This window comes from Pagrus pagrus (genome assembly GCF_965226575.1).
Source record: "Pagrus pagrus genome assembly, chromosome: 16".
Taxonomy (NCBI): domain Eukaryota; kingdom Metazoa; phylum Chordata; class Actinopteri; order Spariformes; family Sparidae; genus Pagrus; species Pagrus pagrus.
Window position 1 is genome coordinate 8,402,640 of NC_140200.1, and position 104,405 is coordinate 8,507,044.

General features: G+C 41.7%; 4 protein-coding genes across 5 annotated transcripts in view; 3 read left to right on the forward strand and 1 right to left on the reverse strand.

Moving 5' to 3' along the window:
• Positions 1-4,329: 4,329 nt before the first annotated feature.
• myb (v-myb avian myeloblastosis viral oncogene homolog) lies at positions 4,330-12,979 on the reverse strand. Of its 2 annotated transcripts, none has more exons than XM_084378425.1 (15): positions 12,813-12,979; positions 10,667-10,784; positions 10,466-10,537; positions 10,231-10,323; positions 9,169-9,389; positions 8,496-8,712; positions 8,306-8,374; positions 8,118-8,222; positions 7,442-7,705; positions 7,135-7,299; positions 6,727-6,845; positions 6,452-6,629; positions 6,112-6,210; positions 5,841-5,924; positions 4,330-5,724 (listed from the first exon to the last, which is right to left on the reverse strand). In XM_084378425.1, the coding sequence occupies exons 1-15, from the start codon at positions 12,833-12,835 to the stop codon at positions 5,614-5,616; spliced, it is 1,938 nt and encodes a 645-aa protein (XP_084234551.1). In that variant the 5' UTR covers positions 12,836-12,979; the 3' UTR covers positions 4,330-5,613. The 2 variants fall into 2 exon arrangements, with proteins under 2 accessions (XP_084234551.1, XP_084234550.1); XM_084378424.1 differs by having other exon boundaries at positions 4,330-5,727.
• Positions 12,980-18,450: 5,471 nt separating this feature from the next.
• Positions 18,451-41,877, forward strand: hbs1l (HBS1-like translational GTPase). Its single transcript, XM_084376913.1, has 18 exons — positions 18,451-18,704; positions 19,333-19,398; positions 19,707-19,838; positions 19,976-20,227; positions 31,322-31,430; positions 31,594-31,844; positions 33,504-33,669; positions 34,417-34,534; positions 35,775-35,921; positions 36,427-36,501; positions 36,629-36,746; positions 38,296-38,364; positions 38,500-38,604; positions 39,893-39,983; positions 40,093-40,201; positions 40,319-40,419; positions 40,726-40,870; positions 41,099-41,877. The coding sequence occupies exons 1-18, from the start codon at positions 18,662-18,664 to the stop codon at positions 41,108-41,110; spliced, it is 2,109 nt and encodes a 702-aa protein (XP_084233039.1). The 5' UTR covers positions 18,451-18,661; the 3' UTR covers positions 41,111-41,877.
• Positions 41,878-45,053: 3,176 nt separating this feature from the next.
• aldh8a1 (aldehyde dehydrogenase 8 family, member A1) lies at positions 45,054-50,448 on the forward strand. Its single transcript, XM_084378320.1, has 7 exons — positions 45,054-45,260; positions 46,097-46,244; positions 47,165-47,320; positions 47,405-47,554; positions 47,629-47,885; positions 48,154-48,315; positions 48,403-50,448. Exons 1-7 carry the CDS (start codon positions 45,120-45,122, stop codon positions 48,853-48,855), a joined length of 1,467 nt encoding a protein of 488 aa, XP_084234446.1. The 5' UTR covers positions 45,054-45,119; the 3' UTR covers positions 48,856-50,448.
• Positions 50,449-93,152: 42,704 nt separating this feature from the next.
• sgk1 (serum/glucocorticoid regulated kinase 1) overlaps positions 93,153-104,405 on the forward strand; it is a 35,789-nt gene continuing 24,536 nt past the window's right edge. The window contains exons 1-3 of the mRNA XM_084377254.1: positions 93,153-93,615; positions 94,095-94,287; positions 99,575-99,814. Coding sequence (XP_084233380.1) covers positions 94,147-94,287; positions 99,575-99,814 — 381 coding nt within the window. The 5' untranslated portion in view covers positions 93,153-93,615; positions 94,095-94,146. The remainder of the gene's footprint in view (positions 93,616-94,094; positions 94,288-99,574; positions 99,815-104,405) is intronic.

Below are 104,405 nucleotides of genomic sequence, written 5' to 3' on the forward strand. Positions count from 1 at the left end.
TATTTTGTTTTTATTTACAGTTTTTTGACTGTTATGTGATGAGACAATATTCACTTGAGATAACAAAGAGCAAAAACAACCAAACACATAGTAATACATAAAAAACAACATAAAATGACCTCAGGCAGGATTGAATACATATTTAATAGACTGTAGTGTTGCGTTAACTATAAATCCAGCTTTAATTAAGTAGACATAATTCACTGTCATGTCTGTACATTTTGCAATTATCTTTAATTAGCTGAGCATAAAGACTACATGCAGGGGTTGCTTTATTATTTGTTGTGTGAGTTAATAGCCTTTTCTTGCACATCAGCCGAGGCTAATGTTCCCACTCTCCTTTTAAAGGTCCAGTGTGTAGGATTTAGTTGCATTGAGCAGTGTGGTCGCAGACTGCAAGGAAAATGTGAAAAAATCCCTCATTCTTTGTTTCAGGGAATTATACACTAATGAAAACATAACTATGAATAATATATTCCTTTTCTGCCAATAGATTGCACTAAATTCTCCACACTGAGTGCTTAAACACCGAACTTTGCTTCTGTTTCACTGTGTGACCTTGTTGATATAAATCCTAAAATTAACCAGACAAACTATAGATTCACACCAGTTGAACTCTCTTTTCTCTCCCTGCGTCTTCATCCCTTGTTTTCTTCTCTGCCCTCCACTCTGCTCTCCTCTCCTCCGTACCATGGATGGGTAGAGTAGTTATCAGGCCCGGCCAGCCCAAGCCCAGCCCTCCTACCTGACCGCTGCCAGCAGGGAGCGGCTGCTCTCGCCTGAGTATCTCCGACCACAACAGCACCCAAGGGAATGGGGAAATCGGGCTTGAGTAATCTACGCAGGCCCAGAGCGAGCTGGCCAGCGCGTGAGTGTGCGGAGTGTGTGCATTCTTGTGAGTATGCACGCGCGTGTTCAGGAGCCCGCCACTTCTGCAACATCCGGCTATAAATCTATTGTGACACGTCAAACTGAATTTATGGGCCAATCTGCTTGCGACAGACATGTTTGATTTGAAAAGGGAAAGGAGGATGGAATAAAAAAAAACGTAGTAGTAAGAGTGAACTTCTGCTTTGACGCTTGGGGCAGGAGATTTCGTAAACAATGTACCATTCTCATCTGAAACTTTATAAAATGTTTCCCCTTTAACCTTTCTGTGTCGTCTCGAAGCTTTTACATCGTCCAATAAAGACTAGAAAATCTGAACCTCCTGTTTGCATTCAGCATGAAGTTGTTTACCAGTTGCACGCTGCACACTCCACCCATCCATGGTCCAGAGGCCATGTCTTGACTTGACATATTTTGCAGCGCTGCACTGCTATTCACCTGATGTTTGAAGCTTCGAATGCAGCGGCTGCACATTCTCACACAACAATATGTAAAACGCAACAGTCTATGTCATATTTTTGATCATAAATCCAAAAAACGATTCACGAAACGCTGCTTCGTGCCCCCATATTTTTTTATTCTATACATGATTTATGTTTTCTCGCTGTGTGACTGCTTAAAACATATTTGCAATGATGCATAATTGAAATAAATAGATGGATTTACTCATTATCTTCGCTCATGCTCAGCCATCCCGACCAAAACTCAAGAAGTAGTCTAACTTAGAGCGTAAACAAGATGCACGTGTTTACGTCCTTCAGCTGTGAGGAACGTACAGCCAGGTCTTACAAGATTGTTACTGTCGATCATGATGTCGATAATTGGGTTTTTTAATTTTCCTAATAAAAAGGTATGAAGTATTTATCTTAACTTAAATGTGTCTTTAAATACTAAGATTTGCCTTTAACTTGCTTTTAAGGCAACACTTCATTTTACAGTTTCGAGCAGCCTATTTGAAATTTCCTTGAAATCACCCCTGAAATGACCACAATAACTACCTCAAAACTTACTGAAGATTACCCCAACGTTACGTAATAATGCCGTGATTTTGCCATTTTTGACTTATAGCTAATTAACGTCTAACTTCCCCCGTGCCTCAATTTACTGACCTGCAGCAGTTTGGCAGAAACTACACTGTAATATCTGACAGAGGGATCTTACTTTTGAAAAAAGATAAATGACCAAATGAAGCAGATTAACAATGCAAAAGCTTTTCAGCTCGTACAACTTATATGTAATAGTCTACTTTACTCGGTAATTCTGAAGTAATTGGTTTCGTGACCTTTTTTTGAAGGAGAGTCTACTTTTACAATTTACAGTGTAGTTTTTCACAGATTAAATTCTTACCTTTGCTATTTTAAATGCACTGTAATGAACTCAACATGTACTTTTCTGTTATTTTAGTGTCTGTTTGCCTCTTTGGGAAAAAAAAACAAAAAAAAACTTAATTTTTTCAGTCTGAACTCAAATGAACTTGACAAAATTCAATATCAGTGTGAGCGGATTGTTTTGTTGATATTGTGCATTATCACACTCTCCTGCTGCCTTTCTCAAACTATTGCTGCATTGCACTGTTGATGATAACACAATCACTTTCCTCATATACTGTTACACTGTTCACTTGATTAAGGGCTTAAGTTTTATGCTCGAGTCGACTGTGTGAGTGTAATAATGAGGAAAGATCTGTGATGACCAACTATTCACTCTGTATGATGTTGTGTCTATCCATCTGGGTCTCTACTGTTTTTTTTTTGTTTTGTTTTTTTTCAAAAAGCCACCATCCATCCATCCATCCATCCATCCATCCATCCACACACACACACTCACACACACACACACACACACACAGGCAGCTGCCTTCTCACTCAGTGGAAGCAGGTGTCTGTAAATCTCGTGGGGTTTGGGGCTTTGGGTTTTGTTTTTTTTTCTTTCTTTCTTTCTTTCTTTCTTTTGGGTGTAGTAGAAGATGGTGAAATTCCCAATGTGAAAGTCTGCTTCTTGCTCTGGCCTCTTTCCACAAGACAACCCCCACCCATACACACACACACACACACACACACACACACACACACATAATGACACACCGACTCACACACATACACACAAAACCACACACACTACGATTGCTGACAGAGAATTTCAAACCCATCCTCTGAATTCGAACAACCCTCATCAGAACTGCTCTATCGTCGCTTTGCCGCCTGTTTGCACCATTTTTGTTACAATAGTTAAAACCACATGTGAATATATGAATATATGTGTCACATAAAGCTGCAATAAGCATGCACCCACCCCCGTGGAAACTATTTCTGTTTGGCCCTGCCTCAAATATCACAGTTCCTGTTAGCCGTGTCCGTCGTGATGAATGTCATTTCTGTTTATGTGTCCCTCCGAGACTCATACTTGAGATGGGAATCTATATTTGAGGGCACTGTGGTGGATCAGGGTGAGGTGGGGGTGCAGGTGGCTGGAGGAGGGGAGGGAGGGCGGGAGGGAGGGAGCGGGTGTAAATATAGCACCTGGTCTGAGTCTGGGCCCCTTTGGCTTTGGTGGCCTCACAGGAAAACAAGTCTCCTCATGAGACTGAATGTGGAGATCATACACGTGCGGGAGGATTCTGCTGTTTTATACACTGATTGTACACAGTATATTCACATGTGCTCACAGTTTTGAGAGCCGCCAGAGTAAACTTTCTCTTTGTAGCTGTGCAGGATTCACACAAATGGTCCCTTGTCCACAGAAAAACAGGCAACGGTTGGATACATTTGCTTATGACCGTCACCGGCTGGCTTAGTTATTGGCAGATGGAGGGAAGGTTTTATGATATGCTCAGCTCAACTTTATGACAACAAACCTTTGTATCTGCAGGTTTGAGTGTGTGGGAGGTCAGGGTGGAGTATTTGAATACTACAGTCCTCACAAAAAATTTGAATACGAGAGATAAGTATACACTTTGTAGACTTCAGAGAGTAAATTCACTTTCAACACAGGAATTACTGCAGACAGTAGAGTGGCTTCAGTGTTTACGCTTGTAACTTAAACCATTACAGGCTGCATGTACAAATATTATGACTAATAAAAGCATAGTTACGGCTCAAATATACGCAAGTATTTGGTTATTGTCTTCTGAGGAACAGCTTTTAAATTGTTATTACTATTATGTTATGTTCTTTAAAGGTGCAGTATGTCAGAATTTTAGTTTAAAACATTCAAAATTAGCTAAAATTATCACCAGAATTTAAAGTTTTGAAGTTAGTTGTTCTGCAAAGGTATCTATCGTAGTTAGCATGCTAACAAACGAGCTCCTAGCCACTCAAAAAGGTAAAGTTAGCGGTTTCTCTGTTAATATTCTGCTTTCTATTCGCTTGGTGTATGAATCTGAAAGGTGACCATTTCTTGCAAATTGCATCTTTTTCCAAAATCACACTGAACACAAGGATGTAAAAAAAAACAACACACTTTATTTACTAGGCAGTATATAAAAGTATAAAAACATGAAAACTTGGCATGTATAAATGCTTTTATAAAATCACTTTTTGCTGAAAAGCTAGTATAAAAACAAGGCATCTGAAGTATAAAAAGATTGTCTGCTAAGTGTTTGACACGGTCTACTGCAGTCTTAGTAAGAAAACAAAATGCTGATTGAATAAAAACAATACAAAACTATTCAAAGAAATGTTTTAAAAAAACAACATACAAAAGTTTCATTTGGGCTTTTGTTTGTAGCATAGTATAAAATATCAGTGTTTCGTACTCTCACTTTTTTATGGAGAATATAAAATTCAAGTGCAGCTTGGTCTGACTCTTACTGGGAAATGCTCATGGTTTCAAACATATAAGCTCAGTTCAGATTTTTAAATGTATAAATATAATATATATATATTTAAATTTCAATATATATGATATAATGTTTGTTCATCGATTGTTTCTCCATACAAGACCAGAATTAAATTAAAGTTGAAATGAAAACTTTTTTATGAAATAAAGGTGCCAATGTGGTAACTGGGTAATACTAATAAGGCTGGCCCCTTCTGTGGTGTAAAGCATGACAACTCATAGTCTCAATAATAATGTAAGAACAGACGCAGCTGTTCTTGTTCAGTAGTTAAGTGTTTACATGAGGTGGCACAGACCAAACACTTGAAATTCTCAGTAGACCCATTGTACCCAGAAAGAAAAAAAAAGGAAAAGAAAACCAAAAAGAAACTGAAAACTTTCATGACTGAAATACAGAGGTCAGTATTGAAGTAATTAGTATGCCTTTGGATTTATGATAATGCTAACAGGGCTTAAATACTTGCAACAACACTGCTCCATTGGCCAATTGTAAAAACAACAATAACAAAGTCATCATAAAAAAGGAAATAAATTAATCAACTTGTTCTTTATATTAATATCAAAATTCGGAATTATTAATACAGCCCAAATGTAAATTATATAGCCACCATTTCCCAATTATAATACAACATTGATAATAATACAATGACAAGACCAAAAGTGGTAAAACGTACGTTTCTGAAAAAAAACAAAAAACAAAAGCAAATTCTATATAAAAGATTTTCAGAACAAAAAATGTATATAGTCTTTGGTTGGTCGAAATCCAACAAGTGTGAGTGTATAAACACCAATGGCATAGAGCCTCTCCCAACTGTTGTACCACAACAAATATGTAACCCGCGTCAGTGCAGGGATTGTTGATGTTTCCAGATCAACATGTGTCTCTGTCTACATGACCAGTGTCCTCGTAGGGAAAGAGTTGATGTACTTGTGGCTCTGCTCCGAGGCCAAAACAACGTGCTCCTCCGTCTTCCCGCAGGTCACCTCATCCCATGGAAGCTGCTGTCGACAACAGGAAGAGAGGATGATGAGTTTTTAATCGTGCAATGAAATCAATTTTAGCATCGTTTTTTAAACATAAAACAATACATGAACGCAAACAAACGTATACATACCTGTAGTGGGCTGCCCATGCCTCTGCGAGGGAGGTGGTAGGCTTTGTGTCCATCTTCACTCAATAATGAGCTCGTAAGTAGGTCCTGAAGGAAAATATAGAAAACACATCTTTAGAGAAATCGAGCTGATTTACATAACATTCTGCAACAGCACTCAGAGGACAATACCACATGGATCTAGGAGAGAGGGGGTCTTTCATATACTCTGAGGTAAATTGTTAATTCAGGTTATGATTAAGCTTTGAATTCACATTACAAGACATGAACTTACAGGTACTTCCTGCGCGGGGCCGTTGGGGGAGAAGAGCTGTGTGTGAAGGTCTTGTCCTTCCCACTGCATACACGGGCTCCTCTCACATGGGGACTCCACCTAGGACCAAAAAACACATCATGGTCACGTATCTTCCTTGACTTCAATGACTTTCATTAATCCCAACACGAGTGTGTTGCAAAACTGAAACACACTCTAATCATTTACCACAACTGCAAACTGAAAGTATGCTCCACTTCTCATCTTTGCTTTCTCACCATATAAAGTAAAACTTCAGCCTTCAATGTGTCTACTTGTTTCTTTTGCATATGTGTACATGCTTATTTTGAGTGGAAAGTACCTCTTGTTTTATCTTTTTCAGAGGAGGCTGATCGATGGCACACTCCATCGGCTCCTGCTTGATGGACTCCAGCATCGGACCATACTTGGCCTCCTGGAGGGCCAGGGTTGACCTGAAAGGTGTGGGTGTGCAAGGAGATGACTCCATGATTGAACGACGAATGTTTGGAGTCCTGAACCTGAGAGAGAGAAAGAGAGACGACTGTTCGTAAAGCCTAATTTGTAGCAAATCATGCATAACTACACATTAAACACATTAGCGACAGCTCCACTCACATTTCATTTTCCTTATGGGGCCTGAGAGTGTGGTCGATCAGAGGCTTGGAGTCCACAGGCGAGCTCAGTGGTAAACTGTCGCTGTCGGAGTGTTCTGAACTCATTGACTGGTTGAGAAACTGTGAAACAGAAGGAAGGAAACCAATCAATCAAAGTAGCTTGACAGGTTAATTTTAAAGCGGTAATAATCTGGCAGATCATGGGAGCACACTTGGTCGAAACTACAGGAATGGAGAGTTATGGTGAAATCGATGCTTCGAAAAACGAGTTAAAGATGAGATGATTGAAATGAAACGAAAAAAGATGGAATCAACAGCAGAAAGACTAACTCTAAATGATTGTTGATATGATCAGGCGGCAGGTTGGTGATTGGATGGATTCTGATTCACACGCAGCTACTTTAACTACCTGTGAGGGTGAAAAGGGAAGGTTTCTGCCTGGTGAAGGCTTGTTCGGAGTTGAGCAGATGAAACCAGCCCATGCTCCTTGAGCTGTTCTTGAGCCCTGATTGGGCAAGACCCTGTCTGTTCTGAGAACGCCACTGGTAGTGGCCTCATCCACTGAGGAGAGGCTCTGGGGAAAGGGCGGGAAAATATGGGTAAAGGCCCACTACCAGGTAAAGTCTATGTTGCTCATTGCTACACTATCTTTTTTTTTTTTTTTACATCTAGTAACCGTAACACATACCAAAAAATGACTAAATGCAGACACTTACTGAATCAATGACAGAATCCATAAACTCTGGAATAGTATTTGAGAACGTCGAACTGCTGTGATGGCTGTTGTTGTTGTTGTTGTTGTTGTGGCGGCTGTGATTGTTGTGGGCACGTGTTGCGGAGGCGCTCTCCTCAGGTAGGCAGCTCTGGTCGAGAGGCAGGGCGGGGGCGGCCGCCTGGTGATGAGGTAATAACATTGGCACACCCTCTGAGCTGCTGGTCAAAGGGCTGTGGCTGGCCCAGCTTGAATAGGGCATATTAATCTGGGTGGAGAAAAGGACAAAAAGGGTGAGGGCTTGAAATAACAGTCAAATAATAATCATCTTAAAATATGGAGTGTAAAAAAAAAGTGTCAAACAAGCACAAGAGAGAAAATGCAAGCCTGACAATAAGGGAAGAGGTGTAAAAAAACAACAAATGAGAAAAAGAGAAGAAGAAAGGGAACTCTAATGTAAAGAGTGACAGCAGTGTTGAGGAGAGGGTTGCACAAGGGGTCATGCACACACACGAGTATGTTAAGAAGAAGGTCCTATTTCATCACTTTTGCAGAAACAGACCCCCCAGATGTTTCCTCCTGCTTATTCACACAAACACACAAATCCAACCACTGTTCTCAAAGCCTGGCTCAAACACACATGCACATAAATCGTGCTGTCACACTTGCACAAGACTCACTGGTCGTGACGGCTGGCCTCTCAGCTCATCTTCTGTTGACATGAGCTGCATTTCGATCTCTTTCACCCTCCTCTCCTTTTCAGGGTCCTCCTCACTATAGTGTCTCTAAGAAAAAGAGCAGGAGATTTTAGCCCCATTTCAAACATGTTTCCTCACTATTGTAATCAGTGTTTTCTTGCTGTTCTTACCTGTATAGCAGCGGTTCCATGCTGGGGAATGTTCAGGATGTTCAAACTGAACGCCATGGGGAATGGTACCTGCACAGCCAATCAGACACATGTCCACATCAAACAATGAATCACCTGCAGCTACACAATCAGTATCATTCATCATCGTTCTCCTGCCAGCATCCCAAGTTTGTGTTTAAAGCCCACTCACTCGGTGTGTGTCGGTGATGTAGGCGTAGTTGAGTGGCAGCTGTGCATGACTGGGCGAGTGGTGTTGGAAACCCATGATGTTACTGTTGGTCTTGACGTAGCCATGGCCGATGGAGAGGGAGGGGCTGTTGTTCTTTGACGCGGTCTGGAGATAGCCTTCCTGTTCCACCTTTCGCCTCATGGTGGAGTTCCAGTGGTTCTTTATAGCGTTGTCAGTCCTGGATCATGGATAACACATATTAGCTTACAAGGTATTCATTACAAAACAAATGATAAAACATCCTGGAGTCTAGTGGCACTTGATGGCACTATCAATACAGGCACACAGAGTCTGTTACACATAGATACAGACAAAGTTGATCAGGTTATCAGTACAGAGCGATTACAATCATGTCCAGACAACACTATTGTTTCTTCTCACAAGACTTTCTGTCTTAAGACCACCATATCCTGAAATTATCTTTAAACCAATTTTGCGCCCAATTTAGTGTCTTTTTTTGTGTTCTGTGTGCTCACTTAATCCTTTTTCTCATTTGTTTCCTCTCTTTTCATCCCCCCTTTAGCGCACTACCCTCTGTTTCACCCTCTCAACCGCAGCATTGCGCAGCCAGCCAACAAGAATTCAGTGATTCATCTTAGCTTCTCTTTTTTCACCACTCCATTCTCCACCTTACCTGCCAGGGAGCAGCTTAGCGATTTCGGCCCAGCGGTTGCCAAGTTTCTCGTGCGCCTGGTAGATGATCCGGTCCTCCTCCTCTGTCCACGACGTCTTCTTCACCTCTGGGTTCAGGTGGTTGTGCCAGCGCTCACGGCACTGCTTGCCTATGCGCCCCTTCAGGTGCTTTGCGATCACTGACCAGCGCTTGGCTCCATACTTCTGGACCAGCTCTATCACCTGGGGTTGGATGTGTGTTTGTGTGTGTAGGGAGGGCGAGAGAGAAAGAGGAAAGAGGAGAGGGGAGGAGGAAGAACGTTGAAAAGGAAGAAGTAAGTGATTGTGGAGGGACATGAGGAAAGAGGAAGGAAGGAGCAATAACAGGGAGGAGAGGGAGAAGTAAAGGGGTACAGAATAAGAAAAAAGAGCAGGTATATGAGAGGTAGAAAAGAGAAAATGACAATAAAAATGCTTGTTAGTCACCCAGAAAAATCTCAGAAACTTTTACATTATGTCATTGAACATCTCCTTCCTCCTTCTCTCTTTCTTTATCTTTCTACTTAAGGAGGTGATTGAGAACACCTGGTGGTGAGCAGCGAGGGAGTTTCCAGTGGAACGTTAGCCACTCTGCTAATCATTACAGTGGCATCTGGGTGGAAATATAACTCCTTTGGACTAGTTCAATAAATGCCTAACAAGTTTTAAGGCACCAAACACGGTGCTTGTTGAGTAACAGCAAACTTTTTGGGAAACTAAAAATGTGCAACAGCAGCCAAGGAGTTGCTACAGAATGGTTGCTTTAATCACACAGGAACATAAAGTAATTGGGTTTTTTTTTTTTTATTGCCTGTTTCCTGTGAGTGGTATCCAACTATGTTACAATTTCGAAATGCAACACAGCACTAATAGGTCAAAGGTCATGACTGATGCCTTTGTAGGACTGAAGCATCTTTATGCAGATTATTATTAAACTGCTATTGATCACGTTGATTTTGCATTGCCATGTGGAGGTTTTACTGTGTTGGGCAAATATGGTTTTAAGTCCAGTGTTCATTAAGGTCCTTAAAGGCTGTTTTCTTACCCTCTGGTCTTCCTCTTTGGTCCATGGGCCTTTGATAAGTTCTGGGTTTAGAACTTTCTGCCACCTGTGTTGGCACTGCACATCTGTACGATTCTAGGAGGACAGAAAGAAATCATTTCAATACCAGAAATGAAAGAAAACTGTCTTGGTTTGTTCCCACTTTGCAAGACTATATTGACAAATGTTGCTAATGTTTGCTCCTGTCTCTGTGTGTATGCACAGACCTATTACTTACAGATAGTAAGCTTGCAATGAGTTTCCAGTCTTCTGATCCATTAAGCTCAACGAGTTTCTTCAACTTCTCATCCTGAAAAAAAAGAGAATGCATATTTCAGTTTGTCTGACACATAATATACTGTATGCCTATGCAACGAGCAGCATCTCCAGCATGTTCCCAGGTTACTCAGAAGTGATTCTGCCAAGTGTCTGTGTGTACCTCTTCTCGTGTCCAGCGTGTTTTGCCAAGGTGGCGTTTCCCTGTCTTGGCAAGTGATCCATCATAATCATGTTCATACATCTCGGTCTCCTCCTCATCCTCCTCACTACTGTAAACACTGCAAACAGAGCGAAACAGAGAGAGAGAGAGAAATTTAATAACAAGTGGAGGCTGTCTGAAAAACAGTGTAAGATAATAGCAAGGTAAATAATAGCACAATAAGCACCAGTCCATTTCCAAACTACTCCCTAATCGTTCTTTACAGAGCGCATAAAGAACTCAGCCCACTCTTTAACTCATCAGGTGTCAACACAGACAGAACCAGTCATTCTTGAAGGTTTGGGTGCAGGCGTTTAGCCAAGACACCCACAAGGGCAGAAAGAAAGAGAGAGAGAGAGCGAAAGAGAGAGAGAGAAGATGATGAAGAACAAGCAAGAGGGAGGGAGGGGGGACGGATGGATGAACAGGTTCCAATGTTGTTGGTTTCCACAGATACTGGGATTGGCGCATGCGATCATAATTTCGTGACCCTGGCGTGTTCAGACCTGCAGTGGCATTGTACAGTACAGCCGTGCATGCACAAGCACACACACATAGACACAGAGGGGTGGTTAACCAATCACAATGTAGAACATGGACAACGTGGAAGCTAGGTAGGGTACTTGTCATACAGTGCAACAGGTGAACAGGAACCCCACTGAGAGGTGTGTGCTTCTACAAGAGGATATTTAAAGCAAATTACCTTCCCTATTTTAGTCCATTTACATAACTGATTAACAACACTGACTACACATAAAAATAAAGAAAACGGATATATAGCAGTCAGGCTCTTTTTTTTTCCATTTTAACAATCAACCAGCTCTCTTTCATAAATAAAGGAAATAACCAGTTAGATATACAGATCCGCATGTGCACAAACAAGTCAACATATTACAATGAATACCGCAGGCTCAACTCATCTCGAGAATGATGAATCAACTGAAAAGTACATGATAAAACATTAATCATTACCATTGCTCTTATCTCAATCAGCAGCGTGGTTTTGTGTGTGAACTGGTGTCGCACTCTCTTACATATAAAATAGGAAATAATAACTATTGAAACTATCGGTCAAACTCGAGTAAAAACTTGTCACGCAAGCTGAAAGTGAGTCAGATGCGTTTTCAGGGACAGCTGGTGCCGATCGATGCCCATAAAGAAAGTGGTACGCTGGTGAGAGTGAGGGAAGCTACAGTTTGCGGCGAATCCTTTAACAAAACAAAGGAAATACCAAAAAAAAAAAAAAAGGGAAAGAAAAAAGAAATGCAGCTTCTTCCCAAGACAAGCGCTCACGGGGGAGGCTGTAAAAGCGCAGTTTCCGAAATAACAATGAGCAGATGCTGCGGCAATGTTAAGAAAAAGAACATTTTCCCAGTTAAACAGCGGGATAAAGTCCAGTTCGCAAGTAAAAAACGTGAACGTGGAAATATTTGTCTGTTTTCATCGGAAAAGCGCGATAAAGTATAAATACATAAAAAGCCAATGTAGGACATTAAATTGTTTTGTTGCGATGCATTCAAGACTAAGAGTGTGTTCAGACAGAGATACACGGGCGCCATGCTGCATTGTGTTTGATTTTGTATTTATTATAAGCGCCTATTAAAACCAGTGTCCACGCACCATCTTGTGCACGGTGTGACACGCGCCCGCGACCACCCGCCTAAAGTTGTTCATGCATGTGTGTGTGCGTGAGAGAGCGACACACACACACACACACACACACACACACACACACACACACACACACACACACAGAGCGAGAGAGAGAGAGAGACCCCTCTCTCCACTGACAGCGGCGCGAGGAGCGCACATGCCAGATGACCACCACCTGTCATGGGCGCGCGCGAGACACCCCACAGCAGCACTCGGCTTTAACGGCCGAGAAAACACAACGGCTCACCAGCAACAAGAGCAAGCACGACTGAAGAAAGGATGAAATAAATAAAGCACAAACTCTGTCATTAAAATACACCCTTTAACCCTACGACTCGCGCCGTGTGCTGGCTAACATGAGTGGAAAAACGGTTACTAGCTAAATAGAGGGAAAAAAGGGGAAAAGTTGGAGAGAATGCAAATTAAAAGAGTGTTGTCGTCTGTTTTAACTCACCTGTTTCTCGGCCGCCGAGTCATGTTAATGTGTGCGGAGCGGCTCGCAGGGTTGCGCTGAGCACGGTACTTTCGCTATCTGCGCTGGGTTTGTTCTCCCGGCGAGGAGGCAGGTTGACATTAATTTAAACGCAGCGGCCGCTCTGCTGCTGCTGGCGCTCCTCCCCTCCTTCGCATCCCGGTGAATTTGGCGCTCCTGAGAGCGCGTGCGGCCGACTGCGCATGTGCGAAATGGAGTGTACTTCGCTGCCGTCCGACGTTTGGCACTCATGGTCTGCAATAACACGGGGAAAAGTCAGACTGTTTGTTTTAATGGCGACAGAAGTGATTCAAATCATTAGAGACGTTTTGTTCTTCCTGAAAACGTATGCGTTTAGGCCTTTTATGCTGTGCTTTCTAAACCATAGGCCGCTCGCCACGTGATTGAATAATACGAAGTCAATGATCATGAAGATGTCGCTGTAATATACTCAAACAATTCAAAGTTGTTGAATTTTAAGCGTCAGTGGGATAATGATGGTGCCTCAAGGACTATTCTGTACAGGGCTACTGAGAGACAAGTAGATGTGTGGGATTTACGAGGCGTCAGTGAAGGCAACAGAGCATTACTCATTACACTTGTCAAAGGCGCGTTTTGCTGCTCTGTCCGCGCTAGACGCTCTCTGTCAACAATTTTCTGAGTTACTTCTCCTCTGTTGAAAAGCAGAAGGAAACTAATGAGCCTGGACGAAGTAAACAATTGCGGAATGGGCTTGTGGCATGCGAGGAAAGCGAAGTTCCCATGCTTTCGGTGCTCGGCTTAATACCTGACTGCTGTTATAAAAACAGATGTTCCTCTGTGATAAAACATGCAAGACCTTGGTCTTATCCTCCAGCGATAAAAAATGAGCTTTTGTGCTCGCCCAGACAAAGAAAGTTAAAGAAATCCAGTGTTTCAGCTTCTTGTTTTGTTGTGGGAGTCTATTGCACATAACTCAAGTGACAGCTGCCTATAAAGCACACATGGCTGCCAATGTGTCATCCATGTTATTCCTAAAGTTGCCTTTTTGAGTTTCTTAAACAGCAGCTTGCTGATGATGTCTTTGCATTTATTCAAAATTAATCCACATTTGTATTAGGAACAAGTTCAGCCTGTTTTTCCAGCAACCCTGTGTCACAGATGACTAATAATAATGCTTCACTTAGCTGTATTGCATAACTTCTTCTTCTGCATTAGTCTGTATTAAAGCGAATGGCCACCATGTATTATGATTATTTTGTTTTGGTTGAGTTCTCCATCCTCCTTGCGCCAGAACTGTCCACTCAGCCATTCACTTCAGGGAGGAGGAGGGGGGGTTAATGCTTTATTTGTATTTTGTGTCTTCTCATTGTATTAGTTCCTCCATACGCGACCGTATTGTCCTGGTCACTTGTAATTACCATCACCCCAGACCAGCCTTTTGTCCCAGGGCAGTCATCATAATAGTGGCCTGATAAAGGGCTGCACACATACACACATGACCATGGACTGCAAATTTCACTATTTGATTCAACAGTGAGTGCTCAGTGAAGTGAAGATCTTCGAGAAATATCAAGACTTAAAGGACTGGACAAGGAAAGTTATTTCTAAAACGTGTTATGTGTGCGTTATCATTCATCATGAATGTGTGACATTGAAGCTATGTTACCGTAACTTTTAGTGCCACTACATTTACCTCCAGGCCTGCTATAATATATTGCTTTGTTATCAGGTTGCAATAACCTGTAGGCTTCAAATCCCATACACATCTGTGTACACGAGCACTGTTCCAGTAATTTTTTGCCTCGAGGAGGTGCCACTTCTAATCTATTCAAATCAATTTTTTATTGTACTGCAGCTATCGTGCAAGATTCCAATACAAGATGCCCCATATAGAAAGAGAAGTGGGTCGGTAAGAGAATTAAAGCACCAAAAATACCAAAAGACGCCAAAAATATAGTGTCAACACCATTATTAACACAGAGTGGTCAAAAGAAAGCTGAATCTTACTTCACAGATAGTATAAACAAATATGTGAAGAGAAATTCATCTCCACTTTGATTTTTGTGTGTGCAAGATGTTAAGTATATCTGTAAGTATGTGTCTTTAGCTTTTTTCTGCACAAGCCCTTAATGTGTCTTTTCCCTAGAGGGTAATATTAAAAACAACATTTTGTTATCTGAAACCAAATTGAAGGAAGGGAGCTAGGTTATGCAAATCCCCCTATAGCAGGAAGCCTGACTCCCATTCACTCTTAGCTGAGGATATTTGCATGGGCGCGATTGGACAGGTTAAGGCCAGGTATTGTGATGGCTGCCCCCTTTGCAAAGCATTGTGTGCACAGGTTGGTTCATTTGAATGATTTTTAATGACGGCCCCTGGGCTTGAGATATCATCCCACCAGGCTTTCAAATCTAGCGTTGGGAAGACCAGACATGTGTATTGTTAATTGTCTGTGCGTGTTTGAGAGAGTGTGTGTGTAAAGGCTTGCGTTGGGGGAGGGTTGATCCCAAGTCAAATAGGTAGTGAATGTGATCCTCTATGGCTATGTGGTTCAGTAAACCCACATGTTGACTGATTGCTAGTAATTGGTATTGAATGTATATAAACATACAGAGGAATTTTACAATACTGTATTATCGCTTGCAGTACATTTAAAAACTAGCAATACTTACTCAGGAAAACATTGTTTTTAAAGAATATTTATCACACATACTTGCTAAATGAATATGTGGTGTACTGATCATACATAAAAGAGCATTTTAATTTGAAAATGTGCCACTTTCAGGACCTCACACATGGTTCTCAGTTGACTTTAGTTGTTTGGACCACCTGTCAAAGACTGCCAAGGGTGAAGGTTTTGCATTTTCCCCGGGGGTGAGTTCCTGTGAAAGACTCTTCCCATGATGCCTGGTGCCCTTGGCAAATTATGTAAAGCATTACCTCATACCCACTGCCAACTTTTGGGCCGGACTTCACCCCTCACCCACTTGCATTTAGGCTTTGTCTTCTACAATTACACCCAGATTAATCTGTTTTCAGATTTACATGCTGTTGTTGACAGATCTGCAATCCTTTGCTTTCACTTGATTCTGTAGATAACACTGACATCCGTTTGCTAAAAAAACATGTTGTGCATCTCCTAGAGTTAAATATAATCAAACCACAGAGAAAATATGATAAATGCAAAGTTTATCTGTCATTCAATAATGTAATTTCTGCATCATTTAATAAACAAAGCGCCCATCCGCTGAGCCGCTCATTCTTCTAGCAATCTGTCCGTCCATCTGTTTACTCCGACTAATCAGCCCAACAATAATTCTCTCAGAAATCCTTCTCGCTGATTCATTGATCAGACTTTCCGCGAACTCTGTGGCCACATTGGCAGCACAGATTTGACCAAATTCTTTAAAAGGCATCCTCAGGAAATAAATGCTCAGATCCTGTGCAGAGGTGTGAAAAGTCACACCTCAGCCCTGTTGTGACTTAGACACGTATTCATTTCAACGCTGAATCTGACTCTGACTCTGTTTCTGTTTTCTGGAGGAAACAAACAAGGAAAAGTGAATGATGCGTGGAGTTTTGTTGGATAATGCAATAGAAGAACTGCAAACACTATCATAATGTTAATGCTGAGACTGTCTCATACGTGACTTCTCACTTAGGCAATATGTTCCATTTACAGTACATATCAGGTGCTGCTTCTGCCTTTGGTTTCAAAATGTCCTAGAAACATTTGCAAAGGACGAGTTCCCTCTGTGTCACCTGTGTGACCCCAAAGAGATCTTGTTTGTGTCTGCATACTTGTGCTGTGTGCATGTGTTCCATGTGAGCATGTGCAGTTGTTTATTTTGACATGTAGATGTACAACTTCAAAACGCAGGAAGTGGAATTTTTAGAGGGGAAACCTCCACCCACTCAGAGATGCACGCGCAGTGCACAAGCCTAACCAAAGGTACAACTTTGCACAGAATAAACAATAAATTCCACGACGATCCCCTCCTGATATGACTGACCACCTTCTTGTTTTTACTAACCTCTGCCAATTAAAGTTGCTCCTCGTCAAACTGACAGTTGCAATATGAGCCATTCGTTGTGAAAAGGTCTTTACAATTACCTAGGCAGACGCCTTTCTTTATTCTGCTCTATTTTTAGATTGGGGAGACACGCCAAACCTCATATTTCATTTCACCGTGCAGATGTGCAAGTGTATACTTCACCTGCATCACTGGTATCAGATTACTGACATTTTCACCTTCTTCTCTTTCATCGAATCGACTGATGATGAGATCAGCACAACTTAATGTGTCAAAAACCATACATGCATACACCTGCACACAAGATATGCAAACACCAGGTCAAAGATAAACATGTGCACGTAGACATGCTTGCAAATGCACAAATACAAGCACACAAAGGGGTACAAACATGTCATTGCTTTCCCTTTTGTGGTAGAAAGGCGATAAGTTTTTTTGTGGTACAAAGATAGTAGGAAAAAATGATGTCACCCTTGGGTGCGGGTGTTTGTGCGAGAAGTGTAGAGTGTGGGCTCAGATGGGTTGGTCTCTAACCATAGGGCATGACCTTTGACAAATGGTTTATGGTTTAGACATTCACAACCCAAGATCATAGGTGGGATTGAAAGTTGTACATGTCTTTTGTGCAGGCTCTCATGTTCATGTTCTCTTGACCTCATGAGCTGAAATTATTTCCTCAAAGTTGTGCAGAGAGGAAATAAGAAACTTTATTGCACCTCCTCTTTCACATTAATAACACGTCACCATTATAATTTTTTTTCTCACTCATAAAGCAGAACAGTGTTGGCATGGAGGTCAAACTCAACATTCACCGCAATCGTCATCAGCACAATCATCATCTACATGGTTATCATTCTTGTGAAGGTCAGTGGTTTTTCCAAGAATAGCACTCATGACAGCTTCATGCATCAGCCATTTTAGATCTTTCAAGTCATTCCCTAATGACATTAAAGGGGCACTATGTAGTTTTGGAGAAGAAATTCAAACTCAGAATTTTAATATTTGCAATATTAAAGATGTAATAATACACACTCAGAAATATTTATTTTTTAACAAGCTGTCCTCTGTGGGAAATAAGGTCCCCAGAACACTGTTCGAAGCTAGAAAGGTGGCAGGGTCCCGCCAAACGTAAACAAAGTAAAACAGTATGTAATTGTGTTGTCCTTTAAGGTCAGTTTGTTTATTCAATTTATTCAATTTTGAAAACAAAGACAGGTTGTTCATTAAGTTTGTTAGTTGGACTACCCCAAAACTACACAGTGCACCTTTAATCGATAAACTCTGCTTTATATTTATGTAGCTTACATCTTTTCTGGCTGTGCCCCGGATGATTCATGATAACAACAACAACAACAAAATATATATATAATCATTTTTTTGGGTTTATTTCCCTCTTACAAGCTCAACAAACTCAGCAAACATCGACTGATTGGAGGTCAGTTTCTCTCTATCAGACAGAGTGCTCATCGTGAGAAGCCCGTTTTGGAGATCTGATCCCAGACCGGCCGTGTTGGTGGAACAGCAACAGGAAGTTACGTCAGCAAAAAAAAAAAAAAAAGTCTCAAAGCAGGTTTTAAAATTTGATTTTATTGACTGCGTTGTTGACTTTCAAGCAAAAGACAAAAACTCAGCGAGGTTATTATTTAAAAAAAAAACCCTGGTCTATTTTCGACGAACTAAATCTGATCTCCGCTCTGCTGTAATTTCCCTGAGCAGCAGCAGCAGCAATGGCAGCCAGGCAGTGAGACACATGTCACAACAGTCTGTGAGCCGAATAACATTTACGCTGGGGCCGAGAGAAGACACATAAGCAAAATGTCTCGGCACAGAAATGTTCGAGGTTACAACTACGATGAAGGTAAATAACTTGAGCTAGCTGTGACGGTTTAAGCGCCAGGGCAAGGCCTCAAAGCGCTACACTGTGTAGCCGCTAAGCTAATATTGAATGTTATTGATATTAGCGCTAGCAGCTACTGCTAGCTAGTTTAGCTGACACGATAACAGTACTGTCGTGTCACTTGGCGCTTGGCAGAAAGATAATTGCATTATAAAACTAGTATAAACGCTTATACTCAAACTTTCAGGCTAATGTTATTATGTTAATGTGACCTGCCTATAATTAAGCTAATGTTTATGTTTATTAAAGTTAGCATACGCTACTTAGCTAGCTTGCTAACTTCCTAATGTTTTTGCAAAGAAATGCTACAAGCTTGTAGCTCTTGTTTGACACCCACTCACTGTATTAACATATTAAGGCTCCCAATTTGTCAGACTTACTGTGACATCGTGAAATAAAGTTGCCTGACTCTCAATTTACAGTGTGGTATGCATTCAGTGAAGCTGCTGACAAGGCAAAGTGACAGCTGTGACAAAAGACTCTTTACAATAACTGCATTACAATAACTGCATTTGTTCATGTGTATGCTTTGTGTCAAGTCAAGAAAGGGAGACATTTTGAACTTCAGTAATACCCTTGTATTTTCTAGATTTTGATGATGATGACGTGTATGGACAGTCTGTGGATGATGACTACTGTATATCACCAGCAACAGGTTGGTATCAGTGAATGGAAAATTATAGATGGGATTGTGTGTGTGTTTGTGTGTGTTTGCTGATAAATAGAAAGTATTATTCTGGGAAAAATGATGTGTCATTCGAATTTTTGTGTTGAACTTAAAGAAAACAATAGCTACTTCTAGCTCATTGGCGAAAATATTCCAACATGTGTAGTTAATAAAATGTTCTATAAAGGATTGATGTGATTGAATGACTACTTACATTTTACACCATCAATCAAACATCACATCTCCTCCAAGTTTCCTTATCGGCCAAGAAGTAAAGACCATTTTTATTTTTACAGCAAATCAGTTCATCTACTCGCGTCAAGACAGGCAAGCGCCAAGGGAGGAGACTTTAGAAGAGGAAGCATACGAAGATGAGGATGTACCCATGTCCCCCACCGTCACTCACAATCTTGACCCTCTTGATCAAGGTAATATTTGATATTTGTGTCAGAAAATGTGGTAACTGAACATTTTTATCAATCAATTATTCTTTGTTTCATCTGTCATTTTTTTACCGCATTACAAATGCAATGTGTGTGTCTAACATGTGTGTCGTACTCTGTAGCCAAACTGTATTCCTGCCTGGACCATATGCGAACTGTGCTGGGAGAAGCCGTGCCAGACTCAGTCCTGACCCAGGCAGCCATAAGATGTGGGTTTGACCCACACAAGGCACTGGATGCAGTCCTGTCTGAAGACACCAAGACAGCCCCAGTTCCCAGAATTACCAGTGAAGAGACAACTTCGGTAGCAAGAGTTAGCCAGGAAAAAGCGCCGCTTCCGCAAAGAACCAAACAAGAGGCCGTGGCTGAGAAAGGTACGCCCGGAGCGGATCAAATCATGATCATTTTATTGGATGGGAGTGTTTGTCTTTGACTCGTTCATTTATTTCCCTTCACCTGAAAAACAGTTCAAAGTAGCTCTGATTTTTAACGTCCCACATTTGAGCATTTTTTTGATTACATCTTGAATAATGTTTCGTCTTATAATAAGTATAATTCAGGATGATAATAACAATGTTGTTAAGGAATAGCTGTGAGTGAAGTGATTATTATATGTGGCTTTTGGGGTCTGCTTAAGAACTGAGAGCGTATCAGTTTAAAGGACTCCAATGCAACAAAATCAGCTGTTATTACTGTGAAGAACAAAAGGTAACAGAGAAATTGCCCTAAAAGCAGGGTTACTGGTTCTGATGTGAGCCACTTGAATTAAATATTAGTTAAAAAAAAAAATAGGGTTCAGACTTAAGAAATAAGAACTGGAATGTTATAGTATGCTATGCTGAATGATAAATATATAGCTTGGTGATACTGACTAAATCTAAAATTGTATCTTGATATTTTTGACTCAATACCTGTGGGTTCTTCGGAAGATGCTTGAACAAAATATAATTTTAAATAATGTTCATTAGTATTGTTTCCAAATACAAATGTTTAACAAAACGCCTTCTTTCTGCTCTCTCCCTTCTTGTTTGTGGTATGATTCAATGGACTTCTTTTCCGTGGTCCTCCTTTCGCTCCTCTTCGACAACTGCAATTGGCTTCTGTAAGGTAAGGAGCCTGCTTGTTTGCTTCTCACACAGACATTACATCCAAGACACAACCCACTCAACCAGAAGTGCAATCAAGTGCACCAAACTTGTGTGACCTCTTATCGCAACATAAGACTGACCCTGTGTATGGCAGCTCTGAAAATCCGAATTTTATCCATCAAAGTGTTAGTCCAGATGTTGGCGGTACCAGTCTGGCACAGCTCATGTCTGACCATGTGCAGAAGAGTAAGGTGTCAGGAGTAGTTGACGCAGGTCGAGGTTTGGGTATTCCCTCATTAAGCGCTGTCAACATGGGACCTAATTCACCTCCGTCCAATATGTCAAATCTCAATAGTCTTTCATTGGGAACATTGGCATCTTTAAACATGTCTTCAGCCTTTCACAGCTCAGCTCCCTCCCTCCTTTCAGTTCCACTCAGTAGTCTGTCGCTAAACAACCCCAAGATAACAACTGTAAGCTCTTCTCTGCCTGTGCCTCCTGGGTTCGGGAGTCTCAGTTCTGTACTCCAGAGCAATCAGCAGGCAGTGGGAATTGGGATTGTAGTCAAACCCACAATGGCTCATCCTAAGGGAAGCCCATCATTGGCTGATTTAATCCAGGAGCATTCAAACCGCAGCCCAACTTCTGTCAGTAACTCCTTCCCTACTCCCCAGAGCAGCATAACTTCTGTGAAGTGTCAGGGGATCGCTGCACCAGCACAAACACTCTCGCTGTCTGAGCTCGCTTCACAGCACCAAAACAGGAATACAAACAGTCAGTCTCAATCAATCACTGAACCACCAGCAAACACCCTCAACTTTTCTAAACCAACCAACATTACTCCTGCATGCCTAGGTGGGACTGTCTCGTTGTCTCAGCTAGCCCTGCAGCATCAAAGCAGCAGTTCCTTAGCTTCCCCTCACCTTGTCAGCACTGAACCTCCAGCAAATGCACTGCAACAACCACCTGGCATTTCTGAGCAGCTCTCTTTGTCACATTTGGTGTCTGCACACAAAGGCAAAACCTCAACCACCTCAAATGGGTCACATTACTCTCTCACCTCGCTCCTCTTACCAGCAAAACCAGAGAGCGCTGGTGTGCTAGCAGAAACTACTCCAGAGGGTGGGACCAACCACAAACCATGCAACCAAAACTCTAGGCCGCCTAAGCTGAGCCAGACTATTGATCTGAGTGCACTCATGGCCCAGTCAGATGGAGCAAGCCCTCGTCACTTCGACAACGACCTCCCTTCACCGTCCTCTCCTACTCCAGTTGCCATGGGGCAGGATTGTTCTGCACAACCATCAGTATTTGCAATTACATTGTCGATTCAGAGCCGCAGACCACAGAAGAAGATGAGGAATAGATTGAGGGGAAAAACAAGGAGTCAAAGAACAGGAAGTGGTTACCAGGCCTTCCTGTGTACATCGCAAGACAAACATAGAGAGCAGCATACCCTGCTCTCACCAATTGCACCGTTCCGCTTCGACACGCCCTCGCCTGATGACATTGTCCGTGCTAATCAGCAGAAAGCTTTCACCAGGTAGACAAGGAAGTGAAAAGCTCTTAATTCAGTTGCGTGCGTGTTGGTGCTAAATTGACTCACTTGGACTAGAACCCTTTTGGCGGCCTTTGCTCCACAGACTGAACGAAACTCAAAAAGTTGCAGCTCTCAGGGTCATCAGTCCTTATGAGACTTTTTTAACCGTCTCCCATCTATCAGTCATGTAAAGTGAAGAAACTTTTGGGACCAACAGTACCACAGAATGACAGACCCGCTGCCGATGACTGCTTAAAAAGCTCTGCAAACAACAGTATTTCCACAACATTCATGTATTACTTTTTGTATGGAGGCAATAAGTCTTCCATTGCTACTTTATACAGAACAATCATGTTTTAGTCAAACAGGATCAAAATCAACCACTCAGTTACTCTGGCAGCTTGAAAAGAATTGCAGCTAATGCTGTGTTAACACTGCATGGTACGACTCAGATCAGCTTGACTCGCTTGCTTTTGTTTTTCTGTGGTCAAAAGTTGTGGTTAGCACCTGGTGCCTTTTTTGGTGAAGTACCAAGCACAGTGAGCAGATACTAAATAGTAGAGTGAAAACATGGGATCATCACTAGAACTGTCAAGTACGTCACATGGAGCATTGAGAGTCATAACATCATCTGTGCCCTGATGTGGGATTTCCCAAACTCTCCAGTTTGTTCATCAAACCTGCTGTGACTCCTTGCTGTGACAAACAAACAGCCCTTCGATATCCTCCATTGTTCCTGTGTTTGGGTCAAATGATGATGATTGATGATGTCGTGGCAGTTTCACGTGGCATCTTATGGCCAGCCAAGAATCCCGCCTACCTTGAGGAGGATACCATCTTTTGTGGAAAAATCAAGAAAAGTACCAAAAGTAGATCGAGTGTAACTGATCGTACCATGCAGTGGAAACACGGCTCAATTAAACTTTCTACTATTCATGTTTTAAGAACTTTTTAGATTTGCTTTTTTCTCATTTACTCTAGTAGACATTTTTTTTGACATTTTAAATTTGAGTCTTATTTTTGTACGCTTAGATTGCCGTCGTCTTTTTTAATTGAATTTTTTGTATGAAAGAAAAATAGTTTAATCATAGTCTGGGAAATTTCTAAGTATATCTCTTTTTTTGCATGGCCTCTTTCTAGCTTTGAGCTGCATGAACCCTCAAAAGAGAAAAAAGAGGTTGACTTTGTTCGCAGGTGTGCTGCAGCTATTGGAATATGGATCAGTTAACCATTGTACTGGTTTACTGCTGCCTGTGTTTGAGATCATGGGGTAGACATTTTGGTTTTCGAGGACACCTGGAGATTTTCCCATGAAGGAGCGAGAACGTGTACACACACACACACACACACACACACACACACACACACACACACACACACACACACACACAGACAAGTGAACACTTTTAATGTTTGATACTGAAGAAATGAGTTTATAATGAGTGCAAGCACTGTAAATAAAGACTGTACAGCATGAACTAAAGACTGCATTTAGACCTGAACTAAAAGAGGTTTTTCTTGCTCTTAAAGCTTTTAATATTACAATGTACAAATACACTGGGTGTGTCGTCACACTCTGCCAGAAGTGAATTTGTCAATTTTCAAATAAAGATGACTGACTTTATGTACTATAAATGCACCTGTGTCTGGGCGTGTCTCTAGTTGTGTGTTTGGGAGTGCTTCTATGTGTCTGAGTGTAAAACTATCTTTTAAGAGTTGTTGTTTTGAACTTATTGTATGTAACCAGTTAAAACAGCGCTCTATTCCCTATTTTAATCTGAAATATGAGGAGTATGTGTGTTCAATGGCTTCAGTGTCATAATATTTAGCTGTTGAATACGAAGGCATGTCCATTTTGTGAAGTGAAAACACTGCATTATGTATCTGGTGCAGTGTATGCATGTTTTTGTTTTTTTTAGGTTAGCCCAAAGTTTCTTAAGGCAGCTCACATTTCTAGTGTGAGTCATTGGTATTGGTTTGAATGGAGAATCTTGCCCTTAAAGAAATGAATGTGCAAGACTGATGATTGGACAAGAACTAGTCCTAGAGTTTATAGTAGATAACATCATGTACCAACCGCAAAAACTGTGAGGAGACCCTAACAAAAGGCTAATTGTCCTACTGTTGTTATCAGGACACTGGTCTGTATTCCAGTTATAAGTTAAGAGGAGATGATTAGGGCTGATGACAAACTTTCCACACTGTTTAATAATGTTCTGCCCTGCCCCATTGTTGTCTTAATTGTGAGAAGGCTATTTAAGTGAAGGTGTAGGGTTTGGGCTGGATGTGTGTAAACTTTATACAGGTGCAGAAAGCTGAGTGACCCTCAGGGTGTCAAACATAGAGTGTTGAGCCTGAGGGAAATGGTAGACAATAAAGGGCAGATAGTGTTAATAATGACAAGTTAAACATTACAAGTCAAACAGGTTCTGTGTGCCTGTGTAGTCTTGGGAACATTGTGATGGTAGAAATAATTAGGCGTATTAGGGATGTTGTGGTCTGTCGTGAATGAAGATTCATTATGATCAAGAGCACTTTTAGATTTAACAGTGTGACAGTCTAGAAATGAGTAAGTGTTATTATGAACTGGGTTGGTCCAGCAACAGTTTTGTCCTCTTCTCTTAAGGCGAGCCAGTGTGTGGGTTTGAGCAGGAAGCTGATCTCTTGGAGCAAATGTCACCCCAAGCACACAGCGACTCGACACAGCAGCCGATCACCTCACTCTCTGTGTCTCTCTTACACCACCTACGTAGGAAAATCTGATCATGTCTCTCGACTTTCACAGCTTTGTCAAAAGCTTTGACAGATCAAATCATTTTGTGTCTTCACAGGCTCTGCATTTCTGCAAGGCACGACACGTTGCACAAACATAGTTCTGTTGTGATGTGGTGCCAACACTGGAAAATACCATTTTACACGCAACAAGTGGTCAAAAGAAAGCAGGTGTATTTGGATGTGCCATCAGCACTGTGGCTTTGTTGTGGTGCAGTATGTTTACAGGAAAAAAGGCAAAGAGTGAAGTGTAGTTCTTTATTTAGATGGAAAAAGCTGCACTTGTTACAAGAAATGCAAGAAGTGGGCTCTACAAAGGCTGAAGGCAAATAATATCGTTAAAGACCGCCATAGAGAAGTAATGTGACAGTTTGTAGCAGGCATGCATAGTGTCTCCAGTCATTCTGATTCATTTGGTTTAGTTGCATTTTGTCGTAGCTTGAATAAAATCCTTGCTATGTGGCAATCAGCAATAAATATATCTATAACTCAAATTCATCAATTCAATTCATGGCTCCTTTGTTTGGCCAATGGGATTCTTGCATCCAAGTGACGAGTAGTCTTCATCTTTCTTTAAATATGGTCATTTTAAAAAGCAAGATTGCTGCATACTCTATCACAGGAAGAGAGGCAGGGTCTGTATAGTAGCTTGCCCTTTTAGTTTTCTCTGCCAATCCCTGGTCCCTGGTGATTTTATTATCTTTTTGTAGGATATTATTTGAAATTATATTTCCAATACCCTGATTTACGTTCAATTTCCTTTTGTTTGTTAATACTTTGTATGCATTGTGTTTAGATGGTTCAGATTTGAGAGAAATGGGTACCTGACAGAGTGTAGGAGGTACTGATTCATTTATCCGTGTGTGTGTGTGTGGGGGTGTGGGGGTGACCTTTGAGATCTCTAATTTTACATTGTCAGACTGGCACCCCTATGGTAAATCCGCTACACCTTGAGTAATTGTGGATATGCATGTCAGGTTGGTGCTAATCTGTATACTAGAATTAACCTCTTTACAGTTGTTTGCTCAAGGTGGAAGCAAAGTCTGCATAACTAATAGTCTTCAAGTAAGTTTTCAGTCCGATTCAAGTGTGACAGTTTGTCTGAAATTACCCCCTCGTCAACTCTTTCCTACTTTCCTAAACACTTTTTGATTACAGCAAGTTATAGTGAGTTGTGAATTGAGATTTAAGTCCCTTTTTTGATTATGGTCATCTTGCACCATCACTTCTAGGTACATTGTTGAATAATGGTAATTTGTTTTTCTCTCTCAATGTGTAGGAAACTCCTTTTATAGCATTGACCTTTAGCTTGATGCCCACATAACGTGATCATGACAGCAGGGCTCCAGGGTGCAGCTATTTTGGTCACACATGCAACCAAAAATCTGTCAAGTGCAACTTAACATTTTCATTGGTCGCAGCGGTGCGCCTGAAATTTAACATTTTTTTGTTTTTAAATGATTAAAGTTATTGCCATTTCTTTAAAAAATGTGGAAAGAAACGTGTGTTTGCACCTTTTTGTTCCTGTTAACAGTCTTAATTATTATATTAAAACATCATTTGTGAAGAAATTAAATTAAAATGTATTGCTGGGTGCACCTAAATCATGTGCTGGTGCGCCTAAATGGAAAAAGTTTGGTGCACCAGTGCAATCAATGTAAAAAGTTAGTCTGGAGACTTGTAATATGATCATTTCAGCATGGGACTGTCAGAACTCATGTCGACTTTGTACAACAACAAGGCAACATTCCTGTTTATATCCAGCTGCTAACATGCAGAACAGGAAGACGGGGAGCTTAATTCACAGCCAATTTGTTTTTCACCTCTTCTCCAGTCTGCCATGCTTTACCCACCAAACACGTTTGGCTTTGTTGCCTTTTATCAGGCTGGAAAAAGATCGCAAGTGTTTCATTAACGTAACTGAAAATCAGCCTCACAGTTTGATCTCTGTGCCCGTTTCTTGCTTCTTTGGAAACTCAAAAAAAGCCACCAGTAGAGTGTATACACAGAATGGAAAGTGGATGAAATGGGTACACTGGTTTAATTAGTTTGGTAAACAATGTAAATCCAAATGCATGCAGACATTATAGGTTAATCTGCTGTGGGTCAGACACATTAATCCTCCAGAAGCTCTATTTTGAAATCTTGGCTGTAAACAGTAGGTGAGAGTCGTCAGGTGCTTGGTATGAGTCAAGGTTGACTGCTGAGTAAGTGAGTGTGGAGGATGAGGTGATATCTTGATAGATGTCGTCCTATGAAATGTGGAGTGGTGGCACGGATGTGTGTGTGTACGTGACTCAACCTGAAAGGGGTCAGATGGGTCCTGCTTTCATTCATACCTTCATGTCTTCAGTTGTCAAATGTGAATGAAGTGAGTGAAGCTATTTTGGTATATCCCTTGATTTACAGCAGAAATAAGCAGCCATGTGCAAGCTAGTGCCAAAATGTAGGTTTGAATATATATATATGTATATGTATATATTTAACATACACCATATCAGGGGAGTTTATACTCTGCACTTTGTGGTACATGGCTCCTATCCCTGAACATTCTCTATAACAACCAAAGAGGGACAAAACCAGTTGTAACTTTCACAGTAACACATTGGGCCCAACTCAGATGCAGTACTTGAATCAGTGAAAATGTTTTTCCCCTTCTTTTCCCCCACAGTTGACCTCTGAAGGTTTGAGTCAAACGTGATTCTTGTCTTTCACAGCCTTTAGCGGCCTCAAGTGGCAGGGAGCCCCAGTATCAAAAAAGTCTTTCCAGAACTCAGTTTTTTTTTTTTTTTTATTGTGATGCCCATCAGAGCTGCTCATGAAATATTTCATTAAATATTTTTGAGAAAGTGTTTTGCCTTTAAGAAAAATTGAGAGTATGGCACAATGCGTACTCAATGTTTTAAGTATATAGGATAAAGACAAGCACCTAATGCAGTGTGGCATCCGTCTACATTTCTCTCCATCCCTCTCTTGGGTCTCTTACTCTCAATTGCACAACCTGCGAGGCCGTCAGTCACCACATCAACTGCACTTTCACCCGCAGCCCTTGTTATTTTACTTTTGCATTCATACAAGTGTGTATTTGGATGGCGGGGGGTTGATATTTGCATATCCTGGGCGACTCCTCTTATCCTGTGCTCAGTTGGGGCCTCAGGCCAAGGTGTACAACTGACTCACTCCTTCTTAGTCACTGCAAGGGTCTCGTATACTAGAGAAATCCTGGATGGGATGACACCAACTGTTTACCTGCCAATCCAAACAGTGTAAAGAGATCCTGCTTTAAGCCTCAGAGCCTGATAGCGCTGTACAGTTGTTGCCAGGCCGCCCTTCAGTTAAAGTTGCCCCAAGGCCAGCAACAAAAAAGTTATCCAGCAAGGCAGTTGTTTGCAAAGGTGTTCAAAGTGTTTTGACAGACATGTCCGGTAGTAGGATTAGGGGTTGTTTATTGATTCAGACCTTGGGGGTGTTGAATAGGGTGGGCCTGTCTGTTTCACCCCAGGTTAAAGTAATTTATTCATTCTATCCACCTACTGATGATTATCAACATCCAACTGTGTTAATGAATGCATTCATCCATAAATAAAAAAGTCAGTCTGCTCACTACACACCCTCGTGCTGATAGAAAATCAGGGGAAGTTTTGTAGTCCGTAAAGCATTTCTCAAGCTTTAGAGCAAAACAGCGTTGCAGCGCTCTCCTAAGCAACTGAAGTAGATGGGGACTTTTAAGATGCTAAAACAACTTTAAAAAAAGGCTACTTATGTGGTTAATTCCAAGTCTCTGGAGGCCCAGAGATGCCAAATTAATTCACTCTTGATGCGGGGTCGAGCTTGTGCACCTGCTTCAGTTTCAGGAGTCTTGAATAAATTGCATGGAGCTCTTTTTTTTTCTCAAGTTTTTTACGTTTGAAAAAAGCCCCCATCTATTTCATTTATAAAGGAGATTGCTGCAAAAGTGTTTTGCTCTGAAGCTCCAGAAATGTTTTGTAGACTTACGAAACTCCACCTGACTTTCCCTTGGCATGGGGTTAAGTAGATAATGACAGAATTCTCATTTTTGGTTGAACATATATTCACTTACATCATTTTGTGAAAGTACCAATGATCATCCCCACAATATTGCTGCATTAATGACATTGAGGTATTTGCACCCACCCCAGTCCTAGCATTTATTAAGTGCTTTTGAGATTTAATATGATATAAGGAGATCATTTTTATTACAGCTGATGTTCCATGTAAGTGAATTGCAAGCTGGCTTGTTGGAAGCAGGTGGTAGAAACCTCCACGTCACTGTAGAAGGGGCAAGAAAAGCTGCCGGAAGAGCATAAATTCCCCAGAGAGTACTTAATTTATCTCATGTTGCCGCTTGCTGCTGGACAGTATTGATGCAAATCTTAGTTATGACAGCCATGTTACATATCTTTAACTGTCTTTAGGTGCCTTTTCTGCAGGGGTCCATCTATTACAGGTAGTTCTTAGTTAGTTTTTAGAGCTTATTGTGTAAAAATAAGTTTTAGCCATCGTTATTTTTTATGTACAGCTAGCAGTTTTAATAAGATGAAAAATAAAATATCTTTTTAACGCAGTTTTGCCTTTGTTGCCCATTTTCCACAGCATATTCATATGCATGTACGTCCCTTTATTTGAAAAAATAACCTCTTCAGGGTGCTGAAAGCTACTTCACTTGTGTATCAGTGTTTCAGAATGAGAGGGACTTTTTCTCTTTGTCATTTAGAGAAAGCTTGGTTAGAGAAAGTCCATTAATAATTCTGTTGAATCACACCTCCTTTCCTCTCATTTTCCCTCTGGGTTTTTTTTAATGATGAATAAACTGCATGAAGCATACAGTAGGGCACAAAAAATACAAGCTATATGGTATAAGATTTCAGTTTTTTAGTGTTAAAAGACAAACATCAAAGAGGATCAAGCTCCTGAACAATATTTGTCTAGCCTGATTGAAGGTTTAAGGTGTCAGATGTGACAATAAAATCAGTGAAGATGGTGTGGGAGTTCATCCTGTGTTGATACTAACCATTATATAAATGAATAAATAAATAAATGCATAAATAAAATATAAGGAAAACTGTCAGAAATTATATTTATGACCAACATCACTTTTCAAAGTTGTAACAGTTTAACCAATTTTGCATATGTCTGTTGAAGAAGTCTCTTTGTGCAAATATACGCAAGTTTGTTTTAATCAGTTGTGCATCTGTGCGATAACACACTCATTCACCTCCAGCTCGACACTTTGCTGAGAGTGACACCTTTTCTACAAGATTCATTCTGCGAAATGCTGTGTCACACTGCTCTATTTACGTGGAGACGGGAGGCAACGGCCACTTCTGAAATTAACCCTCTCTGCACCAGGATGTCACTGTCGCACATATGCACACTCACGCACACGGTGTGCACTAGGCTTGGCTCTGCAGCCCAGTCTAAATGAATCAGTAGCGGCTTGATATGACTGGTACCGGTGGCCATTTGGGACTGGGATGACAAAGCAATGACCTCAACAAGTCTCGCTGCTGCAAAATAGGAACTACCAATCAGATAGATGGGGCCTCAACTAAGTGCATCATGTGCTTCCACTTAAGAGGATTTTCTTTACTGTATTTTCCAGGAAAACAGTCCTTAATGTTGTAATATCCTGCAGATGTCTTCCCGCCTAAGAGGCATACACACAGTACGTGTTGAGTAAGCTATCTTGGTGTCACATGTATTTTATGTAGGCAATGTTTCAGTGTTTCAACTGTGATGAAGTTACTCATTCTATTAGAAACCACAAGACATCAATTATTACAGCCCTATTTACTGAACTAGAAAAGCAGAACAAGTGCGTGTAAGCTTTTATATCAAACCAAAAAAATATAGCGTGAGAAACCTTTCAGTCTTATCCTGTTCATGAGAAATATCGGCAAGTCCTTACCAGTACATATAAACCATTTATCACACTGAAGGTATTTTCCGTTTCCTTTTATATAGGAAAAAATGCGTTGCCCACAGTGACTCATGATTGACTTTGTTTGTGAGCAGGTGTACATATTTGTTCCTCTGTTCTCTTAAAGCTAAAAGCAGAGATGCGCCTCACACTAAGGTGGACTCTGAAGTGGTACCCAAAGTGGCCCGCATGACCGTCTCTGGCAAGAAGCAGACCATGGGCTTTGATGTTCCCAGGTAGGTAACACACACAAATGCACATTCTCATAAAACAAAACATTAAAGCAGTGATGAAATTCCTTCTTCCATCTAATCATTGAACGTTCAGCAAAATAGAGTAGAGCATTTTGAAAACGGTACACTGGCATAATTATCATTAAACTCCATATTTCCTCCTCAGTACAGGGGAGAATGGTGTTGTGACTGCTTCAGTACGCCGGGGTGGCAGCCCTGAAAACGCCACCACGACCTCTGCCTCAGAGGCAACGTCCAAACGTCCCGAGACTCCATCCAAAGGTTCCAACGTAGATGAGCCCTCTACAGTTCCAACCCCAGGCCGCTCCTCGGGAAAAGCCCGGCAGTCCCTCAATATCAAGGCTGAGCTGGAGAAGAGGCAGGGTGGCAAACCTCTGTTGAATTTGGTGGTTATAGGTAGGAAGGAAATATACAAAACCACTCATAAACCACCACAAAAACCCCTCATGAATTAGCTTTTTTTTTTTTGTTTATAGCACATTGAAGGATCAACACAATTACAAGAGATACAAATGTCGATGCGCACAAGAAAGATTGAAAACAATTATACTCACTTATGGAACAATTTCCTACTTGCTGACTATTCTACAATACACAAATGTGGCCTACATTTGAAAATAAAGAGGAAGTACAGCTTGAATTATTGGGCAATATACAGTACTACTGGTGCATGTTTCATGCATTAAAAACACAAGCTAAAAGCTAAAGTGGAAGAAGATCAGCGGCCAGTCTATAATACTTTTGCAATAACATTTTTATGAAGTCTTAAAATCTGAATTTTTCCCGTTGGAACATTTCTTTTTTCAACAATTCTTCTTCTTCCAAATTCATAAAAGTAATAGAGCCACATTAAAGAGTCACACACTGCATCACAGTAGCTTTTGCTGAAAGAGGTACAGCACACAGAAATGTGTTTTTTGAGCTGTTAACTTAATTATATGACTGTACTTGACTGATACACATCTATGATGCTGTTCATACTGACATGTCTTAACGTGTCAGTATGAACTGACTCAACTTATAACTTACATTTATAAAAAATCAGCATGACATGGATTAAAAATGGCTCAACTTGCCACCTACTTTCTTAAAGAAATCATCCTGAGCCTTACATGGCAGATGCTGACATGGAATCAGCCATGTGGGACTCCTCTGCATCATGAAATTTATACAGAAGAAGAATGTAAATGCCGTTAGTGCCAAGCAGCCCTCCTACTTAGTGTTTTTCAATTTTGGTGCAATGGTTCACCATAGAAGCGCCAGACAGACCACAGACTCTATCAGCAGCCTCTCATGACTGGTTAGCTCTGTACATGTGCTACACTGAGCGATGGTTGGTGTCTCCTCACCTCCTGCTTCGCCACGAAGCCATTCCGCCTACATTTATTGGCCTTTGCCATCATCCGCTGCATCTCTAAATATGGTAGTCATAGGGAGCTAGCACAATTTTTGGTGTTCGAAACTTTTAAATAAAGTGCCAGTTTTTCTGCCCACATCCCTGAGTTTGTAAATGTAGAGGGTGTTCCTGACATGCATTTGGCCTCTCTGTCACTCTTCTGCAATGCCTCGCAGTCACTTTTCAGTCAGCCGGTTTGGTTAACATGTCTAAGTTTAATAGTAGTAAATGAGTGGAACTGCAGACCAGTGCAGTTGCTCAATCATATTTTCTCATTCTCAGTTACACAAGAAAAAAGTGACTTGGTAGTTTCAGAAGTGCAGATGATTCTAGTTTCCCACAGCCTGTGAAACTTTTCGTTTTACCACGGTCCTCTCCCTCCCCCCTCTCCCCCCCCCATCCTTGTTCCCATTTCTGTCTGCCTCCCCCCTCTTGTGCAATTCGACGTCTTTCCTTCTCCCATCTGTGGCTCCCCTCTATCTTATCTTCACTCTTCCCCTACCTGTCTTATCACTATGGTAACATTCTTCCTCTTTTTCTGTCTGTCCTCCCTGCCACTTGTGTCTTCTATCACTCCCCACCCTCTGAGGCCCCTTTCTCATCCCCTTTCTTTCGTTGTACCCCTTATAACCCCTGGACTACATTATTCTTCTGTGCAGGTCATGTGGACGCAGGTAAAAGCACGCTGATGGGCCACCTGCTTTATCTGCTGGGCAACGTTAACAAGCGCACCATGCACAAGTACGAGCAGGAATCAAAGAAGGCGGGAAAGGCTTCCTTCGCCTATGCTTGGGTCCTGGATGAAACTGGCGAGGAGAGGGACAGGTACACTTTTAGCGTAAAACTCCAGATGAACAGATGCATGGAAAGGGGAATTCACAGTTGTCCTCCTCCCACAAACACACACACTGAACAAGCACTCTTGCGTAGTGCAAATGCTTAACAAGCTTCGGTCACTTCCTGCTGTGTGCTTTGGTTGATAACATATCTCGAGTCACACATTTGGTCCAATTACTGGTGTTACTGGTACCAGTGATAATAACTCCACATATAATTATCCTGCATTTGATCTGGAAAAAAATGGCTTGTTCACAAATCTGTCCTGCACTAGTATATAACTCTACTACTATAAATTGTGTAATGACCGATGGTAAACACTAAATAGATTGTCCTTTTTAACATGTAAGATATGTTGTTGTGGAAAATATGTCCCTGTTCCCCCGTCTCTGTTTATATTCGAGTGAAACGGAAGCGAAATACGTCAGAAACAGAAAGTGACTCGGGTGGGAATCCATATTCACTTATCAGTAACTTCTGAAGTAAATGCGTAATACTTACACCAGACTGAGAGCCTCGCCCACTAGTAGACGTTGCTCTTGAAATCGACCGAAGCTTTAAATCTGGATTCCCTTATATGGCAGTCATGCTACTCAATACACCATCCACAGGTTTTATTTACACTATGGTCACTTTTTCTTTTTACCTCTACACAAATGATTGTATACACTGCAGATTTTTGACCGGGCCAAGTAGTTATAAAACAAATCCCTCATTTTTCTGTGTTTGCTCCAGAGGTGTGACAATGGATGTGGGCATGACCAAGTTCGAGACGGACTCTAAGGTGGTGACCCTGATGGATGCACCAGGACACAAAGACTTCATCCCCAACATGATCACAGGAGCTGCACAGGTATACCGTGTGAAAGTGTTCGAGCAATCTGCCCAATGCATGTAAACCAACACAGTGGGTGAAGTATCTCCAGGCATTAAAGTGTGTCAGCTCATTTTGGTTTGTCTTTATTGAAAGATGGATAACCTTTTTTTTCTTTGTGTTGCAATTACTCAATAAACAGACCTCAGAGGAACAGGATACAGATGATTTGATAACAATGCAAATAAATCGAATTTAGAAAACTAAGCTGGTTTACTAAGTGGCTAATGCACACAGAGATATAAAAGGACTTGCTATGAGGATTGAAAGTAAATACATTGTTACTTTTGCACCTCTAATGTAGAGTAACATGACTAATATGCATTTTTGTGCAGCTCACATTAAGCTTCTTGCAACACCTCTCAGTACATCAGGTCGCTACATTTATGCCATAACCATCTAAGGCGATCATGATTGATTAATGAAGTAAAACTGAGCATCTTTCTAACTTTGCAAACCTCCTCGACTGAAAGGGTTCTTTCCCTCCTGCTGCAGAACCTCAGCTGCCACACCCGCTAGAGATTTGAAATAACTTTTTGTGGTTTTGGGTGTTGGTGTCACTAGGTGTTTTTGCCGGCTTGGGTGTGCTTGTCTGAGTCTGTTTTGAGGCACTAATGTAATTTCTCTTTTTACCATATGACTGTCATCACGTTCAGCCTCATCGTTTCGTGACTAAGGGGTTTCTGTTGCAGGCAGATGTAGTCTGTCACATACTCTGAGGTCAAAGATGGTATATCTCAGCCTGTAATGATCTCCAGAGAATCCTGTACTTCGTTAATGTACAAAGAAAAGCTTTATTTTTACATTATAGCCTATATTATGTATTTGACTGTATTTTGCTTCTAATACTTTATATAAAAAAATAAAAACAAATGAGGTCACCTTTTGTCTCCATCTAGATTGTTGAGAACATTTATTTTATTGCAGGTATTTTATATCCCTGTATCACCCTCTTTGTGTAAGACATGTACACAAGACAATAAAGTTTTAAATTTGATGGTTTGAAGGGACTTAAAATACTTTTTAACACTACTGACACCCTACTCTGAAGCCTCATGAAACCTTTCTCATTTCACATGTGCCATATGTGTTAAATATTGAAATTCAGCTGTTAAATTACCTGCTGAGCTGAGTTCATGTGTAATTCTAATGCTCACGTCTGCCTCAGCAGAAACAGTTGCATGTGGTTCTTATCTCTCCCCCTTGGTTTTCTCTTCAGGCCGACGTGGCGGTGCTTGTGGTGGACGCGAGCCGAGGAGAGTTTGAGGCAGGCTTCGAGGCGGGTGGCCAGACCAGAGAGCATGCCCTGTTGGTGCGCTCCCTTGGCGTCACTCAGCTGGCTGTGGCTGTCAACAAGATGGACCAGGTCAGACCCAGAGAGATTTACTTACAATATGAGTGGTTTGGCTGTTACCACATACCATCTGTTTCAATATCTTTCTAGAGAAATGAGGATCTTTATTTGGTAAAAATCTGTGAAAATGAAACCAAAAGGCCTTCAGACGTAGAAGTTTCCTTAGAAATCAGCAGATCATTTGTGCTTTAACTGTACTCCTGCAGATATTTTGGATAGAAATAAAAATTTAAATAATCTGTGATGAGGAAAATTGTTCTATATACTTTACTGTTCACAAATTTTGGACTGCAATAAAATAGGCCATTTTCAGTTGTTCTTAAAGTTCAAGACCTCTAAATGTTTCCGTGAGTAGAGAACAAGGCTTTAGGGAACTGTGTGTGTGTGACTGTGATTTGGTTTCCTACAATCACTGGCATTTTGCTGACACATTTCCATTTCAAAGCCGTGCTGAAGGGGAAACTTTCTCTCTCTGTAATTTTCCTTTCTTTTTTCTTTATGTGCGTTTACAAATCAGGTAAACTGGCAACAAGAACGTTTCAAAGACATTACTTCCAAACTTGGCCATTTTCTCAAGCAGGCAGGATTCAAGGTGAGTTTACTCTAACACATCCACACCTTTACATGTTAGGATAATAAACACTAATATCATTTTGGCTATTTGGAGAGTGTTGAGTTGAGAGTTTGATCCAGTTTTTTGTTTTTAAATGTTTTTCCAGGAGTCTGATGTCTTCTACATCCCCACCAGCGGCCTGTCAGGAGAGAACCTCGTCACCAGGAGTTCAGTGTCAGAACTTACCTCTTGGTACTCTGGTCCCAGCCTGCTAGGGCAGATTGGTAATGCTCACTGACATGGTTCAAGCCACCCAAAGCACTCACAGCCTTCAGACATGCAGACTCAGGACTCACTGGGGGGAAAAGTGAAGAAAACATATAAGCTGCATTTCTGCCCCTTTTGACATGATGCAAACTGCATTAAATCTGTTGTAATCCAGACTAGTAGTGAACATTAAAAACCTTATTTCACTGAAAAGACAAAACTCCCATAAAAAAAACAAGTAATAAAACCAGTACATTGATAACTATCCTGCCATCCTCCTAAACAAAGTATGGCCAGTGTGTACTACTCAGTATTTAAAAAATATATCAACAAAATCATCCAGCGCTTGGAATCAGCATTATCATCAACCAAACAAGCACAAAGTGTGCCCAGCAAAGCTTTACATTCAAAGTACATCACATACATCACATTATAGTGAAAATCTTAACTGTTTCTTGGCTTTTAGGTTTAAAAAAAAGGGTGACACGTCACTTTTGAAAAATATCACTCGAGCGAGATATCACTCTGCTAGCAGGTGATCACTTGTTTTTAGATCGTTCCTAAAACATGTTAATTTGCATAAAAAAACCACTGAGAAATGTTTTCTTAACAGTGATACCGTATTACTCATAGGCAGTTACGATAGCTTAAAAAAATCACATTGTAATTATTTTAGACGGATGTCACAATTGAGATATGATTCACAATTATTGGAAACGATTACTCAAACATCACAATTTTCATTTTCACTGAAGCAATCTGTAAAACTTATGATGTTGTGACATTTGTTTGGGTCTGTAACAAACAAACACTTTCTACATTGAGGTGGAGACCTCATTTGCAATATAGCTGAGTATAAAACATAAACAAAAGATCCTAGACATCAAGAAACACAAGCTTAAAGAAAAAATGTTGATTAAAACTAATAAAACTTTAGGAATAAATGAAGTAATACAATTTTAAAATGACCAAACCAACTGAAACAAGAACAGCTGGAAGTGAAATAAGTTGAGATCCAAAACCTTAACTGCCCTAAGAATGAAGCTCTAAGCTGCACAGGAAGTCGCACATTTTTGCCACATCTCGCCAAAACCGTACCCTCAGCAATATACAACATGTACAGGTTGAGAATGTGATTTTGCTTCTGGAGTAGTCTGAGACGTTTCTGCCAACGTTATGGCGCTTTCTCTCAGGCGCTATTGGAAACCATTAAAACAGACTGAAATAGAATTAACCATAGCTGTAAGGCTTTTTACAGCCACCTGTAAAGCCTCCAAGGGGTGATTGTTGATACTCAAAGCACAGATTTAGAGTGGAATATTACTACGAGGTGACTCAATGCAGCACTGAATGATTTAAAGGAAACGGTCTATAGTTTCTTGAGAGTTTTACATTTCTGTGACTGTCATTAAAGTGCTGACCGTTCAGACAGTGAGGATACTGATGTGTTATTCACCCAGTACCAGAGAAAATGATTCACCACCGCAGGTCTTCAGACATGTCATCATATACAATTTCTGGCACCCAGTTGATTTTATCTACTGTATTTTTCACACTCTTTTACAGATGCCTTCAAAGCCCCTCAGAGGTCTGTGGACAAACCTTTCAGACTGTGCGTCTCAGATGTGTTCAAAGGTAAATGTCACTGCATGATGCATACTTAACAAGACAGTATATGTGATTTTCTTCATCCATTGTTTGTTGCCCCAATTTCATTTCTCTTTTTCTCTAAATTAAAGAGATTGCTGAGGTTGCATTTTCTCTTCCCAGACCAGGGTTCAGGCTTCTGTGTAACAGGGAAGATCGAGGCTGGTTACATTCAGACCGGAGAAAAAATACTGGCCATGCCTCCCAATGAAACCTGCAATGTGAAAGGTGTGTCTTTAGTTTCTCCACTTTACCTTTTCTTGAGTCCTACAGAGCATTTTCTGTCTTCAAAATCTTATTATATATTATTCATCATGAGGGAAGTTTAAAGTCTCATCGATGCTCCTCATTATCATCTGTAGTAACAGAGTGTGAAGTATGTGTATATACAGTATATTAAAAACACCAATGGCCAACAACTTATAAGTATACACCAAAGAGTCTGTGTTCAAGTCAACTGTTCTGTATGTTGTAAACGGTACAAGTAGTGCAGAGAAGCAATAGAGGCAAAGAGACAAGAATGAATACTGGATAAATGTGTGTACATGGGGTGGATGGATTATATACATTATATGCATGCATATACATTATGCAAATGTCAGTAATATACACGTGCTGACATGGATGGATACCACGAGGCTCACTCATACACCCACGACGTGGTTGGAAACCCCTTTAAAATACATCTTACTACTTCTTTAAGCATCCAGATAACAAAGTACTTTAACTAGATAGGTACACTCAAAAAAATATATATATTTATAGTTCTGTATCCAATCCATATGTAATAGATTACTTTTACATATAACTTAATTTAAGATGACTGAGTTATTAAATGTATTCACATCAACTCAACCTGATAGAAGTACTTTGCATTAAATGAGATACTTTACGTCGAACTTAATGTAATTGAATTTCTTGGAAATCCGTTATGTGATGACGTTATGTAACGTTCAATTCATATCATACCTCCTGCTTTCTATTCTGTATATACTCTTAACGTCTCACTGTTGTGCTGCTGTAACTGCTGCACATGTTAGATCATGTTACATCTTAGCATATTTATATCTACAACACTCTGTTTATAGCCTCTAACATTATAATAAATTAAAAACACAGAATCGTACGCTGTAAGGACATCTCTCAGGCAGGATTCTCCACTAAGCTTGGCTGACATCAATAACTAGTTTTCTTCCTTCTATGAGTCAACAGCATGTGATCTGCAAACACCTGTCAGAGTGTGACTGACTTTTGAATGAGCGGTGTTAAACACTGCCATCCTGTGGCAGCTGTGTGACTTACACCGTCAGCAGAGTAGGGGTTTCTGACACAACTTCACATTCACCAAGGTGCATGGAGAAGGGAAAAAGTCTTAAGAGGTCAAAAGCTTTTGGACTGACATGTTTTAGCTTGTGGCCTTCATCAGGGACATCATGAAACAAATTACAAACAACATTTAAAATAAGTTGGGTATGAAAATGAATCTAAAGACTAAGACTGTTTGTCTCCGCCACAGGTATTACTCTCCATGACGAGGCTCTGGACTGGGCTGCAGCAGGAGACCACGTCAGCCTGACAGTCACCGGCATGGACATCATCAAGATCAAGTAATCAAAAGCTTAATGCTATTTGTTTGATTTTAGCACGGAGGTCTGTGCGTCTGTTTTGGATTGTGTACGTTTAGCTATTTTTCACTGATATCGTGCTTCCTTCCAGCGTGGGCTGTGTGTTCTGTGATCCCAAGGAGCCCATTCGAGTCTGTACTCGATTCAGAGCCCGAATCCTTCTCTTTAACATCGAGGTCCCCATCACACAGGGCTTTCCAGTAAGTGCAACCAAACACACTCACAGTCTTACCGCCAACATTTTTTGACTCAAAACTGTTTTCATTCTATGCACATCCTTGTTCCAATGTGTGTGCGTGTGTGTGTGCTTGGTGTAGGTACTGCTGCATTACCAAACAGTCAGTGAGCCGGCCACCATTAGGAAACTGATAAGCGTTCTACACAAGAGCAGTGGTGAGGTCCTCAAGAAGAAGCCAAAGTGAGTTTTGTGGGGAGGCATTGTATGACATTTTAAACAAACGGCACACATAATGAGTTTCCTTAGTTTGTACTCGTACAGAGTTGGTCTGTAGGTAGTTAACCCTGATTAAAAGTGAGTGCAGTACTGAAGCTGTGGTTGGCAAGTCACTTTCAACAACTAAGAAAGTTGTTGGGAGATTGTAATCACTATCTTCTTTTTCTTCAAAACAAGACAAGAGCACCGGCTATTACTCATCATTGCAGTTAAGTAGATCTTATTGTTATCTTTGGTTGTTCTCTGTGTGTGTGTGTCTTTCCTGTTAAGGTGTTTGAGTAAAGGTATGAATGCCATCGTGGAGATCCAGACCCAGAGACCAGTGTCATTAGAGCTGTACAAGGACTACAAAGAACTGGGCCGCTTCATGCTGCGATATGTCGGCTCCACCATTGCTGCAGGGGTCGTCACTGAGGTAAAGGGCACCTAAGTTTCGACAAAGTCAAAAACAACATATAGATTGTGTGTTAATGCGTAAAAGCAGGTTGATATCCTGTTCTTGAGGCATATACTGAACCTCTCGTCTGTATATCTTCTTTAAGAAGAAATTAAGAGTGAGAGTCATATGGAATCAGTTCAGTTTTTTCCCTCTTTAATTAAACTGTCCTTCAGTCAGTCTCCTTCTGCTTCTCCCTCCCTGCAGATCAAAGAATGAACAGCCCTTCAGTAGACTCAGAGCCTGTCAGACCTTGCTCTGGAGCCTGCATGAAGCCAGAGACAACGTGCAATTCCTCATGGGACTCGGAGCGTCACATTCATCCATCCATCTCTCTATCCAGCGCAGTAGCTGCTCCGATCAACACTAACTAACTGCACAGATAACCAACGGTGACGGGCAAGAAGCTGAGCAGCCGCCTCCGTCAAAACAGCCGCATGACCCAGCTACTCCCACCTCACACTTCCCCGTCTGACTGTTCACCTATTATTAAAATCCTGTTGCTCTCAATTCACTTATCAAGCTAAATCAATGATATAATCAGACTCTGAAAGACAATCCTACCAAGCTGAGATTTCCACAGTGATAAATTTCACTGTCCTCTCCTGGAAGGAGCTGCGGCTGATCATTAATGTTGACAAAAAACGTAAGGTGGAGGATCCAGCTGAGTTTATGTGGTGTAAAGAGATCATTTGGTTTTCATTTTAAGGCTCTGCTAATCAAAACCGATGGCCTGAAATAACTGATTTTAACTTTAGACAGAAATGAAATAATGCACGAGTTGAAGGCAATGAAGTCTGCATCTCAAATTACATGGCTAAGGAAACGAGGCCCGCTCTACCGACGGTAGAGTAGATTGTGAACAAAAAAAGGGAAACTCAAATGTTCACCTCCGTCTGGATAAATAGACACAATTCTCAATTATGTTAACAAAAGATACTTGAAATGCTTCAACAGTAAAGCACAAAAATGCTTTTTGAAGTGCGGATGTGTGTTTTTTTTTCTCTAAGTGGAGGAGGAGCTGTGTTTCTGTTTATATATGTGTTACTCTGGACATGTGGTGTGAAGGAAGATGATGCTAAATGAACGTGACACCATAAATATGTAGTTTGAGTTTTGATTTCAGGAGTTTAAACTGTCCATCTCTGCCAAACTGGATAAAATCCTTTAAAGCCTTGCAACAGTCTGTGAATATGAGCATCCTGCACGCCAGCAAACCATATTTTCCTATCTATCGAACTACTTATGTCAAAGTAAGTGGAAAGTGAAAATGTAGAGGTGAGAATTTCCCGTCAGGTTTGACAGTGACACAGCTAGAGCGGAAAGCACCACAAAACATGCGTGTGAGTATATAGACAGATTTTGCATGTTTGGGAGATCAACAAACGGCTCACTGCACTTTAAGTACACTAGTTTAGCTGTTTATACATATCTGAGGTGATTCGGTGTATGCATCCTTAAAAGCGTTGGACAAAGATACCCAGGTTTTCCAAACATTACAAAGTTTTGGGAAATTGTTGAGATGGTGGAAAGACGAGGAACATGTTGCCTACATGTTGTAAGTTGGACCAGAAAGACAGGAAACATCAAAAGGAGATCTGAACTTAATTGACAATGACTAATCAATGGAAAGTTTAACAGGAAATTAATCATAAGAAAAACGCTTCCTGCCTTGCATTTTATCTACACAGCTCGAAGGCATCACTGTCCTGGTCATAAATAAAACCTCGATGTAACTCGGCGTCTGTTTAAAATAAGCAAGCTGCCGTGACTCAAAGATGCTTTTCTGTTTTCCATCAAAAAAAATAACTTAATGTAGATGTTTCAATAGTCTGTAAAAGTTTATAAACTCATGTAACTGAAAAACGTTCTGAGAGGACTTTCTTTGGGTATTGTGAATCAAGAGGCACAAAAAGATCACTAAGTGTGTACCTAGTCACCCTGTGCAGAGGGCAGTACTCAAAATAAAAGAACAAAATGGTGAAAAAGCACCAATCACAGTCAGATAAAGGTGTGGACAGTGACAGAGTGTGTTTGCAATTCTGAGGGTTTCCGGGGTGAGATCTTTCTTAGAAGACTTTACAGTGGCAGTCAATGATGAAGGTGTTATCAGATTATGTCTCTGATAAACACTTCCTGTGTGTTTACCCACACAGAACAGTAAATGTGCATGACAGTGGGCTACAGGTTAACAATGCAGAGAATGGACAACAAAGCATAAACTGCAATGCATACAATGTATATTAAGCAGTGAAAACATGCTGCCAATCGAGATTCACTCAAATATGACTCATGCACAGATGCCATGTCAGCATCGGCAGTTACAAACACTGCAGAATTATATGTAACGTGTCTTGGGCAACGGTCTCAAAAATTATGAGTCATTTCAGACCGAACGGACAAAGAACAGGATCGAGTAAACAAAAACAAGCACTGGCTGAAAGACATTTGAGGACACGCTTCCTTGCTTTGGACTGCGAGTTTACCTTATATTGATCCCCATGTCACCCTCTCTGAATTCAACCCAATCAAAATCCTCACAAGGAGGAATTTCCCCCGGCTGCCACTAGATGGCGATGTCTTCAAGTGTCCTGCTACAGGAGTGCATAAAGTCATGCAGTTTAATATGTCGATCACCGGGGAACACATTTGAAATACAAAGACCCCTGAGGAGCCTCTGAGGCATCTAAAGAGTCAAGAGGAGGTTGATGTTAAGCAATAACTGCTGTTTCAAGTCTGGATTGTCAATGATGGTGAATCACTTTTTCTGTAAATGGATGAATGATGCTTTGGCTTCATCATAGGAAGCTGGCATCCTGAGTCTGTACTTTTAAAAACTGACAGTCACGCGGTTTTGTACATAAGCGCTCAACATGTTGGACAACACACAAAGTTTACGTGTTCTTTCATGCCTGTTCATGCGTTGGCAAGCATTTCTCCTTGTGCTCATAGTTATACGCAGCAGGAAGAGAGAGGGACCCTATGGTGGTGGGACACATTTCATGGGAATGTAATAGAGAGGTCAAAGTTGCATCTGACAGCAAACAAGACCATTAGCAAGTAGACTGTTTTATTATTTTTTGTGTAATTATTATTATTATAGTTATTCTTAATACAGGTCTGTGGGTTGGATTCCAACTAATCTGTGTCAAATAAGCCATGACATTTTAACGATTTTTGTGTTGAGGATGAATTGAGGAGTCTTAGGGCGCACTCACACTTGGCAATCCGTACCGTACCCAAGCACGTTTGACCCCCAAAGTTCAGTTTGTTTGACAAGTGTGAGCGCTCCGTACCGTGCTCAAGCATGGTATGTACTGGCACGGTTGGAAGAGATTGGAGAGCAATGTGAGTGCAGGCCTCCACTGGAGATGAGGTACGGGCAACTGGGCCAAGTGTGAGTGCGCCCTTATAGTCAGAAAAAGGAAGCTGCTGTCTCACTATTTATCAACAGGGGCCGCCAGAATCAACAAAGAAGGAAGGTCCTTGTTGTAGCTTTAAGTACAAATTCCAAGTATTTGTACTTTCCCTCAGTACTCCCATTTTATGCTACTTCATAATTCTACTTCACTACATCTAGTGCAACTACTATAGTTTTTACTCTACTACATTTGTCTGACAGCTTTGTTACATTTGATTTGCTGTTTTTACTACCCTTCTTTTGAATTTGACTTTTCCTGATGAGCTGAAGGATGAAGTGGTCATTTATGGGTTAAGAAAAATCTACCTCTGTATAAACTATTTTAAAACCATCTTGGATTAGTTGGAAAATGCATCGTCACAAAGCTGAGCTCATGAAAAGTTGATATTTTTAGAGATGTGTGGTTCTCACAGCACAGCTAAGCTACGAATACATGATAGTCTTATAGAAGACACCTAAAAAGTTCATATTAACATGCTATGGATCTAAACAAAAATCATACCTGTGATTGCTGAAACTGGTAAAAGTGATCCTTAATAATAATATAAAGGTACACCAGCTGTAGGAAGCTTCATTTATCTTTTAACAAGCACTAATCAGTAACCAGTATTTTTGAACACTGGTTACAAAACAGTACCGTGGCCTGCGAGAGTCATTAGCTTCAATCATTGATAGAAGAGCTCACTGTTCAGTGGGAGGATCCGTTCAAGGCGAGGTGAACTAGTGACTAGACACATCGCCTGCAGCAGTCTGCTGTCATTTTCTCCGTCTTTTTTTGTATTTTTTTGGAAGCATCAGTTGACAGCCATGTCGAAGACCTCGGAGCAGCTTTTGGTTCTGGAAAACTTCATCGGGGGGAAGTTCCTGCCTTGTCGGCGTCACATCGACTCCTACGACCCCTCCACGGGAGAGGTGTACTGCAAAGTGCCTGACAGTGGAGAGGAGGAGGTGGGGCGTCCAGTATTACTTTATTTTTATTATGCTGCACTATGCATTCTGTGTTTTCTCTGCAGAATTTGTGTTGAGAATGAAAGCAGGTGCATGAAGCTCTTTATTTTGCTGCGACAGCTCTACAATAGTACGTTCATAAAGCCTTAATGTTGAGATTTTGTTGAAGCAAATCTGAAATGTCTGTGGGGTTGCACAAAGTCTACAGGCTCTACTGTTCCTCTTTGTTGTTGCATTTGACCTGTGTTTGACATATGTTGCAACTTTTGAAACCTTTTTTGCAATCAAACCTAGCTTGACTCATCACATCCGCTCAACTCACTCATAAACTTTACGAATACTGCAGGGATGTTGTGCTGAATTGCATTTTATTAGAAGCCTGTCACTGATTTTAATTTGCACTTAGTACTTGTACAGTTTCACAGAGCGGAGGAAGGCACCTTTGCTCTTTACAGAGTCAACAAGTCAAGTAATCATTAAACATGGGCTGTCACGTGTCAATAAATCTTCATATTTTGTGCTCAACAGTGGTTAGATTTATTATTTAGGGCCTAAAAGTTGTCATTACTCATGTTGTATTTTGTGAAATCAAAGTTATCAGCCATTATCAAAATGGCAGTGTGCTTTTGCACCTTTGCACAGAGTTTTAGAGGCTGCGAGAGATAAAGGGATCCAGTATTTCACAAGGAAAATAGACTAAACTGGAGTGAATGAGCATACGTTTACGTAAAAGAAACCTTTACTTCCCCCTCAGATTGATCTTTGGACAACATGGTGGGTCCTGACCCTGATGAAGTGTCACACAGAGGGGTGTGTTAATATGTTACTGCCTGCAGGTGGAGGCAGCGGTGGCAGCAGCTAAAGAGGCCTTCCCCGGCTGGTCTGAGCGCAGCCCGGAGCAGCGAGCGCAGGTCCTCAACAAGCTGGCCGACCTGATGGAAGCCAACCTGGAGGAGTTTGCACAAGCTGAGTCCAGAGACCAAGGTGTCTTATACTGTGATACTACTGCACACTGTACACTGGACTGGGTCAGTGGGTCAGAATTTGATAACAAGGAGTGTAAAACTTACACACATACACTGCTGGAAAACATTTGGATCAAAAATGTCATAAAGCTTTAAAGCAGTTTCTGTTCCAGTGAAGCAATGACTGATGACTGGCTGTTGAGGGCTGCAGCCAAAGATCACTTTCATTATCAAGTAATCTGCCAGTCACTATACTGATGAATCGTTGATCGTTGTAAACATGTTACTACAATAATTCAGTCATTACTTTAAGCAGCATTCATCATAAGTGCCTAGAAGTTACTGAACTGTGGTGCACAGATTTGCTTCTGAATGCTCCGGGGTTTTTTTTTTCTTATAGTTTGTGGCTGTTCCCATTTTATGCCATAATATTGACTGTGAAAGTGCTGGACATAATTTTTAGGTTTGTAGCAACAGTGGGAGTGCCAGAGGAAATAGGTTCATGAAAAGGGGGTCATTAAACTCATGCATGTTGTGCACTAGGCTGACATTTGGCCTGAGGGTGGCACTAGAGAACAGCTCATTAACTGACCAAAATAAACAGATTCTGCCCCGAAAGGCCCGAATGCTCGAGTCAATTTAATGTTAATTTTGATATTTCTTAAACACGGTACAGCTTTGAGAGATGAAAGGTCCAGAGGTCAACAAAAACTTCATGACTCATATTGAATTGTAATTTTTGGGAGCGCAAACATTACATTCAGGGAAATCCTGCCATTTGATTTTTGGGCTATGTTTTCACGGATGCAAAGTATGGGTCAAAGGGACATTTTTTACCTGATGATAGCGCTAAAGCAAAGTTAGACTGATAAAAAGTTGTTGATTAGTGTTTCAGCACACAAAATTGGAATCTTCTGTGTCTTTGTTGTAACATTACAGGTAAAACAGTCACATTTGCACGGAGTGTGGACATCCCCCGATCCGCGCACAACTTCCGCTTCTTCGCGTCCTCGGTGCTCCACCACACCACCGACTGCAGTCAGATGGACCACATGGGCTGCCTGAACTACACCATCCGCTGCCCTGTGGGCGTTGGTGAGCGCTCAATGTGTTTGTATTAAAATCTGTACATGATATTTTTGCTCTGTGCGTTTTTAAATGGTGCTGTTGTGTTTGCAGCTGGTCTGATCAGCCCGTGGAATCTCCCCCTGTACCTTCTGACCTGGAAGATCGCACCTGCCATCGCTACGGGCAACACGGTGGTGGCAAAACCCAGCGAGATGACCTCCGTGACCGCCTGGATGATGTGCAAGTTGATGCAGCAGGCTGGTAGGACTACAGCACCCACCCCCTTATGCACACAGAAGTTAGAGGGACTCTCATAAACATTTCTGTCTTTGCAGGCGTTCCTCCAGGAGTAGTCAACATTGTGTTTGGCACCGGCCCGAGAGCAGGCAACGCCCTCGTCGGCCATCCTGAAGTCCCGCTGATCTCCTTCACTGGCTCCACCGCAACTGCTCAGCGCATCACAGAGCAGAGCGCTCCTTACTGTAAGAAGCTCTCGCTGGAGCTGGGAGGGAAAAACCCTGCTCTGATTTTTGCTGATGCAGACTTGGACCAGTGCATCGAGACCACGGTTCGCTCCAGCTTCTCAAATCAGGTAAGAAAAGAGTGTTAGTCAGTGATGATTCAGATGGATTATTTTAGTATGAGTCTCTACATTGTTTCTTGAAAATTCTGCATACTGTACCTTTAATGTCAATGAAATTGGGCTGGTATTTTTGAATGTCTGTGTTATGAGGCTGCAGTGACATGATTTGTCCACACGGGGGAGCTCACGTTCCATGATTTGTAACAGGTATATGCATGAAAACAATGTCCCAAACAATCAGTGCCTCATCAAAATCCTCTATCCTCAAATCTCTCAGGGTGAAATCTGCTTGTGCACCAGTCGGATCTACGTAGAGAGGAGCATCTACTCTGAGTTTCTGGAAAGGTTTGTGGCTGCAGCTAAGAAGTGGAAGACAGGTGTGCCCTCTGACCCCGGCAACAACAACGGAGCGCTCATCAGCAAAGAGCACCTGGAGAAGGTGATCATGAAAAACACTTTGAAAAAAAAAAAAATTCTATTTGAAAAGAATGAGAAAGTTGAAATCCCGCTTTCTCTTGATCCCCAGGTTCGAAGCTTCGTTGCTCTCGCCAAGTCCGAAGGTGGCACCATCCACTGCGGTGAGGGGGTTGACCCGCTGGATCTCCCTAAGCGCAACGCCAACGGCTACTTCATGCCGGCCACTGTCATCTCGGGCATATCTGACAGCTCCCGCGTCATACAGGAGGAGATCTTCGGGCCCGTCACCTGCGTCAGCCCCTTTGACACCGAGGATGAGGCTGTTTCCAAGGGCAACGGCGTGCGCTACGGTCTGTCTGCCACCGTGTGGTCCCGGGACGTGGGGAGGGTTCACCGGGTGGCCAAGCGGTTACAGGCCGGTCTGGTGTGGACCAACTGCTGGCTGGTGAGAGATCTGAACCTGCCCTTTGGAGGGATGAAGAACTCTGGTGTGGGGAGGGAGGGAGCGAGGGATTCCTACCACTTCTTCACTGAGGTGAAGACTGTCACGATCAAACACTGAGGCGAGATGGCAGCAGTGGCTGAAGTCTCGATTGGTAAACTCATTTTCTCCTCAGAGCAGGTTCAGAAATGTGGAGAATGTTTTGGAGTTGACATTTATTGACCTCTGTCTGCAGTCTATATGAATTTCAACAGCGAATTTCTCTTTCTGCCGTTCCTGGATCACTGCAGCCTGTAATGAAGTCACAATTGTAGATTACAACAGTAAGAGAAGCTCAAAATGGAACAATACAGATGAATAAACTGAAGATCACAATGAAAAACACTGTCATCACTGACATTCTTGCGGTGCCACTGGTTTCACAATTGTGTGTAAGCTTATGGGAAAAATGACCCTGCTTCTCATTTGATTTAAAGGAACAGTTCACCCAAGAATGAAAACTCAGTCATTGTCTACCCACCATCATACCAGTGGAAAGTCAGATGAAGTCTTGTGGTCTACCGAATGTTTCTGGAGCTTCACAACTAAACAGTGATGCAGCGTTTTCCTAAACAACTAAAGTAGATGGGGACTCAAATCAACTTGGGTTCTCGGGCCTTCCAGAGACTTGGATTACACTAAATGAGCTGCATTGAGCCATTTAATGTTTGTTTTTTTAATGCTTTGTTTTAGAAGTCCCCATCTACTTCAGTAGATTCAGGAGAGTGCTGCAACTCAGCTCCAGAAATGTTTTTTCACCCGATTTTCCATCGTCATTTTTGGGGTGATCTTATAGACTAATATGTCAATAAACAGATTCCCAATGAGTTTATCACTACTTCAATACAGCATGTTGTTTATTTTGTGAATTATGACTCCATTTAGAGTAAAATGGACAGTAAAGCCCGGTATGCTTTAGAATATACCACGTATATTCTCCACCATCTCATCCAATTATGGTCACTTCTGTAATGCCAAACTCAAGGCTTCAATGCTTTTGTCTAATCTAATCACTTTCATTCACTCTTGGCTGAATATTTTGTACCACTGTCCTCCATGCTGAGCAATTAAAATGCAGTGACTAGTGCGTACTTCAAATGTGAAAGACCCAGATAAGGCAAAACTTATTTATAGCCCATTTCAAGAAAAGACGATTACGATTTGTGGAGTTAGGAACAGAAACTTAATCCAACATCCTTTAAAGTTTACAGTGCAGGTGCGTGTCCTGCACGACAGTTCAGGAAGTAAACTCAAAGAGAAGAGTCGTTGAACAAAACCCCTGAACTTTATGAGCGTGCTGGTAATTCTTCAGCTGTTTTGTAACACATATTTAAGATGTCTCGAAAATCACACAACTTGACACATGTAGTTCAATGTGTTTACCCCGAAGTCTGGGTTATGTCACCGTCGTCTGTGGAATGCTGTCACTCTTGATAGCATCTCTGACACAATGATTGACAGGGGAAGATGTCAGGTTCTGGATCTGTTACAAGAAAATGGGTCTATCAGCACACTTTGTACTTTTCATGTGTAGCGGCGTCATCCTTTATGGCCGCACACTTGGTCAAAGTCTGTTCGGTCTTTACTGCATTACTGTACGTGTGTAGAAGTGACTGAACTCGACTCATGTTGAGTCGTGTTTACGTCTGACCTGCTATTGTAAGAAAAAGGTGAATAAATGTCAGACTGTCCCGTTTGATGGTTGGACAACATGTTTGAAGAGAGAATATGAGGAATGTCAGCGGGCTGAGTGAACTGGGTGACTGTCTGACTGGAGGCACATTTTGTCCTCAACAACTGTCATGAAAAGTTCTTGCTGCTTCACAGGAGAGCTTTCAAATGATAGAATGAAGTCTGTCAAAATTTTTTTAACGTCACAGACACCTTCATCCATAATACCCATAATGAAGTTAGACCAAGTTTGTCTCCCAGGGTCCCCCATTTGATGGAAGTTTGAAAAGGTGTGGAATTAAAAGGTGATCTCGTGGTCTGATGTATCAGATGTGTTGGCGCCTACATTACCCACAATGCAACTCAGCCACAGAGTGACATCACTGGAGGCAATTTATCAGATTACATGCAGCTTCCTCTGGAGCCACAAAAGGCTTTATACTATTCTTTTTTACATATACAGTAGTATAACACCTGTAAACACACTTCAATGTGCAAAATTGGTGGAGTTACCCTTTAAGTGATTTGGCAAGCAATTCATGTTAAACTCAGAATCTTAGCAGTAATGCTGAAAATCTGTCTATTACAACCATCCTCAGCAGTTTGTTTCATCTTCCCACTGCCCCCCTCCCCCCTCTGCCCCTTATTAAACATGCCTCCTCTCCTTGCTAAACATCTGATCGTTCCCTAATGCGGTGTGAGATGAGACTGACGTCTTACAGTGCGTCCTGCATGCAGATGAGCACCGTGCACTCTGCTCCGCCTGAGCTCCCGTGCCAGCTCAGGAAAAGAAGGCACACAGGGGGGGACGGGGGGGGGGACGCACCCTATCCTGAATACGAGTGTGTAAAATCACGTCCCCCTGGTGAGCTGTATGTGACATTTACCACAGAGCCAGAGTGCGTCCCACCCTCTGTGTTTTGACTGGGGAATGGGCTTTGTGCTGTGTCACGCTGCACGACTGTACGCACACACAAGCACTCATACGCCTTCCAAGAACATAGCGTGTGTTTAAATGGTTACCACCCAAAAAGTCAGGTTAGGAGGTCTGAAGCGACGTGTTTTGTTGCACCAAGCACACACACACACACACACACACACACACACACACCCGCCAAGTCATAATGTAACACACAACATAGGAACAAAGCAAGTCGGCGATTATTTCGCTTTCCTCTGTTTCCGCCCTTTTTCTTGATTTATCTTACATCTTCCCCTCTTGTGGAGGTTTCATTGAGAAGGAAAGGGCTCATTGAGGCCGGTCTCGCCCCGCTCTACGTGACTTTGAGGACACTGCCGGTGCCTCGGGCCAAACCAAGCATTTAACTTTCACCTCACTTATCGGGCAGGGGGGAGAAAATGAAAATAGAGCATCCTTCCATTTTATATCCACGAGGAAACTGGAAAGTCTAGCCAGTCAGAATATATAAAGGGTCTGTTTTCATGCCTGCTGCAGGGATGTGATAGGCCTCCTGCAGAGAGCCTTCTCATTGATATGTATGTGAGGAGAGAACAGTCCCAGCCGACAGCCGTTTTCTCTCTTCTTTTGGCCGAAACCCAGTCTTTTTTTTTTTTTAATGTGTCTTTAATTATAAACGGACATACAGGAACATTTGGTTTTCTGTTTGGAAACCGGTATGTGAATGTGTGTTGCCATGTAAGAGAGATAAAGGTTAAGGGAAATCCAATCCTGACCTGGAATCACCATGTTATCCTGCATCCTGCGTTTGACAGCTTTGTTTACATATGTTGCTTTAAACCAACACAACCTTGTCCAATATGACATCCGATATCAGAAGAGAGAGACAGATCGTTTCTTGTAAGAGACAAAGTAGAATATGTAACAGTAAAGACAAAACCAGCGATCAGTGTTTTTTTAGTCTTCTTTATTCTGGCTGAGGCATTTGCTTTTTTTGGCTTTGATTTTACCTTCGTATTCTCTCTCTCTCTTTGAATGTCATGTGTCACGCGCAGTAGGCTTGCTCTTTCTCACAACCAGCCTCACCTTTTCTCACCAGGCTGCCCGTCTCTCAAGGCCTCCTGTCACATTTGGGTTTGGGGAATTTTCCACAGCGGGCGGCCTGAGGTTTTGTGGCAGATAAGCCCCGAGATGAAGCCGAGTCCTGAGAAAATGCTGCAGTTCAAGCAGGTTAAGCAAACCCAGCCAAGTTTACCCCGTGTTTGTGTGTCGAGGGAGGGTGAGGGAAAGTTACTTGGCTACAGAGAGCCAAATGTGTGCAGCTGCATGTCAGTCCCTGTTAGGTGCAGTGTATTTACTTATCTAAAAAAGGTGAAATGACAGTTAAAGCCACATATAATCCTCAAAAGAACTTGACAAGGACACAACGATCCTTTCCCTTCACAAATACTCCCACTTCTTAAAAAATGCTTTAGATAAGAAAAAAAGGGTTTTTCCTTTCATTTATTCAAGGTAGTGAATCGGTCCCTTGCTTTTAAAGGTCCCAAGTGTGGAATTTCACTGCTGCCATGACTAAACTGGAATTGGAAACCTGCACTCGTGAATCATTCAATTGCAAATCCTTTTTATTGCCTTGCATTCTTGTTTTGGCTGCGCGCCATCCCTGAACCGAAACCCTGACGACCTGTGCCCTCATTTTTTTTTAACCTGTTACGCAGCAATGGGTTGCGTCTTCAGGGGTGGAAAGGTTCGTAGACACATGTGGGCTCAAGGAAATACTCCTGCCGCTGGATGACAGGTAAAAAGTAGTCTCTTGCCCCAAGGTTTGCATAGGAAAAGGCATGTGATTGAATTAAGAAGAGGACCTAAAATTGCTGAGGTCAGATACAGGGCTACATGTATTATTTTGTTATATTTTTGCAGACACAATAAAAGCTTTTGCATCAGAGTTAGCGAGCAGCTAATTAGCATCTGTTGTCCCTGGGCAGGTAGACAAAAAACAACCAAACCACTGCATAAAACAGCACAAGACATAAAAGACAATGAATGTGGACATTTCACCAAATAAAAAAGCACGAGACATAAAAGTTCATCAGTGTGAGATAAAGACATTAATTCATTGTTTAGCCACTAGGGGCAGTAGAAGTAAACTGTAGACATAACACAGGCATACTACCATTTACCAAACAGCTGCCTAAACAACATTAGCATCACGTTACCACCTGGTGGATGTAAGTCAAGTGATGACTCTCTTTTCAGCACTGTTCGTGGTCTCTACCAACTCCTGGGGGAAACGTCTGTCTCTTTAGCTGCTACGTAAATGCTCCAGCTGGTAGCTAATCTAGCTAATATATTTGGTTCTGGGCTGAAAGTGTAATGGGGTTTCTTGACCTTGCACATTGAAAACAGCTGCTGCAACTGGAAAACAATGCACGTTAGACTGAGTGAAAACATTATAAACCAAAACAAATGAGCTGAAAGACGCTAATATGGTCTGTGGTAGCTGAGGGAAACAGGGTGGTTTCATCAGTACGTATGACCTACATATGACACACCTCTCAAATTACACATTCATCCTTTTATCCTATGAGCCGACACTAACTGAAACTCACCTGGGTCTGCTGACACAATATGGTGTGAATTACATGCCATTTTTGCATATTGTCTTCAACTTACCAAAGAAAAAACTGTAAACATGTACCCTTAATTTGTCTTTTTTTGCTTTTCTTTGGAGTTGTGACTTCATTTCCTTGGTGATGAAGCATTTGTGACGCTGATGTCTCATTTTGACTCAGGCTAATATGATACTAAACATCACCGTAGTTGCCAACATGTGGTGACCTAGATCTATTCTTCCTGACAAATTGTGTGAATGATTTATCCTGATTATACATCAGTTACAGCATTTTGCCAAAGTCTCATTTTACCTCTGGGCAGACATCCACTATGTGTTTACCCATATTGTGTGAATCCATTATGGGACACAAAGGATTATCTCCATTGAAACGCAAAAGCAATAATATTGGGTTATATCATTTGTGTACCTAATGATAAAATTAGGTCACTTTTTTCTTTTTAGCACAGGTACTATCATGATAGTTGTTCAGCATTCAGCAGGTTTGATCGGTATGAATGCCGAAGATTCATGGGAAGCTTGGAAAAAGTGGGGCAGGACTTTGGTTCTTTTTACTTCCACGCCACAAACATTTAAAGTGAGGCAGTCCTCTGTCTGTTGTGGTTGATGCTCCTCGGTCCTTCATGCTCCGAGCCAAATTCTACCTCTGTGGACAAAGAGAGTGAAGCGCAAAGGGATGACGATTAGGTTTGGTGGAAAGTGGAGCTCAGACATGTGAGGAAGCCGCGAGTAATGACATTACGACAACATTGTGCAAAGGTCTGGGTCTGGTATTGCATTTGAAATATGGCCAATCCATCCATGCGCTCTAGATGGATAATTTACACCAAAATGAGGTGACATATTACGGAAAAAGATGAGGAAGAAAAAGGAGGAAGAAGCTTTGTGACTGTACCTGAAAAAACACAGGACAATTTAACACTGGCATGTTTTGGCTTCAGGAAAAATCTGAAAAGTAGGCGGATGATGAAAATAATTGATGCAAGGTGTGTTGAAGATTAAAAAGTGTTCCCAATTGTCTTAATATGGCCAAGCACACGAATGCAAGCACACTTTAGGCAGTACAGCTCAACTCCTCGGGCAGCAATGATTCATGCCTGAATAAATAGTTCCTCGATCTTCAAGTGCTTCCCCGCTCATTATCTTTCTAGTATTTGGCCGTTGGGAATTCTCCACACCCATTTAGGAAGAGCTAGTTAGCATCTTATTCTCTCGACGGCATAATACAGGAACAGGTGCAGGAAGCTCTGCAGAAATTAAACAGGAGCTGTGATGTAGCTGTGGTTGGGTTGTCCTGGTCAAGACGTCTGGGCTCTTGACCTTTTCAGAGTCCTTTCCCCCCCTGAGTACAGGCTGTCCATTTGCAGCACTGTTTGCTAATTTCTAGGGCAGAGGACGTCAGCATACTGAAGCTGTACCCACAACACCAGTTTGCATAGTGTCGTGTAACTAATGCAGACACAAGAGGACACAAAGGACTGGGTCAACCGCAGCAGAGCAAACAACATAGAGAAACCAGGTCAGCATGGAAATCTTAGGAGTTTACATGAGGGCATGCACTGGCATAGAGCTCAGTCTGAAATACTAGAAGAGTCAAAACGAGAAGAGACACAAAAGATTTTATAAGCTACTGGGGAATTTTGAAAATTCTTCACTGACAAATAATTATTGTTTTGCATATAGGAACAGGAAGTTTGCTGAAGACAGAATACCTGTTCTGTGAACCTGTTGGGTTACTGGGGTTACAAAAAGAGAGCATTGTTTCCTTGTAAGTGAAATTTAAACTAGCACAAACATGACACACAGTAAACAGATATGGATGTAGAGTTATATATTCTATTGGTTCACACCATATTGTGTCAATAAATCATGCTTAAAGTTATGCACAATCAAAGGCGTGAGAGACAAGCAATCTGCCAGCTGCTGATCTTGACCTCTCGGCTGTGTGGTGTTTGTGGTGTTGGTGCCTTTTGGAGGATTTCAATTTGGGCAGAGCCTGGACCTTCTGGAGGAATAAACACCTAAAGTCGAGGTGAGCGTAGAGTTTGTTTTTTCAACTTTCTGGGATTAAAAAGCAGATTTTTTTTCAGTTTCTTAGCCTCTGCAGCAACGAGTGCGCAGCTGCCAACATCCACTGTAACGTACAGTAATTCTAACTTATTTAAATGTATTATCTGAATGATGGGCACATGTAGACAGAAAGAAGTGGAGTCTCTGTTGAGTGTCGACTTCAGTCAGAGGCTCAGTTAAACACAACCACCCTTGGCGCCTTGGTTGCTTGCTTATGGCCAACATCATCTCGTGGTATCCTCCGGTAACATGGTTAGTATATGTCCGCCACGCAGCCGGTTATCTACATGAACATGTGATTCAAAAGCAAGTACATATTCAGCCTTAGACAGAGTTGGGCGAGTCAGACGGTACCAAGATGGTGCTGGCAGAAGCCACCCACTGTTCGGGCTGTTACATCAACATCAACATGTTTGCTCAATGTTTGTTCGTGTTACATCCTCTCCAGCTGGAGGGCAGTGGCGCAAGGTAGGCAGGCAAGTCAGAGGTCACTAGCGTTGTAGGCCAACAGGTCTGGCACTGCCTCTCTCGGTTACCCAACAGTTCTCATCTGACACCGGTGGAAAAAAACACTGAACGTACTGTCACTTTTATGTAGGCCGTCATGCAGGTAATCACTCATCTGTAGTGGAAGCATGTGATTGTGTGTGTGCTCAGTGTGGGATGATCTGCTCCACGGCTACTCATGTTCAACATTTGACATGATGATGAATGTATTTTATGTAATCCCTCATCTTGTGCATTTTGTATAATTATACGTTGACACATGTTTTAAGTAACCTGTTCTACGAGGATATTTTCGGAGGGTGTTTTTATAACTATGCATGAATGGTGGAGGCGCAGGCTGGAGGGGGACATAACACCTCCGTAATGCCTTTTGAAACCTGATTAAAAAACCCTCCATGCACCTTTCATGGGTGCTGCCTTTGTTAGTTCAGATGTCTGTCGGCCAAATATAAAAGAATATTATTTAGACCGTCTTTCATTCTCTTTCTATTGAGTATCTTTTACGTTTAATTCTAGTTGAACCAGGTCCATGGCTCTGGGTGACTGCTTGACCTAGATTTATCGCACCTTAATTAAAAGGTTTGAATGGAAGGAGACGATTGACCTTTCAGGGGAGTATATTTGGTTCAGGGGTCTATTCACTGGAAGTCTTTTAATCTTCAACGGTGAACAGATGCAACATAGGAGAGTTGCAAGTTAATAAAGATAACAAGATGTTTTTTTAATGACCTGTATTTCTCATACAGTGATTTGTAGGTGTTTTGAAATTCAGATATTTTTTCTTTAGATCTGCGAAAAAGTAAGTAGTCTATGCTGGCAAACAGCTGTGTAGCCCTGTAATGACAACTTTAAGCAGCAATTAAAAATGAGGCTGCATGATTAAACCCTCTCATATAATAAATTGGGGACACAAATAATAGGTTTTTGTATACAGAGTGGCTTTTCATGCCCCTGCAGATTAACACTAGTTCTTACATAAAGACAGTTTTTACCATATATTTACACCAACTGTCTGGTGTGTAGGCTAACTGTTGCATAGGCCGACTAACTGCTACAGTGAACCGACTCAAAGCTAACGTTAGCTTGTTCATATATGACCTGATAAAATATGTTCAGCATGTTTGAACACAGAAATCTTGTTTAATCATATAAACAAAGGAGATTGAATAATTTTTTTTTTTTTTAAATAATACAAAAGGACATTCACCTCATATTACGAAATGTTTTGCGTTAGCTAGGTTAGCATGTTTCCCACTCTCAACTGTGCTTATTTCTATGAAACACACATATGTCTGCATAAATACAGACATAAATACATACATAAATAAAACACACATTTAAAATAACCGCTACTAAGACTGTAATTTGGGGAAGCCATGCTATAGCTTAGCGTGTGATGCTACAGTAACTTCTTGTTCAAATAGGCTTCGATAGAAAAAAATCCCATGACCTTTACCAGGACTGTTCAGGCTGTTGTGTAAAAAAATCAACATGTTTGCTCAATGTTTGTTCATGTAAGATGCTCTCCAGCTGGGCAAAAGGGAGGCAGCCAAGTGAGAGGTCGCCGCGGTTGTAGCCAACACGCCTGGCACTGTCTCTCTTTTGGTCTCATCTGACACCGGACTGAACTTACTGTCAATCACGTAGGCTAGTAACTCAAAGCGCCAGAACGTGCACTCTGACACAAACTTGACCGCTTGTAAATGCAGAGAGTCAGAACATACTGTTCAGTTATTATGAGCATCACTCTCTCGGAGCGCCAGAGCGCATACTGGTCAGTCTGTCTGCAGAGATGAAGCGCCAAGAGCAGTCAGTGGGCAAAAAAACAGCTGAAATGGCAAGCCTAGCTAAAAGTAGCAACTGTGTACTGTGAATTAACAGAAATACTCCAACACACACGAGCAGAGATGAGTGTTTGTGTGTGTAATGTTAGCTCACTGCTAGCTAGTGGCATACCGAAAGTGCACGCTCGACTGCTTTGAACAGCCATGCTAATTTTCCTGAAGTTCAAGTACTATAAGACCTTACTTATAGGAAAGGATTGACATACAGACTTCTTCATGGATGTAGTCGGTGCAACTGAATCCTGCCTTTCTGATCCAGACCAACATTTATCGTGTCACACAGGACAGCAGCCACCCCACATAGAAATGTACTGCTCAAGACATTTAGTCTTACACGGCCTCAAGCTGGGATTCTCTGCCGCATGCTGATGAATATGAATTCAAACTCTCGACAATAGATTCCCACAATAGAAAAAGGCTCACAAAGCTTGATTTAATTTTCCACGCAGAGGAGGAAGGATGACACCAAATCCTCCCCTGAATGGAGAAATAACGAAGCCAACATGTCATGGTGGAGCAGTGTGTCAGGCCTGTCGCCTCCAGCATGGCTGCCTCACAAAGGCCATCACAGCTCCGCTGAGACCGCGCCGAGCCGAGGCCTGTCTGTCAGTGTGTGGATGGATATGTGTGTGTGCATAAGGGGGAGAGAGGAAAAGAAACAGAAACGCACAGGGAGTGGGAGAGAGACAGTTGCCTACTTAATGCTGACTGGTCAGAACAACGCTGTAGGACCAGATGGCCCAGTTTGGCCTCTGATTCCTCAGGCCATTGTCCAGGTAAGCATTCGTCCGCATGCTCATGCCCACACACATACACAGAAATATGCATGCGTACAGGAATAAACAAAATCGTCCCTCCCGGCGATGTTTAAGTTTTTCAATTCCTGTTTGAAAAACTTTTCTCTCACTCACGTTTTAGTTTTCTTCACCGAGTCCTCCCACCTAAACGAGGTTTGGAGAATGGAAAAATAACAGAAAAAGACACTGTGAAGGAAAAAGGTATGCACTATGTGTGAACAGGGGACAGAGCCAAAAAAAATAACATAGGAAGATATATTTAGATGTGTCTATATGAGGGCTGTAAGTGATAGAACGAGAACAAGATGTAGAAATCTACCTTAATCCCATTATTTAACATTTAAAAGCAGCATTATATACATTGTTTATTACAAACTATAATATAGTTGTAGGCAGATATACATTTTTAAGTGTTTATTGAAGTTTCATATCGATCATATCAACATTTCTCCAGTTTGTTTCATATCACTTTCAGATTACACGTTTATGAGGTAACTTTCATGGCAGGATGAGGGGATGGTGGCTGTCAAGCAAGAATCCTGAGATGTAGGTGTGAAGCCACAGTCAGCACATTTCCAGCCATCTTTGTACCTACAGAACCAGGTAAGCCAACTCGGGCCATGCCAGGACAGGAAACAGCAGCCAAGAGCCAAGATCCATGCTAATCTTGGTCCGGTTTGCAGGGAAATGTAATGGGTGAAATGTTTATGTATATATGTATATAAATAACTGTATATGTTCTGTGATTCATTAATACAATGAATACTATAATAATTACCAACATAAATAATATTTCAACCATTCTACTTATAAATCAGTTACATATAGTATTGGTATAGTCACAGACATTAATAACCACTTAATTATACATTATAGTGTAGTGTATTTATTAATGACTTAAGGTTGACTTTAATGCTTTTAAGTGATAAAACTTCTGAGTTCTCCATCAAACAGTAGGTGTTATTTATATTATCCTGCCCCTGGTCGTGCATCCGACTTGTTACCCTGCTCGTCTTATGTTTTTAAGGCCTGTACCCTTTCCTGCCATTTAATTGGTTAGCCGGTGACACACCACCTCTGGGAGCACAGCCACAAAAGATCAAACACACCTATCTACACAAAGAGTGGCTGACCCTTCCTGGCACATGACAAAAAAGGCGCCATGTGACCTCCAACATCTGTTTACATTTGCTTCCTGTCCATGACCGACAGTACGACCCAGGCGCCGTCTGACAACATCGATCCCCTGACATATACGCAGGTTACAAACGCACAGTAATTCCCAACATACTGCATCACAAGTTCTTAATTATACAAGTTTCATATTATTAAGCATATATCCATTTTTATCCATTCATTCACCCCTCTATACATCAAATTGTTTATATACTCCATGACCTTAAATGTAGGCCTTAACATTTCATAACACAACTAATATTTACCCATCAAATCAGTGCAAGGCCAATTCAACTCTGGGCAGCACCCAGATTCAGTTCAATACTATTATTTAGAGGTGCATTGGCCCTATACACACACAAACACAAACACACACTGGCACACACACTCCATGCCACCTCGTTATAGCTTTCAGGACAATAGGACCTTTTGTTTCAGTGCATTTCCCGACTCAGTGCGGAGAGAAAGGGACACTTTCCGGGGATTCTTCTGCTCTGTCGGCCTTGTCCCTGAAACACGGTATTACAAATACACACTAAGTCGTGCACAATCTGCAACTAAACACTCCCAGGGGGAAATGCAATGATTTGATTTAATTTCACTAATTAGCTGTATGCCGTCATAAATGGGACTGCTCAGTAGGTGGACAATGAGCTGGAGTTCTGATATGATCAAAGCCGGTTTTTCCTGTTACGTAGAGCTTCCCACCAGTTTCCCTACTCATATGGTAAACCCCCCGACAACAGTAGCTTATTATATTGTGATACAAAACTCTGTAAATACTTTTTAATGAAGGGAAAGTACCATTTTTTGTTCTTTTTTTTGTCTTTTCCAGACTCAGACATGCATATTCATGCATTTTGTTTGCTTCTGTGTGGTTCAGTCTCGAACTGAAGTCATTCTCTCTCTAGGATCAAGGACCAGTTCCTCACAAGTGGTCCAATTTATCTACAAGTTAGAATTTGCTTATTTACAGTAGCTTGTTAAATCTCTAATTTTAGGAACCACGTCAGGTGTACATGAACACAAAGTGAGCTAAAGCAGATAAACAGGGAAGTCAGGAAATAAGCTGCTGAATAGTCTTGTGGTACAGCAACGGATACTTCTGTATCTTTTGTCAGATGGCAGCAGGGTGAACAGGTTGAGTAGCAGTAAATGTATAAAGTTAGCATCAAGAACTGAATAAAGAAGAAGGCTGGTGTTCTCCTACTGTCCCATGCAAAGACCAAAACCAACAATGTACTAATCCATCCTCACACTTTCTGATTTCCACACATTTGTGGGAATGAGTAGAAAACAAACAAACACACAAGATAACTACAGTGGCCCGGTCCATCATAATTAGGCGCTTGTCTCCCGAGTGCATAATTGTGGATCACTGATGAGTTTTTAATAGTTTCTGGATGGAAAGCTGGACATCTATAGCAGCGATCCCTGACGAAATGACTTTAAGGAGTTTAGAGGTGATTGGTGGGCTGTTGAATAAGGAAGTTCATCTCTGCTACACAACATTAAGTATCTCTTTTGGACTTTTTCTTGAGAAGCAGTACATAGTTAATTTTTCATGTTTTTAAAAATATTCAAATGAACTGAAGGGAAAATGGCTCTTTGATTGACCTGCTTTTTCACTTCATAAACATGCACAGGAATTCACAACGAGACGTCACTTAATGAGGTGTCTCGTCTTGGTCTATGTCACAGAGTCTTAAATTTGGCTCCAGGCTTTATTTATTTATTATTTTATTATTCATATGTTTCATAATACCGACTTTATTTCCTCTCCTCTCTTCTCAGCTAATTGGATGATTTGGCATCAAGTATTAAAGTGTGTGTGTGTATTGCTCGTCTGTTCATGTGTGTGTATGTGTGTGCGGGAATTGCATAACCCTCTGTTTGAGGAGTGCTCGAGAAAGGAAGCAGAGCACTTGTCCTAGGGTGCTGTCAGTCGTGCCACCGAAACCAACTGTGGGATTAAATAAAGAGAAGGGGAGAGAGGGAGATGATCTAGCAGAGAGACAAAAAGAAAGAGGGCTGTTTAGATCCACAGCGGGGCCTCACAACACCCGTAGGCCAGCCGTCTATTGGCCCACTGGGAAGCTGCACTCAGGATACGACGAGGCCAGCTGGGGAGATGACGAGAGGAAGAGAAAAGGCAGGGAGGGAGGAGGAAGTGGCAGAGACACAGAGAAGGGTGAGCTGAAGACTTCTGAGAAAAGAGTTGCAAAGACAAGGATAAGAAGATGAGTAATGGATGTGAGTCGACAACAGTTTCAAGCAGTTCTCCACTGAAATCAGTCTAGTCAACAGTGTGTGACATTCAAAATGGTTGCTACAAGGCTCACAGGCCAACTACAAGCCAGTGAATATTAAATTATGTAACTAATAGGAATTTGATTGGGTTGTATCGAATTAGCTTCTTTATGTCAGCTGTTCTGCAGTTTGGAGGAGCTGTGATATGATATTTGGCAGTATTAGTGAAATCCTTCTTCATAGTGAGGCTTTGCACGATGGTTTCAAAGCCAGAGGAAATGAAACCTGTGTGTCATTCTGCTCTCAGTGGCGGTGTAAGGATGATGACCAAAATAATGGTCCACGCCAAGATCTCCACGCTTACAGTATAATGGTCAGATTGTGATGAAATCATGCTTTGAACAGTCATGGTCTGATGTCAGTATAATTACATTTAAACACACAGTCTGTCATTTCTGCCCCAAGGGGTCCCTCAATCTTTCGGTACATAGAATAACAAATAGTAACACTGGATTGTATGAATGCATCGTTTCCTGTCAATCTGGCACGAGAATAAACAATAAAAACTAATATAGAAAACGGTAGTTTCAGATTGTAAATACATTTAACAGCTAATTCTGTAAAATAAATACGGGTAAAAAGTATACAGAATAGTTTGTAATTCATCTTGAAACATTAGCACATTAAATATTAACCATTAAACCCACATTATGTGATTTCTTCCAGCAGGAGTCTCTCCATCAAAACAAAAAGAAAGTTTGTAAGTAGTGAAGACAACATTCCTTGATTCCTTGAATGAAGTATGAAACTACCGATTTGCTATCTATCAAAACAATCCAACCTGATCAAACCACAGCCACACAATCCCGATGAAGCACTTACATTTATATTTGAGTGTAAAACTCTTAATAAATAATAATTAAAGATAACTTTTGGATTTGTTGCTTATTCTGTAATGAATATTTATTGTTGTGAAGAAACTTGCAATTTGAAGCTAAGTCTTCTGTTGCTTCCAGTCTTGATGCATTGGTTCATGTGCTGTATACATTGTTCACATGCAGTATGCAGGGTATCAGCAGCTTGCAGGACACACAGAATCTGTCAGTGCAGCCAGTTAAGTCACATTAGCTACAGAAAATCTGCAGTGGCAATGTACTGTGCATTTCGCCCTTCCTTCCCACATTTCCATATTGCACAGTGTAATCAGTTTAAACATGGTCCTCCTGCCTCTGAGGTTTGGTGGTGTAGTCATTTTGTACACATCCTTCCTGTGGGAGGTCAAGATGAACAAAGCTGTGTGTGTCTGATTGTTTTTGTTCTCATTTTGCTGTTGGCGTTGGTATGCATAATGGTGAGATGTGTGTGTGTATGAGTGAGTGCAGGAAAGAAAAAGTCAGAAAGTGAAGGGAAAGAAAAGGTCAAATTACTCACTTGGTTCTGTTTACAAGATTTGGGAATGACTCGAAAAAGTTGGTGATCTTTAGAAATAAATGTATTTTCTCACATCAGATTGCAGGAGACATTGTGTTGACTATCATCAATAGAAAGAAAACAATGCACTTTCAAGCACGAGTGGTAGCCCAGATGCAATCACACGTCACATGATATGTTCTTCCAAACATCGCATAACCTGTTTTGTGCAGCTTTTTCCATCGATCACCACTGACACAGCATTAAACATGTTTTTCACACAAGGATTGTCAATAATAACCTTAATCCCTCTGACTGACCCGAGACTCCCCCTTATTGCTCAATCCTGATTGGCTGGGTTGCACAATAACAAAAGAATCCACATGCATTGACCCCTTTGCTTGTGCAATTAATGCATAATGTTTTAAAGTATGTTATCCTGTGTTTCACCACGTGAGGTTATCAGGGAAGGTCTTTGTGGATGGCTTCGATCTATGTGTTTGACTGTGAGTTTGTTTACATTTATTGTACAGTTTATGCGGACGTTAGGGTAAACATTCATCCACATCAAGGCCTGCCATTCTGTACACCCCATGGATTATTAACTTGTTATAACCACCCTCAACTGCTCAAATAACAGCACTGACGTCATCATTGACAGCGATCGACAGCTGTTTATGTACATGTACTGCATCAAGGTGGAAGGGGAGGGAGGTGAGGAGGAGAAAAAGGTAAATGTTTTGATTTGGAGGGAGTATGAGGAAAGTGTGTGTAAGGTTCAGGAGTATAAACATACTGGAGGAAACTACGCATGTACGCCCAAAGAGGTGGATGAATGAACACTGGACTGAGGTTACTACAATACAGATGCACGCACGACCACACACACTGAACATGGAGTTGTTTGTGTGGATACATAGACGCCTTGGTTTTGTGTGTATGGGTACTTAGATGTAATACATTAGCAGAGAGCATTAACCTCACAGAGGGGCAAGTTGTGTTTACAGTCAGTGACAAGATGTGAAACAGGTTTGCAAAACCAAAACACACTTACTGAACAATAATGTCTATTATTCATGCATTCATTTATACTAATTTACTGTATCATTCGCACTGAGGTTTTGTATAATAGTCTGGTGTACTAGAAGATTATTTGTGTACTATGGTATATTATGGTATGGTGTAGTGTACTATACTATAGTATGATATGGTGTACTTTTGTATTGTACGGTATGGTTACAAAAGTATATAACATGTGTACTATAGTATTATATGCTTATGATAATTGTGTACTATTATATGTTATGGTGTAGTATTGTATGTTATGGTCTTCAATAGTATAGTATGATAGGTGTGCCATAGGAATATATATAATTGTTTACTATAATATATTATGGTATGGTGTACTATAGTATGGTAAGGTGTGGTGTACAATAGTATAGTATGATATGGTGTACTTTTGTATTGTATGGTATGGTCACAAAAGTATATGACATGTGTACTATAGTATTAAATGCAGTTGTTTTCTATGGTATATTATGGTATGGTGTAGTATTGTATTGTATTGCTTGTAACATTATACCATAGTATGGTGTACTATTGTATTGTTATGGTCTACAAAAGTATATGATACGGTGTACTTTAGTACTATATGTAATAGTGTACTAGTACATTATGGTGTAGTATCATGTTGTATGTAACAGTGTACTATAATCTTGTATGATATGTTGCACTATTGTTTTGTATATTATAGTATACTACAGGTTGGTGAGGCACCATAGTATCTATTACAGTTTACAATTGTATTGTATTTTATTACAATAGAATAGTATGATATGGTTTTATATGTGATTTTGTACTTAAGTGTTTTATGGCATGGTGTACTCTAGTATATGGTGGTGTATGATTGTGTAGTTAGGTATGGTATAGTTAGTTATGATTATAGTTAGCATGATGCACCTCAGTGAAGTATGTTATGGTTGTCTGGTGGTTAATCCTGATTACTGACAAATAAAAGCATATCCCCTCATTAATGATAACATTATTTTGAAAGGGCACACTTGTGACTGCCTGATGAGTTTCTTATTTTGAATTCAGCACATTCACGGATTTATTATCTAGCTGCCATTTAATGATACAGATGCAGATGGATATACGGTATCTTTTAAACTTCCTGTTTGGCACGCTGCTGTGGCCAGAGTTTGTAATGAAAGTAAATGGAGATTAACAGGAAAGATCAAAAGACAATAAGACAAGGAGAGGATAGAGATTGGGTCATCACCTCCTTCATGGACTTACAGAGCCTTTGTTCTTTGTATCTATTTAAAGAGCCGTGTTGACTTCATGGTCTAGTGAAAGTGTGTGTGTGTATGTGTGTGTGTGCGCAGTGGTTAAAGGTTATGGTCTGTATAAACAGGGAAGTGCTTTGTGCATCAGTTCTTTTCTGATTCTTTCTCGCCCCACAGATTTCTAAGTCACTACCTCTTCCATAGATGGCATCGGATTGCGTGTGTATGTGTGCGCTTGTGTTTGACCTGCAGGACATCAGCTCAGACTGCTGTCTCCATGGCGAGGGCTGCTTCCTGTCATCGGAAGGCTGGGCTTCCTGTGCTGAGGGTGCTGTTACTGTACAGTTGGCGTGTGTTAGATACTTTTCAGCACCGAGCAGAAGGGTACATCCATACATTCATGTACAATAAAAAGGAAAACTTATCATACACCCATGTACTGGGTTTGGCGGTACATACCACTTATCTACACACAAATATGAATTTACTCCTGACCCAACGAAACCTCACTGGCCATTCTTCATCCTATTGTTCAGCTGGCAGCGAGTCGGGGAGACAGAATGAGCATCCGGGAAGTGGTTTCAATCCACAAGAAGTCCTGCACACTGTATGACTCACCCCTCTCGTCTAGATTAGGCTCCAGCTAGCACGAGACCGAGAAGATAGAGCGTAGCTGACTCGGGACGGGTGGGTGAAGTTTGGGGCGAGACTAGAGATGGAGGAAGCCTCTCAAAATAGCAAAGGCAGGCCAAAGCCATTGTCTGAACTGTTCCAGTGTCTGTTCTGTTCCTCCTGTAGACTACTCCATCCCTGTTCGCCACACCTCTGTACTACACTGAGTGGACAGTAGACACACAGGCACCAGGGGGGAAACTATTCTGCTGCACGCTATCCTTTGAGGATGGCTATTGTAAAACACTGGTAAAGGACAATAGGAGGGTGCGATTGAGTGTGCCAAATGTGAGCCTCAAAGTTTGTCATTACATCACATAATACCTTTGACATGAGAGCAATTTCCAACAATTTTTGAGTTAAACAGTTATTTATCAACATGCAGTCTGTGTATCAGCGTTGTTATATGCATCTACGATATGGCAAGAAGATACAATGTCAATTTTTTTTGGAAAAAAAAGTTTGATTTCTTATTCCCGCTGACACTAAAGTGCTCTGAGCACTGGCATCATCGTCAGATGCATGATGGGAATTCTAATGAACTTTTTTCCTACTTAAGTTGCAGCCTTCTACTCCAGAGTGGCGGCTCTTACATAACCGTGCTCATGCCCACAAACACGAAGGCGTTTTGCAATCTTAAGGCAGTTTCGTAACTTTTTTAAATCCAGGTAATTTATGGTCGAAGGTTTTTCTGCTTAAGGCTGGATTTCACTCTCAAATGTGAAGGTTTCAAATTCTTCCAAAAGTCAGTTTTGCAAATGTTTCTACGAGGAGGGACATGCATGCATTCAACATACTTTTGAGACCTGAGGGATGCAGAGAATGTGTTTTAAGTGAGAAACTATTCATTCACATGAAAACTCCACAGGGCACCTTTAATGCTAACCCAATTAAAGGCACTCTGCAGCCTGGATCTTACTTCTGTGATAAGCAGCAGTTCAAATACAAAATGATACCTCCAAGGACACCAGGCTATTGGTTTGCCTATAATCCTTTCCTTAAGGCGGGACACTACAGGTTAAAAAAAATCACTGCTCTTTCATGCATAGGTAAATTTTGAGATTAAGGGCTACTTAGCTTCCATGTCATAGAAAGGTAATGCACACCAAGGGCTTTTAATGATGTGCTGATCAGTGACAGTAGAAAGAAGTGTTGCACACTCTGGCTCCTTATGCAGTTTTCTTTAATTAAATAACGTTTTAGCCTGAAGGCCTTCATCTAGATCAAGACCTAACATGACTCCTTTCAGACTCGTGGGAAGAAATCATTAAAAATACACATTTTGGTGTAGGTTTATGTAAGGTCAGATTTCTGTTCTGGAAATATGCACATAAGATTATATTTAATTAGATTACCTTATTTGCATTATTAAGCATAAAATATCTGGAAACATGTTATACAGACCCCACTAACTGGGGAAACTTCAATGGGGAATTTATTATTGATCCATTTTGTCTATGAATATATAAAAATGTGAGCAGTTTAAACTCAAAATGAGTTTTTTCTCATACTCTGTGCCATAAATCTCCACTTCAGTATTACCTACATAAACCAAACTTTTCCACTTTTATTCCTATCTATATTCTGAAGGCTATTACGCAGGGAGCTCATTTACGGCCTGATTTATACTGATTCCTAAAAACATGGCACTTTTTATGGCTGTTGACAGTATTTTCTGATTTATGGAAGACACATCCCGAGGTAAAAACCTTGTAACTCTAATATGTAAACAAACTGAAACAAGAATGTTAACCATTGAGCATTGGCACAAACAGTATTTTATTAGATAATGTTTTTGTGGCATAACATTTAAGAAAACTTGTCATAAATGAACAATTGTCTGAAAGGTTTTCCAACTCAACCTACAATCACTAAGCATCAGTATTTGAAGAGTTGGAGATAAGAGTCAAAAGTCAAGTTTTCTTACAAATAGGACATTTAATGTAAATAATGAACTGGGGAAGTTTCATGGTGATATCCTGCAGAGGCATTATGTTAAGTGTCTTGCATATTTTGGCTGTTTGACATTTGTGACTGACAGCCTGGGAGATTAAATGTGCCGACAGCCATCTGACTTCTCTGTCTTTGGGTTTTTAGAAGCTGTTAACCTGTTAACTTTGACTCTGTCGTCTTGCATAGCCCTAAACAAGTGTGTCAAATAGTTTTTGAAAGTGACTGTCAGCAGCAGAAGTTAACTCAAAAGCCACCTGAGCAGAATTTTCCACAACTTACACTATCTGCCACCCGTCTACTGCTCCACACAGGATGAAGTGAGCACTGACACTTGTTTGACCCTTTTCTGATATATATCAAAAGCCATCTGGGCGGGTAAGACTGTGACTGCAGCTCTGCATTATCTGATGAAACCGTTCTTGTGACAGCACTTGACATTTCAGTCAGCCAGTCAGCACAGCGCTGCTCCCTGCACGGTGAGGCAGTCAGCATCTTTACGTAATAGCTGATATGTATCAAGCAGAACTAAGAGGGAGCGAGAGAAAGAGTGAGTGGCAAGATTGCAAAGAACACCCACGCTGTCAGAAAAACAGTGTGTTTGTGCGTGTGTGTGTATGTGTGTGCTACCGAATCTAATCTTTCTATAAGAAGCAGAAGAAATCACAGCAAAAAATATATATGGGATGCCGGAGCTACAAAAATGAGTTTGCAACCAGCAAAGTTGCTGCCTACTCAGAGATTAGATAAAAGAGAATAGACGGTGAGCGCAGAGGTGTCGTTCCGAATTGGAAACCAACCACTCAAACCTGGACTGAACTGTACTTAAAATACTTCATTTTTTTTTTCCTTTTTTATCTCTTCCGAGCGCCAGAACAAAGAACGGGGTAATAAATTGACTCTCAAATACTTTCCTGCGATTGTGGTAGTCTCAACTTTATGACTCATTGTATTGTCCTGCGAGGCGAACCTTGCCCATCTGGCACATGAGGAGGATAAATGAAACCCCGTGGAAGAATTTGCAAATAGCATCTGTCCCGTTTTGGCACTTGGCGTACGAACCGGCTTCCCCTCTCGCAGCCAGAGACACATGGGTGGTTGTGTGGTTTTAAATAGATATTACAAAGAAAAACAAAAATAAAAATAAGGGGTTGCATGTCATACTGTAAAACAAACGGCTACTATTAAAGGATAAGTACCGTTTTTTACAACCTGGACCTTATTTCTGGCAAAAGATATGGTCATTTACTCACCCAGATAACTTTGGTGTCATTCGGCGTCGTTCGGACGAAATTAGATCCAGTGTAGCGGCGATATATCCATATAATGGGAGAGACGGGGCAGCGACACACAGCCTCTATATAGCGCATTATCTGCCACGAAACTAGTTAATTTCATCAATATTTTGTTATGAAATGCTAGCGCTATTAGCCTCTGAGTCCGGGCTCGTCTATTGTCAACATCCGGGGTCTGTAGGTTGAGCTACTACCTCTGACCTGGAAGATGTCGTCTCTGAGCTGCGCGCGCACCCGCGGCAGCGCGGCTTGTTTACCTGTAGCTGCTACTGCTAGTTTGACCCCGGATGTTGATAACGGACGAGCCCGGACTCAGAGGGGAATAGCGCTAGCATTTCATAACAAAATATTGATGAAATTAACTAGTTTCGTGGCAGATAATGCGTTATATAGAGGCTGTGTGTCGCTGCCCCGTCTCTCCCATTATATGGATATATCGCCGCTACACTGGATCTAATTTCGTCCGAACGACGCCGAATGACACCAAAGTTATCTGGGTGAGTAAATGACCATATCTTTTGCCAGAAATAAGGTCCAGGTTGTAAAAAACGGTACTTATCCTTTAAGGCACCATTTTTACAAGATAACACTAATAATAGCTTTATTAAAGGTGCACTATGTAGTTGTGAGATCAGAGGTAAGATACTTTTTGACAAGATGTCATACATAAGAATAATTATGAGAATACTGAAATATGTTTTGTTGACTTAATAAAGGACCTGTAAATGTAAACAAGTCCTCCCAATGAATAACTGCGTAGTGCACCTTTAAATAGATCAGACAGAGGTCAACTTCTTCGTAAGGGCTGCAGAGGATCTGGACCAATATCCACTTACTTACTTAGCATTTATTAATAGTAAAACAATTATAAGTGCTTTATCATCAAACAGGAAATATGAACAGCAGCCGCAGGGATTTTTCACAACGTGGCAACCTGAAATTTGCTCCTATATGGTTGTAATCCTTAAGATTTCAGTGCTGGCAGATTTAGCATCACCCTTGTTTACTGGTGGTAACAACAAGTGACAACTGTAACACTCCTTGAGCAGATACTATACAGCAGCAGAGCAACTGGCGAATCTGTTCACAGCGCAGCCAAACAAGCTTGTTATGTTACGATATAGACGTCAATCAAAGATTACAGCAGTCAGATTTCATGCTACGTACGGCGTGAGTTGTTCTCCACACATCTGCTGAGGAGTTGGTGTGCAGCCTCTCGTCACTCCTCGCTCTGCTTCTAACAGCTCGCTGCGGTTGCTCCTTCTTGTCCCCTGACTTTCTTACAAAAGTTCAAAATTAGCTGCCGACCGCAAATGCTGAAAGTCACAATTTTCTTGTTTTTTCATACGCATTATTGATGGAGGATATCAGTGAGCGGGTACAAGTAGGTATGACTGTGAAGCTGTGACTTTCACAATAAAAGCCACCCTGTGTTTCACAAGGTGTTTGATTTGTATCGACAGTTAACTTAATACAGCTCTGATACAGCTGCGGAAGATTAAACATTTACATTAAGGGCGATATAAGACAAAAAACATGAACACCAGATTGTATGAATGCATTGTTTCATGTGAATCCAGTGCAATAAAGAATAATGCACGAAAACGCTAGTGGCAAAAAAAAAAAAATTAAATAGCTTGTAACTCGTATAATGACTTATTAACCATTAAATGCACAGTGTGTGACTCCTGCCACCAGGAGTCTCTCAGTCAAAAGATAATACAGGACATAAGTAGAATGGGATCATGGGAGTTGATGTTTTTAGTCACATTTTTAGACATTTTAACGCAGAAATTTTACATATCATATCCTAAATACCTTGGAAACATCTCTTAAAAAGTGTTTCCAAAGAATAAATAGAGAACAAAATACATCTGCCAAATTGATCAAACGATCTAACGCATGGGCATCTCCCACACCCATACGTGTGCACATACATGTACCACAGCCCTCTCTGACACGGGTGACCATAATCCCTTCGCTCCAAAGACCGATCTAACCTGCTCCCCCTGATGCAACCGTGAAGGCAGTGATGTAACGCCAGCGTAACTGCGGCGGTAGCCTTTGGCACGGGTGTCTCCTTTACCGAGTGTCAAACTGTGATGTTAATATTCACCAGCAGGGAAAGGCAGAGCATTCGCTGCCCACCCCCTTACCCGTTCGTATCACTCACATCTTCTGCACTGCATGTGGTGTCACTTTTCTGCAAACACAAAGACAGGTGAGGAATAAAAAGAATAGTGGAGGACAAGAAAAGATTAACGCATTTCTGCCCTCTTTCTCCCCTTTATCGTTCTCTTTCATCAAGCTTTATTTTGCCCCGTCCCTTCTTCTAAACCTTCATCTTTTCCATCATTTTCTCTGCCCATCTTTTCTATGTCTACTTGTGTTCCTCAGCGAGGGTATAAATTCAGCGAGCACACTGCTGATTTATAGATGTGCGTATCCTTGCTGGGAATACAGCCTGATCGCCAGCCCAGAGAAACTAATTACTCCGTCAGTTGGAACATGCAAGACCAAGGAGGAAGAGGAGGGTGAGGGAAGGAAACAAGGACGCTGATGTGAGGGAAGGAGATGAGATCAGAGGAGAAGAAGAAGAGAAAGGAGAGATAATTACTATGTCATAGAAAAAAAAAAACAACCTAAAAAGGAGCTAATGACTGTGACGAACGGAGGGAGGGGATTGATGTAGTGAAGATTTGGGCCTTGATAATAAACAATTTGGAGGAAAAATGAGAACAGGGGAGGGAAATATAGAGACCGAAGCGGCTGAAGCAGGGAAACGCTCGCTGAAATGGAGGAGTCAATTAGTAAGGGGTGACGGGAGCAGAAGGAGAAAAGGAGGAGACAGAGCACACACACACACACAGACACACAAACACACACAGAGTCAAGCAATCAGTGGTAATAATAGTGATGTCACATTTCCTTCACCCTTTTTCCCAAAATCTCTTTCTCTTTGATACAGAGCTGCTTGTTCTGTATGCAAGACATGTTCTGCTTCCCCTCATCTGCCCCCTGTGTGTGTGAGAGTGTGTGTGTGTTGTGTATGTGCACGTGAATTGGCATACCAAGATGATTCAGTCACTGAGTAGTCCAGCAGTCCACAGACCTGTCCCGTGGCCCCATTGGTTCCAGGGAAGTGCTGCCTGAGCCAATGAGATTGCAGCAAGATTTTGTGGCCATGCTTGTGTGTTTGTGTGTGTGTGTGTGTGTGTGTGTGTGTGTGTGTGTGTGTGCGCGGTAGGTGGGTGTGAGGAAATACAGAGATAGAGAGAGAGAGAGAGAGAGAGAGAGAGCCAGCAGGATAGATGGTCAGAAAAGGAGCATTAACAAACAAGCCTGTGTGAATATAAAATGCAATGTTTGTGTCACTGTTGTCCTCAGGCTATGGAAAGGGAAGCAATGCTGCATAATGACACATGAGTAGCAACCTAATCCTTCTCATGAGGCACCAGGAGCGATCAGCGCACAGCACTTAGTTATTATTCTGTCTGACTCTCCACCTCCTTGTCTTTCCCCTCACTCATGCTGCTTAATGGTTAAAGAAGCAGAAAGAAAGCCCCCCAGGAGGAGTCCAGTTGCAGGGGTCAGAGAACGGTCTGCAGTCAGTGCAGTCGGCGGGGCTTTGTACAGCCTGTGGGTTAAAGCTGGAGAAAGGCTTCGGCCAACGCAGATCTTAAATGTGATGTAATTAAGTCAGGGTCAGCAGATTTTAGAGAAGTGAACCAGTGAACGCCTCAGGTGTAAGTTCCCTGTTAGCTTAGGGTTTAAAGTGGTTTTAGATATTGTGTTGAAGCTATAACACGTTATAATTCTGCATGAAAATGTCTAAAAATGACTTTGTTATATGTGTCTGTACGTTTAAATCCAGGTCAAGCCTCACCTTCTTTTCCCCCTCCTCTCTGTGATGTTGCACTAAAGTACATTCCCCTACAGCTTTAGGCAGCAGTCAACATTACAGTGCATGAGCACCCGATGATGGAAGTCACCTCCCAGGATCCCTGCTGCACCCGACTCTCATCCAGAGCTAGCCGGCTCTGAGCAGCCAGATTGTCATTATATCAGTCAAATATAATGTACATACGGTATAAGGTAATGATTTACCTTCGACAAATGGTTGGATCGGAGCCATTAATGTCACAGGACTTTGCCAAAAAAATGCCTTTTTACTTTCGATTATCTTTGGGGAAAAGGAGGAGAACATCTCAACCTTTCTGCACAACACTGTCAGGGAGGACAGCTGCATTACACAACTGCGCTGTCAGACTCTATTTTGCTTCCTTTGTCCTCCCCGTGTAGAATCCAAAAAAACTAAACGAACACCACTAGAGGAGAGTGCACTGCCCACTCGTTTGAAACTGGTAAAGCTGCAGGTAGAGAAAATGTCAGGTCTGCTGCCTTTGGAGTTTGTATTAACACCTCTTCCAGGGCTGCAGCAGCCTGCTTTGGGATGTTTTTCTTCGCGTTCACGATAAACAGATGTCGCCGAAAATATCTGAATGATTCATCACAAATCTTGACAAAGTCACATTGTGTCTTTAGAGGCTGATTTGTCTGCAGGTGCCAGGCTTCACCTTGTTATTTTCCATCTTTTTTGTTATTTTTGATTTCAGAATCTGTCAGGAGAGTTATTTTCCCCCTCTGCTCAACGTTCCCTGGAACATGGCCGAAACATTTCCATTTCAAAGCGACGCCAGAGTGTCTACACCTGTGTGCGTGCGTGCATGTATACGCGAACGTGCACGTGTGTAAATGTATGCGTGCGTGCGTGCGTGCACATCGGCGCCTGGGTTTGAACGTGTGTCAGGCTGCTGAACTCCGTGACGAGGACAGCTCTCTGAAATCTTCTGCAAATATCCGGTGACATCTCTGTTTGCCTCTTACCCAAAAGCAAAACTCTTATCTGTTATACGCTCTTCAAAGGCACACAAATGAAACGGGAGGAGGAGGAAATGCACTTTTTTTTTTTTTTTCCCAGGGAGAAAGTAAGTGAGGTGAATAAGGCACAGACAGAGAAACAAAAACAGAGAGTCCTCAGTCGATGTCAGTCCCTTATAAAACACACTCCCTGCCTGCAAGGTGTGTGCGGCAGATGTTTTTAAGTGCGATGATAAAACCGAGCGCATCCATCAGACCGCTCAAACTAATTGAGCACAAGTCTTTATAGTCATTAGAACAACCACTATGTTTGTGGACATGTCCCTGCATGTGTGTGCCGCACAAGAGTAAGTAGTTAAAATGCATATTATGAGGCATGGGCAAGACTAATGTGAAGATTATGTTCTTAACCATGAAGGGATTATGGGCCAATAACACAAATTGGACACGCCATTTTCATCACTCAGCTGAGGCATGAAGTGCGGCCTAGTGAAATAACTTTAGCCGTGAGAGAATACATAAAATACCTTTCCCTCTTCGCAACTAATCATTTTTATTTTATTCTCGCATTATTGTGAACCAGTGGGACTTTTTAAAATGCTTTTGCTACCTTGCACTGAGCAATAGCTTTTCTTGATACAGTTTTTCCATCACAGAGTACAGGATACTCGATTTAACTCGTCCCCATTTTACATTGACCATGATTCAATAAGCGTGAAGTAGTCCTGTACCTGTTTTGTTTCAGGCACTTCCTTTTAAAAATAGGTCAGTCTCGCCACATATTTGTGGGTAAAAAAGATTTATGCAATCTTTGGAGTTTGAAACTTGTTGTCTGTCAATTCTTGTTTGCTGAGCACGTTATTTAAGACGTGTGCAGCTGGTAAACTTTCTGTAAACCAGACTGATGTCAGGGTGACCAGATGAGAATGGTTTAAATTTGTGACTAGTGAAGTTGGAGGTGGGTGTGGTCATGTGGGGCGTGTTGGGTGTGGCCTCCAGCACATTACGTCTAATGTCAACAAACTGTAGAACGTGTTAAAGTCAAAACTGAACGCTTAAATTGAAGGTCATTTTCAAAACATAATACATCTACTAACTTGTAGAAAGGTGCAGATTAAAAGTTTCTCTTTTCCTTGAAAACATTATTATGATTACGAATCAGTCAATGTGAGTTGGGTCCAAAATGATTGTTTTGTTTATCTCTGTGTAAGAATTCTGAAAGTTGGTTCAGGTTTTAATTATTTTTCTTCATTAGGAAAATGAAACTCGATGACTGTGAAGTAAACGGTGTGTGAAACATTATCTGTTAAATTAAATTCTTCTGATATGATGAAGGAATACGTTTCATGCATCACGTGGAGTTGAAAAACTTAAGGAATACAGAGCGAGGTGTACTGGAGCGCAGGGATTAAGGCAACAAACTTTATTAAAGGGGCAATATGTAAGACTTGTGGTTGAAAACGTTCAAAAACTATCAACAAAAGGGTGAACAAATAGCATCTATGACATTATGATATGTATTGTGTTGCTGAGACCGCTACTAAAGCTAGCATGTTAACTGGCTTGCCTCAGCCTGCCCCGGTCCAAAGCTCCTGTGCTAGCATTGTAAACATTATACTCCCTGGTCCTCGGGCTCCCTGTCCATCTCACTAGCTGCACAGCTAACTAAGCCAACAAGCTAACGGGAGCTACAATTAACGGCAGAAAACAGTTCTTGTATATTGCACATGTAAATGACTAACATCTCTTTAAAGATGCACATCAAAACAAGAGTCATTCATTAAAGTTTGTTGCCTTAATCCGTGCGCTCACGTATACCTCGGACTGTTTTCCTCAAATTCTTCCTGATTCGTTTCATATGATTCATTTTCATCAGAACACATTGAAATTCACTTTTAACACCAATGTGCATGTGAATGTGTGCATAACACATCGTCTGCACGACAGACATCTCAGATCTTCTGCTTCTACAACACCCATAATTCATGTAGGCTATGGACTTTAACATTTTAAAAGTTTAGCCTGCAGTCCCTGCTGTAGCCAGTGGAAAGCTGGAATAACAGTGTCCATCAGTGGACAACACCATGAGAATGTTTCACACTGATCTGCATCGTATGTTAATAACTGCTTTAGGGAAATACAGGACAGACATTTGCAATAAAATTTTTTTAAAAAGTGTCAATTGCAAAAGATTTGATTCACAGAAACTTCTTTGCTGTGAATATTCTGAGGCTGCGTTTCTTTGAGTTTGGGTTTTCCTTCCTTGTCATCTCTCTCCCCGCTGAAATCTGAAAATACACATGAATGAATGATGAAGGTGTTTACAAAATAAACGCGTAAATGTGCATGTGTGTGTGTGTGCACGTGTGTGATCTGAAGTGGAATAAGCAATGTGTAGCCATGTAGTGGAGGAGGGAGTGGGAGTATAAAAATATTTTAAAAAACCCGGCGCATAGATAACAAATAAATGTAAAAGAGAGAGAGTAAAACAGCGAGCCTAAAAGATGAAAGAGAATAAGGAAGCAGCAGAAGATGAAGTGTTTCTCACTGGGGACTACAGCTCAGCTCGCTCTGTCTTTTTCTGTATTTTCCCAGTACAATACGATATGTTTATCTTTTTAGCTTATTTAACATATTTTCCTCAACATTAGTAAGTTTGTGCAGAAGTGGATGTCGTTCCCTATCTGCGCCGTAGGCCTGTGTTTATTCTATTTATATCTTTTGTTTTTACGCCAATTTCAATGAAGAAAAGAAAAGAAGCAGGTGAAAGCCTTAACAGGATGTTCCTCGCCGGCAATCGTGAATCAGTCCGGTCGACCCCCGGGGCACCGGCAATGAATGTCGTCCTTCTCAGCAATAACTTTCAGCCTGAAAGGAATTTAAAGGACAGGAAATACCAAGAGGACCCTACCCAGACTTTTAGAGTCATCTATTCAGACAACAGAGGGCTCGACTGATAAGGTATCTCGGTCAGCGTCCGGGTAAGTGGGCCACAAAATTCAGCACAATGCAATCTGGCATGTTAATGCTGAATTCTTGATAAGCCTCTGGTGGTGCGCCAAAGGAAATTCTACCCGTGTAATTGCCAACACTACTATATATCATCTTTCTGTCATGTTAAGTGCACTGAAGGTATTTCCTTGTAATCTACCTTTTCTGTAGCCATATATGGAATTAAACAGACTGGGGGTCCACATAGTTTTGTATGTTACTCGAATCACTTTTATCAGCTGTCGGTATGAATGTGTTCTCACGGTCATATGGTCTCATAGATCAGTTTCGATTTTGTGACTAGGCCTTTGTTTTGTCTCTGACCAAGCTGGTTGAACCAGCTCTTCATTATTGAAGTCGGGATGTAACTTTAATGTGTACTCAGTAGAGCTAAAGAGCTGAACCAACTGACAAATGTAACATCTCCTTATTGAAGCGTAAAAAGTGCTCGGAGTACACATACACGTTAGCATACTAGCACATTAGGCTAACTAATTAGACTGAGGAGTAAAATCTGCTGGGTGAGACTGCTAAGTAGCCTATCTTACTGACCAAACTGAAAAAAAAACTAGCATTAGCTTGCTAACATATGTTTAAAATAACGTGCGTTTGACACATCTGAGTAATCAAATCACATTACTTTACTATACTAAAGTAACCCTCCCAACCCTGGTACAGTAAATGTGTTCATACAATCATCTGTTGTGAATCAATCTTACTGTCACCTGATGCCGATGAACCTGTTTACCTGTCGAATGTTGTTTTTTGTTGCACCTGTCCCAACCTGTTGGAAACGTGTGCTGTCATCAAACTCAGAATAAGCACCTTTTTTTAAAAATAAAAATCTGTGAAATTGAGTATGTTTTAAAAATGAATAGACAATCATCACATTCAGATTTATTCATGTTTTACACAGCGTCCCAACTTGGAATCTGAGGCGTACTTCTTGGTAGGTTGGCATAAATCATGAGTATGAAACTAGCTCGTTACTTTAAAACACCAGTTAAGGAACGATTTTATGAATAGCTGGTGCAACCCAAACCTGGACTGTGTCCTCTGAATGCAACACGTCACTGTGGTACTTTGAAGTCTATGTGAGCGGAGCAGCTCTTGTTGCTGAGGAACCAGCGCACGCTGACATTTACTGTTGATGCTGCGAGTGTTTTTCTCTCTTTGCATCATGTTGATCCAAACATAAAGAAACTGCAAGAGAAATTAATTTGGCTCCGGGCGTTCGTGTTTAAATTAACCTTTACCTGCTCTGACTTTCATGTGTCAGTCCGCCTTAATAGCAAATAGTTTGTTTGTGTGCTCTTCGTTAATATAGCGCTCGCCTCTACTGACAGCTCACTGTATATGCGAGTAAGTATGTGAGTGTGTGTTGGGAAAAGAGAAACCAGGTCACATCCCCTGGGGAGACAGACTGAGGCTCATATCCAATGCTCTTTATGAGAGAGAGCTGTCCCCCCTGTCAGATCTCTCTATCTCCCTTCTCTCTTCATCTCTCTCTCCTCCTTTATATTCATCTTTTTCTTTTCTCTCACATCGAGTCACCCCTCCAGCACACTCCCCTGTATTTCATTCATCTGGCTCTCCGTATCTTTTCTCAGAATCTATCAGGATTTCACTTTGAACTGGTCTCCCCCCCTCCCATACCCCTCTCTCTCTGTACATGTCCACGGCATTCAAGATGAAATTGAAATTCTTGCCTTACGGCTAAAAACAGGCGTCTTGTCTCATGATTTATCTCTCACACCGAATAAAAATCACTCCCAGAAAGTCCCGGGATTGGTTCTTGCAGATTTTGGATGATTAGAGGATGAGTTGATAAGATGAGTTAGTGACGTGTGTGCTCTTACAAAGAAACGGGTGAATATTTTATTGATGCTATGAACAAAGGAAAGTTCTCACAACAATCAGTCAGATTTTTTTCCCCCTTGGATTTTCCGAAATCCAGCATCCACCGTCAGGCTCTGACATGATCTTACACCTTTTAGGGCTGAAACGTCGGGCGCATTGCAAACTCGCTCTGCAATTTCCACAGCGTACCCAACTTTCAACACAGGAATGTCCCTTTTTTTCCGTCCTATCAACGTTTCTCATCTTTTCTCCCTCTGCTCTTGACCCCCTCATAGTGTTACCGTGGCGATGGAGGGGGGTCGGCGGCCGCTCATTGGTGTGGCGCCAGATAGGAAGCAGCTGACCGCTGTGCAGGAAGTGGACAATAAAGGACACACTGAACCTCAGGCCAGAAAGAAGAGAGTGAGTGACCGAGTGTGTGTTTGTATATATATATAAATCATGTGTGTATGTCATGTTGTGTAAATAGCTAGACCATTGTGTTCAGTGGTGCCATGTGGAAGGGAGTGATGGGTAAAACCCAAGTCAACACACTTTATCGCTCCTTAGTTTATTTTAGCAAAACTTTATTGCACATGTATTTATGATACTTGATAAAGAAATGCATAGAGTTGTAAACATTTATAAAGAAATATAAAGTATTCATCAACATATTTGAACTATAAAGTCGCTTATGATGCATCAAAAAATGATGTATCAACAACTAATAAATGCCTTAACACGATATAACATCACATATCCTGAAGTCATGTGAATAATTTATGTAATTAACATTTTTTATTCGTTGCTATGTAACAGATTAAGACATTTTTTCATGTCCAATCCTACATCTAAATTGAATTTTCAAGCATTTATTAACAGTTAATATAAATGTGCTTATTTTTTGCTTACAACCACCACGATAAGTTCACCCAAACATTAAAATTCTGTCATGATCTGCTAACCCCCAGGCCGATGGAAAGTCAGGTGAAGTTTCCAAGTCCACAAAACATTTCTGGAGCTTCACAGCAAAAAAACTGCTTTGCAACAAAAATGGCTCCATACAGCTCATCTATCATAATCCAAGTCTCGGGAAGTCCCAAGATCCCAGATTGATTTAAAAAGTGTTATTTACACTCAAGTGGTCATGCTCGTGATACGCACTCGCTTGATACGGTGTGTGCAAACACGTTTAGCTTAACTACAGTGACTATAATGGCTTAAAAAAGGGTGTAAATGACTTCTTTTCAAATCAATTTGGGATCTCTGGGCCTCCAGTGACTTGGATTATGGCAAAAAAAAGAAATGTTTTGTGGACTGTGAAACTTTACATCAGCATGGGGCTGAGCGGATAATGACTACATTTTCATTTTTGGGTGAACTTATCCTTTAGGTGTTAAAAAAACACACAAAATGTCATTGATACAGATCAATTAGTTGGATCAGCACAACTGACCGTAAGTTTCTTCTGGTCATTCTGATGATCATCTGATATTTGAGATCATACTTTTTTATTTATAGATGCCTGTAATCACACAATATTACCTTACAGGGTAAAAAGTAAATATAAGCTGTGATTTCACAGCACAGATGAGGCAAAAGGAAATGATTGGCATGCCACGAGCCGCCTGAGAGACAAAAGACAGAAACAAAGCATGTCTGTAAATAGTGCTGCTGTACGTCTGTGTGCTCTCTGCGGCTCCTGCAGACTTCCTTATCTGAGAGGCATCGCTTGGATCGCTTCTCTGAAGTCAAAGCTTCCCATTGTTCCTGGAAAGAGAGGAATTTCACAGCTGGTCAACGGGCCTGACAGAGAGGGGTACACAGGGCAGAGTAAAGCTTTGGTATTGTCCATACATGGAAGGAGAACAGACAATGGAGAAAGTATTGAGCATTTACTAATGTTGTTTTTATCGCCATGTTGAGTCACCTTCGAGCCAGCTGCGTGTCAACGTTAACACAGTATAATGAATTAAAAGTACAGCATCTGATTTATGTGAGAATTGTATAATTCTGAAGAACAGATTGTAAATACAAGCTGTAATGACACTCGACAACTGATGACATCAACATAATTGCAAAAACATGTCTTGGACCAGCAGCCTGCAGCAAGAGAAGTAGATTTATGATTCACTGTATTTTCAAAGCAGTCGCACCACAGGCTGAACATCTACTCCCCTGCCAATCCACTGACTTTCCCTTGAAATTCTGAATTTAGCAGACTTTAGCAGAATCAAAACCTAAAAAAAGAAATCAGCTCTGGAAAAAAAAAAAACACATCCCACATGAATAAAAGGCACTTTTCATGTCTGGTGCGAAACTTTATACGGCGCGTTCGACTTTCCGCTCTCATAACTTTTTCAGTGGTTTAGTTGAGTTGAGATGTTAGAAGTCAGGGTTTGATACAGACATCGGACATTATGCTTTTATGACAAGTGAAATGGTTTTCACTATTTCGAGCCAGCTGACAGGCGCAATATCATCTTTTCATGACTCGTGCCGTGGCTCCAAACAAACTGAGTGGTGCTCTGGTGGATTGTTGCAGCTCACATAGCGGTGATGGTAATTTTGGTACCGGTTGTACAGAGTCTGGCTTTAAAATGAAGTGCACTTTGCACAGAAAGCACTACGGTAATGTTTGCACTCTCTGCTAAAAATGATGATTAGCATGCCAGGCACCATGATAAAATGTTGGCTATTAAAATCTCTTCAAACCACTGATACGTTCACTTTTATACACTAGTTGGTGAGATGAGATGACTGCCAAGCTCGTGTCTGTGCATCAAGACTGAATTTCAACATCTGTAAGCATGACACCACTGGATATTACAATCTCCAGTCATGTGTTTGGAGACCAAAAGCCAAAACATGATCTTTTCCTAACCCTAACCAAAGCATCAGCCGCATTGTTACAACATCAAATTGTGAAGTTGCAACATAACGAAATGCAAAGTCTCAACATTTTGCAGAAAAGCACACTGGCTGACTCAGGCTGCCTGAGGGGTCAGGGGTAAAATAAATGAAAATGGCACCCTGCAGGGCAATTCATCAGTGCCAAAGCTTCCCATCTGGCCCACATGAAATTAATGGAAGGGGCCCAGTGCGTCAAGAAAGTGATCCTTGATGAGCTCGACAACCACTTGACAACGAGCCAAAAAGGTCCGTAATTCATAATTCATCCCTGTTCTACAGAATCAGATTATACTTTATCTCCATCCACTCTTCTGTGTCTTCTTGTCTATTAGACGTAAGAGGTGTCACTTGGGTTTACATTTCGTTGGCAACTGTTTTATTGAGTCTCAAACTGAGTATGTTTGCTTCCCCGAAGAGGACAGAGAGTGCGTAACTCTGACAAGGCCCGACGGACCCTTTTGTACTCAGTCATAGTACATTATTTTTTTAATCAAGATCCATGTTTTATTCCCTGATAAATCAACCAAAATGTCAAAAACGCCCTGCCTCGCAATGTTAAAGAAAGTGAGAATCGACACCATAAGTTAATGGGGTCCGTTGTAGGCTGAGACCCATCCTCCATCCAAGTTTTGAGGAAATCTGTTCAGTAGTTTTTTAAGGGGGATGACCGGAGCCAATGTGTTTAACTATTAATGAAGATGAGTCTGTTGACAACAGTTCATTTTCCTGCTCTTGCACCTGTTTGCTAAACCGGCTTTGTTCACTAAAACTTCAAAAATGTGTTGACAACCTGCATTTGCACCCTCGGCTTACATGCCCTGTCTTCAAGCTGAAGTGAAATCACCAGAAAATGGAAATGCAAACAACAAGTGTGTCTGTGTGTGTGTGTGTGTGTAACCCTTTATTCCTGCTTTTGTGTATTCTGGCCTGAATAAGATCGGTATCAAGTCAAAGATGAAAACATATGATAAGATGCCCTTCACTCTGTGTCCTTAGAGACACTTGACTCGGGTTCTGGTGTGTGTGGATGTGCATGTGTGTGCGTGTGAGCAGGTAATATGTCCCCTGGCTCATTCCTGTCAATCATCTATTGAAGACTGTATTACTGAAAAGGTCACAAGGCTTCTGCCAAACAGTCAGACGGACAGACGGAGAGAGAAAGAGGTGAATATTTTAATAATTATTGGATCAAAAAAAGACAGATAGGGAAGGGAATGAGAGGTTTAAACAAAACTCTAAAACAAGAGTGTTCAAATAATCCACGTTTCTGAATAATAAAAAAAGAGTTTGCTTGATCGGGGAGGACGCTTGACAAGTTTCTGATCTACATTCTTGGCTTGTCCAAGTCTGATGAGAACAGAATGTTTCTTTTGGTCTCTTACCTAACCTGCCCTGCTCGCACTGTAGAGCAGGTGAATCGCTTCAAACAGGTGGGGCAGCCAAGCCACAAGGCAGGGTGATATAACACAGGGTCAAATGGGTTACAGAGGACCCGCCCTGTGTTGAAATCAAGCTATAATCGTATTCATCCTTCTGTTTGGCTGGTGTATCTGTTTTCATCACGCTATTATTCAGACTGGTGCTTTTTCTTAACGTTAGCGTCCGCAGTCAGGAGGATTCAGTCAACTAGACATGCTGTAATATACAAGGTGACAGGCTCACATCAGCACACACATACAGTACATACCTCACGCTCCATGTATTTCAGGTCATGCGAACAACTTTCAGCTGAACATTTTCTCCAAATATTCTTTAACCTCAGCATGAAAAGATTGAAGACACCTGCCTTAGCTGATGGGAAGACGAAACAGAGAGCAACTACCACATATCAAGTATGAAATTCTGTTGCATGTCACACTGGGCCTACAAAACCGTGTAGGACAGCCTACTGCCATGTATAAACACCTTGCAGCAAGGCTAATGGTGCGTTAACCCTCTGCAATTTCTGTGGTGGTCTCTGAGGTGAAGCGTATGTCATTTGTCATACATTAGAAAACAGTCCATCGTGGCCCACAGATAACTGGCTGATACGTCTTTAATAACACGGAGTTAGCTGACCAGTTAGCCACACGGTGATTTAGCGAACGGTTTGGTTAGCTGGTCGACATGATTGCACGAGGAATACCATCAGTGTTGTGCAAATGATACGCTTAAAAATCAATTAATCATTTCAAACAACACGTTGGATTTATGTTAATGTGTATTTTCAGTCATTGACATGAAAATGTTTTTCTAATTTAAAACTAATGGCTCTATTGTATTCTATTAGCCCTATATTATATCAGCAGGTAGGTCAACTTCGGAGCCACATTCCTCAGCTGCCTTTGCCTTGTGATCGAAAACCACATGATGCTCATACCTTAACATGTTTCGCTTCTCCAGTCACAGGTACAGTATGTGCTACAGGACATTTGTCTGGAATGAACACCGGTTGCACACAAACACAAACACACACACACCTTGTTGCTGGCTTTGATTCCTGACTTTAACCTTGTCTGGCATGTACACTTACAGAAGAACACTTATTTCACATGCATCCATATCAATGAAAGGAACAACCCTTGATTCAGTCTTTCTCTACACAATAATATGAATTATGTGAACCTTTCTCTATGCAAAACCATACTGCACTGTACACACATCACACCACCAGTCACACATCACACATCACATCAGATCATCAGATGGTGAGCATCAGGTGAGGAAGTGTCAGGTGATTCAGCCTTGGCACTTCCTCCAACCAATCGGAGACATCTCACCACACCTCACCACCACTGTTTTTACATTTGTGTTTCATCGCGCCTGTACCAGTGTTTGTTTTTGGTAAGACTGGTATGGAACAACACCCTTATGTAGAAATGTGAATCAGTCTAAAACTGAGACTGATACGCTTCCTTATCTTATTACAAACTGTATTATGGTGTATGACAACAATTCGTTATGCTGTATATTAGATGCTGGGTCATGAATGAACTGCTCGCCTCATATTAAGTGTTTCTAAAGAAATGCATAAACTCTACTTGTATGTAACAAACATAATTAAAAGACATCCTTTTAGCATTTGGAAAAAAGCCCCAGACTCTTTATATCATGAAATAAACTTCTCAAAACTCCCACTGGACAAACTTAAAAAATGCATCTCGGTGAAGATACGAAACATCAGTACTTGTTGATCCATGCTCGATAAGTTAATATCACACAGTCAGCATTCAGCCGAACACAAAACCTCCCGAGGTGTAAGAAAGCGGCTGACATTTTCTCTCACCTTGCTATCAAAGTCAAATGAATGTCTGAATGTTTGCGTCTCAGTCACACGCGCTGCCTGTTGTAGATGCCTTGAACCCAGTGACATTCTGTCAGTATTTTCACAGTAAGCTGTCTGAGCCCGGGATACTGAAATTGCATATGTGAAATGCCTTCATATGCAATTATCTGCTCCGTGCAGGGAAAAGCAGACTATTTGTGTCTCACTCTGAGGTGACCAGGAGAGGTGAGACTTGGGGACGATTTCCAGTCTTATTTGTGGCGACCAAAGCAGGTTTTTTAAGCCAGAACATGCTCTTTTCCTAACTCACAAAAAAGTGTTTTTAGTGCCTAAACCTGAAGAAACATGAACAGATGTAGTTGCAATGTAAAGAAATGTTAAGAGTCAACATATCCATGGACTGCAGAAATGTACATTGCCAACATTTATTCTGCTGAAAAACAATCGCGCCACAATGTGCAACCGAGGGCTGAAATGCTAACAAAATACCTGCAGCTAGCCAAAACATGTTCAGCATGTCGAAGGATAATTTTAGACACCTGTGCCTACCAGAGGGGAAAAGGTATATTGATAATCTCAATATTGTGGGTCTGTCTGAGTGTCCCTTCCAGAGTGTCTTGGTTTATTGCCTGTAACCAGTGTTGTCTTCTCGTGCATCCCACCACAGCTGCTTTTGGACATTTCTCTGTTGTTTGCCATCAACCGAAGTGGCAAGGAGGAACTTTCATGCAACACAAAGTCAATGTAGAGCGATGAATTGTTTCATTGCGCTCTGTCTCTATGTAAACGACATGTTAAGACGAAGGCAGTGTTCCTTTATGTAACGTATTATGTAAAACAGGATTGAGATTGCTCTTGTGTTTGAAATGTGCTGTACAAACAAACTCACCTCGTCTGAGTACACAGGGTGGACAAGCAGCCAACGCAGCTCTAACATGTCGAGGCACGGTCCTAAGACCTGTGGGGTTGTCCTGTGGTTTGTGGAAAAATCCTAAAAGACTGCATTGGTACGAGACGATCGATGTTATTGTCATCACCTGTCAGTGGTTTTAATGTTGTGGCTGATTGGTGTACGTCTGTGTAACTGTGGACAGATTTTGTTGGTTGTCAGGCCATAATTAGTGGTGTCATTATATGTGATTGCACTTGTTTTACATTTCTGTTTTTAGTCTACAATCAAATGTGATGACTCAACAAACAGAAAATGAAATTGGTCAATTGTCGCAGTGTTGGGCTTCGTTTTCATTCCTGGAAACAATGAAATGGAACAACTAAATTGTTGAATAAACACCAGTTTAAAATAGAAGCTGACACTTGACACTCAATTCAAGTCCAAAGTCCCATGCCACAATATAAATGTTTTTAAACAAGCCTAAGTATCTCCTTACACAGCTGGGCACAGGAGAGGAAGAATCACTGCATTTATTGGGGACTATTTCCAGTTGCAGATGAATACTTATTTTGTGAACTATTGAGTTTTTATGGCATCAGGACAGTGCATGTTGGATTGACCCGTGAAAAACTGCAGTGTGTGTCCATTTCAATAAAGGAGAATACCATCCGGTGCAACAGTGTGACTCCTTGATGTGTTTCTGAACAATACAGCTCTATAACACCGAAGAATAAGCTATATAAAAGTATCCTTTAAAGTCAAAATTGAGTCTTTTTTTCTGGTCGAGTCTGAAGCCATAAAGTTTTGAGTCTTGAGTCTCGAGTCACGTGACTTTACTCCACACTTCGACAGAAAGTCCAGAAACGAAAACATTTACTTTGAAGTGTCACGGGGGATGAAACATTAGCTAAAATAAATCTTGAGTGAAGGAGTCTCACTCGCTGCGTGTTGCAGTTGCTGCTCCTGTTTTAGCTGACTGAGCACAGTGATGAGAGTCGGCCAGTGAGCCATTGTAATTGGTTCTCTCCTCTCCCGTTCTCCTCCTCTGTCTCCTTAGCTCAGCACTGCAGTCTTGTCAGTCCCACTGGGAGTTGTTTCATGGCTGCACTCCCTCCCTCCCACGCACACCAACACACACACACACACACACACACACACACACACACACACACACACACACACACACACACACAGTACTGTACCCGGGCAAACAGAAATCCACACAACCTCACAAAAAGACTTCACGATCGCTGGCACGTGAGGGTGTGTGCGCCCGCCCAACACCATCTCTACAAACTCCCACGCAAAGCGCGCGCGCGCACACACACACACACACACACACACACACACACACACACACACACACACACACACACAGGCTGGTACCAACAGTTGGCACGTGACTGTATGTGTGCTGCTAATTAGGCGATGATAGATTCAGTAAGCTTGACTTTAGGCCCTCAGAGAGCCTTGAGGTAAAGCACACCTAATAAGAAAGTAAGACTGAAATGCACACACACAGAAACACACACACACGCATGCACACACACAAACGCGCACGCACTCCCGAAACGGTGTTCATCACTCTATTCATTAGTCAAATGTAGGTGTCAAGGGGAATTAATATTGTTTACTGCATCTGCCAAAAGTCTTACTTGCAGGTGGCAGTCCTTCACTCATTCTCACTCATCCTGATACCATCACACACACACTCACACACACACAGACGCACACACACATTTGTCAACTTACCTTGATCCTCAGTCACAGTCAAACGCATGCGGCTCCCGAGATTATTCACACCAAACAAATCCTGTCAGTTTGCATAAAATGCTAACAATCTCACATGCAGACACGTGCCAACACGACGCACACATACAGACACAGATGCGCACACTTCTTCACCCAGTGAATCATATTCGAAGGAATCCGGATCTTTGCGGCAACACGTGTGCGAAGCAGGGTTACTATTTTTGAGCATGGGGGAGAACTTGTGGCGCATGAGAGGAGCACTTTTCCCCTATAGATGCTCTTTGCTGCAGCCTGTGGAAGCAGAGCAGGGATATGGTTAATTTATGAAAGTGATTCGGAGTCAAGTGCAGCTCCTCCAAAGTGGGAGACGGTGTCAGAAGACAGCGACTGTGGCTCAGAAAAACACTTTTTGCTTGCAGTCAGGCGGTGGAGGGAATTCAGGGCATCATTCCCGGTGATGAGCTCACCTCCGGGTGTCGGTGGCCAGCCTGTCCCTGAAGAAAAACAAAAAGTCACCCTTGGTGAGAGGGGAAGCCATGACCGAGGACAGCAGAAATCAATTTGTGACAGGTCAGAGGGTAAAGACGAAAATAGAGAGTGAGAGGAAGACAGGCTGGCAAAGACACATCTTTTCTTTATCATCTTCTCGTCTACAATGTTAATTCGCCCTTTTCTTGCAAACGGCACTTGCTTTGAATGTAAATACCGCTAAACTGACTCGAGGTGGTGACCTCTGCACTGTAGCGCGAAAGGATAAACAGAAGCATCATCGATTTTCTATTGATGATTGCTGCCCTGTGACTCGTCTTATGGCTGCACTGGAAAAATCCACTTTTTTCTATTTCCCAGCGTTTTATTTTGAGGAGCTTTAAAGATTAAAAACCAAAAAAATGTCAGATATTTTCTCGCTCTGTCTGTGCATTTCACAGATGCCCTGGTTTCATCAGGGAGTCAAGTCCAGTTGAGTTGAGGCGGACTGTTTTTTTCTCTATAAAAGGGCTGAAAAGGATTAGCAGAGGGTTTTTTTCCTTTTTTCAGGTCTTCTTCGGTATACGATCAAAACATGCCCAGCGGACCTAATTAGCAGTCTGAGATAGCAAGTGTATATTACCGCTGACCATCACGTGGGCTTCAAACAGCCTCGCTTGGCTTTCCATTAAAAGTTCTCAGTCTCAAACGTACTGTCTGATTATTTGGGATAAATAATAAAGCCTGGAAATGCATGTAAACACACCATCCCCCACCTATCATGCTGCGGCCACAGTCGGAGGCTCTTTTTTGAGGTGGGGGTGGTTATATATGATACTTTACAGCATCAGCTCACTTTGAGGAAAATCCATAATTTATTGACTTTGCGATCATTTTGGCAATTCTCTGAACCATTTAAGAAACCTTGTTATTAATTATTTATTGGCTGCATTTCAAGAGCTGCGGAGAGTCTGAGGGTCTTTGGGGAGATCGCAGAATAATTTATGCGCCACGGAGCTATATATTTGAAATTGTTGCATGTTATGTAAGGGTGTTGCTGCTGTCGGACCATAATAGCACCCTGGAGCCCTCATGGCTCTGAGGAGATATTTTGGAAAACTAGGTTTTTGTCTTTCTTTAGTCTCATGACTGGATTCAACGGAGCAAACCACTGGAGCTTAAATGCTAAAAGCCAAAACAGGCTTTTGCTTCCTTTATTCTGTTGACTAGATGCAGTGAGGCAAGTATTAAAAATGCACTTAATAGCTCAGACAATCTTTTATAACTTTTGTGCTATTTGCGGACAGCCCGTGCAATTAAAAACCATTTCAGGGCTCAAATTAAAAAAACAGCTCTAAGGGACTAAGGATGTTGTCTGGTCAACATCCTTGATAAAGTGCAGTATATAAAGTTTGAAGGAATATTTTATAAGCAAATTAAAATTTAATAGATGCTGTTAAAACCCAAAACAAAGGGAGGTTGTCTATGGAAAAAAATGCATTGTTCGCTTCCCTTGGTAAATTGCAGCCCCCCCTGTTTTTTTTGCAGCTGGGTGCAAAGCTGATTTCCTCAATCATTGTTCCTTGTCATTACCGCTGAGTCGCTGTTGATTGGGCCTCTGACTGATCCTGATTACAGTGAATACTGCACAGTCATTGTTTCCTCTCCAAGGAGGACTACATCCCTCTCAACACGATGCCGAGGCAAACTGACTCGCTCGCTGCGTAATAAGGGATTAATTTCCGCTGAATGCTTACCACATATGCCGTCGAGCGTTATACCCTTTCATTTACACTGAGAGCGACGGCGGTGTTTGTTCCCACTGAATTATCAGGTTCCTAACCTGCTTTTATAATTGGTTTTGTCTTGATCAATACTGTAACAGCCGGTGTAATTGTGTCATAAACAAAACCCTCTCGCAAACTGATTCGTTTCAGTATGTTTTATGCATTTCAGACAAATTGTGCATGTAGCCTGAAGCATTTTCTACCACTTTCATGTTAGTTTGTCTGCTAAATGTGAAGCCCAAGCTAAAATAAAGCATGCTTAAAGGGACTAACCCTCTCACCTAGTGCTATAGCCATCTGGATTGTTTTGATGTGAGTTGCCTAGTTTTGGAGATATTGGCTGGATGTCTGCCTCCTCGTTGGTATAATGGAATAGACTCAGCACTCAGCTTGTGGTGCTCAGATACATTTGAAAAACTCGACAGCAATGTCTGTTTTCCAGGAATCAGGACCCGGATACTCAAAATAATCCACAGACCTTGTTGTGTGCAGTTTCATAGAGGAACTATTTTCTTTCTACTGAACTGCCAACCTTATCAGCGTGCAGGGGAAAGCATGGATGCACTCGTGGATGCGAGGCTCGTGACATCAAGGGATATAAAACATTAGCAGCGTTCTCCTTTGGATCGTTAGCTAGCTTAGTTAGCTCAGTTGGTTAGTGTCTTGTCCATTCTGCAAGGGGATAAAACAATCTAGATGGATAAAAAGAAATACAGGTAAGGAGAAAAATAAACTTCATCTTGACTATTAGCAGGGGTAACAGCTCCACCCTGTCAAGGTGGAGGCTGACAGGTTAAAGCTAAAGCAGGGCTAGCTTACATTTGCTAAACTGGGGCAACAAGTGAAAATTGTGAGATAATACTAAACGCTAGACTATTTTTTAGTATTTAGAAAGAATGCTGAGCAATTTTAACAGTAGGACAAATGGGGAAAAGTCATTAAGTCAGTGAAATGACTCATGTCTGTTGTAAAGCAACATTTACCAAAAGCTTGCTAACATTAGCCATCAAAGTCAAACCAGAACAGTCTTTTCATTTCTAAGTGGAGCAGCCTACGTTATTGTTCTCTAAAATAGAGCATAGCCTTGCCTTTAGCGAAAGCAACAATCAACAACATACAAATTCAAAAACTGCTTTTACTGACTCATGCCAAACATCTAGTCTATTGTGGCGAAAATAAAAGAAAGTCACACAAACATTATTGCGGATCAGGCCCCGATTATAATTCAAGTCACTCTTTGACATTAGCAGCTTATGTGCCTCAGGCCATTTGAGTTTGTCAGCGACAGCAGCCAAAGGTCATTTTTAAAAGAATTTCCTCATCCTGGACGAAATCAAGTCAGTAAACATCAGTTTTTTATTGATGCGTGAAGGAGACAGACAATAAAAACCTGTCATACGTGGTGCAGCACTTCTTTTAGCAGGCCTAATCAAAAATATCAAAGTGAATATGAAGACTGTGTAAAAAATTAAGCCGTTCTTTCTTTCGGCTTGATATTTCATTTATTATCATTTATTTTTAAGGTCATATAGCCGGCTCGCAGCCAGAAACATGATTTTATTTTTGTTGCCAGATACAAAGTGCAAGAATTCATAACAGGAACACGATTCAGCTTCATCTTTCATGGGTGTCGCATCAGGAAATTAAACTAACCCTGTGTTATAGGTACAGAGGCAAGGGCATGCACAGAGTTATGATGAGGTGTGTGTGTGTGTGTGTGTGTGTGTGTGTGTGTGTGTGTGTGTGTGTGTGTGTGTGCGTGTGTGTGTGTGTTTGCTTGTGTGTATCAAATCCAGCTGGACCAAAGCTGTCAGGCAAGATTGTACACTACATCAAACCCTCGCACGCTTACTGTGTTGAGGACATGTAGTGGGTGTCCTCTCTTGTCCTCACTGGGACAATTTTTCGAGACCAGAAAAGAGGAAGATATAATGGGGGGGGGGGATGAAGAGTGAGGTGAGGTAGATTGAAGGAGAGAGAGAGAAGGAGGCGCCACCATCGACTGCAGCAGAAGAATGAGCGAGCGGAGGAAAAAGGGGGAGGGCAGAGTGGTGATGAGGGACAGTGAGGGAGCTGGAGAGAGAGAGACGGGAGGAGAGAGGAGAGGGATGGGAGGGGAGGCGGCATCTGCTCACTGCAGAGCCTTTCATTGATAAAGTAGCGCTGGGGTGAGCCAGAAGACTGCAGCTGGACACATCACACACACCTCATCATCATGCTCGCATACACACACTTCCTGGCTGCTTGTTTACAGGCGGCATCAGTGCATCCACTCACTGTGCACTCCACACAACTGCACCACTGAGGACACACACACACACACAAATCACACAGTGACATGCTCTTATTGAAACGGACAGCAACATCATCGCAGACTCCCCCTTCCTCGTGTTCTCGCCACCCTCCTTCGGGGATGTGGGCATAGTTCGGAGTCGACAGCGAAAGGGACACCTGTAACTGAGGAGTGGGAGTCGGTGCATCTGATCTGGGACCAGTTTTGCGGAGGAGTCCTCGGGTAAAGACATAAGCTGTTAAAGCTGCAGCGGAACCAGCCGACGCCGGCAATAAGGTATGGGAGGATGGAGGCGTGTGTGCATGCTTTTGTATGTAAACACTCAGCATGTGTGTACCGCTCACACATGCATGGATCAACTTCACACATCAGACAGTTCACCGAGATTGTAAACAGAGCTGTTTCCTCCTCACAGCAACAGGAGCTGTTCCTCCTCCTCTTCCTCCCCTCTCCATCTGTTTGTGTGCATCTCCCTCTCCTACTTCCGCCCCGTCTTTGTCTCCATCCTGACACCTAGTTGTTCCTGTAAGCTCACGCTCATCGCAGCGTCCTGCCTCTCTCCCTCTCTCCCTCGCATTTTGGTCCATCTGCCTCCTCCACCTCCACCTCCTCCCTCGCTCTCCTCCTCGCATCCTCTCTGCCTCAGCGCAGAGGCATCTCCCTCATTCGCCGTCCCGCACTTGTCTCAGCAAAAAGCCTCTCTCCTCATGCCTTAGATAAACTCTTCCTCACTTCTCTTTGTCACTCCCCGTCAGCCTGTCCGTCATCCTGGGATCTACGGAGGCAAGCGGAGTGCCGGTGTCGGCCATGAAGCTGATGAACGGGGGCGGAGGAGGAGGTGGAGGAGGTGGCGGGGGAGGTGGAGGAGGTGCAGGAGTGGGAGGAGGGGGAGAGAAGACTGCCTTTTCCTTTAAGAAGTGCTCAGCTTTCCAGTTTGTCAAGAGGAAGGTGAGTTTGGACACACACACACACACACACACACACACACACACACACACACACACACAAACGACCAGAGTGAGAGGTGTATTGGCTGAGAGAGGAGGTGTCACAGTCGGAGTGTTCCCTCTCTCCCTTTCTATGTGTGTGTGTGTGTGTGTGTGCGCGTGCCAGAGATGATGTCATTGTGAGAGCTAAGCCGCACTAATCGGGCGCAAGATTCGGCTCCCTGTGTTTACTGTGCGTGTCAGTTGCGCTACTTTGTGTATGTGTATATGTGTGTGTGTGTGTGTGTGTGTGTGTGTGTGCTCCAAAACACTGTTGCATCTCAGAACCCACAAGTGTCTGCTGTGTAGAAAACATGACATCATTGAGCCGGCGGGGTCCTATAGTTTAGGATCTACTCAGCAAATCCTGCATTATACTGCAGTGCTGTCACAAGGCTCATTTCCTGTGTAACGTTAATGGTTTGAGTTAAATGGCTTGTTCGGCTGGTGTGTTTGTGTAATGAGTGTGTGTGCTGACTTTTCCAAAAAACAAAAAAGTACAACCCAGTGATTTCATGGACTACAAAATGGCACTTGGACGACTGTTGCAGCAGTTTTTCTAATTAGGCGTATAAAGATTTGTAAGTTGTAACTAATGGCTTTGGAAATGGTCGACAAATATTTTGCTGTCTTTTTAACAAGTAGGGCTGTCGACACCAGAGACAATTTTGGTCGACTGAAATTTGACCTTCTCGTCAACCGACTGATCGCTCGGTGAGGGAAAAAACCCGGGAAAAGCAGCAGAGCGCTTTCTGTATGAATTAACGAACAGGTCCACTGTCAATAAATGAAATAAACGTTTCTATCAGTACAAATGTAGCGCCTCTTGTCCGCAGCGAGAAGGAAGACAATGTAAGAGATGACGAGACAACATCGTAGCTGCTACCCAGCAGTTAGCTAACGTTACTCACTCTGCTCCGCTCATGTGTGGTGAATTATTTCAGTTAATTCACCTGTAAGTCAACAGCCGCTACAGTATGTGTAGCTAGGACAGCCATTTCGACCGTTCATACACTGACCGCTCTGACAGAGTGACCAGAGTCGGTCTGCCGCTCTGCGAGTGTGGCTCCGATTACCAACGGTCCAGTCTGTGCCACAGTGAGCTCTGGGGCTCGGAGTGACTATTTATGAACGCACCCTAGGTTAATTAATATTGCCACTGAGTGAGCTCTCCCTGGTATCGTAAATGTGTGCTAATCAAAGCTACACAAGCTAGCCAGGCAAATGTTGTAATGTTATCTTTAGGGCATGTCTATCAAGTTAATTCAGTGGCCATGTTAGCTGAACAACGCCTAATTCAACAGACTAACCTACAAAATATATAGTAATTCAACATAAAACATGGCAAAACTTACAGCTTAGAGGTTTGAAGTCGAGTCACAGACAGTTGGATTCGATTCATGATTGAGCATGAACTGTTACCAGCCCAAAATATAAAATAAGGCTTTATACACTTTCTGTCCTCTCAAGCTGTGGGCCGATGTAGTGAGCCGGGTAAATGTTCAGTGAATTAGGCCTTGTGTTCAAAGTTATGAAAACAGGAGTGTTTTTTATCTGTCTTCTAAGTCTTGTAGTCTGTTAAACATTACTTTTTTAACAATTTGTCATTTTCATTAATTCATTTTTATTAAGGGAGCAGTTTATGATGTCAACTTTCTGACATTTTATCGACCAAATGAAAAACAAAAACAATCGTTAGTGCCGGCTATAAACAGATGTAAAGAATTTGCTTAAATCCTTTTAAATATTCATGTATGTGCTGGAAATCCTTGTGCTCGATGTTTCTTTCAGTAAATAAAAAATATTAAAGCTTTTAAGTCAGAGTAGATAAGAAAGTAGCAGGTAATGCACAAGTATGCCCATTCGTACTCAGTAAATCGTTAATGAAAGTAATGCCATAGTGTTGACAAATGAGAATGTGCATTACTGTACACTTATTTGACACAATCGGGTCTTTGTTGAACTTGTGGGCATCAGTATATCCTGTTATCTGTCTAAACCTCCATTAGCATTTGTAACACTCACTCAAAATATGCCAGGTTTTGACAAACGGCTCGACTTCTGCTTCCCCAAGTTTGAATAATTTGCAGCCGATTTACATGAGATCAAAAGAAAACATTGAGCAATACGACTGCAGGGTATGTCAGGAAGGAAATGACTAACATTACTTGCATCCTGTGGAGGAGAGGAGGGGTTGATGCATTTACTCAATAATAACTGTATCGCTTTGGGAATATGGCACAACATTATGCCTTCCATTACAGAAAAGGTGTAATACAATAAATCAGGTAATAAAGTAAGTGTTTATTGCACAGGTTAGTTCAAGTTACCACATTTCGAGCCTTAGGGGTTGGATATGTTCCAGGATTACAGCAAATTGGCTACAATCAACCATCATTTTTTGCAAGTTGCCGGGTAGATTTGGACACTTTTCTACTCTGGTTGTGTCATCGACGTGTGTTCTTGCTCCTCGTAGGGTTTTCCAAAGTGTTTATTATTGTGTGTGTTGGTCTCAGATGGCGTACAGTATGGTGTGGATCACTGATGACTCGGCTGGTTAGTTTGGGCAGATTGTGTCGTGTTAACACCCACGCACAAACTCACATGCACTCCCACAGGCACATTCTGTTGCGACGAGTCTCTCGTGGGATTTTCTAGAAAGAAATATGAATATTAATCAGCAATTAAGAGCTTGAGGATCAATCTATCTATATGTTGAATCTTTAGGCTTTCTTTTTGCATGTTTCTGTGTAAAACTGGCTTTCCTTCCTGCACGACGAGAAAAACAGAGGCTTTCAGATATGCATCAGCACACAGCCTTAAATCAGAATTAATGCCTGCTGCTGCTGTTTCAGGGTTTATTTGTCTCTCTATTTGTGTCTAAATAAGCCTAATCACATAATGGGGGAGAGTCCAGACAGTCCGCTGTGTAGCACAAATGAGTAAGGGAAATGATGGAAGGAAATAAAAAATCAATGGCTGTGTGTGCTTGTGTTTGTGTGTGTTTGTGTTTGTTCAGACTGCACAAGTTGCTCCAAACATGATACATCACTGGGGCACAAATTTGTGGAGTTCTGAAAATACACTGAGGTACGTCGTGTTACACGATGGGCAAACAAACCCATCCAAAAACATGATGTCACGTGAGGCTCCTCACTGACTTTTTCAAGAGTGCTACAGAGAAGAAAGAAAAAAAAAACACATCCTCGCTGCTGAGAGCACCGTGTTTTCGTGCCTGAGGTGAGTAAGTGTTAAGCTTCAGATGGCACCTCTCATCAGTTTCATCGTCAGCGTGACGCGTTGAGCAAGAGGTATGACAGCACTCTGTTTGATCCGCTGGGTAATGCCAAAACATTTCTCACTCCGCTTTGAATGTGATGGCGAATAACAAAGGGGAATAAAGTCTAATTGGACGTTACGTCAATCAGATGTACACTCAGTTCACGTTCTATGTGAGGAAACTTGCAAAGCCTTTTTTAGGCGTGTGTCATCGGACTTCTGCGCTCACTCCGCAGTGGCTGGTTTGTTTTTGCTGTGACCTGCTGGAGTGTTTTTCCTTTAGACGCGACATGCCTTGACACGCTGTCTGGCTACCCTTCGACTTTCAATCTCACTGTGTGTGTGTGTGTGTGTGTGTGTGGCAGCTGTCTGGACTCTGTGCTGCTCAGTCACACAGGCTAAACTGCCCTGTGGCGTGTGTTTGCTAAATGTTCGACCCACGCAGCAGGACGAGATTTCATAAGGCTTCACATGAAATTGTTGCCTTTCTCTCTCCCTGGTTTTCTTATGTCTTTTTTTTCTGTTTTCTGTTTCTCTCCACTTTCACTACCTCTCCCCCCAAAACACACACACACACACACACACATACACACACACACAAGCAGACACAGGTTTGTGTAGCTATCCTTGTTAGGACTTTACATTGACTTCCATTCATTTGCACAGCCGAACCCTTACCCTAACACTAACATAACCAATTTATGCCTAACCCTAACCTAAACCTAACCTCAACCATACCTAACCCCTAAACTTAACCAGGACCTCAGAAATCATATGTCACATTAGGAGCGGTCTTTGGTCCCCATTAGGACTATTGGTCCTGACAAAAACATGTACACATACACACACCCTGGGTATTACGATTAGTGCCGGTGTTTTCCAGGGAAGTCCTAGTCACTGCAGCAGTGTATTGTGAATGCAATGTGCTTGCGTGCACCAACTTGCGCATGTGTCAGTTACAGTTTATCTCACCATCTAACACAACGCCTCATTCATTGTTGGTGCTCTGTGGTTGCATAATGTGTGAATATTTTACTGAAAAGGATGTAGAAAAGTTTTAATTTGTGATGATTGATCATCTATAACAGTCACAGCTAGTTGTGCAGAGAGAGCTTCCTCCTGGTTTTTTTCCGAGGTATTGTGGAAATTAAAGGCACAGTGTGAAATTTTTTTGCCACTAGGGGGTCTTTCAATCAAAACCATGAAAATAAAAGGCGTAGTTTGATGATGTTTGTAAAACCAGCTGTATAACATGATCCCAGCATTGGTTCTGCCCAACCTGAGCATGACATCAGAGGAAAATGGCCAGCATGTGAATACGGTCTATGTTTACAGACGAAGTAATGTTTTAGAGACTTCCTTCTTAACTTTCAGACATATCATCTGATTTTTCCCTGGAAGTTGTAGCGACAGGTGACCAAATTAAACACCCTGTTACCTTGATTATAATTACATATTTCTTCAGGTTTGAAGTAGAAACATTTAGGATAATGTTAGTACACAACTATTTAAATATATAACAAAGATATAGTAGTTTTTAGACATTTTATGCATAAGCAAGTCAAGCAAGTTGAGATGTCAAGGAAACTAAGACAAGGAAACAGACTTCATTCTTCATTATGTTTGAGAAAGCCATCAGCTTTGTGTCATTAACATGTGACAGGTGTGTGCGCATGTACAAGATGTGTTCTCTCTCTGATTCGTGTGTGTGGCAGAGCAGAGAAGCAATCTGTGCCTCTTTGAAGTGTGTGTGTCTGCCGCACTTGATCTGACATGTAATCAGGGATAACATGAGAAACTCCTCTCTCTCTGATCAAAGGAGCAGCTGGCCGGGCTGACAGTGTGTGTGTCTGTGTGTGTGTTTGTGGAGCACCTGTGTGAGTGCTTAAAAAAACATCTGAATAATAAGAAGAGAAAGTAAAAGTGAGATCAAACCAACTGTTGTCTTCAAACATTTCTGCTCTGCGCAGGTACGAAGATGGATGAGGAACCCCAAGGTGAGCGTGGAGAAGTCCCAAGGAAAAGGCCTCCTTTACCCATGTCCGAAGTGTCCGCTTGCTGACGACCTGTGGTACACGCACTTCCCATCGCCTTACGGCTGCTGTCACTACGGTGGCCTGCAGGGCGGCCAGTACTACCACCAGGAGCCGTGCTCTCCGTGCCCAGCCCGCGGGCAAACCAGCGGCCACGAGAAGAGCAAGGGCTGCAAGGTAAGATCTCAAGAGAGAGAGCGTGTGTCCGTGAATACATTTGTGTCACTACTCGTTCATTAAGCCATACTCGACCCTGCAGCCTCTACCCAATCGACTGCCTGCATCCCTCAGTATCATTTGTCACCTCCATCCTACACACAGCTGTAGGCAGTGAGTAATATGCTCAGTCTTTCTGTCAGCTATAACAACACTGTATTCACCAAAGACATCACTATAAAAAAGCTTAACAGGGCAAGAAAACAAGCAATTAGACCAGCGGTTCCAAACTTGTTTTGGCTTGTGTCCCTGAACCAAGGCAGTGTCTAATTAAAAATGCAAAGATATTAAGTAATCCACAATGCACAAAAAGTATATATCAGAGGGAGGTCTGGAGAAGTAAATATAATTGTGTGTAGCATTACATGCTCATGACCTGTCAGGCTTGGACCCACTTAGTCAGATATTCAACAGGTTTAACAAACTGCTCTTTATCTAAACCAGGGATGCCCAAGGATGCAGTCCAAAAAATTAAACTTTATGGTGGGCCACAGGCCAAAGTGTCTCTCTGCCTGAACATGCCACATTGCCATATTCAAGCGATTAACTTGATGAGTATCCCACACTACATTATACCAGCAGGAATGATGGCCAAAACTATGAAAATAAAACTAAATTTTTAATAAAATGGAAAATGCTGTCTGACCAAACTTTTACAGTTGATTTCTCAAACTTTGCAAAGGTGCCAACTATGTCAGGTGAAATTTTGAAGAAATATGTGTAGAATAATGCACAATATTTCCAGATCACATATTCATTTAATCTCCTAATACAATCAAATACAATACAAAATGTTTGAATAGGGTTTTCTTATGCTCAGAAGTTCTGGTTGCCCTTTAACTTCCTAAAATATTCAAAAATTCCTTCCAAGATACTTCTGATGTGATAACGTTTTACTGTGTGAACTACGCTTTTACTGAATGTAATGACAAGTACTGGAGAACCTCAGGGGTCGATAAAGTTAAAAAGGACATTGTGATCTATTCATGGTGTGTTGAATGCATCCACCAACACACTCCATAGCAACACTTGACTCATATTACAGACCTCCTTCAGTTTGCCCATTAGCGCTCAAAGCCACAAATTAGGTACGAACAGGACTCCAGACATTGTTCTGTTTGTCTTTAATCTTCATTTAAGCTCGACCACGAGTGCTGTTATGTAACATAAACACCGAAGCGGCTGAGGACTGGGCCGCTTGTATCAAAGACCACCTTGTTGTCGTCGCTCACCACAGGCTGCCGCTTCTGGAATTAAAGCACGAGGCGTGTACTAAGAAAAGAGCGTGAACATTGTATAAACAAATAAACAAGAAAATTACTGAAAAAAACCTAACACCAGTGTGTGGGACCAGCTTGTTGTCAACAAACGCCTTGCCCAAACACACCAGTCCATTCACACTAGAGCTGCTCCGGGTTGTCCTTGGTTATGCAACTGCAATCATAATAGCTATCCCACTCCCATCAATCATTACTCCCATCAATTGGTTCCCCGCTCCTGTGTGTGTCGGTGTGTGTGTGTCTCCAGTCCCATGGGCGACAGGAGAGAATGAGTCATCACTGTCCCAGCGAGACAAAGCCACACTGTACACTGTGTGTGTGTGTGTGTGTTTGCATGGGAGTGTATGCACAGAGACACAACATTAGAAGTGTGTGAGAATATAAAACCGGACCGTGCTGTTGTCCATCACTTCATGCTCTTTCCTGCAACCCTTCAGCGTTTCTTTTTTTCTTGTTTCATTTGCCGTTATGTTTCACTCTATCTCTCCATCAATTCCACCTCTTGCCCTCACAGCCAATAGATCTGTCACTAATGTCTCGCTGGAGATAACCGGTGTGTGCGTGTTCAGAATTAATGGGTGTTGCTGGCGAGGTGGGAGCCACACGGCCCCGTACAGACGAGGGTGCTTCGTGGTGAGTCATAGCTACTGTGTGTGTGTGTGGAGTTAAACAGGACTGACCTACAGTGGCTGCTCATATCTCGCATGTGGTTTTGTGATCCGAGACTCCATAAATGATTGACTGCATTTAAACTGGAAATTTACAGCGTACAGTAGCAGTCAGGTGTGGGCTCTAAATGTGGACAGAAACCTTCCTGTGGTTGACTTTATGTGGCGTTGCAAAATTCTCCAAAATTTCAGCACGCAGGCGTCACGTTCTGTCAAAGTTCCTGACGTGCTGTACCATATCTCAGCACACCCCGTCCAAACACTCAACAGCCACTCGAAGTTGCTTTGCCAAACGCTGGCAGAGCGCGACACTTGTTCGACAGATCAGAAACATTTCCCTCACATGCCAGACGAGCTGCTCTGTTTTTGAAGGGGGCCGCACACGGCCAGACTCAAATGCAAATGAGCAAAGCATCGCTTTGAAATTTGTCAGCTCATCAAAGCGAAACGAAGCGTCTTGGACTGTGACTTAAGATGTGATGACGCCGAGAGGCTGCTGTCACCTTTCAGAGGAGGAGGAGACGAATGAGACACCAGATGTTGACAGGCAGTGTCAGCCTACTCTTAAGTGTTCAGAGACAGAAGGAGAAGCTCTGGGGACATTTGTCATGGTCTGATACCACGCTTCTATATACTTTATAAAAGTGTATTATTTTTTCCCTTAAGCGTCCTTTATTGTTTCAAACTGACTGTTCAGTGTGAACGGACACTCTTTAAATTGTTAAAGTCGCAATATGTAGGATATGGCCGAAATTTAAAGCATTAAAAACATCATGTTGCAGAGATCAAGTCAGCATGCTAACCAGCTAGCTGTCCTGTCTGATAATACCACTTTTTTCATCAGGATTGATGCATTATTCCTTGAGAAATCAACAAAAAAAAAATGCCTCACAAATCTCGCAATGTTAAAGAAAGTGAGAAAAATATCCTGGATTTGTCCCTTTATCCGGATCTGCACCAAAAGTTAATGGGGTCTATTCTGACTGTAATCTGTAATCTGACTGACAATCCAACCAACAAACAAACAGACACGGGCAAAAATATAACCTCCTTGTCTGAGGTAACAAAATAAACTGACAAAATGTCAAGAAAGGAAAATATTTGCGCAACTACTTTCATTTACTAAACGGAAAATGCTGAATTCAAGTTTCTTTCTTCTACAGAACCAAGACAAGCTTAACCTAATTCACCTTGGATCACCTCTGGTTGCTGCCCCCTGTTTGTTTGGAGTGACCTTAGATAGGTTGCCAGGTCTTACACATTGCACCTTTAATCTGTACTTGGCCACAAAATGCAGTTGCTTGTTTTCAGAGGAGCTGCGTCTGAACTAAAATGAAAGTTTTCACTAGCCCCTTACAGGCAAAAAAAGAAATACTCCAATATTTGAATTATTGAAGGACATTTACTTGGGGCTCTCTGACAGATTGCCCACCTCCTCCTCATTAAAAATCCATCGCCGCACCTTTTTTCTGATTCGATAACATCAGCACCATTAACAATGCAGGTGGCTTTGACCGGGTGCTTTGCATGGACCTCAACCCGAATCTATCAGAGCCAAAGCTAAATATAGACCAACTTTATGGCACTGATCTTATTATACTATAAAATCAGTGTAATAAAGTCATGACATTGGGTGTCATAATTTTTTTTTCTTGGAGTGATAATTGAAAAATAAGGGAGGAGAGGTGTGTGTGGAGGGTTTACTGTAAGCAGGAGGAAAGACAGGAGATGTTAGAATTAAAATTGGACAAAGGGTAAACAATGATGGCTGAGGAGAAAAAATAGAGCAGCTGAGGGATTGGTGGAGCTGAAGTGAAGGCATAAACAGGGTAAACAGCTGTGTGTGTGTGTGTGTGTGTGTGTGTGTGTGTGAGAGAGAGAGAGAGAGAGAGAGAGAGAGAGAGAGAGAGAGAGAGAGAGGAGAAGAGCTGAGAGGACAGTTTTATTAGAAGATAGAGGATGAGGTCAGAGCATCTGCCCCACTGCCTGAGCATGACCAGAAATCAAAAGCATATAAATCCTCCTGATGAGGACGTCCTGTACTGTCCTGTGCGAACACTAACAGTTACTACACACACACACACACACGCAAACTAAAAGCTGACGCAAACTCAGCCTTTCCACTAATCTCTTACATCGAGGCCGGCACTGTTCTTGATGAAGCCTTAATCAGAGATGAAAAGAACATGAACTTCTGCTGACTGCTCATTGTTCTGCCCTGTTATCTCTCATACAATTTCAGCTTTTGCTAGAAACTTACAGGAAATTGAGTTGCGCTTTAGACTACAGCCCATAAATTACAGTGTAAACATAGTTTGTACATACAGGGTAACTGTTAATTAGCGACTGGAAACTAAAACATTGTAAAAGCAATAGCTGAATTTTTACAGCCCCTGGGGTTTCTCCTTCGCTGTCAATGTTTTGTCCGGATGGCCGTGTCTTATTACCAAAAAGTACCATGCATCACCTCAGCATGCTGTAAAGGTACACCCTTCATTTTAATAACAAAGGGTAACTCCGCCAATTTTACACATTAAGTGTGTTCACAGGTGTTGGGGAGTATTACTGCATATGTGAAAAAGGTAGACTGAAGCTTTTTGTGGC

What these genes read in the sequence shown, in the direction of transcription:
- myb (XM_084378424.1), bottom strand. Translation starts at nt 12,835, where the DNA reads ATGACTCGGCGGCCGAGAAACAG. An exon ending in ACTCGGCGGCCGAGAAACAG is followed by an intron (nt 10,785 to 12,812) that starts GTGAGTTAAAAC and finishes CTCTGTTTGCAG; the next exon opens with TGTTTACAGTAGTGAGGAGG. An exon ending in GCCCCGCGCAGGAAGTACCT is followed by an intron (nt 5,925 to 6,111) that starts GTAAGTTCATGT and finishes ATTTTCCTTCAG; the next exon opens with GACCTACTTACGAGCTCATT.
- hbs1l (XM_084376913.1), top strand. Translation starts at nt 18,662, where the DNA reads ATGTCTCGGCACAGAAATGTTCGAGGTTACAACTACGATGAAG. An exon ending in AGGTTACAACTACGATGAAG is followed by an intron (nt 18,705 to 19,332) that starts GTAAATAACTTG and finishes TGTATTTTCTAG; the next exon opens with ATTTTGATGATGATGACGTG. An exon ending in ATGGGCTTTGATGTTCCCAG is followed by an intron (nt 31,431 to 31,593) that starts GTAGGTAACACA and finishes TTTCCTCCTCAG; the next exon opens with TACAGGGGAGAATGGTGTTG.
- aldh8a1 (XM_084378320.1), top strand. Translation starts at nt 45,120, where the DNA reads ATGTCGAAGACCTCGGAGCAGCTTTTGGTTCTGGAAAACTTCATCGGG. An exon ending in CCGCTGCCCTGTGGGCGTTG is followed by an intron (nt 47,321 to 47,404) that starts GTGAGCGCTCAA and finishes TTGTGTTTGCAG; the next exon opens with CTGGTCTGATCAGCCCGTGG. An exon ending in GCTCCAGCTTCTCAAATCAG is followed by an intron (nt 47,886 to 48,153) that starts GTAAGAAAAGAG and finishes CAAATCTCTCAG; the next exon opens with GGTGAAATCTGCTTGTGCAC.